Raw genomic sequence first — 102,686 nt, 5'->3', positions numbered from 1 at the left:
AGTGCTGAGATTACAGGCTTGAGCCACGGAGCCTGGCCAAATCTTTCTCTTTACACACACACACACACACACAGACACACACACACCCTACTGGTTCTGTTTCTCTGGGAAAGCCCTGACTGACACAGGGCCTGTACCAGCAGCACTATGGTTTGAATGTATGTGTCCCTCCAAAATTCATGTCGTAACTTAAACCCCAAGGTGATGGTATTAAGAGGTGGGGACTTTGGGGATGTGATTAAGTCAAGACGGTTCCACCACCCCCACGAATGGATTAGTGCTCTTTATTTATTTATTTTTATTTATTTATTTATTTACTGAGATGTAGTTTCTCTCTTGTTGCCCAGGCTGGAGTGCAATGGCGCGATCTGGGTTCACCGCAACCTCCGCTTCCCAAGTTCAAGTTCAAGCGATTCTCCTGCCTCAGCCTCCCAAGTAGCTGGGATTACAGGCATGCGCCACCACCCCAGCTAATTTTGTATTTTTTGTAGAGACAGGGTTTCTCCATGTTGGTCAGGCTGGTCTTGAACTCCCAACCTCAGGTGATCCGCCCGTCTCGGCCTCCCAAAGTACTGGGATTACAGTCATGAGTCACCGTGCCCGGCTATTACTTTATTTATTTATTTTGAGATGGACTCTCACTCTATTGCCCAGACTGGAGTCCAGAGGTGTGATCTCAGCTCACTGCAACCTCTGCCTCCCAGGTTCAAGTGATTCTCCTGCCTCAGCCTCTCAAGTAGCTGAGACTACATGTGCCCACCACCATACCAGGCTAATTTTTATATTTTTAGTAGAGACAGGGTTTCGCCATGTTGGCCAGGCTGGTCTCAAATACCTGACCTCAGGTGATCTGCCCACCTCGGACTCCTAAATTGCTGGGATTATAGACATGAGTCACCACGCCCAGCCAGGATTAGTGCTCTTGTTTTTTTTTTTTTTTTGGAGACAAAGTCTCGCTCTGTTGCCCAGGCTGGAGTGCAGTGGTGTTATCTTGGCTCACTGCAAGCTCCACCTCCCAGGTTCACGCCATTCTCCTGCCTCAGCCTCCCAAGTAGCTGGGACTACAGGCTCCCACCACCAGGCCTGGCTAATTTTTTATATTTTTTTAGTAGACACGGGGTTTCACCATGTTAGCCAGGATGATCTCAATCTCCTGACCTTGTGATCTGCCCACCTCAGCCTCCCAAAGTGCTGGGATTACAGGCGTGAGCCACCACACCCAGTCAATTAGTGCTCTTTTAAAAGAGGCTGAAGGAAGCTCCCTCATACCTCTTCCCTCCCACGTCTTACCCACTGTGAGGACACAACATTCATCCACTCCAAAGGATGCAGCAACCCAAGCCATCTTAGAAGCAGAGACAGCCCTTGCCAGCCACCACATCTGCCAATACCTTGATCTTGGACTTCCCAGCCTCCAGAACTGTGAGAAATCAATTTCTGCTGGGCGCGGTGGCTCACACCAGTAATCCCAGAACTTTGGAAAGTCAAGGCAGACGGATCACAAGGTCAGGAGTTTGAGACCAGCCTACCAACATGGTGAAACCCCGTTGCTACTAAAAATACAAAAATTAGCCCGACTCACCTGTAGTCCCAGCTACTCAGGAGGCGGAGGCAGGGGAATCACTTGAACCCAGGAGGTGGAGGTTGCAATGAGCCGAGATCGTGTCACAGCACTCCAGCCTGTCTCAAAGAGCAAGACTCTGTCTCAAAAAAAAAAAAAAAAGAAAGAAAGAAAAGAAAAAAAAAAAAAGAAAAAAAAGAAAGAAATCTCTGAGGGTTTTTTTTGGTTTTTGGTTTTTTGGTTTTTGGTTTTTTGAGACGGAATCTCATTCTTTCGCGAGGCTGGAGTGCTGTGGCGCGATCTCGGCTCACTGCAACCTCTGCCTCCTGGGTTCAAGAGATTCCCCTGCCTCAGCCCCCCAGGTAGCTGGGTATAGGTGCGCACCACTATGTCTGGCTAGTTTTTTTTTTTTTTTTTTTTTTGTATTTTAGTAAAGACAGGATTTCACCATGTTGGCCAGGATGGTCTCAATCTCCTGACCTCATGAGCTGTCCTCCTCGGCCTCCCCAAAGTGCTGGGATTACAGGCATGAGCCACTGCACTCGGCCTTAAATTTCTGTTTTTTATAAATTACTCATTCTTAGGCATTTTGTTATAACATCTTGAATCGACTGAGACACTATCTGAGGGCTAAGCAAAGAAGGACAGGCCACAGGCAGTGAACCTCCCGTGCCCGAATCACCTGTTTCCAGGAACTGACTTCAGCACTGAGTGCCTATCATCGGGTATTTGTTGGTCTAGACTTGACTGGAGAAGAAAACTGCATTTGGGGCCAGAACTCCCTGGACTGGTAATCCATTCTGCCCACTGACACCCAGTAAGTGTTAACAAGCACAAATGGTGGTAAATCACATGTTGTAATGCTGTCCATTGATGGCAAGATGGTAACCACAGAGTGTGGCCAGCCTGGGTGGGTGGGCACAGATTAATCCAAAGAAGACTTTTGCTGAAAAGTGACACCTTGAGTAAATGGACAGATGTTGATGTTTGAAGTGGGGGCCAGGGGGTCCCTGTAAGATAAATAGAGGCACCCAGCCTCCCACATGTGGGAAGTGACCAGGTCACGTTCTGAAAGGGGTCAGAAGCTGAGGAATGATAGATGGACCAGAGTGATGAGGGATGCTTCCCCTGGAGTCAGGAACATGGAACTGAAAAATGAGGACAGTTGGTATTCAGCATATGTGGACATTACTTTTCTTGCTTTCTGGTTGTGACTGTGTGGAAATCAGTTTAGGAAGCCACTGAGTTGCTTTGACTGATGCACTGATTTCACAGCTGGGGATTTTCTTTGCCTCGTGCTGGGCCCAGGTGAGAGGATATTCGTTAGTGTAGACCAGCACCATGGTGGATGAAGTCCTTGGGAGAATGCCAGGCCAATGCAGACCTGGGCAGGTGGAACTTTTCTTTTTCAGATGGAGTTTTGCTCTTGTTGCCCAGATTGGACTGCAATGGTGCGATCTCGTCTCACCGCAAACTCTGCTTTCCGGGTTCAAGCAATTCTCCTGCCTCAGCCTCCCAAGTAGCTGAGATTACAGGCATGCGCCACCATGCTCGGCTAATTTTGTATTTTTAGTAGAGATGGGGTTTCTCCATGTTGGTCAGGCTGGTCTCAAACTCCCAACCTCAGGTGATCTGCTTGCCTCAGCCTCCCAAAGTGCTGGGATTACAGGCGTGAGCCACCGTGCCCTGCCAAGTGGAACTTTTAAAGAGCAGGAATGTCGGCAGGCCGTGGTGAGCACTGGTGGCTTGGCTTAGCAAATAACGTCCCAGACCATCCTAGACCACAAAATAGTGTTCACCCTGGAAAGCTACAAAATTAGAGCTTCCAACTTCAACTGGTGACAAATTAAGACTCCCTTATTTACCTTCTTCACCCTCAAGAGGCCACATCTTTCTGCCTAGGTGGCTCCTGCGAGGAGAGTGAATAGAATTATGTATTGGGAGATGATGTGACATGTTTGGGTTGGGTCTATTAAGAACCACACCCAGTGTCTTGAGTGAAAGAACAAGGGCCTTTTCAAAGGAATTGGTTTTTTCCACCTTTTTGTGATCCAAGTTTCCAGACCCTAGGGAAGGGTGAAGGGGAGAACTGGGGACTTCAGCTCAGGAGACCATTGCAGAGAGTCTGAAAGCTCCACAAAACTCAGGTATGCACTCTAGTGACAGGAGCTACGCCACCAGTTGAAGCACCGGTGGTGGGATGGCAGGAGAGCAGCAGACAGCAGGGGAGAGCAGCAGACAGCAGGGGAGAGCAGGGGACAGCAGGGGAGCAGGGGAGAGCAGGGGACAGCAGGGGAGCAGGGGAGAGCAGCAGACAGCAGGGGAGCAGGGGAGACCAGGCTTCCTGAAACCCGGGACCTGGCAGAACTGTCTGCAGAGCCTTCTGCCTTCTCCGCATTCCCCCAGACCAGCCCTTTCATCACCAGATGGTCCCTCTGCCTGCCCTAAGCCCATGGCTCCCTGACCTCCCTCTCCATGTGCTCAGCGGGACCTGGGCCTTGGGCGCAGGCTTCTCCTCCCCTGTCCTGGCCTTGCTCCTCACTTCTGTGCTCTAGACTGATGTGTAGGACAATTACCTGGGGAAAATGTTTCCCATTGTTTTCAAAATTAGGCAGCAGGCTTTAGGAAAGAACCCTGAGTCAAAATTTTGTGCTACACATACACTGGAGTCTTCCCCCTCCTCATTTATAGCTGAAGAAACCGACTCCAGGACAGCAATGGCCACCCAAGGCCACACTGAAAATTCTTGATAGAGCCAAGGCGACATATCTAAGCAAGTCAGCCCAGGCCCTCACCAGAGCACCCCTTCCCCGCTTCCTCATTCTTCCTCTTGCACACCGGTATTTCTCTTACTCCACTCTTTCAAAAGAAATTCTTGCTTTGTATTTTTTTGTTGTTGTTTTTTTTTTTGAGATGGAGTCTCGCTGTGTTGCCCAGGCTGGAGTGCAGTGGCGTTATCTCGGCTCACTGCAACCTCCACCTACCGGGTTCAAACGATTCTCCTGCCTCAGCCTCCCGAGTAACTGGGATTACAGGCATGCGCCACCACTCCCAGCTAATTTTGTATTTTTAGTAGAGATGGGGTTTCTCCATGTTGGTCAGGCTAGTCTCGAACTCTCGACCTTAGGTGATCCACCCGTCTCGGCCTCCCAAAGTGCTGGGATTACAGGTGTGAGCCACGGCGCCCAGCCCAGAAATTCTTATTTGTTCACATGTTAAAGGAGAGATGCCATCAATATAGAGACTGATCCAGAAGACAGCAACAGATTCCAAACAAATTTTTTTTCTTTTTTTTTGAGCTGGAACCTTCCTCTGTAGCCCCTGTTGGAGTGCAGTGGCGCAGTCTCAGCTCACTTCAACCTCTGCCTCCTGGGTTCAAGCGATTCTCCTGCCTCAGCCTTCCGAGTAGCTAGGATTACAGGCATGTGCACAGCTAATTTTTTTTTTTTTTTTTTTTTTTTTAGTAGAGATGGGGTTTTGCCATGTTGGCCAGGCTGCTCTCCAACTCCTGACCTCAGGTGATCTGCCCGCCTCGGCCTCCCAAAGTGCTGGGATTACAGGCGTGAGCCACTGCACCCAGCCCCAAATTCATTTTTATGGGATATTTGTTCTTTAATTGCATGTTGAATGTAGCAAGTTTCCATCCTAAGTTGGGTTTGTCTTGTGCTGAGACACTGGCTTCCTCTGAGCACCCCATGCCAGATGGCAGGGACCAGGAAGTCTGGGAAGCAGTTTCTTCACTAGTGGATAGGCCACACACAGATAATCAAGAAGCAAATGTTCAGGCTCATCAGGCTAAATACTTCTGGTGCCTACAAATAGAGTGAGAAATGCAAAGTACCACTCCTCTCCTTGCCCAGATAAATGGAACAACTAGACCAACTAGACCCTGGTTTCCCTCCAGGCTATGCCAAGATTTGAAGGATTCACATCTTCACTGCTGCTGTCTAGCACGGTGTGTCTGCCTGAGAGATTGTCTCTCATTTCCTCCCTCTACTGCCCAGGCGGGTCTGGTCCTGCTGATGGATGCTTCGTCAAGTCTGAACATAATAATGGCCCTTCCTAGGCTGCTGCGTAGGACCCAACTTCCAGCCCACTACCTTCATGCAGCTGGAAAATCAGGTCTTCAGCTTCCCCAGCAAGTCATCTCAAGGTGATAGAAACAGGGGCCATGTATTGGCTGGGCATGGTGGCTTATGCCTGTAATCCCAGCACTTTGGGAGGCTGAGGTGGGTGGATCATCTGAGGTCTGAGGTCAGGAATTTGAGACCAGCCTGGCCAACATGATGAAACCCTGTCTCTACTAAAAATACAAAAATTAGCCAAGCATGGTGACTTGTGCCCATAGTCCCAGCTACTTAGGAGGCTGAGGCAGGAGGATTGCTTGAACCTGGGAGGCGATTGGAGTGAGCCAAGATCATACCACTGCACTCCAGCCTGGGCAACAGAGCAAGACTCCATCTCCAAAAACCAAAAAGGAAACAGGGGGCTGGGCACAGTGGCTCATGCCTGTAATCCCAGCACTTTGGGAGGCTGAGGCGGGCAGATCACCTGAGGTCAGGAGTTCAAAACCAGCCTGGCCAACATGGTGAAACCCCATCTCTAGTAAAAGTACAAAAATTAGCCGGGTGTAGTGGCAGATGCCTGTAATCCCAGCTACTCGGGAGGCTGAGACAGGAGAATTGCCTGAACCCAGGAGGCGGAGGTTGCAGGGAGCCAAGATCACGCACCTGTAATCCCAGCACTTTGGGAGGCCGAGGTGGGCGGATCACGAGGTCAGGAGATCGAGACCATCCTGGCTAACACAGTGAAACCCCATCTCTACTACCGTCTCTACTAAAAACACAAAAAATTAACCAGGCGTGGTGGCTGGCGGGCACCTGTAGTCCCAGCTACTCGGGAAGCTGAGGCAGGCGAATGGCGTGAACCTGGGAGGCAGAGCTTGCAGTGAGCTGAGATCGCACCACTGCACTCCAGCCTGGGCGACAGAGCGAGACTCTGTCAAAAAAAGGAAGGGAGGGAGGGAGGGAGGGAAGGAAGGAAGGAAGGAAGGAAGGAAGGAAGGAAGGAAGGAAGGAAGGCTGGCCGGCCAGCCATGTATGGGGAGAGCACTGCTTAGAAAATGGGGTTCTTGTCCTAACTCAACCTTTATCCCAACCCACCTTTCTAGGCCAACCGTGCAGCATCCCTTCAAAACCCAGCTCACATATCACCTTTCTGTATTCAATTCTTCCCCAGGCAGAGATGACCCCTCCTCTTCTGCCTGTCACTCCTGAACTCTGCACAGAACTGTCGTTAAAGTACTTACTTATCCCATTGTTTATAACTAGTGGCAGACTTGTTTGTCTCCTAGTCCTGTGAGCTCCTCAAGGGAAGAAAATTGTCTTGGTCATCTCATTTTCTAGTTATAGCACATGGCAGGTATTCAATATATAAACAAATAATTATGGAATCTTTCCAAAACAAGAGGGTGGGGTGGAGTGATTCTTTCTTCCTTCCTTCCTTTCTTCCTTCCTTTCTTTCTTTCTTTCTTTTTCTTTTTCTCTTTCTCCCTCCCTCCCTCCCTCTCTCTCTTTCTCTCTCTTTCTTTCTTTCTCTTTTTTTGACAGAGTATCGCTCTGGTTGCCCAGGCTGGACTGCAATGGCACGGTCTCAGCTCACTGCAACCTCCGCCTCCTGGGTTCAAGCGATTCTCTTGCCTCAGCCTCCCAATTAGCTGGGATTACAGGCACCTGTGACCATGGCCAGCTAATCTTTGTATTTTAGTAGAGACAGGGTTCCACCATGTTGGCCAGGCTGGTTGCAAACTCCTGACCTGAGGTAATCCACCTATCTTGGCTTCTCAGAATGCTGGGATTAGAGGCATGAGGCACGTCGCCTGGCCTTTTTTGTTTTTTGAGACAGTTTCTCTCTTGTTGCCCAGGCTGGAGTGCAATGGCACGATCTCTGCTCACCACAACCTCCGCCTCCCGGGTTCAAGCGATTCTCCTGCCTCAGCCTCCCAAGTATTACAGGCATGTGCGACTATGCCCGGCTAATTTTGCGTTTTTAGTAGAGACAGGGTTTCTCCATGTTGCTCGAACTCCTGACCTCAGGCAATCTGCCCACCTAGGCCTCCCAAAGTGCTGCGATTACAGGCGTGAGCCACCGCGTCCGGTGGGGCTGGGTGATCTTAAAGGTCGCCTTCCTTACCTAAGAGTTTGTGATGACCCCAATCTCATTTCCAGTATTGATGACCCAGATCTCAGTTTCAGGCACAGAGAAATGAAAGACCCAAGATTCCCAAACCCTCAAATCAAGCATGTTTGATCCACATGTCCCAACCTAGTTGGGCTGTGGGACATAAAGAAATTATGTCTATACATTTTGGACACGGGTGTGTGAGTGCCCAGTAGAAAGGATGTTGGGGTTAGCGATGCCTCTCTTCCTCCTGTGAGCATGTATCAGTCATCTAAAAGCATTTTGGGGTCTGTCATGACAGTGTCCCTATAAGTTGGTGTTTCTCTGATAGGTGAGATGATGGAGGGATTCTCCAAGGGAATGGGCATGGAGGCAAAGCGTATCTAGAGGGGGTGAGTGATTTGCTAAACCACGCACATGTTGAGGAGTGATGGAGATTCTCAGCTAGTATTCTCAATTCCCCCCCTTAGTCATTCTGACACAAGAAGGTCTTGACTAGGCTAAGGTTTACAATCTGCCACAATGGGGGCAACTGGTCATTTCTTCTCTCTTCTGTTTAAGGGCAGAGCAGGAATCTAGAAAGAGCTAGTTTTGAGAGACTTTCAAGTAAAGGATCCTCCTTGATGTGGTTTGAAACATTGCCGCTGTGTGTTTGGATAATGGCTAAATTAGCCCTCCATAAAGACTGGGAATGAAGAGATGTCTAAATATAACTTGTGGGACACAGACTGAGAAAAGTCTGTGGGTACAGTGGAAGAACCCAGCCCAAGGTATAAGACAGCAGGAAAATCAAATCCAACTCTCTTCGCCACTTTCCAGCTTAGGGTACTTTTTTTTTTTCTTGACACAGTCTTGCTCTGTCACCCAAGCTGGAGTGCAATGTCTCGACCTCAGCTCACTGCAACCTCCACTGCCCAGGTTCAAGCAATTCTCCTGCCTCAGCCTCCCGAGTAGCTGGGATTACAGGCGCCCGCCATCACACCTGGCTGATTTTTGTGTTTTCAGTAGAGACGGGGTTTCACTATGTTGGCCAGGCTTGTCTTGAATTCCTAACCTCAAGTGATCCACCCGCCTTGGCCTCCCAAAGTGCTGGGATTACAGGCGTGAGCCACGGTGCCTGGCCCCAGCTTGGGGTATTTTTTAAAGATAGAGAAAAAACACAGCAGTAGGTTGGGGGTTATTATTCTCATTGGCTGTGGTAGATGAGGTATTTTTAGGCCTCACCCAACTCATCTGTAAAAAATAAGTTAATGTTTTTTGAATGCCTGCTACTGGGACCGAGGGTTAGACATAGCTCATCTCAGTGTCCTCTATCACCCTACAAGGACAGAATACCATTTACACATGGGGGCCCAAAAAGATCACTGTGCTGGCTCAAAGTTACACAGCTGATAAGTGGCAGGGCAGAGGCCTCATTGTGTCTCCCAGTACAAAAATAGCAGTCTCTTCCTGCATTACAGAATTGTGAGAATGAGAAGACAATGAACTGGAAAGCACACCTTAAGACACAAAGTGCTCCACGAATATAAAGAATGATCCCGTCTGTTGTGAGACAGCCCTGGCAGTTATGAAAGCACGTGTGGTTTTGTCAGAGGCATTTGAACCACAGCGACTCCATCTTGAATAGGGGCTGGGTAGAATGAGGCAAGAGCTACTGGGCTGCATTCCCAGATGGCTAAGGCATTCTAAGATTCTAAGTCACAGGATGAGATAGGAGGTTGGCACAAGATATGGGTCATAAAGACCTTGCTGGCTGGGTGCGTCGGCTCATGCCTGTAATCCCAGCACTTTAGGAGGCTAAGGTGGGTGGATCGCCTGAGGTCAGGAGTTTGAAACCAGTCTGGTCAACATGGCGAACCCCATCTCTACTGAAAATACACAAATTAGCCAGGCGTGGTGACAGATGCCTGTAACCCCATGTAACCCCATGTAATGCCTGTAACGCTACTTGGGAGGCTGAGGCAGGAGAATTGCTTGAACCTAGTAGGCAGAGGTTGCAGTGAGCCGAGATGGGGCCACTGCACTCCAGCCTGGGTGACAGAGCGGGACTCCATCTCAGCAGGAAAAAAAAAAAAAAAAAGACCTTGCTGATAAAACAGGTTGCAGTAAAGAAGCCGGCCAAAACCCACCAAAACCAAGACAGCCATGAGAGTGAACTCTGGTTGTCCTCAGTGCTACACTCCCACCGGCGCCATGACAGTTTACAAATACCATGGCAACGTCAGGAAGTTACCCTATATGGTCTAAAAAGGGGAGGCATGAATAATCTACTCCTTGTTTAGCATATCATCAAGAAATAACCATAAAAATGGGCAGCCAGCAGCGCTCGGGGCTGCGCTGTCTGTAGAGTAGCCATTCTTTTATTCCTTTATTTTCCTAATAAACTCGTTTTCACTTTACAGACTCACCCCAATTTCCTTCTTGCAGGAGATCCAAGAATACTCTCTTGAGGTTTGGATCAAGACCCCTTTCCAGTAACAGTCTGACCCAGAAGCATGGAGCCACCTGAAGGACCCTTGGAAATGTAGCCCTGATGGGTGACCCACAGGACTGAGTCTCACTGGAGAAAACAAAACTGTGTAGAGACCAGGAAAGCCACCCAAGCGCCTGCAGTGAAGCAATTTTAGAAACAGACATAGAGAAGGGCCCAAGAGAAGTGGGATCAAACCAGGTCTCTGGGCATTTCTGCCCCTTCCAGATGCCATAGAAGAAAATGCCATTGTGTGTATGTGTGTGGGGAGTGTGGGTGGAGTGAAGTCTGGAGCTGCCAGGCGGCCAGTGTCTGGCAAGGTTGTTCAGGTGATTTGTGGAGCCAATGGGTGGGAGCCCCACACTGTGGGCCCGTAGAGAGCAGCTTTTATTAGAAACCTTCCATTTTTCTGGCATTTCCCTAATGTAGCCAAGCGCGCGCGCGCGCGCGCACACACACACACACACACACACACACTTCTAGATGTTCTTAGCCCCAGAGTGGATTTGATTTGAGGTAGGATAGTGGGGTGTTGGAGAAAGGGCACGGGGCTGGGAGACACAAACCTGGGCTCCAATGAGTCAGCCCCATCTCTGGGCCTCGGTTTCCTCATCAGCAAAGCGCACAGGGTGGACCCATGAGTTCTTAGACCCCGCTGAGCCACAGGATGTCAGATCCTGTGATTCTCCGATTGGCTCTTAAGGAGCAAGGGAACTGTCAGCCTGGACGGAGGCGTCGCTCTCAGACCCCAGCTGAGGCAGCGGAGGGGACGCCCAGCTGAAGTCGTCGGAGCCCCATCCCCCGCTGGGGCCCCCAGGTTGCCGACTCTCAAGTGCCCGCGCTCCAGTGAGCGAGTGTCAGGAGCCTACGCAGAAGGCGCCCTCCTACGGCGAGCAGCGGGCAGGGGCCTGCGGGGCACAGTGCTCGGGGCGCCCGGGGACGGGACGTGGCGCCTGCCGAGGCGTGGCCGGGGTTGGGTGGGGGCTGCCGCCGGGCGCCGGGTCCCCGCCGTGGGGCGACTCGTCCTTCCTGAACGTGCCACGCTCCGCGGTCGCTCGGCCACAAACAAGGAAGCTTGGGGGACGCCCGGCGGGCGCCGAGGCCAGTGCGAGGCCGGGGCTCCGCGGGGAGGGCGGCCGGGGCAGCCTCGTGGGCAGGGACGGGACGCAAGGGCGGCATTGCTCTGCTCACTCAGCGGCCCGGCCCCCACCCCCGACGTCTGAATAGCTGCTGTGTCTCGGCGGATCCGATTGTTTCACTCCGAGACTGGCTGGCTCTGTGGAATTTCCAGACACCCCTGTGGGACAGGTCCCGGGGGCGGGGGAGGAATCTGTTTTCCGGAAAAGCCAGGCACCAATCCCCGTTGCCTCTCCTCGTTTGATCCTCTTAGGCCGTACTGGCCTACGGGTTTGGCCATCTTACAGATAGCGAAACTGAGGGGAGATACGTCCAGCAGAAAGGAGAGGAGAATTCCCACCCGCCCGCAGTCCGGGGGTGGAACGCCCTCGGTTGCTGGGCTCAGAATGTGACAGGCCCGTCGCCCTCTTTCTCTGGCTGCAGCCTCTGCTAAGGGGTTGGCAGGTGTCAAGGATCTCCAGCCCACGGGGGAGGGAGACCCTGGATCCTGTTCTGGGCTCCCCTGGCTTCCTTTTGCGAGGTGACTCCACCCTCCCCTTCCTGCCTTTTTCCCCTACCCCTCAGGGCACAGGCCTGGGTGACAAAAAAAAAAAAAAAAAAAAAAAAAAAAACAACAACGAGGGCTCTAGTCCTGGCAGGGCCACAGCTTCCACTGAGATCTCCATTTCCTCGCTGCACCCCGTCGGTACTGGAGGCTAAGGACCAGCACTCCTGTTTTCTCATTAATAAAGCTAACTAAGGCCCGATGCAGTGGCTCACGCCTGTAATCCCAGCACTTTGGGAAACTGAAGTGGGTGGATCACCTGAAGTCAGGAGTTCAAGAACAGCCTGGCCAACATGGTGAACCCCATCTTTACTGAAAATACAAAAATTAGCTGGATATGGTGATGCACATCTGCAGTTACCACTACTTGGGAAGCTGAGGCAGGAGGATCGCTTGAACCTGGGAGGCAGAGGTTGCAGTGAGCCAGGAAGGCCACTGCACTCCAGACTGGGTGATAGAGCGAGATTCTGTCTCAAAAAAATAAAAAAATAATAAATCTAACTAAAGGCCACTGAGTGTTCCAATTTGTGTACCTTGGGCAAGCCCATTCCCCATCCTGGGCCTCAGTTTCCCCATTTATATCACGAATATTCTGGGATTCTCATTCAAATACATCCTCTGCAGGCAACAGCCTGCCAGAGGGAGTTAACTTTTTTCTTTTGCTGTATTACTCACCTCCCCAGCACCTGTGTACACAGTAGCTACACAGTAAAAGGATAACAAAGTATAATAGGGCCTGGTGCGGTGACTCATATTTGTAATCCCAGCACTTTGGGAGGCTGAGGTGGATGGATCACTTGAGATCAGGAGTTCGAGACCAGCTTGGCCAACATGGTGAAACCCCATCTCTACTAAAAATACAAAAAATAAATTAGCCAGGCACAGTGTCAGGTGCCTCTACAGTTCCAGCTACTCAGGAGGCTGAGGCGGGAGAACTGCTTGAACCCGGAGGGCGGAGGTTGCAGTGAGACGAGATCACACCACTGCACTCCAGCCTGGGCGGCAGAATGAGACTCTGTCTCAAAATAATAATAAGTATAATGGTATCTTTTCTTGTCCCCCTTCTGTCAACAAATTCCTAATGGCGACCAAAAACAAGGAGAGAAAAATAAGGGGTTTATCAGCTGTATTTTCTCTGCATCACCGCAGTGATTGGAGTTGACTCCCACTTCCTGAAGCTGGGGGGAGGGCAGCAGAAATTTTTCCACTCAGAAGCTCGGTTTGGGCCTGGCACAGTGGCTCGTGCCTATAATCCTGGTACTTTGAGAAGCCAAGGCAGGAGCATTGTTTTAACCCAGGAGTTTGAGACCAGCCTGGGCAACATAGTGAGACCTGTCTCTAAGAAATAAAAAAAAAAATTAGCTGGGCGTGGTGGTGCCTGCCTGTGGTACCAGCTACTGGGGAGGCTAAGGTGGGAGAATTGCTTGAGCCTGCTAGATCGAGGCTGCAGTGAGTTGTGATCATGCCATTGCACTCAGCCTGGGTGACAAGAGTGAGACCCCGACTCAAAAAAAGAAAAAAAAAAAAAAAAGGCTGGGCATGGTAGTGGCTCATGCCTCTAATCCCAGCACTTTGGGAGATCGAGGTGGATCACCTGAGGTCAGGAGTTCGAGACCAGCCTGGTCAACATGGTGAAGCCCTGTCTCTACTAAAAGTACAAAAATCAACTGGGTGTGGTGGCACATGCCTGTAATCCCAGCTACTCAAGAGGCTGAGGCAGCAAAAACGCTTGAACTCAGGAAGCAGAGGTTGCAGTGAGCCAAGATCATGCCACGGCACTCGAGCCTGGGCAACAGAGCAAGACTCCATCTCAAAAAAAAAAAAAAAAAAGAAGAAGAAGAAGGAAAGATGCTATGTTTGAATTTGATCTCTGCTCCTTTACAGCTTCTGGCCTCATAGCCACTTTAACCCCTTGATTCTGACATGTCCTTTGGCTCATGGGTATGTCAGAAATAATGGCACCCATTTTACAGGTGCAAAACCAAAGGAATGAAGTGAAGTGGCCAATGGCACACCACAAAATACAAGATGGTAAGATGAAGACATAACACTGCTTTCTTCATTGGTTCAATGAAGATGGTGATAATAGCAATAGAGCCTGTTTTACAGGATTGCAGGAGGCTCGGCTGCAACAGAGGGAACGCTGTTTAGAAGCTGCGAACTGGCCAGGCACCGTGGCTCACACCTGTAATCCCAGCACTTGGGGAGGCCGAGGCGGGCAGATTACGAGGTCAGGAGATGGAGACCATCCTGGCTAACACGGTGAAACCCCATCTCTACTAGAGCTTACGGTGAGCCGAGATCGCACCACTGCACTCCAGCCTGGGGAACAGAGCGGAGACTCTGTCTCAAAAAAAAAAAAAAAAAAGAAAAAAAAAAAGAAGCTGCGAACTGCTCATTGTTGGTGGAGCAGTAGCTGCAGTGACACAGATGCTTGGCGAGGGGCTGGGAGTAGCCTTCCTTCCAAAGGTGTTTGCCTCCAATTCATAAACAGCGCTGGGCTTAGGCACTGGATGCACAAGGATGAACAAGACATGGTCCCTGCCTTGGAGGAATTGACACTGTGGGGGTAGGGCACAGACGAATACACAGGTAGCACAACACATCCAGGCAGTTTTTATAAGGTATACAGCCAGTGTTGTGGGAGCTCAGGAGGCCTCCTGGGTGTATTGGGTTTGTTTATTTGTGCTTTGTTTTAACATCTCTGCCATCTTCGGCAGCCCCCGTAAGAGGAACATGGACAGTTTGGGACCTGCCACCCTTTAGCCAGCTTGGGTGCCACACCTGAGGAAGAGACTGATTGGGTGACACCTCCCCTCTTTCCTTGAGTCTCTGGGTGACCCTGTGCGACTAGGGCTGGGCAGCAGCGCCTGCAATTCCCAAAGGCCTCAGGAACAGGCCTGCGGGCTTTCCTGTGGGGCAATCAGTCCAGGGAGGTCACGGCAGGTGGTCACATATGTGGTGTTTGGTTTTTTGTTGTTGGTGGTTTTTTTGTTTGAGATGGAGTTCCACTCTTGTTGCCTAGGCTGGAGGGCAATGGTGCGATCTCCACTCACTGCAACCTCCACCTCCCAGGTTCAAGTGATTCTCCTGCCTCAGCCTCCTGAGTAGCTGGGATTACAGGCACCCGCCACCATGCCCGGCTAATTTTTTGTATTTGTAGTAGAGACGGGGTTTCACTATGTTGGCCAGGCTGGTCTCAAACTCCAGACCTCAGGTGATCCACCCACCTTGGCCTCCCAAAGTGCTGGGATTACAGGCGTGAGGCGTGCCCTGTGGTGTTTGTTTTTTTCACCTTGGATTCGAATAATGTGCTAAATGTTTTTTATTTATTTTTTTTTTTCAAATAAATGTACTTTTTTTTTTTTTTTTTTTTTTTGAGACAGAGTCTCACTCTGTTGCCCAGGCTGGAGTGCAGTGGCACAATCTCAGCTCACTGCAACCTCTGCCTCCCAGGTTCAAGTGATTCTCCTGCCTCAACCTCCCAGGTAGCTGGGATTACAGGTGCCTGCCACCACATCTGGCTAAGTTTTGTGTTTTAGTAGAGCGAGGTTTCACCATGTTGGCCAGGCTGGTCACTAACTCCTGACCTCAGGTGATCCACACGCCTCGTCCTCCCAAAGTGCTGGGATTACAGGCATGAGCCACCACGCTCAGCCAAATAAATGTGCCTTTATTTATACTTGCAAATGGGTCAAAGATTCAGCATGTGGTACAAAATTCAAAAGGTACAAAAAAGAACACAGTGAAAAGTAAGTCTTCCACCTTCCTCTGCTCTCAGCTTCCCAATTCTCCTCCTCAGAGATAAACACTCTTGTTAGTTTCTTCTCTGTCCTTCCAGAAATCAAATATTCTCTTTTAGGAATTTTTTAAAAAGCATTATTTATCAAGATGTGGTCTACAGACCCCCTGAGTCAGAATCACCCACATCACAAACATTCAAGTTGGAGAACACTGCTTTGAAGAATTTACCAGCTATCATCCTGTGATGGGAAGGATATTTCTAGACGGCCTTATTTCCTCGCATGATCTCGGCTCACTGCAACCTCTGCCTCCCAGGTTCCAGCGATTCTCCTGCCTCACCCTCCAGAGTAGCTGGGATTACAGGCACACACCACCATGCCCAGCTAATTTTTGTATTTTTAGTAGAGATGGGGTTTCACCATGTTGGCCAGGCTGGTCTTCAACTCCTGATCTCGTGATCCGGCCACCTCGGACTCTCAAAGTGCTGGGATTACAGGCTTGAGCCACCGCGGCTGGCCCAGATGACCTTATTTCTAAGAGAGGAGACTAAGACAACCTGGTCGAATTCATGCCAGGTCTAGAACGAGTTTCCAACACTTTCTGCCACGCTAGTGTTTTGCAGACCCTGCGTGTACATGTGCGTGTGTGTGTGTGTGTGTCCTTAGGAGCAAATCCTTTCTCCAAATAAAATAATACCTGGAAACACTCACACACATGCAAAATAAAAGCAGAATTCCTCCTGTTGAAGTGGGGGTGGGGTGAGCAGGGGACCTCACTGAGCCTTCCTTGCCTTATTGTAGGCCCTGTGGCACCTCCTTGGGACCCAAGAGTAGAAAGACCACAGTCTCATCTTAGGTGACATCCTAGAGGTGACAGGAATTTGGTATTCAGATGGTCAAATCCAAGGTGGGAGAAGAGGAATTGGAAGTCCCACCTCAACTTCATTGCTGGGAACCGTGGATGTCCCCATTGTCCCCAGTGCCTGTTCCTCTCAGTCAGCCCCCCTCTGCATTCCTCAAGCTCATCTTAAGCTGATGAATGCAGAAAGCTGTTTGGAGCCCAAGCATCCCCAAGAAAAGAGGTGGCCTCAGCCAGGCGCGGTGGCTCACACCTATAATCCCAGCGCTTTGAGAGGCCGAGGTGGGCAGATCACTTAAGGTCAGGAGTTCAAGACCAGCCCAGCTAACATGGTGAAATCCTGTCTCCACTAAAAACACACACAAAAAAAATTAGCATGGTGGCATAGGCCTGTAATCCCAGCTACTCAGGAGGCTGAGGCAGGAGAATCGCTTGAACCTGGGAGATGGAGGTTGCAGTGAGCCAAGATCACGTCAGTGCATTCTGACCTGGGTGACAGAACAAGACTCTGTCTCAAAACAAAACAAAAAAGGCCGGGCGCGGTGACTCACGCCTGTAATCCCAGCACTTTGGGAGGCTGAGGTGGGTGAATCACAAGGTGAGGAGTTCGAGACCAGCCTGACCAACATGGTGAAACCCCACCTCTACTAAAAATACAAAAAAAATAGCTGGGTGTGGTGGCAGATGCCTGTAATCCCAGTTACTAGGGAGGCTGAGCCAGGAGAATTGCTTGAACCTGGGAGGCAGAGGTTGCAGTGAGCTGAGATTGTGCCAGGGCACTCTAGCCCAGACAACAGTGAGAGACTCCGTCTCAAAAAAAAAAAAAAAAAAGAGGTGGACTCGTTTGAGTATTCACATTCCTGACCACCTGAAGTGTATTTATCAAGACTGCTAATGTGCCCAGCACTATAAACTCCAAGAAATCTAAAACTAGTCCTCACTCGCCAGTTACTCTCAATTTAGCTGGAGAGAGAAGACATAAAAAGAAGTGATAATGACCAGGCACGGTGGCTCACACCTGTAATCCCAGCACTTTGAGAGGCCACGGCAGGAGGATCTCTTGAGCCCGGAAGTTTGAGACCAGTCCTGGCAACCTAGTGAGACCCCATCTCTGAAAAAAGTAAAAGAATTAGCCTGGCATGGTAGTGCATGCCCGTGGTCCCAGCTACTTGGAAGGCTGAGATGGGAAGACTGCAGGAGCCCAGGCGGTCGAGGCTGCAGTGAGCTGAGATGGCGCCATTGCACTCCAGCATGAGCAACAAGAGCAAAACTCCATCTCAAAAATAAGTAAATAAATAAAAAGGAAGTGAAGTGATAGCGACATTAAGCAGGTGTGTGCTGACTGCCAAGTGAGGGGTACAGGCAAGTGGGCAGATGGGCAGGCAGGTGTCTCCAGGGATGTGAGGAAGTGCGAGATCAGTTTAGGGGGAAAGGCCAGAGCTGGGCAGAAAGAAATTGCAGGCAACACTGCCTTCCAGGGGAAGCCTGGCCACTTTGAGATGCGATCAAGCTGAAGAAGCAGTCAATTGGGCCCTAAAGCCCTGAACTCTTTTTTTTTTTTTTTTTAAGACAAGGTCTTACTGTGCTGTGTAGTGACAGGATCACAGCTCACTGCAACCTCAAATGGCTGGACTCAAGTGATCTTTCTACCTTAGCCTCCCGAGTAGCTGGGATTACAGGTGCATGCCACCACGCCTGACTAATTTTTGTATTTTTTTGTAGAGATGGGGTATTGCTGTATTGCCCAGGCTGGTCTTGAACTCTTGGGCTCAAGTAATTCGCCTGCTTTGGCCTCCCAAAGTGCTAGGATTACAGGCATGAGCCACCACGCCCGGATGGGCCCTGAACTCTAATCCTAGCTTAACTGGCTTGAGGGACTTGACTTGGAGTTGAGAAAGGTTTTTCTTCTTCTTTTTTTTTTTTTTTAAATTTGAGACTGTTTCGCTCTCGTTGCCCAGGCTGGAGTGTAATGGCACAATCTCAGCTCACTGCAACCTCTACCTCCTGGGCTCAAGCAATTCTCCTGCCTCAGCCTCCCGAGTAGCTGGCTACTTTTGTTTGGCCACACCTGGCTAATTTTTGTATTTTTAGTACAGATGGGCTTTCACCACGCTGACCAGGCTAGTCACGAACTCCTGACCTCAGGTGATCCACCCACATTGGCCTCCCAAACTGCTGGGATTACAGCCGTGAGCCACCGCACCCGGCCAGAGTTGAGGAAGATTTTTACAGCCGACTTCCATCCTTCAAACTCGCTTCACCATAAATCACAACTCTATCCTTTGAGTGGCTCCACATGGCTCACGCCACTGCAGCTGCACGCTGGCCTCCTAACTGCTGTTTGAATACACCGAGACTACTCCCACCTGAGTACTTGCTGGTCTCTCTGCTGGAAGGCTCTTCCCCAAGGTACCTGCATGGCTGGATCCCTCATTTCTTTCCTTCACTGGGCTCAACACCTGATCAGAGAGGCATCCTCCAACTGCCTTGTATTAAACAGCATCCTTCCCGCTGTCAACATGCCTTCCCTGCTTTATGTTCTTCATAGCATCTATCATCATATGGCATTCTATATATTTACCTGTTGGCTGCCGCTCCCATTAAATGTGAGTTCCATGTGGGCAACACTGTTTGTGCCCCTGGTGCCTAGAACAGCACCAGACACATAGTAGGTATTACAACATAAACATTCATTGAATAAGTCAGTACATGAGTAACTCCCTCTCTCTTCTTTTTTATTTCTCACCCCCGTGATTGCCTGGAGAGAGTGACTCCCTCTCAGTGATTCTCACAGAATCCTCTCCAGGATGGAGGGGGGTACTCACGTTGGCCTGGAGCTTTGATCTCATGGACAGCAGAGGTCCTGGTGCAACTTTACCATGCCACAGCAGATGTAGCAGTGCCATTGTAAATCTCACCAGAAGGTGACAGTTGCCAAGGTGACAGCTTCTCAGGGTACCTGATAAGGAACCGGGTGGAGAGGAGACCTAGGCTTGGAAAGGGAGCACCATAGGAGTTGGTGGGAGCAGGTGAAAGGCTTGGTTTCTTGCTCCCTGCCTGGTGCCTGGTGACTGCAGACACTGAGTCAGGGACCAAGGGGAGGAGGGAGGCAATCATCGTCATGACGGGAACATCAGTGAAACTGCTGGCCTGGTGTCCCCTCCTGGTCCTGGACTCCATGTCCTTTACCTGTCCTTGGCACCCCAGATGAGTCAGCAAGATCCAGCCTCTGAGGTTCATTGCAGCACTTCCCCTGGGGGCAGATTAGAGGATGTTGCATGATATTAAGTAATACATCTGGAGCAGGCGCGGTGGCTCATGCCTATAATCCTAGCACTTTGGGAGGTCGAGGCGGGTGGATCACCTGAGGTCAGGAGTTTGAGACCAGCCTGGCCAACATGTTGAAACTCTGTCTCTACTAAAAATACAAAAATTGACCAGCTTGGCCAGCATGGTGAAACCCTGTCTCTACTAAAAATACAAAAATTAGCCGTGTGTGGTGGCACATGCCTGTAATCCCAGCTACTCGGGAAGCTGATGCAGGAGAATCGCTTGAACCCGGGAGGCAGAGGTTGCGGTGAGCAGAGATCGCGCCATTGCACTCCAGCCTGGGCAACAGACCGAGACTCTGTCTCAAAAAAAAAAAAAAAAAAAAAAGAAAATTAACCAGATGTGGTGGTGCATGCCTGTAATCCCAGCTACTCAGGAGGCTGAGGCAAAAGAATCTCTTGAACCTGGAAGGCGAAGGTTGCAGCGAGCCGAGATTGTGCTGCAACACTCCAGCCTGGGCAACAGGGCCAGGCTCTGTCTCAAAAAAAAAGAAAAAGAAAAAGAAAAAAAAGGGTAATACATCTGGGAGGGAAGGAGGCTGGGAAAGCCAGCAGCAGCCTGGGGACAAGGGTCATCTGGACTGAACCTGTCTCTGTATGCAACCCTACAGTCCAGGAAACAGGTGGGGCTGGGAACTCAGGGAGAGGCGGGGCTTCCCTAGCCTCAGCTGAAAATCAGCATTTTAGCTACAAGCAGGTGAAAAAAGATAGTTTCAAAGCAGCAAATCCTCATAGAAAGTGAATGTAGGCGTGCCTTGCTTTAAGCCACTCCTTATAGAAAAACTGAATCTCTCCCAAGAGTAAACAATAAAGGGGGTAATTCTTCATTTGAAAAAGGGATGCTCCTTGGAGACATAGGTGAGTATCCCTTGTGAACTGGAACTGCCTTTATAAATATTCAGCTTCCTCATAACTTGAAATGTTACACTTTCTGATTTATAAAACTACCTTCAAATACAGGAATACTTTCGCACATATATAATCTCATCAGATTCTCTGTTTTTTTTTTTGTTTTTGTTTTTCTTTTTGTTTTTTTTGAGTCTCTGTCGCCCAGGCTGGAATGCAGTTGCGCAATCTTGGCTCACTGCAACCTCCACCTCCCTGGGTTCAAGCAATTCTCCTGCCTCAGCCTCCCAAGTAACTGGGATTATAGGCGTGCACGCCATCACACCCCGCTAATTTTTGTATTTTTACTAGAGAGGAGATTTTACCATGTTGGCCAGGCTGGTCTGGAACTCCTGACCTCAAGTGATCCACCCGCCTCAGCCTCCCAAAGTGCTGGGATTACAGGTGTGAGTCACCGAACCCAGCTGATAATCTCATCAGATTATCAAAGGAACCTGTGAGGGATCTATCATTATACCCCCTCCCCTGCTTTTTTTTTTTTTTTTTTTTTTTTTTTAATAGAGACAGGGTCTTGCTCTGTTGCCCAGGTTGGAGCTTTTTGTTTATTTTAGAGACAGGGTCTTGCTCTGTTGCCCAGGCTGGAATGCAGTGGTGCAACCTCAGCTTACTGCAGCCTAGACCTCAAGAGATCCTCCTGCCTCAGTCTCCTGGAACTACAGGCGCGCACCACCACACCTGGCTAATTTTTAAAATTTTTGGTAGAGATGGGGTCTCGCCATGTTGCCCAGGCTGGTCTCAAACTCCTAGGCTCAAGCAATCCTCCCGCCTCGGCCTCCCAAAGTGCTGGGATGACAGGCGTGAGCCACCGCACCTGGCCAATTATCTCCATTTTGCAAGCAAGGAAACAGGCTTAGAGTGGATAAGTCACACAGTTCAGGCAGGCCTTCAGGCTTGAAGCACTTCCCAGCACATCACACCTGTCCCCATGTGATTCCAACACAGCTCTTGGCAGGCTGGTACAGAACAACAGACTATGATCCCATGTGAGAGATGAGAAAACTGAGCCCCAGGGAGGAGAAGGGCTCCAAATAGATTCCCTGACTGAGTCTAGGCTCTAGAGTCAGACACACCCAGGTTCAAGTCCTAGGTCTACCACTCACCAATTCTCCTTGGCAGGTACTTGAACTCTTGGTGCCTCGGTTTCTACATCTATAAAATGGGGATGATAATAACTAGGTCATGGGAGCTGGGAGGGTGAACTGAAGTGATGTATGTTATTGTTTAGAGTGCTGCCTGACACACGGCTGCTATTTGTATGCTGTCATTCTTGTTATTTTCAGAGTATTTCACACTTGTATGAAATATCCACAGAGGCGTGTAATGGAGAGTCTCCTCTGGGGGCAGGCAAGATGTCAGCCATCCCTCATCCTAGCCCTTCCCTCCCCTCACCACCCTCAACCCTTCTTGAAGGTCACACTAGGCTGGTTCTGTCCCAGCCCCCAAGAACTTCCCTGCCACTGCCTGACCCCACCTTGAAGCTGCCCAGTGGCCCTGGCAGATGAATGGCATCTCCCGGGGCCGCACCCGGCATGTGGTCATCCTGCCTCTGCCTGCGGCAGGGCCTGGAGCCCGGACGTGCCTGGCAGGCTGCCAGGGCTTCTTTGGTAGGGCGCCCCGCCACTCCCTTTGGGCCCCTCTATTCTGGGAGCTGTAATTTAGACAGCCTTCCCCGCCCCAATTGCTATCTGTGGCAGCAGTCCCTGTTCCCCAGGGCCCTGCCCACCCCTCCGCGGCTGCCTTTTCATAAACAGCTCCCAGGCTGCCCTGTTATCTTGGGCGCTGTGGCTCTGGGGAGGAGGCCCTGCCACCCTGGAGATACAAAGAATCCCTCCATCCCAGGGAGAAGCTCACCCAGTGCGGACAGAGGTGGGATAAGGCCCTCACCCACCAAAGCCCAATATAGCAGCCCTCAGAACCTGACCCTGACGTCTGCTGGATGGGGTGGGGTGCAGAGAAGAGGATAGGCTGTCATTTTTCCCCCAACACCCTGGGGACTGGGTCAGCCAGGGCTGTCTCCTAAAGGCCCTTGCCTCAGCCACGCATGTTCAGCCACAGGCCACAAAATGTATGTGTATGTCTCTGTGTTGAGGGTATCAATAATAGCAACAAAACTGATGTTTCTAAAATGCAAATGTGCCAATGTTTCTAAAATGCAAATGTGCCTGGGGAGGCTGAGGGGAGAGCATCTCTTGAGACCAGGAGCTCAAGACCAGCCTGTGCAACATAGCAAGACTCCATCTCTACAAAAAAAAAATTAAAAATTAGCTGGGTATGGTGACCAATTAGACCTAGCTACTTGGGAGGCTGAGGGGAAAGGACTGCTTGAGCCAGCGAGGTCAAGGCTGCAGTGAGTTGAGATTGTGCCACGGCACTCCAGCTTGGGCAACAGAGCTAGACCGTGTCTCAAAAATAAAATAAAACATAGGCCAGGTGCAGTGGCTCACACCTGTAATCCTAGCACTTTAGGAGGCCGAGGTGGGTGGATCACTTGAGGTCAGGAGTTCAAGAGCAGCCTGGGCAACATGGTGAAACCCCATCTCTACTAAAAATACAGACAAATTAGCCCAGTGTGGTGGTAGGCACCTGTAATCTCAGTTACTTGGGAGGCTGAGGCAGGAGGATCACTTGAACCTAGGAGGCGGAGGCTGCAGTGAGCTGAGATCCTGCTACTACTGCACTCCAGCTTGGGCGACACAGGAAGACTCCGACTCAAAAAAATCAAAATCAAAGTAAAACAAAATGCAAATGAGATTGTGTCACTCTCTGACTCCAGACCTTCAGTGTTTCCCCACAGCCCTTATGGATGAAGCTCAAAAGACCCTCCACGCTCTGCTTTTCTACCACTTCTCTCACCTCAGTGCCTTGGCACCAGCTTCCCTGGCCCCTGCCTGGACTTTGTTCCCCTCTTCACGTAACTCCTGTTCATCCTGCAGGTCTCAGCTTATAAGTCATTGCTCATGGAACCCTCCTATGACATCACAGACACTCCCTCCCTGTTCCTCCCTTTGGACTGGGATGGGTGTCCCTCCTGAGTTCACCAGAAGCACCACGCCCTTGCCTGTGCACTGGTCTACCTGCTGCCAGCTATAAGTGCTCCCAGGGCTGAAACTTCCTCTTACTGTTATTTTTCAGTCCCTAGCCCAGTCCTGGCACACAGTAGGTTTTCCAAATATATTTGTTGGAAGAATGTGCAAATGAATACATGAATGACTCCTCTGGCCCTCCAGGATGTGTGGGTGTCTTGGGAGGTATTTGACTACTTTGTGCCTTCGGTTTTTTTTTCTTTTCTTTTCTTTTTTTTTTTTTTTTTTTTTTTGAGACAGTCTCACTCTGTCGCCCAGGCTGGAGTGCAGTGGCTCGATCTCGGCTAACTGCACGCTCTGCCTTCTGGGTTCATGCCATTCTCCTGCCTCAGCCTCCCGAGTAGGTGGGACTACAGGCTCCCACCACCAGGCCTGGCTAATTTTTTGTATTTTTTAGTAGAGACAGGGTTTCACTGTGTTAGCCAGGAAGGTCTTGATCTCCTGACCTTGTGATCCGCCCGCCTTGGCCTCCCAAAGTGCTGGGATTACAGGCGTGAGCCACCACGCCCAGCCTATTTTCTTTCTTTCTTTTTTTTTTTTTTTTGAGGCAGAGTCTCCCTCTGTCACTCAGGCTGGAGTGCAGTGACACAATCTCGGCTCACTGCAACCTCTGCCTCCTGGGTTCAAGTGATTCTCCTGACTCAGCCTCCCAAGTAGCTGGGACTACAGTCACGTGCCACCACGCCCAGCTAATTTTTGTATTTTTAGTAGAGACAGGGTCTTGCCATTTGGTCAGGCTGGTCTTGAACTCCTGACCTCAAGTGATCCACCCGCCTCAGCCTCCCAAAGTGCTGGGATTACAGGCATAAGCCATAGCACTCGGCCATGCCTTCCATTTTCTAGGAAAGTCCAGATGTTCCTTCGTCCTCTAAGTATAACTTCAGGCTTGCTGCACTGTCTGTCCATCTTAATCTGGTCATTATGGTTGCTATGGCCATGAGTCTGCTGGCGGGGAGCCCTAGCGGGCTCTGAGGATGCGCTCTAGGACAAAGCAGGCATCCTTAGGTTGAGGGGGAGAAGGGCATCAGAGGAGGGCATCCTCAGGCTGTGGGTCACTTACAAGCAACAAGTCTGTTACCAGGAGGGAAGACAAGCCAAATGGACAGGTCGGGTCCTTATTTTGGCATTTTCTGCTGTGCTATGGAGACACGCTTTGTATTTTGTTTGCTCCAAAGAGGGAAAACAGAAATAACAACCTACAACTACAGCCACTCAGCTGGAGTTAAATTGTTTACCAGTTATCCCAATAACTGTTGGAAGACCTCTGAAATGTCAGTATTCCTGCATGCAAACTACAATTTCTGTGGTGCTAGCTACTCAGGAGGGTCTCACTGTGTTGCCCAAGCTGGTCTCGGGCTCCTGCGCTTAAGTGATCCTCTAGCCTCAGTCTCTCAAAGTGCTGGGATTTGGGAACTCACAGGCATGAGCCACCATACCTGGCTAGTTTTCTATTTCTATGTAACAAATTACCCTCAAAACTTAGCAGCCTACAACACCAAGCATTTATTGTCTCCCACAGCTTCTGCAAGCAGGGTCCTCATGAGGTTGCAGTCATCTCAAGGCCTGACCAGGGCTGGAGCGGCTGTGTCCAGGCTCACATGTTGACCTGACCAGGGCTGGAGCCTGACCAGGCTGTGTCCAGGCTCACTCATGTGGTGGTTGGCAGGCCCAAGTTCCTCACTGGCTATTGGCAGGGGCTTTGGCTCCTTCCCTTGTGGGCCTCTCTATAGGGCTGCAAACACCGTGGCAGCTTGTTTCCCCCAAAGCGGGCAACCAAAGAAGAGGGAGGGCAAGAGAGTGAGACAGCATCCAAGACAGAAGCCGCAGTCTCTCATAACCTAACGTTAGAAGTAATGGTCCTTTGCTTCCCGGTCCTGCCGGCAGGGGACTACGCAAGGACGCAGACATCAGGAGGTGGGCAGCATCAGGCCATCTTGGAAGCTGGTCACCACAGTCCCCTACACACACCTGGCACATAGAAGATTCTCAAGAAACATTGCAGGGCGCGGTGATTCACGCCTGTAATCCCAGCACTTTGGGAGGCCGAGGCGGGCGGATCACTTGGGGTCAGAAGTTTTGTTTTGTTTTGTTTTGTTTTTTCTGAGACGGAGTCTCGCTCTGTCACCCAGGCTGGAGTGCAGTGGCCAGATCTCAGCTCACTGCAAGCTCCGCCTCCCGGGTTCATACCATTCTCCTGCCTCAGCCTCCCAAGCAGCTGGGACTACAGGTGCCCGCCACCACGCCCGGCTAATTTTTTTTTTTTTTTTTGTATTTTAGTAGAGACGGGGTTTCACCGTGTTAGCCAGGATGGTCTCGATCTCCTGACCTCATGATCCACCCGTCTCGGCCTCCCAAAGTGCTGGGATTACAGGCTTGAGGGGTCAGAAGTTTAAGACCAGCCTGGCCAACATGGTGAAACCCCATCTCTACTAAAAATACAAAAAATTAGCCAGGCGTGGTGGCATGCACCTGTAATCCCAGCTACTCGGAGGCTGAGGCAGGAGAATCACTTGAACCCAGGAGGTAGAGGCTGCAGTGAGCTGAGATTGCGTCATTACACTCCAGCCTGGGCAACAGAGCAAGACTCTGTCTCAAAAACAAAACAAAAACAAAAACAAGAAATAGCAGTAGAATGAAAGAATAAAGACAGGAATGATTTTGGCATAGTGAATAGTTGGGTCTATCCCTGAAGGATCTTAAACACATTCAGGTTTCTTCACACCCCCACTGAACCCCACAATGCTCTCTTATCATTCACCTCCATCTCTTCCCAGCCATGTGACTGGGGCAAGTGCCAAAACTCACAGGCCTGTTGTGGGGATTAAAAGACATGAAGGGGCTGGGGTGGACAGATCACCTGAGGTCAGGAGTTCAAGACCAGCCTGACCAACATGGTGAAACCCCATCTCCACTAAAAATACAAAAATAGCCAGGCGTGGTGGCACACACCTGTAATTGCTAGCTACTTGGGAGGCTGAGGCGGGAGAATAGCTTGAACCCGGGAAGTGGAGGGTGCAGTGAGCTGAGATTGTGCCATTGCTCTCCAGCCTGGGCAACAAGAGCAAAACTCCGTCTCAAAAAAAAAAAAAAAATTATATATATATGTGTGTGTGTGTGTGTGTGTATATATATATATATATATATATATATATGTATATATATAACACATGAGAGCCTAGCCTTGGTGGTTCATGCGGGGAATCCCAGCACTTTGGGAAGCCAAGACAGGTGAATTACTTGAGGCCAGGAGTTAGAGACCAGCCTGGCTAACATGGGGAAACCCGTCTCTAATAAAAATTCAAAAAAAATCAACTGGGCATGATGGCGCTCACCTGTAGTCCCAGCTACTCAGAGGCTGAAATGGGAGAATTGCTTCAACTCAGGAGGCAGAGGTTGCAGTGAGCCAACATTGCACCACTGCACTCCAACCTGGGCGACAGAGCGAGACTCTGTCTCAAAAGAAAAACAAATTTAAAAAGGATACAAAACATTTAGAAACTTGAGAGCAAGTTAGTACTACTATGAACACTTTTAATTAAAAAAAAATAGAAAAAATAAGACATGAAGGTGTAAGGATCATGGGATCTGACACACACAAGCCTTCAATATGTAGCCATCACGGGCCGGGTGCAGTGGCTCATGTCTGTAATCCCAGCACTTTGGGAGGCCAAGGCAGGCAGATCACTTGAGGTCAGGAGTTCAAAACCAGCCTGTGAAATCTCATCTCTACTAAAAATACAAAAATTAGCCAGGTGTGGTGGGACACACTTGTAGGCCCAGCTACTCAGAAGGCTGAGGCAAGAGAACCCCTTGACCCAGAAGGTGGAGATTGCAGTGAGCCAAGATCATGCTACTGCACTCCAGTCTGGGTAACACAGCAAGACTCTGGCTAAAAAAAAAAAATATATATATATATATATGTGTGTGTGTGTGTGTGTGTGTGTGTGTGTGTCTGTGTGTGTATATATATGTGTGTGTGTGTATATGTATAGCCATCATGGGTAATGCTTTGTGTGTCACTAACACTGCAGAGAAAGAGAAAGATCAAGGGATTGAAAGCGCCTTTGCAAAATTATGACTGAAACAGTAAAAGAGATCTAACGTAATCGACTTAATCGATTCCATCTTGCTTCTTTTTTTTTTTTTTAAGACGGAGTTTTGCTCTTGTTGTCCAGACTGGAGTGCAATGGTGCAATCCTGGCTAATTTTGTATTTTTAGTAGAGACGGGGTTTTTCCATGTTGGTCAGGCTGGTCTCGAACTCCCCACCTGAAGTGATCCACCTGCCTCGGCCTCCGGAAGTGCTGGGATTACAGGCATGAGCCACCGCGACTGGCCAACTCCGTCTTGCTTCTAACCTCCAAGCTGTCCTTGTTCATTCCTGGGCATAGGCTGAATTAACTTTGGGAGAAACTCAGTTTATAGTTTATAATTGAAATCAAAGATGATAACAGCCCTTTCCCAAAGCAGACCTCCTTCTTGCTTGGGGACTAGATTACCTTTGTAGGACTAGCATTAGCCACAAGATTAGAAATTAGGGTTTAGGAGTCATGCAGCTGGAGGTTACAAAGTTCTAACCCTCCCTAAACTGTTCCTAAGATCAGTGCTTGAGATACTTTGCAGACCCTGCACTTGATGGATCAGCTGGCACCACCCAGGTCAATAAACGGGCTCATCTGATCTTGTGGCCCTCATGGGGGAACTAACTAAGAGCGAGAAGACAGCTTCGACTGCCTATGATTCCATCGCTGACCAATCAGCACTCCTGGCTCACTGGCTTCCCCCCTCCCCACCCCCCCCAAAAGTTGTCCTTAAAAACTCTGCTCCCCAAATGCTCAGGGAGACTGATTTGAGTAATAAAGAAACTCCGGCCTCCCGCATAACTGTCTCTGTGTAAATTACTCTTTCTTTATTGCAATTTCCCTGTCTTGAGGAATTGGCTTTGTCTAGGCAACGGGCAAGGTGAACCCATTAGACGGTTACAGGATCTCCCTGGATTCAGGAGCAGTTGTGGATCTGGGGCTGTTGGAGTCAGTGTGTGTGTGTGTGCATTTCTATGTCTTTGATCTTCTGAGAGGAGCTGTCACAGGTCAGCAGTGCCGTGGATGGGTCCTGTGGTGCAGACACCCAGGTTATCTCACTTGGGCCAGAGATGGTCACATGATGGGGCCTCAGTCACCCAAACAGGCAGGAGATACTGAGACTGCCATCTGTACAGGAGATACTGGACTGCCATCTGTTTACACTGCATAGCATGCGTTATACCAGCAGTTCTTAACGTTTTTGCAATGAAGGGAGGTCAGGGGACAGGGTGTCATGGAACCCTCTGAAAGTTTGCAAGTTCAATGTTCTACCAAGCAATTAAAAAGAAAAAAGAAAGTTTGCAAGAAAAATGCGCATATGTACATAAACACTAAAATATATATATAATCAGCTAGGCATGGTGGCTCATGCCTGTAATCCCAGTACTTTGGGAGGCCTAGGCGGGCGGATCAAGAGGTCAGGAGTTCAAGACCAGCCTGGCCAAGATGGTAAAACTCGTCTCTACTGAAAATACAAAAATTAGCTGGGTGCAGTGGCAGGTGCCTGTAATCCCAGCTACTCAGGAGGCTAAGGCAGAAGAATTGCTTGAACCCAGGAGGCAGAGGTTGCAGTGAGCTAAGATTGTGCCACTGCACTCCAGCCGGGGTGATAGAGTGAGACTTCTTATCAAAAAATAATAATAAAAAAACAAACAAATAAATATATATACACATATAAAATCATTTCAGGCCATTACCAGACCTTAGATTCAAAATGCCAGCCTGAGACGGAGACTTTGGCCTCCTTGAAGGCAATGACTGGAGCTTATATCTCCTAAACAAATTAGTGAATGAATGAATGAATGAATGGAAAAAAAGAATCAAACAACTGTCAAAAAGCCCAGAATCTGAGAATCTTTGTTGGTTGGCACATCCCCTTCAGAAAACCACTGGCTTCACAAGACTTCAAGTGTTGCCTTAGCCACCTTCCTAACTGTACAACCTTGGACTTGTCACCTCATCTCCCTCAGTCTCATTTTCCTCATCAGAAAAATAGTGTGAATGGCAAACAGTGTTTTGTGGGCTACACAACCCATTAAAAACATAAAGGTCTCCGCCGGGAGCGGAGTTGAGGTGAGAAGTTCGAGACCAGCCATGGCCAACATAGTGAAACCCTGTCTCTACTAAACATACAAATAATAATAATAATAATAATAATAATAATAATAATAAAATAGCCGGGTGTGGTGTCACATACCTGTAGTCCCAGCTACTCAGGAGGCTGAGGCAGGAGAATAGCTTGAGCCCCGGAGGCAGAGGTTGCAGTGAACAGAGATCATGCCACTGCACTCCAGCCTGGGCGACAGAGCAAGACTCCATCTTAAAAAAAAAAAAAAAAATTCCCTCCCAAAAAAGGTCTCTTATTTTGGAAGAAGCTTCTGAAGTTAGGCAGAAGGAATTGAGTGATCAGATCAACCAGTCATCTGGCCTCTAGCCCCCATCAACACAGACCTGCCTTAGGGGTGGGAGGATTGCTGGTGGAGGAGCTTGCTCTAGGGAAGGAATGGAAATGCTGGACGCTAAGCCCATCATTTGTGAGCATATTCATAGTCAGATGGCCAAATTAGGACACAACCAAGGTTGGGCCAGCTTGCTTTGGTCTCATTCCACGTCTAAGACAACAGCCTATACAAGTTGACTAGATTGAGAATCCTACAGATATTCAAGCAACAAATATTTATCTGTGCAGCGACTATGGGCCAAGGCCTATGCTAGGCACTGGGGATTCTATGGGAACAAAGCTACTGTGATCCCTGTCCTCTCGAAGCTGACAGGAGAAAGACATTAATGAATCACCCAGGAGAAATGCAAGGTGCTGTGGAGCTGTGTAATGTGGGAGCTCCTGATCTTGGGGTTGGGAGGGATGGGGAGAGCAGGACAAGCTTCCTTGTAGCTCAGCCCTGAGCTCAGTGAGGAGCCATGGATGGGCTGGGAAGTACCCTGGGCAGAGGCTATAGCACGTGCAAAGGGCCCGTGGTTTTCTTTTGAAACTAGGAAAGAGGTTGGGCACGGTGGCTCACGTTTGTAATACCAGCAGTTTGGGAGGCCGAGGTGGGTGGATCACTTGAGGTCAGGAGTTTGAGACCTGCCTGGCCAACATGATAAAACCCTGTCTCTACTAAAAATACAGAAATTAGCCAGGCATGGTCATGGGTGCCTGTAATCCCAGCTACTCGAGAGGCTGAGGCAGGAGAATCGCTTGAACCTGGGAGGTGGAGTTTGCAGTGAGCCGAGATCGTACCACTGCACTCCAGCCTGGTCAATAGAGCGACAGTCAGTCTCAAAAAATAAAATAAAATAAAATTGGAAAGAAGGCGTGTGTGGTTAAAGGGCAGAGCGAGGGAGACTGGGACACAGACATGGTTAGAGAATTAACCCGAAGCAGGCAGAGACCAAATTACCTTGTTCTCTTTTTTTTTTTTTTTGAGACGGAGTCTCGCTCTGTCGCCCAGGCTGGAGTGCAGTGGCCGGATCTCAGCTCACTGCAAGCTCTGCCTCCTGGGTTTACGCCATTCTGCCTCAGCCTCCCGACCTTGTTCTCTTTAATGTGACATTTGCAAAGACAGAAGAAACCAGAGAGGCAGATTTCAAGTCTCTGAATAGTTATTACACAGAAGGAGGCTGTCTCAGAAACGAAATGAGGGGAACTCCTCCAGCAAGTGGGACTGGAGTCAGATAGAAAGGACTTTCCAGCAGAGAGGGGTGTCTGTGGGACTGCTTTCTCTCCTTTACCTGTCGTGGGTATCTGCTGGGTGGCAGAAAGTGGGTTCGTTTGTTTATTCACTTCTCTGTCCTGTTCCCCTTGCCATGTTCCCCCCATTATTGCTGCTAAGTGAGGAGGACAGTGGACAGCTCTGTCAGGGTGAGTCTGTTGTAGGGAGAGGGGCCTGGGACTGGGGAAGGCAGGGAAGGAGGGATGTAGATGGGGTATCATCTCTAAGCTGCCAAGGGCAGGTGGAGGGGTGAGAGGAGGGGACCGCCCACAGCAACCAATAACAAGAAGTGGATGGGACAAGCCAGGTGCAGTGGCTCACGCCTATAATCCCAGCACTTTGGGAGGCCAAGGCGGGCGGATCACTTAAGGTCAGGAGTTAGAGACCAGCCTGGCCAACATGGTGAAACCCCATCTCTACTAAAAATACAAAAATTAGCTGGGCATGATGGTGGACGCCTGTAATCCCAGCTACTCGGGAAGGTGAGGCATGAGAATTGCTTGAACCCGGGAGGCGGAGATTGCAGTGAGCCAAGATTGCGCCATTGCACTCCAGCCTGGGAGACAGAGTGAGATTCTGTCTCCAAGAAAAAAAGAAAAGGATGAGACAGGACAGAATTCCCTTGATGGGCACAGCAGATCTGTCAGTTGTTCTTCCCTGACACTTGTTTGGGAAGGGCTGTTTGCTTGCCAGGTCTCTTCTCTAGACTATAAGCTTCTGAGGCCAGGCAAGGTGGCTCACACCTGTAATCTCAGCACTTTGGGAGGCCGAGGTAGGAGGATCACTTGAGCCCGGGAGTTCAAGATCATCCTAGGCAACATGGTGAAACCCCATCTCTACAAAAAATACAAACAAATTTTTGTCAGACATAGTGACGCACACCTGTAGTCCCAGCTACTCGGGAGGCCAAGGTGTGGGAATAGCTTGAGTCTTTCAAGGCTGCAGTGAGCCATGACTGCACGCACCTCTGAACTCCAGCCTGGGCAACAGAGTGAGATCTTGTCCAAAAAAAAAAAAAAAAAAAACAGGCTTCTAGAGGGCAGGATCTATGTCTTGTTCAATATCATTATCTCCCAGGGCCGGATGCAGTTAACTTCATTACATTCATTGAATGAATGAGAGCACAAACAAATGAATGCCATGCTGTAGGGATGCCTGGGAGAGCAGGAGAATATAGACTGTCCACCGCTATCTGCAGGATCTGGCTCCAAAGATCTGAGCCTTGGCTGGGTGCGGTGGCTCACACCTGTAAGCTCAGTACTTTGGGAGGCTGAGGTGGGCGGATCACTTGAGGTCAGGAGTTTGAGACAAGCCTGGCCAACATGGTGAAATCCCGTCTCTACTAAAAATAAAAAAACTAGCTAGGCGTGCTGGCAGGCGCCTGTAATCCTAGCTACTGGGGAGGCTGAGGCAGGAGAATCGCTTGAGTCCAGGAGGCAGAGGTTGCAGTGAGTCAAGATCATGCCACTGCTCTCCAGCCTGGGGGACAAGAGCGAGACTCCATCTCAAAAAAAAAAAAAGAAAAAAAGATCTAAGCCTTGATCTATATCACTGCCAGAATCTTCCCAGGATGGGGTGGGGTGGGGTAGCCCATTTAGAGCAATTAAAAGTCAATTCAAAACTCAGGTTTAGCAGGCTAGCCAGAGCCACAGGATGATATGTGAGCCAGTTACTAGACTTTGGAGGACCGATTCACAGCCCGAGTTTGGAAAATAAAACTAAGCCTTTCTCTAGAGGGAAGCTGGTGGGAGGCAGATGTGGGGAATGCCCGAGTGCCACAGGGAAAGCAGACAGGTTTCTGCGCATTTGAGTGAACTCAAGGACTCAGGCCGGAATATTTCAAAAGTGTTTATTACCGAGCCGTCCTTGGGCTGGGGACCCAGGCGACCAGGCAGGCTGCTGCCTGTGCAGAGAGGGGAGCAGAGATGTTTCTGCCCCCAGCTCCTCCTGTACTGCCTGAGATCCCTCTAGCCCATCCTTGCTCTGGCCCTGCCCTTTGGACCTCTTCCGGGGCTGTGAGGAGAGAGAAGCCTGGGGCTAGCTCTGGTTTGGAAATGAAGGTTCTTGGAGGCAGTTTCACTTCTACTATGCTGTGGAGCAGGGGAAGCCAACCAGGACTCCCTCTCTACTCTCTTTACATCACAGAGGATCCTCAAAACCAGTCAGATCTTGACAAGCTTCTGCCCAAGTAGGAGATGAGGTCCGAAGGGAAGCAACTTGTCTATGGCTGGGCGCGGTGGCTCACGCCTGTAATCCCAGCACTTTGGGAGGCCGAGTCAGGTAGATCACCTGAGTTCAGGGGTTCAAGACCAGCCTGGCCAACATGGTGAAACCTCGTCTCTACAAAAAAATATATATATACAAAAATTAGCTGGGTGTGGTGGTGTACCCCTGTAATCCCAGCTACTCAGGAGGCTGAGACATAAGAATGGCTTGAACCTGGGAGGCAGAGGTTGGAGTGAGCCAGGATCATGCCACTTCACTCCAGCCTGGGTGACAGAATGAGAACTCTGTCTAAATAAATAAATAAATAAATAAATAAATAAATAAATAAATACAAAAGAGAGCTTGTTTCAAGTCACACAAGTTCAAACTCAGTTATCCTGATTGCAAGTCAGACTGTTCTCTAAGCCACAACTCAAGGAATTCTCAACCTTAGTCGGTCAAAAGGTGTGATCCCTAAAGAAAATACTTAATTTAAGAACACAAGCCTTTCTCCTCCTTCCTTTCCCCCAGGGCATCACTTTGCCTCACAGGAGGCAGGAACACTTTTAGGGCAGGTCTTGTGATGTTTTGCTTAAGAATGCAGTTTCTTAGCTGAATGCCTCGGTTCAAATCTGGCTTCAGCCACCTCTTGGCTCTGTGACCTTGGTCAAATTACATACATCCTGTTCCTCCTGTTTCTCATCTGTAAAATGGGAGAATGAGTAGATTACAGGGCTGATGTGAGAATGAAGTAAGTGGAGCCTCTTAGTGCTGAGCATGCAGTACGTACTTTTTGTTGTCTTGGAAAGGAACCGTGAAGCCAGGAAAGGGGTCTAGTCAGCCCTGGTCACTAACCCCCAGCACAAGGCTTTAGTCGCAGAATGCCCTGCAGCACATCTTACAGAATTGCTAGCAGGAGGACACCCTCGGTGGCTTCTTCCTCCTAAGCTCACCCTCATCAGTCCTCAGATCACTGAGGGTCCTGTCCTTTTGCTTTCTGGGGGCAGATAGAACAGTGCAGACCTGCCCAGCCTGACCACCACTTGCTACACGGAGCCCTTGGGCAAGATGCTTTCTTTGTGTTTTGTTTTGTTTTGTTTTTGTCTTTCAGCTTTTATTTTAGATTCCAGGGATACACATGCAGATTATAAAGATATACAGGGAGCCGAGATCACCCCACTGCACTCCAGCCTGGCAACAGAGCGAGACTCCGTCTCAAAAACAACAACAAACACAAAGCTATATTGTGTTATGCTGAGGTTTGGCGTATGACTAAACCTGTCACTCAGGAAGTGAGCACACAGTACCCAATACATGGGTTTTCAACCTTGGCCCCTCCTCCCCGCTCCCCACAAGGCGCTTTCTTAATGCCCCAGAGCTTCTGCTTTTTTCATCTGTGAAGATAGGAATGCTGCGCTGAAACCCCATTTCCAGGGTGGTGGGGGGATCATGTGCCTGGCACCTAGTCGATTCCCAAAACTTGTTCATCCCTTCCAGGTGGAGTGTGCGGGTTGAACTCATGCCCATCTGCCCCTCCCTGTCACCTTTGCATCTCCCACCACCAGGAAGGAGGCCTATTGGAGAGCACGAGGCCACATTCTTGGACTCTTGGCCTCTTTGGCTGTAGCGCTGAAACCTTGGGCAAGTGACACACCCTCTTTGTGAAGACCAGGTGGACTGAGCTGTCCCTGGCAGCCTGAGTCAGGGTTCACCAGGAACTCAAGTGAGCCCTATTGAAACCACCTTTGCAAAAATCGTAACTGAGAAAATGATGATAGTAAAAGATATCAGACCTAATTGACCCCATCTTGTTTCTAACCTCTAAACTGTCCTTCTTCATTCCTAAGCGTAGGCCGAACTAGCTTTGGAAAGAAACTTAGTGTATAGTTTATATAATAGTCCTTCCCAGAAGGCTAAACTGTTCTGGTAAAACTAATGAAAGGCCACCAGTCACCAAGTCAAGATGAAAGGGGCTGGAATTCTAAATATTACCAGCCACAATTCCAAAGGTTATAAGATTTGCAACTTCCCTAAATTACTCTCGAAGGTAACATCACTATTGTGAACCTAAGATCGGCCTTTTGAGATGTCTTTTCAGGTTTTTGCATTTCTAACAACCAGAGGGCCCCATCCGGACCTGCCAACCAGTTCTGTGGCCCCCACCCAGGAACTGACTCAGCAGAAGAGAACAACTTCCACTCTCCATGAGTTCATCCCTGCGCCAACCAATCAGAACTCCCGATTCACTGGTCCCTACCCACCAAATTATCCTGAAAAATTCTGATACTGAAAAATTCTGTTCCTGAAAAATTCTGTTCGGGGAGACGGATTTGAGTAATAATAAAAGAGTTTTGAGGAAGACTGATTTGAGTAATAATAAAACTCCAGTCTCTGGCACAGCTGGCTCTGCATGAATTACTCTTTCTCTATTATAATTACCCTGTCTTGATAAATCGGCTATCCTAGGCAGTGGACACTGTCACCTAAGATGACTCCTGTTCACTAGCTCTGCCAGGTTGGCTGACTTGAGTCCTAAGGTGAAACTCACACGAGGAGAAGAGGATCTGCAGCCCATGTGCTGGGCAGAGGTCTTAACTGAATGGGGGATGGGTTTCCCATTCCCTTTCTATCCCCATGTTTAGGTACATGACTGATCATCCAACTCACTGATACAAGGAAAACGGAAAGTAAAGAGAGCTGAAAAGGGCCTGGCGTGGTGCCTCACGCCTATAATCCCAGCACTTTGGGAGGCCAAAGCGGGTGGATCACGAGGTCAGGAGATCGAGACCATCCTGGCTAACATGGTGAAACCCCGTCTCTACTAAAAAATACAAAAAAATTAGCCGGGTGTGGTGGCGGGCGCCTGTAGTCCCAGCTACTCGGGAGGCTGAGGCAGGAGAATGGCATGAACCCCGGAGGCGGAGCTTGCAGTGAGCCGAGATCGCGCCACTGCACTCCAGCCTGGGCGACAGAGCGAGATTCTGTCTCCAAAAAAAAAAAAGGAGGCTGAAAGAGAGATAGGATGGTGTCCTGATGCTTTTGGCATTTAGGAGGTTTTTTTTTTTTTTCCCCCTCTGAGACAGAGTCTTGCTCTGTTGCCCAGACTGGAGAGCAGTGGCGTGTGTCTCACACATCCATGTGAAGAGACCCCCAAACAGGCTTTGTGTGAGCAACAAGGCTGTTTATTTCACCAGGGTGCAGGCGGGCTGAGTCCGAAAAAGGAGTCAGCAAGGGTGGTGGGATTATCATGAGTTCTTATAGGTTTTGGGATAGGTGGTGGAGTTAAGAGCAATGTTTTGGGGCCAGGGGGTGGATCTCACAAAGTACATTCTCAAGGATGGGGAGAATTACAAAGAAACTTCTTACGGGTGGGGGAGATGATAAAGAACATTGATCAGTTAGGGTGGGGTAGAAACAAATCACAATGGAATGGAATGTCATCAGTTAATCTATTTTCACTTCTGTGGACCTTCAGTTGCTTCAGGCCATCTGGATGTCTTCATGCAGGTCACTGGGATATGATGGCTTAGCTTGGGCTCAGAGGCCTGACATTCCTGTCTTCTTATATTAGTAATAAAAATAAAACAAAATAGTGGTAAAGTGTTGGGGCAGCAAATATGTTTGGGGGTGGTGTGGAGAGATAATGGGCGATGTTTCTCAGGGCTGCTTCGAGCAGGATTAGGGGCGATGTGGGAACCTACAGTGGGAGAGATTCAACTGAAGAAAGATTTTGGGGTAAGGAGTGATATTGTGGGGTTGCTAGAAGGAGCATTTGTTGTATAGAATTCTTGGTTATGGACCAGACGCGGTTTTGTATGAATTGAGAAACTAAATGAAAGACACAAGGTCCGAATAAAAGAAGGAGAAAAACAGGTATTAAAGGACCAAGAACTGGGAGTACCCAGGACCTCCAATTACAGAGTGTTGAAGGGGGTTCAGGGTAATTACTTGCTTGGTTGGCACAAGTTTAGGCTCTATCCTTGAGTTTTATTATGTTGTCATATACCATGCCAGATTAATTTAGGTAAAAACGGCACTCTTCATTTAAAAATATACAGAGTCCTCTTTTTTTAGCAGTGAGTAAGTCGAGGCCTTGGCGGTTTTGGAGGAAAGAGAAATGCAAAGCCAGCAATTGTTTGTTAACGAAGGATTAGAAACGGCTGGGAGAGACTGACTGAGATTGATAGTGTGGTGGAGATAGCTGGTCAGAGGTAGAGGGTGGCATAAGAACAGGAATGAGAATAAGAGTAAGTATAAAAGTAAAGTATAGGACTTCATCAGGGTGAAAGTATTGGAGTGTACTTTGTCACTGAAGATCTTCTATCTACTTCAAGAGAGACTTAAGGGTGGCAGTTTGAGGTAAAACTAGGCGCCACTGAATACCAAGAACTTGAGAAACTGAGGTGGGAAGGCCAACCCGAGGAATTACGTCTGACAGAAGGGAAGAAATGACCACGGTGGCCTTTTCAGACCCTGTGGGAAAGGCCTCTACCCATCCAGTGAAAGTGTCTACCTAGACCAAGAGGTATTTTAGTTTCCTGACTCGAGGCATGTGAGTAAAGTCAATTTGCCAGACCTGGGCAGGGGCAAATCCCTGACCTTGATGTGTAGGGAAGGGAGGGGGCGTGAACAAACCCTGAGGAGTAGTAGAACAGCAGAGGGAACACTGAGAAGTGAGTTCCTTAAGGATAGATTTCCACAATGGAAAGGAAATGAGAGGTTCTAAGAGGTGGGCTAGTGGCTTGTAACCTACATGCAAGAGGTTATGAAATGACAATAGAATAGAATGGGCCTGTGAGGCTGGAAGGAGATATTTTCCTTGGTCTAAGAACCATTCGCCTTGTGTGGGAAGAGATCGATAGGTAGAAGTTTCAGTGGGGAAGTAGGTGGGAGTGACCAGATGAGAAGAAGAAAAACTGCCGTGAGGGACATAAGTTGGAAGGCTAGCTGCTTTTTTAGCTACCTTATCAGCATAAGGGTTGCTCTGAGCGATGGGATCTGATGCCTTTTGATGGCCCTTGCAGTGTATGACTCCAACTTCCTTTGGAAGCAAAGCGGCCTGAGAAGAGTTTTTATTAAAGAGGCATTAATGATGGAGGACCCTTGCGTAGTGAGGAAACATTTCAGCCCATAAAACAGCACAGTGGTGCAGGATATGTGGTCAGTATAAATACTGACACGTAGTCACTCTTTGCAAGAGTGAGGGCCTGAATTAAGGCAATGAGTTTGGCTTGCTGAGAGGTAGTGGAGGGGGGCAGAGCAGTAGCCTCAACAATAGATGTGGAAGATACTATAGCATAGCCTGCCTTTGCTGGTGTGTGGCGATTAGGCCTGGTGGAACTGCCATCAATAAACCAAATGTGATCAGGGTGAGGAACAGGAAAGAAGGAAATATGGGGAAACAGGGTGAATGTCAGGTAGATTGGAGAGATAGAGTCGTGGGGGTCAGGTGTGGTAGCTGGAATAATGTGGGAGGCCGGATTGAAGTCTGGGCCAGGAACAATAGTAATTGTGGGAGACTCAACAAAGAGTGAGTATAGCTGAAGGAGCCGGGGAGCAGAAAGTATATGCGTCAAGTGTGAGGAAGAAAATAGATTTTGGAAGTTATGAGAACTGTAGAGAGTGAGTTGAGCATAGTTTGTGATTTTGAGGGCCTCTGAAAGTATTAGGGCGGCAGCAGCCACTACACACAAACATGAGGGCTAGGCTAAAACAGTAAGGTCAAGTTGTTGGATAGAAAGGCTACAGGGCACGGTACTGGCTTTTGTGTAAGAACTCAAACCGCACAGCCCTGCACTTTGGCTGTGTGCAATGAAAAGGGTTGGGATGAGTTAGGGAGAGCTAGTGTGGGGGCAGCTTCTAGGGCTGTTTTTAATGAACGGAAAGAGGAGTGGCGAAAGGATTTAGGATCTATGGGGTCGACTAGGTTTGGTTTTGTGAGTTTACATAATGGTTTAGTCAGGATGGTAAAACTAGGTATCCAAAGGTGGACGTACCTAACCACGCCTAGGAAGGAAAAGAGTTGTTTTGTAGAATGCGTTGGGGTTTGGGAGATTAGTCAGATATGATCAGCAGGGAAAGCATGTCTGTTTTCATAAAGAATTATGCCGAGATAGGTAATGGATAAGGAAGAAATTTGGGCTTGACTGAAGTAATGGCAGTCAGTAATGGCGGCAGTACAGCCCAGGTAATTTGCTGAGCCTGATGGGTGTCAGGGTTAGTCCAAGCGAAAGCGAAGCGAGGCTGGGATGAAGGGTGCAAGGAACAGTAAAGAAAGCATGTTTGAGATCCAGAACAGAATAATGAGTTACGGAGGGGTTGTGGAGGGAGGTATCGAGGATAGCAGAGTATATGGCTTTGGCACCACGGGGTGGATAGGCAAGACAATTTGGTTGATAAGGCACAGATCCTGAACTAACCTGTAAGGCTTGTCCGGTTTTTGGACGGGTAAAACGGGAGAATTATAAGGAGAGTTTACAGGCTTTAAAAGGCCATGCTTTAAAGGCAAGTGATAACAGGCTTTAATCCTTTTAAAGCATGCTGTGGGGTGGGATATTGGCATTGAGCAGGGTAAGTGTGACTAGGTTTTAAGGGGATGGTAAGGGGTGCATCATTTGTCACCAAGGAGGGACTAGAGATATCCTATACTTGTGGATTAAGGTGGGGACATACAAGGAGAGGATGTGAAGGAGGCTTTGAACTGGGGGAAAAGGTGGCAATGAGGTGTGGCTGTAGCCCAGGAATAGTCAGGGAAGCAGATAATTTAGTTAAAATGTCTTGACCTAATAAGGGAGCTGGGCAGGTGGGGATAACTAAAAAGGAGTGCTTAAAAGAGTATTGTCTAAGTTGGCACCAGAGTCAGGGAGTTTTAAGAGGTTTAGAAGCCTGGTCGTCAATACCCACAACAGTTATGGAGGCAAAGGAAAAAGGACTTTGAAAAGAAGGTAATGGAGTGGGTAGCCTCTGTATTAATTAAGAAGGGGATAGACTTACCCTCTACTATAAGAGCTACCCAAAGCGTCTGTGATGGTCCAAGAGGCTTCCGAGGCGATCGGGCAGTGTCAGTCTTCAGCTGCTAAGCCGAGAAGATCTGGGAAGGAATCAGTCAGAGCCTTGAGCCAGCTGGACAGTCCAATTTCCAGTGAGGTCCCTCACAGATGGGACACGGCTTAGGAGGAATCCCGGGCTGCGGGCATTCCTTGGCCCAGTGGTCAGATTTATGGCACTTGAAGCAAGATCCTGGGGGAGGAGGTCCTGAAGGAACACCTGGCCGCTGTGGTGCAGGCGTTTTGAAGTTCTTGTGTGCTGGAGATGTGGCTGGGGTTTCTCTCACAGTGGAGGCAAGTAATTGCAACTCAGAAATACGTTGCCTCTACTCTATTATTGTACACCTTGAAGGCAAGGTTAATTGAGTTCTGTTGTGGGGGTTTGAGGGCTGGAAATTAATTTTTGGAGTTTTTTCTAATGTCAGGAGTTGACTGGGTGATCAAATGCATATTGAGAATAAGACAGCCTTCTGGCCCCTCTGGGTCTACGACGGTAAAGTGTCTAAGGGTTGTTGCCAAACGGGCCATGAACTGGGCTGGGTTCTTTACCTTGGGTAACTTTGTTTGTCATAATTAACAGCTTTGTAAGATGCCTTTTTAAGCCCTTCAACTAGGTAGGAAACCATGTAATCTCACCTAGGTATACCCGGGGAATCGGCCTGATAGTTCTTTTTCGGGATCAAATGTCTCACACATCCATGTGAAGAGACCCCCAAACAGGCTTTGTGTGATCAACAAGGCTGTTTATTTCACCAGGGTGCAGGCGGGCTGAGTCCGAAAAAGGAGTCAGCAAGGGTGGTGGGATTATCATGAGTTCTTATAGGTTTTGGGATAGGCGGTGGAGTTAAGAGCAATGTTTTGGGGCCAGGGGGTGGATCTCACAAAGTACATTCTCAAGGGTGGGGAGAATTACAAAGAAACTTCTTACGGGTGGGGGAGATTATAAAGAACATTGATCAGTTAGGGTGGGGTAGAAACAAATCACAGTGGTGGAATGTCATCAGTTAAGCTATTTTCACTTCTGCGGATCTTCAGTTGCTTCAGGCCATCTGGATGTCTACATGCAGGTCACTGGGATATGATGGCTTAGCTTGGGCTCAGAGGCCTGACTGCATGATCTCTGCTCACTGCAACCTTTGCCTCCCAGGTTCAAGCAATTCTTCTGCCTCAGCCTCCCAAATAGCTGGGATTATAGGTGCACGCCACCACACCCAGTTAATTTTTGTATTTTTAGTAGAGACAAGGTTTCACCATGTTGGCCAGGCTGGTCTTGAACTCCTGACCTCGAGATCCGCCCACCTTGGCCTCCCAAAGTGCTGGAATTATAGGCATGAGCCACCGCGTCCAGCTGGCTTTTAGGAGTTTCTACAGCTTTTTCACAAAGGTGGTTTGTAGGTAGCACCCATGAGCTTTGGCACTCCCACCACCTGGCTGAAGGCAGAACTCAGCCAGGCAGTAAAAACTTGAAACCACCAGTGGCCACAGGAAGTCATCTGCCTACCCTCCCTAACCCCATCAGTGAATTAGGAAACCAGGTTGAAACTGCTGCTAATTGCCTCAAAAGGTTAGGATTGGAATCAGTTGCCTCCAGGGCACTTGTGTGACCTTGAAAAAATCCTTTTATTTCTGAGTCTCAATTTCTTTATAAAGTGGGGATGGATAGGCTGGGCGTGGTGGCTCATGCCTGTAATCCCAGCACTTTGGGAGGCCGAGGTGGGTGGATCACCTGAGGTTGGGAGTTTGAGACCACCCTGACCAACATGGAGAAACCCTGTCTCTACTAAAAATACGAAATTAACTGGGTATGGTGGCACATGCCTGTAATCCCAGCTACCAGGAGGCTTGAGGCAGGAGAATCATTTGAACCCAGGAGGCGGAGGTCGTGGTGAGCCGGAGATTGCGCCATTGCACTCCAGCCTGGGCAACAAGAGTGAAACTCCGTCTCAAAAAAAAAAAAAAAAAAAAAAAGTGGGGATGGATAGGGCTGGGCATGATGGCTCACACGCGTAATCCCAACATCCCAACACTTTGGGAGGCTGAGGAGAGTTGATCACCTGAGGTCAGGAGTTTGAGACCAGCCTGGCAAACATGGTAAAACCCCATCTCTACTAAAAACACAAAAATTAGCTGGGCATGGGGGCAGGTACCCATAATCCCAGCTGCTTGGAAGGCTGAGGCAGGAGAATCATTTGAACCCAGGAGGCAGAGGTTGCAGTGAGCCGAGATCACACCACTGCACTCCAGCCTGGGTGACACAGCGAGACTGTTTCTCAAAAATAAAATAAAACAAAACAAAATAAAATAAAATAAAATAAAATGGAATAACACTGGAACAATCTGTTATTGTGAAGACAAAGTGAAGGAACACAAATGGAGTACTAACCTGGAGCTAAACACAGCAGGGGACTTGTTTCATTCAACATACTTTTTTTTTTTTTTTTTTGAGATGGAGTGTTGCTCTGTCGTCTAGGCTGGAGTGCAGTGGCATGATTTTGGCTCACTGCAACCTCTGCCTCCTGGGTTCAAGTGATTCTCCTGCTTCAGCCTCCCGAGTACCGAGTAGCTGGGATTATGAGTGCATGCCACCATGCCTGGCCTTTTTTTTTTTTTTTTTTTTTTTTTTTTTGTATTTTTAGTAGCGATGGGGTTTCATCATGTTGGCCAGGCTGGTCCCAAACTCCTAATCTCTAATGATCCACCTGCTTCAGCCTCCCAAAGTGCTGAGATTACAGGCATAAGCCACTGCACCTGGCCTCACTCAACAAACATCCAAGGCCCACTGTGTACCAGCCAGGCTGTCTATGCTAGGGGATGGGGGTATATCAATAAGACAAACATGGTCCTCACGTTGCTTACAGGAGAGGAGGGATGACAGACAATGAGACGGACAGTATGGGGTGATGAATAAGGCAACCAGGTTGATACCCCAGCCCTACCACCTGGGTGACCCCAGACAAGCTCACTTTTGTTGTTGTTGTTGTTTTGTTTTGAGACAGGGTCTCACTCTTTCACCTAGGCTAGAGTGTGGTGGTGTGATCACAGTTTACTGCAGCCTTGACCTCCCAGGCTCAAACAATCCTCCCACCTCAGCCTCCCAAGTAGAGCTGGGACTACAGGTGCATGCCACAATGCCTAGCTAATTTCTTAATTTTTTGTAGAGATGGGGTCTCCCTATTTTGTCCAGGCTGGTCTCGAACTCCGAGGCTCAAGCGACCCTTCCACCTTGGCCTTCCAAAGTGCATTCTCCCCACCTACACACGCCTTTGTGGCCCAGTGGAGTCAGGTGTGTCCGGGTTTGAACGGCTATAGGCAAATAATGTATCGAGTGTTGTGAACATTCAGCCATAAACGCAGCGACCTAACCCGAACGCCCAATTCATCGTACGTTCTCAGTGAATACCAGTTTCACGTCTTTCCTCTCTAAACACAATCTTTTCTCCTTCTCCTCACTAGCAGGCTGGGAGGGCCAAAAGGAGGAGATTAGGGTTGGGGAGAAACTGATTCTTAGGCAGCAGGGGAGAAAGTGTGTTTTTTATTTATAGTGCCATTTGCAAAAGGGGCAAACTGTCTGTCACCACCCCCTTCACCAACTTTACGGGCGGAGGAGGGGGAGTCACTCCTCCCGTTACCCCCCGCAACCCTCAGTAACCTATAACCTGGGGAAAGGGTCCCGAGAGCCGGGCCAGGACGCTGCGCCGCTGGGTTTAGGACCCGAGAGCGGAATGGGCAGGAGGTGGAGGTGCACTTCTGCAAATCTCAGGAACAGGAGCCCTGGAGGCGGCGGATGAGAAAGTCCACAGCCCTGGCAATTTGGGGTGTGTGGGCAGGGATTTAGCGTATGTCCACAGCCGCTCTAGTGAGGGTGCCCCCACCCACGCTCCTCGGAAGGGCAGCGCTCCGTCGCCACCCTGCTACCCTTTCCCCAAGCGCCCAATCCCACCTTGGCTGGCGCTCCGGGAGCCTCCGGGGGAGGAGGGAGGCGTGGCCTCGGGCGGCCCGCCCCTTTGATGTGCGCCGGCGCCTCTGTGATTGGACAGTCGCTTGTGACGTGTGGGGACTGCGGTGGGCTCCGCTGCTGCAGCAGCCGCAGCGCCGGCCGCGGCTCCGACTCCGGCTCCGGCTCCCGGGCATTTAAAGGGGACGCGGCGGCTGCCCGGGGGGATGGGGGGCAAGTGGAGGGGACGGCTCAGACGCACATCGTCCTCAGTCCCTCGGGACTGGAGGGACTCGTGAGCCGGAGCCCAGAAATCCGGGGGTGGATAAGACACCGCGTCCCCTCCAATTCCCGTAAGCACCCCTTGCTCCATCCGGCGCCCCAATACCTCAGCTAGCCCCCTTCCCCACTTCTTACACACCAAACTCGGCCGGGACAGACCTCTGCCGCCGCCGCCCCCACGTGAGTCCTGGGCTCCGGGAGATAGGGGAGGGCTGGGGTCCCGGCGCGGGGTGGGGGCTGTGGAGTTTGAAGGCGCTCCTTCACGCGCGTGGCAGTGGGGGAGTTCTGGAGCTCAGGAGTGAGTGCCCTTCTCTCTCCTACCCAGGAACATAGTGCTGGGGTATCCCTCCGTCCCCGACTCAGGCAAAGCCAAGGAATTGGTGTCCCCTTGCTCCCTGCCACCCACAATACCCCTCCCCAGCCGCGCACCCCCCGCCCGCATTGGAGCCCAGCGCCCGCCAGCTGGGGGTGCGCCAGAGTGCTGGCTTCCTAGTCACCTCTAAAAATATCTCTCCCCCAACCCAACCGGCAGCTGCCACCTCCCTGCCCCTGCCCCTGCCCCTAGGATCCCCTCCCAGATTGTCCTCCCAGCCAGGCAGTGCCCAGAGGTGACTGCTAGACCCAGACGCCTCACTGGCACCAGGGCGCAGGGCCACCACCACCAGCTGGTCAGGACCGCAAGCTGTCAGCCCACGGGAGTCTCCAGGGCCAAGGGGGGAGCTCCAGCTGCAATTTTCCCAAAAGGCGCCAGAGACTCCTGAGTTCTAATCTCGGTTCCGATGCTGTGTGACCCCCAGGATGTTAGCTTGACCTCTCTGGGCCTCTGTTTTTCCTATCTGCTGTTCAGGCGTGGTGAGCAAGGAAGATGGTCATGTTTGGGAACGCTGTCTGGGAGAGGGAGGGAATTCTAGCTTAGTTGTTGGATCTGATTTCTAGGGACTGGTACAAGGAGACTTGTTTTGGGACAGAGAGGGCTTGTTACCGTGCTCTTTCTGGAGTCCTCGCCTCCCCATCCTCATTCTGCACATTTCCTGTGGAAAACTATGCCAAAACTTTTCTAGGAACTCCATCCACCCAATAAGAAGGGAATTTCAAACTTAGGGCCTGTATCAGAGAGGGGCCTGTTTCCCTCCCACCCCCTTCCCACATATTTAATCTAAGAGCATTTGTGTGAAAGGCGGGAGAAGCAGGCAGGAATCTGACTCAGTGCAGAATTAAGGAGGTAGGCACTACTTTTAGGTGGGACTAGAATATGGACTCCCTGCAAGCCCCTAGAAACCGTTCTCCCTTCTCTAGCCTGTTAGAGAAGCTCAGATCCTGCCCCCTACTCTGAGGGACTCTGGTGACCACAAAAGGATTTGATGACTCAGAACAAAGGTGTCAGAGGTGAGAGGCCTTTTGGAACATCACAGGAGCCAAAGTCCAACAGGGGAAGGGGTTCCTCTGACTCCTGTGGGGTGGGGACGAGGTGTCACAGCATGGTCTTCTCAGTTTTCAGGGGAAGAAACCCAAGATGCCTGACTTTCTGCCTTAGAGACTAAAAGAAACAAGGGCAACTCACCAAACAATAAGTGTTTAACTGAATCCCCTAGATACTATTATTAGCAGAAAAATGTAACTGTCTTTTATGATGACATATGAGGAATTGTGTGTGTGTGTGTGTGTGTGTTTTGGGGATGGGGTTACTCCCTCTGTCACCCAGGCTGGAGTGCAGTGGTACCATCACAGCTCACTGCAACCTCTGTCTCCTGGGTTCAAGTGATCCTCGTGCCTCAGCCTCCCAAGTATCTGGGACTATGGGCACAAGTCACCATTCCCAGCTCATTTTTGTTTTTAAAGAGACAGGATTTTGCCATGTCACCCAGTCTGGTCTCAAACTCCTGGACTTAAGTGATCTGCCTGCCTCGGCCTCCCAAAGTGTTGGGATTACAGGCTTAAGCCACCCTGCCTGGTTGAAAAAATGAGAAGTTTTGACCATAATTAATGGTCAATAGAATAGAAAAAAGGAAGGAAGGAAGGAAGAAGGAAGGAAGGAAGGAAAAGAAAGAAAAAGAAGGAAAGAAGGAAGGAAGAAAAAGGAAAGAAAGAGAAAGAAAAGAAAGAAAGGAAGGAAGGAAGAGGGCAAAGTAATGAGACCCTTTTCTATGGGATGAAAGCTGGTCCCTGGGTAGCTGCTGGTGACCCCTTGGAATCTTTGTATCTGCCCCTTGCTTCTCCACGGAAAGCTGGTCCCTGGGTAGCTGCTGGTGACCCCTTGGAATCTTTGTATCTGCCCCTTGCTTCTCCACGTGCTGCATGTGCCTGTCCTGTTTGCTTTTACAAGGGGAGTGGCATCTCTGACCTTTCTCTTACAAATCGCCTGGCTGAGGTTGGACATGTGATATCAGCTGGGAATCTGGAAGGTTGGAAGTCCCTCCAGATAGGGACTGGGGACAGCTCCAACCCATGCCATTTCCTTGTCCCTCATGCAACCCTCCCCTTCTCTCCCACCTCCTCCTTAACCTCTGTTCTCTCCCATCCCTCACCCTCTCTTTGCCCACTGCTTCATTCAGCTTTGACCACCTCTCCCAATTCCTAGATTAGAAGTTCTTGGGAAAAACTGAGAGCCGCATTCCATCCCTGCAGAAGGATTTAACACATGTGTGGTCCAGGTGTTGTGAGGGAGGGGGTGCTACAAGATGGATAGTGCTAGAGCCTGTGCCCTGCTCCTGGGATGTCCCTGTCTCTGTCCTGGGGCAATTGCTTCTCCCTCCTGGATAGTCAGGGGAGGAGTGTCACCTTGACAGAGGGGTTTACAGTCACCATTGTTACCACCAGAGGGCAGCAGCCAGCCAGACCTTTGCTCCTCTCCAGGTCTTGTCTCCTGGCTCTCTGTATCTGTCCAAATCTTGTCCCAGCTGCCTCTGGTCTCACTCAACCCCAGGAGCACAGGTGGGAGAGTAGAGAGGCACTGGAAGTTGTAGGTGGTATCCTTTGCCGCTCTCTTAGTGAAGTCCCCAAGAGGTTAAACCCAGTCCCCAAAGCCACACCAAAGTCTAGCCGAGATTTCAACCTGACTCTCCTGTCTGACTACTGGACCCCTGAGAGCACCAGGGAGGCCATTCCCAGATCACCTGTGAGACCTGACTGGGGGTCCCAGACCCCAGCTATGGTATAGTAAGCTTTGGTCATCTTCCTTTTTGAGGGCACAAAGAAGGCAAAGCTGCGGTCAAGCGTTCACAAAGCAGTCTATGCCCCCTGTAGACAGTGTGGCTGGTTAGTTAACCTCTCTGAGCCCTTCTCATTGGCTGAATTTATGATTAATGAGTAGTGAGAGAATATGAGTAAAGGTAGTTTGTAAACTATGATGTGTCAAACACATTTAAGGGACAATGATGATACTAGAGAAAAAGCACTGGACTCAGGCTCAGATGTGGGTTTGAGATCGGTCTGCCATTTACAATGGGTGACTTTTTGGAAAGTCAGTTAACTTCTCTGGGTCTCTGATACCATCTGAAACCTCTCTAGAGTTGTAGGTGCTGGGCCTATTTGAGGGGTTGTTTTTGCTAAGACCGTGGGAGTGCCTCCTGTGGCTCAGCAGAAGGACCAGGGCCAGATGGGTATTCTTTGTGGAAGCAAAGGCAGCTGACTGGGCACCCTCAAATGAACTTTTGTGGTTGTCAGGAACGTTTGACGACGGCTGGAGGCCAACAGAGTTCCTACAGGTGGTGCCCACGTAATGCACCAACAATGAGTGGCTGTTTTCCAGTTTCTGGCCTCCGCTGCCTATCTAGGGTAAGTGGGTCCCTCTGGGGGTCTCCTAGGATGAGGCCTCAGCCCCCAGTTTTCCATCACCTTTCCATAGGGCCTTGGGAGAGGCCCTATCCAGCCCATTTCAGGTTTACCCTCACCTCTACTGGAGCTTCATGATTTCCTAGAAGCTTCCATCCCAGGTGTGGGGTCCTGATGCTTTATATCTGCAATTTGAAGGATCCTGGGCCACTGAAATGCCCACTGGATGTTGATGAGACCATAGGGTGACTCTAGGGATGAGGTGGAAGGGACAGCTTGGTTAGGACAGCAGATAGCCAATCGAAATCCCAGCTCTGAAATGAGGAGCTTGGGCTTCTGTTTCACAAGGTGTGCCAGGCCATAAGCACCCCAGGAATATGAGAGAGGGGTTTAGGAAGAAACCAGAAAGAGGAACAATCCCATCTCAATTAACTGGGGTGGGAGCTGGGCGGGAGAAAAGCAGTGTGTGGGTATCTGGAAGCTGCATGTCACCTGCTCACTGCCCCTCTGCGCCTCTCACACACTGGCAGGCAAAAGTGATGGAGACTTGCTGCTGAGGGCTCTTGCTGCCTCCATTGCTTGCCTTTCCTTGTGCCCTGACATGTCCCCTGTTGTCCTCTGTCCTCTCCCTTGCTGCCTACTACCCTCCCGTCCAACATGACTCTGGCCCAAGGTCTCCACTTCCTGGAACTCCCCTATCCCTACCCCTACTCTGTCTTCCTGTCCAGCAGTCTGTCTCCAAGATCCCCTAGCATGATTTCCTCTCAGCCCTCTCTTCCACACCCCTTAAGTCCCCACTACCTGGCCCTTCCCACTCCTCTGCCTTTTCAGCCACTGCTGCTCTCTCTCTTCTCCCTTACCTGTCTCCCAGGTATGTCGTGGCCTGGTGCGGGAGGCTCTTACCTCCCCAAGCCCCACTGCTTCTCCTGCTGCCCGCTTGCTTCGGACTCTGGCAGAAACCCCACCCGCTGACACGTTCTTCCTGGGGAATTGGCAAGTGATTAGTGATGAGCTGTCAGCACAGGGCCCTCAAACTCCCTGGAGAAGCTGTGCCCCATCCCTAGACCTCTGTCCAGTGCCATTGGGCTGGAAGCAGCTCCCAGAGAGCCATAGATTCCCCACAGCCCAAAAGTTGAATGGGGAAGCCGGTCCAGTTGGGTGGATGGGTGGTTTCCCTTGACTCTGCCTCAGGGAATGAGGAAGGGGAGAGTTCCCACCACCCTCTCTTGATCCACACGAACAACAGGGGCCACTGGAAGTCTCCAAAACAGTCCAGTCCAGAAACCTCCCCAAAGTGGTGATCCTTGGAAGCTGCTCTTCCCTTCTTTTGACCCTTTTTAAGCCCCATTGGTCCCTGATGAGAGTACCGAAAACAGGTGCCGGGAAGCCCTCTGGGCATAAACCCCGGTGCAGTTAACTAAGAGGTGCCACGGGGGTAGTCAGGGAAGGCTGGGGATAGAGGTGGTGGCATTGGGTACTCCTCCCAGCTTAACCAGACTTGGGTCCTCCTCAGGTCTTGGATGTGCCAGCGCCTCTGGCCGTGGCCCGCTAACCAGCCTCTCCCGGGCGGGCTCCTGCCGCGCCCCCTCTCGCTTGCTCCCTCCTCCTCCTCCTCCTGCTGCTCTCCCCCCTGCTCCCAGGACGGCGGGATGGCTGCGCAGGGCGCGCCGCGCTTCCTCCTGACCTTCGACTTCGACGAGACTATCGTGGACGAAAACAGCGACGATTCCATTGTGCGCGCCGCACCAGGCCAGCGGCTCCCGGAGAGCCTGCGAGCCACCTACCGCGAGGGCTTCTACAACGAGTACATGCAGCGCGTCTTCAAGTACCTGGGAGAGCAGGGTGTGCGACCGCGGGACCTGCGTGCCATCTACGAAGCCATCCCTTTGTCGCCAGGCATGGGCGACCTGCTGCAGTTTGTGGCTAAACAGGGCGCCTGCTTCGAGGTGATTCTCATCTCCGATGCCAACACCTTTGGCGTGGAGAGCGCGCTGCGCGCCGCCGGCCACCACAGCCTGTTCCGCCGTATCCTCAGCAATCCATCCGGGCCGGATGCGCGGGGACTGCTGGCTCTGCGGCCGTTCCACACACACAGCTGCACGCGATGCCCCGCCAACATGTGCAAGCACAAGGTGCTCAGCGACTACCTGCGCGAGCGGGCCCACGATGGCGTGCACTTCGAGCGCCTCTTCTACGTGGGCGACGGCGCCAACGACTTCTGCCCCATGGGGCTGCTGGCGGGCGGTGACGTGGCCTTCCCACGCCGCGGCTACCCCATGCACCGCCTCATTCAGGAGGCCCAGAAGGCCGAGCCCAGCTCGTTCCGTGCCAGCGTGGTGCCCTGGGAAACGGCCGCCGACGTACGCCTCCACCTGCAACAGGTGCTGAAGTTGTGCTGAGTCTGGCCGCCTGCAGGGGGGCACCCCGGCCAACGTTGGAGGGGGCGGGGAAGGGGGATTCGGGAAAGACAAAGTTAGTTTTACTACTCTCTTTTCCCTTTGGCTTTGCTATGTCCCTCTGGGAATTTCTGGAATCTCGTCTTTAGGGGCTTGGGGAAGGGGGCTCAGAGCCGTCCCTATCTATGCAGTTAACCCACCTCGGCTGCCTCCCCCGCTCCACTGCGCACGGTTGAGTTCTGGAGTCTGACCCATCGCGGGGTGGCGCGCAAACCTTGGAAGGCAGCAGTGTTTCCTGGTCCTACCAACTGGGAGGACGGGGCTCCCTGGCAGGTGAGAGAAGGAACATCTCCCGCCGCTGTAACTGTTGCCTCGGGCTGCGTGACCGCCCCCCTTCCAGTCTGCTGTGGAGGGAACCCAGGATCCTGAAATTCTCTTGGCCACAAGGACTCCCCACGGACAGAAGAGGGTCTCCACCTATGGCCCTAGGCCTTTGCGATCTTGCTTCACCCAACGCGACCCCACACTATTTCTGTGCTGTCTACACCCTCTTGCCTCCCGACCCCCGCACTCCCTTCTAGCACCCCCAACGGAAAAGCCAGAGGGAACAATCGCCTCCTGGTGGTGGTACGAGGTAGCGCACCGTCCGGCGCGGGTCCTGCCAGCCAATAACCTCGCAGCGTGTGATGGTGTCTCCTTGCACCCCAGCCTCATCTATGCAGCAAGAGACCAGGGACTTCACCAAAGTCACCCTTGCGGGCTGGGCCCTCCACGCATCCCCCTCCCCACCCCCATGGAACAGAAAGCCATGATGTTTTTAAGCAGAACCAGCGAAACCCAAGCCCCTCCTTCCTCTGGTGTTTTACAACTATAAAGGAGGTGAAGGGGGAAGAAATGACTGAGATCTCTGGCGCGTCAGTCTGAGTTGAGAGTGAGGTGCTCTAGGAGAGTCCCGCTTAAGTCAGGGAGATGGTTCCCACTCTTGGGCAAGTGCCCAGCCACATATGAACACATCACACACACAGCAAGCAACGGGCAAAAGAACAAGTTGCAGTCAATGGCTGCAGAGGGGTGTCTGGGGTCCAATGTGGGCTGCACTTTGTAGGTACTGAGGGAATGGGAAGATGCTGCTTCTGGGGCAGCTGGTGGGTTGGAGGTTGGGGGCTGTAATTAGCAGCAGCCTTAGAACTGGGATGCCTTTCAATCCCTCCTGGCCCCTTATCTCTGTGGGGCAGTCACAGGACGTCATCCATTTTATTCAAAGTTGGGACTTGCAGCAGGAGACCCTGCCCTGCATGGAGTAGGGGTCCTCTGTTGACAAACTTCTTGGTTTCCAGCTCTTCCCCATCTGCAGCAGGCCTCTGGGTAAGTTCTCTCTCCGCAGGACCCCTTCCCTCCACGATGGGAGGAGGGACAGAACACAGCTCACAGCCCAAGAGCTGGGCAGACCCAGTCCAGCCGTGACTGGAGCTGGTTTTGGCCTGCGGCTCATGAAACCCACTCAGTGCAGACATCAGCTGCCCAGAGAGCCCTGGGCTGTCAGCAGCTGGGCTCCACATAGTTTCCGGGGAAGAATCCAGTCCCCTCTGAGCTGATGCCCTCGCACCAGCCATCGGAGTAGCGGCGAGTGACACAGATGACAGTGCCCTCAGAGAAGGAGAGCTCATTGTCCTTCTGGCCGATGTATGGGTACAGTGTCACCACTGCAGGGCAAGAGAAGAGGGTGCTGTGAGATATGCCTCTTGCCCTCCCCCCCACCGCCATGGGGATGCAGGGTCTCAAGTACTAGACTCTAGGGACCATCTTGAGGGGCTTCCAAGCCTTCAGGACCCCTCCCCAGCTTAGTTAATATTTAATACTAAGCCAGCTGCCCTCTTCCCAGTTCTGTTCTGAACTCAGTTCGTCAGAAAAATTGTGTGGGGAGCCCGGGGGATTCACACCTTTGCAGAGGGAGGAGAACGGGGGTCAGGGCAACAGAGGCAGAAGCTGGGAAGTGGGATCCGGTGCCCCTCAGTCCCAGAAGTCAGGTACCTTTCTCCAAGTATGAGGCAGGCACCCAGCTGGGCTCATCAGGCCCAAAGCCTGGTGGGGGTGGAGGCAGCCCCAATTCATCTCCATCCAGGGGTGGAGGAGGAGGCAGGTCCAGTGGCAGGGGCAGCTCTTCGTCTTGGGGGAAAAGCAGAAAGGCTGTAAGTGTGGCACAGGAAGCTCCTTCAGTGTGTCAGGGATCTGCTCGAGAGCTGGGCCCCAGAATCCACCCATCCCAGTCAGGCATGTTGGGAGGCCAAGGTGGGCAGATCACCTGAGGTCAGGAGTTTGAGACCAGCCTGGCCAACATGTGAAACCCCGTCTCTACTAAAAATACAAAAATTAGCTGGACATAGTGGCACACGCCTGTAATTCCAGCTACTCAGGAGACTGAGGCAGGAGGATGGCTTAACCCAGGAGGTGGAGGTTGCAGTGAGCTGAGATCTTGCCAATGCACTCCATCCAACCTGGATGACAGAGTGAGACTCCATCTCAAAAGAAAAAAGAATGCACCCATCTCATGCAATCTTCCTCCAGCCCTCTCCTGTCCTGGTCCTCCCACAGTGTGCTAGCACATAGTAAGTGCTCAGTAAACCCTGAAAGATCCAGCAGTAGAGGACAGTCAGACTCTACCTCTTATTAGCTGGGTGGCTCTTGGGCAAGTCACTGAACCTCAGCTTCAGTGGCTTCATCTATTAAGGAAGAGTGCTAAGGACCCTCCCATGATTAAGTTTATTTTGTTTTGTTTTATTTTATTTTTTTGAGAGGGAATCTCTGTCACCCAGATTGGAGTGCAGTGGGGTGATCTCAGCTCACTGCAGCCTCGAGGCCTCCCGAGTTTAAGTGATCTGCCTCAGCCTCCTGAGTAGCTGGAATTACAGGCATGCGCCAGCAGCCAGGATAATTTTTGTATTTTTAGCCATGTTGGCCAGGTTGGTCTCAAACTCTTGACCTCAAGTGATCTGCCCTCCACAGCCCCCCAAAGTGCTGGGATTACGGCCCTTAGCCACCCCGCCTGGCCTTTAGGATTAAGTTTATTATTATTATTTTTGAGACGGAGTTTCGCTCTTGTTGCCCAGGCTGGAGTCCAATGGCCGGATCTCCACTCACGGCAACCTCTGCCTACCGGGTTCAAGCGATTCTCCTGCCTCTGCCTCCCAAGTAGCTGGGATTACAGGCATGTGCCATCATGCCCGGCTAATTTTGTATTTTTAGTAGAGCCCGGGTTTCTCCATTTTGGTCAGGCTGGTCTCGAACTCCCGACCTCAGATAATCCGCCCGCCTCAGCCTCCCAAAGTGCTGAGTTTACAGGCATGAGCCATCGCGCCCGGCCAGGATTAAGTTTAAATAAGAAAATGGATGAGAAGCTTCGAACACAGGGTCTGGTATACAGCAGGCGCTAAGTTATGTTAGTTCACTTCCTCCGCGTCCTTTCGCTCCCGTGCTGCGCTCCGTGGAGGAGGCATTCACTGAGGATGGCCGGGGCAGATCCAAGAGAGGTGGGCTGGGGAGTGGCAGGAGGCGGAAAAGCGACCCCACGGTTGGGAAGGAGAAGGGGGCGGAGCTCCTTACCCGGTGGGGGTGGGGACAACTCCTCTAGCGGGGGAGGCCGCTGGAACACCTCGACGGCTGCTGGTGGAGGAGGTGGGTCCAAGGAGTTGGGGAGAGGTGGGGCTGGAGGTGCTGCCTGCCCCTTGGGCATGGAGGCCCCACCGACACCTTCGGCGCTGCTGAACACCAGAGAAAGCGGGGCTTGGCCCGGTTGGCGACACGCCTTCCCTAATGCAGCATCCCCAGCTGGCCCCACCCCTCCAATCCTGAACCCAGCCCTGCCCGTGTGACCCAGGACTAACTGGGTCCTTTCAAGCCCAGGAGTCACTATGACCACTGGCAGGAGGCCCCTCTCGAAAGCCACCTCCCCCCCCTCACCCTCCCACGCGGGCTTGTAGGTCTCACCCTGCCGAGGCCAGGGAAGAGGCGGAGGAGGCGGCGGAGAGTCTGCCGTCGGGTACCACCGGGAGGTGCACTGGCTCGGGAATCCGGGGTGGTCTCCTGGCGGGGGTCGGGGAGCGGGTATTAGGAGGAAAGAGGAAGGCTTCTGGCCAGCAGGGGTCGGGTGTGAGCAGGAAAGGCAGGTGGCCAAGGGGGAGGTTTGGCGCCAGGCATCCAGCATGACGGCCTGAGCACCCGCCAGGGGTGGGTGGCGAGGCTGGGGGAGGAGAGTTTCAGGGTCGCGCGGGGTAGGGCTAGGCTAGTTGGCGTCGCGGCGAGGCCTCACCCCAATGTGGCGGAGGCGGGTGTGGCAGGGGCCTTGATGCTCTTTCGAGACAGGGTGCCTGTCCTTGACAGCTGCGTGCTGAGGTCCTGCGAGGGAGCGGGAGGTAGGGCTGACATTTGGGGTGAGAGGCCACTCCCCACCCTCATCCCCAAGAGGAAATGGAGGAGGGGCGGACGAGAACCGGGAGGGAGAGCCCAGCATGGCCAGTTCCCACTTCCACTTCTCAGGCCCCTCTCCTACACTTCCCCCACCCTACCCCCTTGTCATTGCCTGGGTTCTGGGACTCAATTCTACCAAAGCCGACAGCCACTTCCTCTGCACAGCCACAGCGGGTTGAGTGGGCCCAGCACCCCTGTCCCTCCCCCAGACCATCTCAGAGCCCAGGAAGCTGAGGCCCTGGCTTAGTGGTCCCTAACTTTAATTGGGCTGAGGAGGCGGGGGGAAAGGAGAGGACACATCACACTTAGAAGTGTCCCACCTGTCATTTTCGAAGATTTGTGGAATTGGCTATGGGGAGTTAGGGCAGAGAGGAGCAGGACCCAGGCCACTTAGAGGGGATGCGCAAATGACAGGACGCACACCCACATGAAAGAGGGAACTTCTGTTACCAATGGGACTTCCCCAAGGGGTGGGTACAGTGTTACCTCATAGGCTTCACCAGGGGCAAGACGAAAGGGATTTGAGCTGAAGCACAAAGAATATAAGTTGGGCTGGGAGTGGTGGTTCACAGCTGTAATCCCAGCACTTTGGGTGGCTGAGGCAAGAAGATCACCTGAGTTCAGGAGTTCAAAACCAGCCTGGCCAACATGGAGAAACTCCATCTCTACTAAAAATACAAAAAAAAAAAAAAATTAGCCAGGCATGGTGGCGGGCACCTGTAATCCCAGCTACTCGGGAGGCTGAGAAAGAAGAATCACTTGAACCCAGGAGGTGGAGGTTGCAGTGAGCCAAGATCACACCATTGCAATCCAACCTGGACAACAAGAGTGAAACTCCATCTCAAAAAAAAAAAAAAAGAATATAAGTTGGACAACAGAGACCTTACTGGTGGGGAGGAGGCCTGGTGGTTGAAGGGGAGAGTGTAGTTTCCCCTTTAAGGGGGACTGATAAGTTCAGGATATCAAGGGGTTCATTTCAATACAGAAATGTCAAGGTGTGGAGACAGGAATTGAAGACGGGACGCGTGTGAGTGCGTGCCCTCTCCGACCTCGCACAAGGACATGGGCTGAGAAGACGCCAGCGCCATGCTCCCCTCTCTTCACCAAGTCCCCTTTGTGTGGCTGCATTCCTACTTCTTCTCACCAAAGCAGCTGTGGGGTGACTGCTCAGTGCAGTGACCTCAAACCCCCAGACAGAGGAAGTTGCTGTTCTCATGTGGCTGGGAGCCATTCTCATGCACACCCTGACATCCTCCCTTCCCCCTCTTCCCCTTCCCACATGCCCGGTGCCCACAGGGGCGGGGCGGGGGGGCGAGGGGTGCTCAGGATCTCACACTCAGCAGATCCTCTGAGGACGGTACAGACCAGTTTTGGAGGGAGGCATTACAAAATCTAGGGAGAAGGAGAAGAGCTCAGAGTGGTGGCTTCAGGGAGCGGGGAAAGAAAGGAGTGGCAAGTTGGGACAAAATGTGCAGGAGACCTGGGGGTCTGGAGGGAAAGGGGCCACAAGGCACGAGAGGGTGGGTTGGAGGGAAAGAAGAGGGTCCCTCTCTCTACCTTGATCCCATGGCCAATGTCGTCCAGGCAGCCAAAGTTGAGGGGTCTCCTGCAGTAGGGCGTGAGAGGGGGTAGGCTCTCTGGGGCAATGACCTTCTGGCCCGGGGGCAGCCGCTGGACAGTGGCTAAGGTGCCGATCTCCCTTCGGGCCACCTTCTCCATGTGCATGTTCACCATCTGCATGACAGGGTTCAAGGTGACAGAGAGGGGTGGTCAGTGTCCAGTCCCTTCCCCCTAAGGAGGAAGAAGATGGAGACTTTGGGCTGGGGGTAGGGACCATGGGAGGCAACGAGGTCTAGAAAAAGAGGGCCCTTCCCCTCCCCCCGCTCCCCCACCAGGCTACACAGTAATTGGGAAAAGTGGCAGGAAAGGATGAAGCCACTTTGGAGCAACTTCCTGGTGGAAAGAGAGTAAGGGTTATTATTAGCTGAGCAGGAACAGGAGGAAAAGAGAAAACACAACATCCCTGGGGATGCCGGGAAGAGACAAGCACTGGGCTGGCTTGGGAGCAGAGGGGGAGAATATGGAGGTGGCAGAGAATGGTGGCTTGATCAGCTTTGGGGGACAAATAAGTGAACTGACTTCCTCTCAGAATGTTCCGTGGAGAAAGCCTACAGTTCGAAAGGGTGGGAACTCTGGTCTGCAGGGGGAGAGGAAAAGACACACCCCACCCACTGAACATGTGGGTGATGCTGAATGTGTGGCTGGGTCTGTGCATGTGCTTTATGGGGCAATTCCTCCGTCAAGGATCCAGGAAGGAAGGAGGGTGTGTGCGCTAGAACACTGTGGCGGGATGGAGGGTGTATACTGTATGGTGTTGGCAGTGCTTCCAGGGCTGAAGATGACCTTGTCAAGCTAGCACCCTGGACCTAGGATATTTATTGAGGCACTGCTTGTATTTAGATGCAAACAGGGTTCATTTGCTTCTTTCCTGTATATGCCACTGCTCTGATTGGTAGATATTACTTTCTAATGTCCAGGATAGAATTCCAAGAAAGAAAAAGCTCTGCCTTCGGGGAATTTGTAGCATAGCCATAGAGATAAGGAGGTCCAAAAAGCTTGGAAAGTGCCAACCTTCTGCTGTAGAGTTGGGCATTTGGACATGGGGGAAAGCAGGAAGGAAAATGTCTGAGTTGGGCTGAAGAGTTGAGGCCTGACGCAAGACGCCTTCCCATGCCCCACGCCCCTTACCTGGCCCAGCGTGCTTACACGGGCTTCCACCTGCCGCAGGGTGGCCCCCTGCAGGTCCAACATGCGCAGTGTGTGCCCGGCCAGGTTGCCCACCTGGTAGGCCACACTGGCCAGTGCCTGGGTAGTGAAGGCCATGGTCTCCTCCAGCGCCTTCCGCTTGTCTGTGGCCTGAAATACACACAGCCCTGGCCTAAGGGCCAGCATCTTCCACTGGGTCCTTGGCTGGCTGAGGTGGGATGGGAGAGGATTTAGGGAAAATAGGCGCTGGATTGGGACAGAGCCGCAACCCTTAGATGTTTGAGTTGACTCTCAGCAGAATTATGTTGTAGCAAGAGGGACTAGCTACAACATCACTTTAAATTCACTTTAAAAAAGTGAATCTGCAGCCTTGGGGAACAGATGCAAAGGGAGGGAAAGATACCCACTCTCAAACAGTCAAGCTGAGGACTGAGTACAGATGATGGTACCACCCTCCTGAAGACTTCAGTAACAGGCTGTCCTTTTAGGGGTTGGAGTGGGGGTGAATAGTAGAAAGGAAAGAGGAAGGCAACACTGGCTAGAGCAGACATTCTATTTTTTTTTTTTTTTTTTTTTTTTCTGAGATGGAGTTTCGCTCCTGTTGCCCAGGCTGGAGTGCAGTGGTGCGATCTCGGCTCACCGCAACCTCCGCCTTCTGGGTTCAAACGATTCTCCTGCCTCAGCCACCCAAGTAATTGGGATTGTAGGCAAGTATCACCATGCTCGGCTTATTTTGTATTTTTTTTTTTTTAGTAGAGACAGGGCTTCTCCACGTTGATCAGGCTGGTGGTCTCAAATTCTCGACCTCAGGTGATTTGCCCGCCTCGGCCTCCCAAAGTGCTGGGATTACAGGCGTGAGCCACCCCACCCAGCCGACATTCTTAAACACAACAAACCATGTCAGGCGCAGTGGCTCACGCCTATAATCCCACTACTTTGGGAGGCCCAGGCAGGCAAATCACTTGAGGTTGGGAGTTCGAGACCAGGCTGGCTACAATGGCAAAACCTCGTCTCTACTAAAAATACAAAAATTAGCCAGGCATGGTGGTGCGTGCCTGTAATCCCAGTTACTCAGGAGGCTGAGGCATAAGAATCACTTGAACCCAGGAGTCGGAGGTTGCAGTGAGCCAAAATCACATCACTTCTCTCCAGCCTGGATGACAGAGTGAGACCCTGTCTCAAAAACAAATCAAAAAAAACCTTTCCATGTGACTCTTTGTTTAGCTCCAGTCTGCAGATTGGTGTTTGGGAACTCAAATAAGGAAACTGAGGCCCAGAACAGAGGGACTTTATTCATTCATTCCCTCTAATAGCTTTCTAATACCCTGAGGATAAAATTCAAGCTTCCAACCGTGGCCTACATATAGCCCCTCCAGGTCTGGCTCCTGCCTTTCTCTTCATCACTCCCCCTCTCTCACTCTCCCCTCCAGCCACATTGGCCATTGGGTTTCTGTTCCTGAACAAGCTGAACTGTTTCTGCCTCGGGGCCTTGGCACATGTTGTACTTATTTTCAGAATCCGTATTAGCAGGCCTCAGTTTCCCAGAGACACCTTCCTTCACCACACTAAGATTTCCCCCAGCCCATGCCTTCACTGTCTCTTTATCATATTTACCTTGTTCTCTTTTCTTCATGGCATTTAGCACTATCAAACATTATCTATGATTTTTTTTTTTATTATCTACCCACCCTCCCTTAAATGGAAGTGTCATGAGAGCAGGGGGCTTGTCTGTTTCATCCTGTATCCTGTCAGGGAATCACACCCAACACGCAGAAGATTCTTCATAAATATGCACTTGTGAGTTAATTAGCAGGTCGAATGGGATCCCAAACATTCTCTGGGCACATTGTCACTGTATTCTAGGCACTGTGCCAGGCACTGGCCAGGGTCACACTGCCAGTCAGTGCAGGAGGGGTAAGCAGGCAGTGGCTGAAGGCAAGAAGTTTTTTTGTTTGTTCGTTTGTTTTTTGAGATGGAGTTTCGCTCTTGTTGCCCAGGCTGGAGTGCAATGGCACGATCTCAGCTCACTGCAACCTCCACCTCCCAGGTTCAAGCGATTCTCCTGCCTCAGCCTCGCGAGTAGCTGGGATTACAGGCATGCACCACCACACCCAGCTAATTTTTTGTATTTTTAGTAGAGATGGGGTTTCTCCATGTTGGTCAGGCTGATCTCAAACTCCCGACCTCAGGTGATCTGCCCACCTTGGCCTCCCAAAGTGCTGGGATTATAGGCGTGAGCCACCGTGCCTGGCCAAGAAATTTTTTTTGGTCCCAGATCAGGCAGTGGGGGCTAGGGCAAAACTTCTCTGGTCGTTTGGTTCCCCAGGCAGCTTCCTCATCTCTTGTTGGGTCATGGAGTTGCCATACTCTAGCCTGTACCTTTCTAACGCAGGTAGGGGGCAAGTCTAGAGTGAATCTAGGGTAGGGCCAGTTGAGCCCTCAGGTGCCCCTCAGGGCCTGTCAATGGCGAGCAGACCTACAAACTCTCAGAGCAAGGTTTGAGAGACACCTGGGAGCCTCTAATGGAGCCTGAGCCAGAACCTCCCCGGAAGCCCATGCGGTGGCTCTCTCCTCCCTGTCTGTCTTTTCCAACAGCAGAAAAGAGATGCTCATTTGCATGTTTATTTACATCTCATCAGCGTATGCAACAAAACTTGCATCTCCTCAGCATATGTCACCAAGAATCTTGAAAAGGCAAAGAAATCAACCCAGGATATTAAAACCAGACAGGATAGCAGGTCTTGATTTAGTTCAGGACCTTCCTTTACCAAATGAGGAAACAGGCCCAGAACTGAGCAGTGACTACTCCTCCATCTCCACCCAGGTTTCTTAGCTTGCCTGCCTTCTCCTGTACAGTTTCCTCCCCAAACTGACATGTGGAATTGTTGGCCCAAACAGGAAAAGTGTCTGCTTGGGCCCAGCTCTGGGCACCTGGAGCCTGAACACCTACTGACCCCTGGCTTTGCTCCTGGCCCAAAGTTAGGTCTGCGGGGACAAGCATCTGAGATCCATCTCTGCGGCTGAGTGCTTGTTCGTCATGCAAATTACCCTGTCTGTAAAGTCAGTCAACCCTGGCGGAGAACTCTGCAGGTGACCCTGGTCTGCCTTCCCTAATTCCCCATGGGTTTCCTGGCATCTGGGTGGTGTGGGGAGAGAGGGGCTGCAGATGGGGATGGAGGGTAGGGGAATCAGGCCTTAGGTAACAGCAGTTCGGGCATTTGCCTAGACAAAGATCCTCAGAAAGGCCAGGAAAGGTAACAGGTTGTGTGTTCTAGTAGTTATTGTTCTGCATGAAAGAAGCAGGAATCCAAGGATTCCAAGTTGGGTCAAGGCTTCTCACGCCCCATGTATTTTTGCAAGGACAGCTTCTCCTCCCTAGAACTGATTCTTATTATCCATCCTTCCAATGAATGATAGCGATGATGATAGTCATGGTAAGAGCTGCCATTTATCCTGCTCTTCTGAAGGGGTTGGCACTAGGCTAAATGCTTTGATACATTTTTATATTGAACCCATGGAGCCCCCCCTGAAGGCAGGCACGAGAATCAGAGGAGGAACTTGCCACAGTTCCTGTAGTTGGTAGGTGGCAGAGCTGGGAACTGGACTTAGGCCTTTGTGACCCCAAATTGTGTGTGAACACTGTGTGTGCAAATGAGAGCCCTGCGGAAGCTCTTTGAGGTGTGCAGAAGTTATGGAAGGAATGGAAAGGACTGCTTGGATCCTTGTCCATAGAGGGAACATGCCTTTCTGTGATAGGAGGATGCACTGGTTTGCAAGCCTCATTCTGTCTCATCTGCAGGTGGTCATTCAACAACTACACAGACCGAAATGATACCCAGAGTAGCATTTTCAGTTAGTGGCATAGGGAGTGGGCTCTGGAATCAGATTTCTGGGTTTGAATTCGGGCTCTGACGCTAGCTAGGAGACCTCTGGGAAAGTGACTTAACCTTTCCAAACCTCAGCTTCCTCATTGTGAAGTGAGAATGGGACTCGCCTCACTGGACTTCAGATGAGGATGAAGGGAGGCCATGCTGGTAACATGCCTGGCCCAAAGGAAGGATTCAGAGCATTTTAACTGCTGTCATCACTGACTCTCTTTAATCTGCCATTTCCCATGAGCACTTGTTCTTCATCTATTTCTTTTTTCAACATTCTTACTATGCTACGAGGTCTCTATGCCTGTTCTCATAGTTCGGTTAGTACAGGTTAGAAAAATAAAGTTTTGCCCAAGGGGTAACAAGGTTAGCCTGCAGCTCTTCAGGGAGCAGAGGAAACCAGGTACAGAGAGTGCAAATAAACTGTCGTAAAGTCACATAGTGTGTAGGGAGGCAGAAAGATGGAGAGGAAAGGGCTTGGCGTCAAGAGTCAGGTAAGCCCAAATGTGGTGGCTTACGCCTGTAATCCCAGAACTTTGGGAGGCCAAGGTGGGCAGATCACTTGAGGCCAGGAGTTCAAGACCAGCTTGGGCTACATATCGAGACCCTGTCTTTACAAAAAAAAATAAAAAAATTAGCCAGGCATGGTGGCATGCGCCTGTAGTCTCAGCTACTCAGAAGGCTGAGGTGGGAGGATTGCTTGAGCCTAGGAGTTCAAGGCTGCAGTGAAGCTATGTGAGCTACGATCATGCCACAGCACTCCAGCCTGAGCGACAGAGGAGACCCTGTCTCAAAAAAAAAAAAAAAAAAAAAGACTGGCCGGGCATGGTGGCTCACTCCTGTAATCCCAGAACTTTGGGAGGCCGAGGCAGGTGGATCACCTGAGGTGTCAGGAGTTCGAGACCAGCCTGACCAACATGGCAAAACCCTGTCTCTACTAAAAATATAAAATTAGCCAGGCATGGTGGTACATGCCTGTAATTCCAGCTACTCAGGAGGCTGAGGCAGGAGAATCTCTTGAACCCGGAAGGCGGAGGTTATAGTGAGTCGAGATCGAGCCATTGCACTCCAGCCTGGGCAACAAGAGCAAAAATACGGGAATGCCTGGCTCTGCTGTTTGGAGCTGTGCGGCCTTGGACAAGTCACCTCACCTCCCTGAGCTACTGTTTCCACATGTGTAAAATAGGAATTATAATACGTGTCTCACAAGGTAGTTGTACAGATTAATGAAATAACAGAAGTGATTTCCATCATGGCTAAGTTGCCTTGCCTCTCCTCCCTGAATCCAGGAATCTATGCTCTCAGCCCCAGGACAACCACACAATTTAAAAACTGTTCTACAATGCCACCTCCCTATCTTTTGCTAGCAGCCTGCTCCCAGCAGTCATGTGGGCCATCCCCCTCCCTCTGCATGAGATCCCCTCTCTTTAGCCCAGCCTACTCTGCCTTATCCCCACTCTCCCAAACCCAGGGTCCATCTCAGGTTCACTGTGCTGTTTGGGAAGTTCTTCTGAAGCCTCATCCAGAGCTGGCCTGGAAATAGAATGATCGCCAGCATCTGTGTGAGGACGGAGGCTTTGGGTCTCTGGATCGACCTGGGGGACTCAGAAGGATGAACCTGCAGTGACACCTGAGAACAGGATGGAATCGCACTGTCTGTCCCAGACATCTCTGAGGCGAGACAGAAAGGGCACAGTGGGGGCTTGGGTAGTATGGGGTCAGAGTTAAGTATTGGGGTCTGGGATGAAGCTGAAGTCTGCAGTGGGAGGATTTCTCAGCCAAGGCCCAAGACAAGCACTGTCAGGATGGCTCCCAGGGCCCCACTTGGGGCTGGGCTCAGGGTCCGCCCTCCAGGGGCTGGGGTGTCAGTCCTCCGCCCGCTCTACCTACCTGCACATAGTTGTCCTCGCAGTAGTCAGCAACCCGCAGCAGGGCACTGTGGTTGCCCCTCAGAGCCTCCCGGCCCGTGGGGATCTCAAACTCCTGCAGCTGCTGTAGCTCCGCCATCACCCCCAGCCTCTGTCTGGCTCCCCAGGGAGCCCGCTCGTTTTGAGTCTCACCCTGCCCTTGATTGGTTGCTCTGCCTTCCCTCCCTCTTACTGCTTTTGGTTTCCTCTGCGTGAGACCCAAACCTGCTTGCAAAGGGCAGGCATGCTCATTCCGGGACAAGAGGAAGTCAGTCCTGCTCCCCGAGCCTGTGCCTCTCTGTCCCCTGCCCAGAGGAAGGGGGAAGCCAGGGGCCCATTTGGGGGCCCAGCCCCCAATCCCACCCAGCAGAGGAAGCCAAGGTCGGGGCAGCTGTGATTGCTCCCTGGTCCTGGAGAGGAAACTGGTCGGTGGGGGGATGGGGTGGGAGACTGGGGAGGAAGGGGGCTGGCCTGCTATAGGGGTGGAGGTGGATTTTCCACTCATGGAAGGCGGGAGGAAAGGGCAGAGGGTGGGGGCTTCCTTGGGAAGCTCGGGGATGAGTCACCAAGGGACAGGGGAGTGGAGGGTGGATAGGATATGGAGACTGGTCATACCAGAGAGGACTGTGGGACGGCAGCACAGCAAAAATAGAAAACAGCCGATGTGGCAGCAAGAGGGGTCAGGGTTGGACACCAGGAAGACATGACCAGAGAGGTCCCAGAGGGGTGTTAGTAAGCCTGCGAAGGGTTGTGTGTGATGAAGATCTGCCCTACATGCTCTGTGCTGATAAAGGCAGGACAAGATGAAATTGACCAAGTGTAATGTGAGGAACTCAGATTAGACAACAGGAAGGACTTGGATTTGAGAAGCACCAGGTTCAAATTCCAGATCAACTTGTTGGTTTTAGGAAGCAGCGGTGGACAGAGCACTGAGCCGGCCTAGGAGGTATGGGCTGTAGTTCATGTATTAACAGGACAGTTGGACCAGACGACCTCCAGGATCCTGTCCTGATTTCAAACTCTTAGAGCTCCCAGCTGAGAGTTGGACTGGGTCCTGGAGCAGGGAAGTTAGGATGGACCGCGGGCCTCCTCTCCGCCCCCCCTACCACCAAGCCTGTGATCCTAGAGACAGGAGAATAAGAGGACCTCCCACCGACCATATTGGTCCCTTAACTCCTTCAGCGGGTCCCTTGTCATTGGATGGGTGTCAGCCAGAGCAGGAGCTCAATGTCTGTTAAATGGCATAGCCCTTGGGTGGTCCTTGGGGGAGAGCAAGAAAAAAAACAGAATGTGGGTCCTGTGCTCAGGAACCCACATTCAGGACTCAGAGGGAGGTGTGGCAGCAAAGAAGCTTGAACAGAGGCATTAGAGGTGGCCATGCCCCAAGTACTAAGTGGCACAGCATGGTGAGCAAGTACATATTTATTGAATGAGTGGATGAAGAGTGAGCTAGCAGAACTTCGTAAGGTGAAACAGTGGGGATCCAATGGGCGCACAAGGCACCTTGGTTAGGGAGGTTAGGGGCCGGTCTAGGACTTGCCGCAGGAGGAAGGACAGCCTCAGAGCATGCTCAGAGGTGGGAAGGGAAGGAGGAGAAAGCAAGCAAAGGGGGGCAGGCGGGGCTGTGAGGTGGAGGTGGGGAAATGGAAGCGCTGCAGGCTCTAAGCTAGTGAGGTCACCGAAAGAGTGAGGCTAACACAGGGCAAGGTGGTGAAAAGGTGGCTTCTGTTTTCGAGTTTGTTTTTGTGGGGAGAATGTCTGTCTCTCTGCGGCAGTGAGGGCTTGAAGGCTCAGGCGGGTGATGGGCTTAGAACTTTGAGCCTATGATCAGCTTAGGCATCAGAGATTTTGGTTTCCAGGCCATCTGCTTTATCTGAAGATTTTCAGCTGATGAAGAACTAGGAGGCTCAAACACTATCTTACCTGAGTCCAGGACAAGTGACTTGGAAAGTGTGCTCTTCTGTGGCAGGTGAGAGGTGCTGAGGTTGCACCGGGCTGGGATCTACTCTTAGTATCACTGGGGCTAGGCACCAGGCAGGCCTTCCTGATAACCCTGCAGTGATAATAATAACAATCGCATTATTAGTGATAATAAGTGTATTAAGTGTTCATTATGTGCCAGGTAGTATATTATAATATTTTATAGACATTATTTTCTTAGTACCCACAATAATTGCATGTGGTAGGTTTTTTTAATACCCATCTGCAGCTGGGGAAACTAATACTCAAAGAGGTTGAGTGACTTCCCTAAGGCCACACTAAGGAAGCAGTAAGGAAGCAGCAGAGCTGGGATCAGAGTTGGAGTCTGGCAAGCTCCAGACCCCCTTGTCTCTCTCTTTTTTTTTTTTTTTTTTTTTTTTTTTTTGAGACGGAGTCTCACTCTTGTTGCCTAAGCTGGAGAGCAGTGGTGTGATCTTGGCTCACTGCAACCTCCGTCTTCTGGGTTCAAGCAATTCTCCTGCCTCAACCTCCTGAGTAGCTGGGATTACAGGTGCCCGCCACCACGCTTGCCTATTTGTTGTGTTTTTAGTAGAGATGGGGTTTCACCATGTTGGCGAGGCTGGTCTCAAACCTTCGACCTCAGGTGATCTGCCTGTCTTGGCCTCCCAAAGTGCTGGGATTACAGGCACGAGACACTGCACCCGGGATCTTTTTTTATTTTTTGAGACAGTTGCACTCTGTCACCCAGGCTGGAGTGCAGTGGCATGATCTCAGCTCACTGCAACCTTCGCCTCCTGGGTTCAAGCGATTCTCGTACCTCAGACTTCTGAGTAGCTAGGATTACAGGCACTCACCACCAACCCTGGCTAATTTTTCTATCTTTTGTAGAGATGAGGTTTTGCCATGTTGGCCAGGCTGATCTTGAACTCCTGGGCTCAAGCGATCCTCCCACCTCGGCCTCCCAAAGTGCTGGGATTATAGGGGTGAGCCACCATGCCTGGCCAAGACCCCCTTCTCTTGAACATTATTGTATACTCTCCCGTGCTGGACTTGTAGAGAAAGAGGAAAACTCTGAGTCACTATATGAAACAATAATATTGCTTCCCAGATCTTCCTCTCCGAAAGAAACTCCTTCTTCTTTCTTCTCTGTTTCCTCTGTAGACAGACAGACAGATGGCTCTGTAGACAGATAATCCAGATTTCCTCCATAGAGAGTCAATCCAAAGGCAAAAATTGTCCCTTTCCCATCAGACTGGGAGCTTCCTCCCCTCTGGAGCCCAGGCTCTCGAAGAGGCAGAGCATGCAAGGATGGAGTGAATATCTGTTGAATGATGAGGGGCCTGAACTGAGGGATATGGCAGGGGAGATGCTAGAAGTTGAGGTGTGGAGGGAGCTGAAAGAGCTGATGAGATTTATAATCTTGGCTGCTGAATCCTTTCCAGGATCAGGTCTGTCTAGGGCAGGATGGCCCAGGATCTCAGCGAGAAGGATCTGTTGAAGATGGAGGTGGAGCAACTAAAGAAGGAAGTGAAAAACACAAGAATTCCGGTGAGCCTCCTCACCCCATCCCTGCTCTTCCCTTCCTGTTCCTGATGAGCCCCAGGAAGGAGGAAGTGACCAGAAAGGGTGGTGGGACTGTTCCAGGGCTGCAGAAGCAGCAGGAGGTACCTCTGGGATGGGGTAGGATGCAGAAAAATGCTGGGGTTGACTCTGTGAAGGTGCCAGTCTCCCTCAGCACAAGAGAGAGCCTCAGGGCCTTGGAGAGCTCAGTGTGTCCAACCCTGCATCTGGGCTGGCTCTGGCCAAGCAGCCCATGAAGGTCAGGGTCAGTGTTGTGGGTCAGATCGAGGAACTCACACCCCCGAACACCTGTCTGTCCCCTGTGTCTTTCTCCTCTTTGGCCTCTGTCTCTGCCCTGCCCAGAAGCCTGTTTTTCCAGCACTGACCAAATCATGGATCCAGAGAAAGTAGCAAGGACCTAAAACATTTTTTTGTGTTCTCACAGATTTCCAAAGCGGGAAAGGAAATCAAGGAGTATGTGGAGGCCCAAGCAGGAAACGACCCTTTTCTCAAAGGGATCCCTGAGGACAAGAATCCCTTCAAAGAGAAAGGCGGCTGTCTGATAAGCTGATGGCACGGAGCCCCGCCCTGAGTGTCTGTCCCTCTTCAGCCAAGCCCAAGTCTCCTAGACCCCCAGTGAGCCAATGAAGTGTCACCTTCTCTTCATCACAGAATGAGTAAAGATCCCTGAACAAATGCATTGTGAACCCATTCCCCACTCCCACTTTCCACTCTTTTCTCCCATTATTTCCTCCATGTGCTGGGTCTCTGCTGACTTTGCTGGAACACTCTGAGGACAGTGTGGCTGGCCAAGCGGTTGGCCCCAGGGGTGGTGGGGTGTGAGGAGCCTGCGATACCACGAGACCCCAGAGGGCAGTCCTTAGGAAGCATTTACACCACCTTAGAACCCCTCCGTCTTTTCCCTCCACTCTCTTCCTAGGAAAAAAGCATTTCCACGCCAGATTAGTTTGGGCTGGGGGCCAGGGTTGGAGCGGTCCTGTCCCCCCATATCATGTCCTACCCTGTGATCCTGTTCCTAGTCATTTAGATCACCCCAGATGGCCTGATGACAGCAGGAGTTTGTGAAGTTATGATTTCATGATTTATTTAATATTGTCGAGTAGTCTATTAGTGCTGGGCACTATGGATGGAAGAGTGAGCAAGACGAACATGGCTCCTATTTTCATGGAATTTGGTGGAGAAGACATGAAACAATTTACAATTAAGTCCATAAATGCTACAATAGGGAGAGTCAAGGGCCGTATAGGAACACACAGCAGAAAGACATTCAGGGCAATGAGCAATGTCAATGTAAATGCCATCGAGGGGCGCAGAATGGGGGCTGGAAAAGCATGAGGCTAGAGAAGGAGATTGGGGTCAAGTCTTGAAGGACCTTTCAGTGAACTCAGTTAGGAACTTTGTTCTTCATCCTAAGGGCAATAGGAAGCCTAGGAAGGTATTTAAGCAGGTTCTGGTTAGCAGAAGGGAGGCTGAATCCTGCTAAGGACTGGGAATGTAGTGATGGATGAGACCAATTCCTGGGCCTTTCCGGCATGGAAAGGACTGAAGGAGCTGCAGACAAACCAGCACTCATGATACAATGAGCTCAGTGCAACATCAGAGAGGTCTGCGAGGGATATGATGGAATCCCATAGGAGGGCTACCTAATCTTGCTGAAGAGGTGCGTTGAGTCCTTGGAAGAAAGACAGGAAAGGCCTTTAGAAGGAGGTGATATCTCGAGCTGAGTTCTAAAGGGTTAAGTTGTCAATGGGTGGATGGATGGCACTTCTGGTGGGCCAGTATAAACAGAGGCATGATATGAGAAAGGACCATGGTTTGAATGGGAGCACCAATCAGGTTGGAGTGGGGATGTCAAGAGGTCTAGATCCTTAGGATCTGTGCTAGAGAGGGCTTGGAGGTGACTAGTGGGGTCTGGCTTGCTGAACTAAACAAACTTATTTGCTGGGAGTGACTTGGTAATGTTAGAAGGAAATTTGCTTTTCTGGTGGGGAGGGTGACAAAGTCTTGCTTTGTCGCCCAGGTTGGAGTGCAGGGGCACAATCATGGCTCACTGCAGCCTCTGCCTCCTGGGCTCAAGCAATCCTCCCACCCCAGCCTCCCAAGTAGCTGGGACTACAGGTGTGTGCCACCACGCTTGGCTAATTTTTAAATTTTTTTGTAGCGACAGGGTCTCACTATATTGCACAGGCTGATCTTGAACTCCTGGCCTCAAGCAATCCTCCTGCCTCGGTCTCCCAAAGTGCTGAGATTATAGGCGTGAGCTACCAAGCCTGGCTGGAAATTTGCTCTTGACAAGATTGAACAGGGAAAGAGTGAAGGCAGAGAGGCAATTAAGGAGGTGATTGTTCCATCAGGGGTAAGGTGAGGAAGACCTGAATTAGGGCAGTGGCTGTAAGTCTTGGGGGCAGTAGGTAAGTTGATGAGTTCTTTAGGAAATAAAGTTTTCAGATCTTGACATTTCTTTGAGTTATGAGTGAAGAAGAATGAGTTGTCAAGGATAGCATCCAAGTTTCTGGCTTGTAGGGTTTACTAGATAGAAATGAAAGCAAGTCTCTGAAAGTAAACCTAATCTAATAGTCATCCTACATACTACAGCCACAGCCTCCCTTCCCCAGCTGGTCAGAGCCTCAAGGGTGAGGTCACAGGGCCTCTGTGGTCAAAATCCAGGATCTCCAATTCCCAATTCCATCCTGACTCCATCTCACCATTCTGCAAGCTGGTGTCAATTCAACCACTCTCCATATAGTCTGCTCAAGAGAAGGAAAAGATGAGGAATGAGAAAGAGAAAACATTAAAGACAGTAATTCTTCCTTCAAAAAACAGGGAAAGGTAAATATTCCACAGGACTCCAACAGTAAGGAAGGAAAAAAAGATGGGAGCGCCAGTCATGCGGCCATTGGCCATGTGGCTACAGCTTCCTTCTTCCACCTGCCCAGTCCTTATTCTCCTGTCTTCAGGCAGGCTCTCACTGGTTGGGGTTCTGGATCCAGAGCAGCAACTCTAATCTCTGTTCCTGAGGCTCTTGAACCCTTGGTGGGACTCTGATTAGAGTAGCAGTTTCTTCAGCCCACCGTTCCACAGGGTAAAATGTGCCCCAGGTGTTCTCTGGTTCCTTCTGCACCTTTCCTGGCCACCACAGGGTGTGGTAACAATCACAGGACTCCCTGAGTCTCAGGGTCAGTCATCAGCCTGACACTCTGACCCCCTCTTCTGTCTCTTCCTAATGCCATAGGGAGCCTCAAATGAAAGGGTAGAAATCTCAGCTTATGAAGGGATTATGACATTGTGCCCTGTGGCTTTCTTCCTTCCCTCCCTCCCTCCTTCTCTCTCTCTCTTTCTTTCTTTCATTCTCTTTCATTCTCTTTCTTTCTTTCTTTCTTTCTTTCTCTTTCTTTCTTTCTTTCCTTTCTTTCTTTTTCTTTCTTTCTTTCTTTCTTTCTTTCTTTCTTTCTTTCTTTCTTTCTTTCTTTCTTTCCTTCTTTCCTTTTTCTCTTTCTTTCCTTCTTTCTTTCTCTCTTTCTTTTTCTTTCCTTCCTTCCTTGCTTCCTTCCCTCCTTCCTAGCCTCCTTCCTTCCTTCCTAGCTTCCTTCCTTCCTTCTTTCCTTCTTTCTTTCTTTTTCTTTTTTTCTGAGACAGAATTTTGCTCATTGCCCAGGCTGGTGTACAATGGCCTGATCTTGGCTCACTGCAACCTCCACCTCCCGGGCTCAAGTGATTCTCCTGCCTCAGTCTTCCCAAGTAGTTGGGATAACAGGCATGCACTACCATGCCCGGCTAATTTTATATTTTTAGTAGAGATGGGGCTTCTCCATGTTGGTCAGGCTGGTCTCGAACTCCCGATTTCAGGTGATCTGACTGCCTTGGCCTCCCAAAGTGCTGGGATTACAGGTGTGTGCCACTGCGCCCAGCGGGTAGCATTCCTTTCTTGCATGCCCAGACCTTCACACTATTGATTAGGAGGACAAGAATGATCATTCTGAGATAGGGTCATTGATGCCATCTGAGCCATCCTTTCCCTCCTCTAGCCTAGAGATCCTTGAGTTTTTTAGCCATGAAGGGAAAACACTGTAAGTTGTTTCTGGTTTCATTCACGGCACAGCCGTGAATGAAACTTTTCTGACATCACTTAGTCTTTGCAAAGTGGTGTCCACCTACCTGGCACCACCCTGGGTCTTTACTAGAACAGCCTATCACTCTGTAAAGCCACTTGCTTCTAGATAACAGACACATGGTGAGATCAGCAAATCCTGTTGACGTTAGCCCCAACCTTATTTCTTTTTGTTTCTTTGGTAGTTTTATTTTGAAGAATTTTAGATTTACAGAGGAGTTGCAAAGTTTGTACTGAGAGTTCCCTTAACCCAGGTTCCCCTAATGTTAACATCTTCATAACTATGGTACTTTTAAAATTAAAAATTAGCATTTGTGTAACACTGTTAACTGAACTCCAGACTTTATTTGGATTTTCCTAGCTTTTTCACTAACGCCATTTTTCTGTTACAGGACCCACACTGCATTTAATGCCGTACTTCTTTTGCTGGGAAGAGCTTCTTGGTTGGAGCTAGCCTGGTCTAGGACACCATAGTTGCCTAGAAGACATCCCACGAGTCCATAGATGGTGGTGTTGGCAGGGAATGCAAACTCAATTCCTGAATAAGTGCCTATTCCAGTGAGGACAATTCTGTGTCCCTTCCATTGACCTGCCACCAGAGAACTGGATGGTTGCCTTGAGGTCTGGTACTGTATGAGGGGCTCAGGGTTTCACCGTTGCCAGCTCATTGGGCAGTAGCGGAGCTACATTGGCCTTGATGAAGAGAAGTCCATGCTGTTCCACCCAGGCATAGCCTCTATTCCTGCTTCTCTGTCTGCTTTGTTTCATGAGCTCTAGACAGCCCCTTGGTCCCTGTCTATGGCTTGTGAAAAGTCTCTTTTGCAGGGAGCCTTCTGGTAAACCTGTTTGTGATGTGGATTTTCAGTTTCCAGGTTCACCCAAAGAGGTCCAGCCACAAAGCTCTCCCCAGATCTCCTTGTCTTCAATTCACTTATACTCCAAGATCTTGATCATCTGAATCAAACCTTAATTGCTTCCCAAGAATCAGAGAGGAAGAAATTCCATTCTCTGCTGACTTTCAGGGCCACCCTCAGAACGTCAGTTTCCAGAGAAAGGAGAATCACTATGATCCAGCCACCTGAAGTGATTAGGAACTGAATTGGGGAGGAAGGGTAAGAATGGAGAGGAGATGAACTGGAGAGGTAGTGAAGAATTAGAATTTTCAGGACCTAGAGATTGATTGAATGTTGGAAGGATGGAGAAGAAATTATCAAGGATGACTTCTGGTTTCCTCTGTGGATGACTAGGTGACTGGTAGTGTCACCAGTTGGAAAGCCCTCCCCACCAGGTGATCCCACGTGACTCCATAGGCTTCTCCTCCTCCCTTTGCACACCTGTTGAGGATCACTGAGAGGTAGTAGCTGATACAACAAAAGTGGGCGAGATTGACCAAGAGGACTGTGTGGATTGAGAGAAGGAGGGTCAAGAATAGAGTTTGGAGGAACTCCAGAAACTCAGGCTGGGGTGGGTAAAGAGGAGTGTGAAGAAGACCAAGCCTAGAGGGTCAGACGTGTGAGGCTGTTGGCAGAAACCACATAATTGAGATTCCAATGGTCCTGAGCAGTAAAAGGATGCCAAGCCAGGAAAAGGGAGTAAGCGAAAGGGAATGCTCTTGAACGCCTTGATTTCCATGTCAAGTAACATGGAACGGAATCATTCTCGAGTTTTCAATTCTGTATCACCCTCCTTCCACACTGCACCAGAGACTCCCAGGATGGGATTCCTCGGCCTTACAAGGCGGGGAGGGGGAACAGCGGACTGGCTAATGTGGTCTCAGCTCCTGGAGCTGGCAGCAGCTAGAAATCCTTCCTAGTAGGTTAGACAGCCCGCCCCACCCACCCTTGGGCCTTCCGGATCTTACCCATGAAGCCAGCAAGGAGTGAGGTGGGGACAGGGATTACCCCACCATGACCTTAGTACCTCTGGAAAAGTAAGTCACAGCCTCTTGCCTCCCAACACCACCACCCCCACCCCCCACCCACACACAATTCCCTACTTGACCTTGAGGCCTGGGGACAGAACCAGCTTTATAGGCATTCGACCTCTACTGTCACACAGGGTCTCCTGCTCAGAAGGGCGCATGCTAGATTTAACACTCTGCTGTCCTCATCTAGAAATTCTTAATAATTTTTTAACAAGACCTACACATTTTCATTTTACACTGGGCTCCACACATTCTATGGCTGGTCGTGTGTAGGGAAACAGAGGCCCTGGTCTGATGGAAGAGGTAGGATATTCATGCAGGGGCAGAGTTGCAGGCAGGGTTTGAATTAAGCACCAAAAATATCTTGCTCCCTGCCCTCCTCTCCCTCCTCCTTCATTTCTGACAGAAGCTGGGGTAGGAGAGGGGCAGGGAGGTGACTTTGGAGTAGTTAACTCATCGTCCCCTTGGCCCCTCTGATTTTCTTATTCTCTACCAGACCACGGAAATGGGAGAGGTGGGGGACTCATCGCCTGCAGCATCAGAACTGAGGAAGCAGGGACCAGGGAAGCTGGGAGAGGACAGAGAAGGAAGAAGAACCATGTACGCATGGCCTTGCCGCTCCCCTGCTCCCCCCCACTGGCAGCCCATCTAATCACACTAATTCCTAAGCATGCTAATTCCTGATGGAGCCACCCTCTAAAGCTCTCACATGTTCATCTGTTTATCGCTTTACTGCCTCTGCCTGGTCCTCAGTTAAAGCTTGGTCACCTTTTACCCTGATGATTCCACAGTCTCCTGCGAAACTCCCCACCTTCCTAGCCCGGCTGCAGCCCACTCTGCCCTCGGCTGCTGGTAGGTTCTCTGCAGCTCCCTTGCTTAAGGCCCTTCTTCACTCTCCACCTCCTGTGAGACCAAATCTAGACTCCTGGGCACCAAAGCCACCAAGGCCCTTCCACATGAGGGGCCCTTATACCTCTGGGGCCTCAGCTCTGCCTCCTACTCACCCCCAACCGCTACCCTGGCCCCCTAGGCTCCACGCATTCAATATGGAGCTGCTTTTATTCCTTGACCAGTTTATGCAGGGCTTGAAACACCCCCCCAGCCTGCTGCCACTTCTTCATCTAGCTAATCCGGATAGTAAGTCACAACTAGGTTTAAACATCACTTTAAGCTTTCTCTGGCTTCTTGAGTCCCTAGAGACTTTGTGACTGAATAAAGAAGTAATGAAAAATTAGGGAGTTCAAAATTCAAGAGGTGTAAAAGGGTACAGTGAACAGTCTCTCCCTCCTTTTCTCTCTCTGGTTTCATTCCTGGAGAAATCAATGTTCCAGTTTCTCATGCAGCCTTGCAGAGATATTTTATGCACACACAAGCCATATAAATGTTCTCCCCTTTTTACAGAAATGGTAGCACTCCCATGCTATTCCGAGCTTTCGTCTGGATTTCTTTTTATACCTTACCTACACCTGTATTTCACTTACATTTCATCCACATATACTCCTGAGCCTTGCTTTTCATTTTACACTGTACTTTAGTCTTTGATTTATTGGTCAAGATTTCAAACTCCTTGAGGGCATGGAGCAAGTCTTGTTTGTTTGTTTGTTTGTTTTTGAGATAGTCTCACTCTGTGGCCTAGGCTGGAGTGCCGTGGCACGATCTCAGCTCACTGCAACCTCCACCTCCCAGGTTCAAGCAGTTCTCCTGCCTCAGCCTCCTGAGTAGCTGGGAGTATAGGCATGCACCACCACACCCAGCTAATTTTTGTATTTTTAATAGTGATGGGGTTTCACCATGTTGGCCAGGCTGTTCTCAAACTCCTGACCTCAAGTGATCCATTGACCTTGGTCTCCCAAAGAGCTGGGATAACAGGCATGAGCCACTGCACCCAGCTAAGTCTTTTTTAAATTTTGTATTTCTAGCACCAAGAGCATGGTAGGTGTTAAAAGACTACGTGTGGGCCAGGCGCAGTGGCGCATGCCTGTAATCCCAGCACTTTCAGAGGCCAGGGCTGGCAGATCGCTTAAGCCCAGGAGCTCAAGACCAGCCTGGGCAACATGGCAAAATCCCATCTCTACAAAAAATACAAAAATTAGCCGGATGTGGTGGCACATGCCTGTGGTCCCAGCTACTTGGGAGGCTGAGGTGGGAGGGTCGCTTGAACCCAGGTGGTCAAGGCTGCAGTGAGCCGTGATCACATCACTACACTCCAGCCTGGGCATTGGAGTGAGATCTTGTCTCAAAAAAAGAAAAAAAAAAAAAAAAGACTGTATATATTTTATAACTTATAGGCTTACACAGGACACAGTGGTCTGCACCTGTAGTCCTAACTGCTCAGGAGGCTGAGGCAGGAGGATCACCTGAACCCAGAAATTTGGGGCTATAGTGTGCTATGCCCTGGGCCCCTTCACCAGAATAAAACCATTGGAAGAGGCTTTCAGACTGCTGTGAGGAGAAAGAGAGGTTCTTCCTACGCTGCTAGGCATACAAAGAGATGGAAATGTAAAGAAGGTCTCAGAGAAGCTGGAGCTGGGAGAAGAAGGCCAGCTGGGATGGTAGTGAGTGTCTAAGTGTTTTGCCAACTATGGGTTCTAGAATCAAGTTAGTAGATTGTGACCAGTTTAAAAAATATAAACTACATAGAAAATATCAGAGGCTGGGTGTGGTGGCTCATACCTGTAATCCCAGCACTTTGGGAGACCGAGACAGACGGATCACCTGAAGTCAGGAGTTCGAGACCAGCCTGGCCAACACGGTGAAACCCTGTCTCTACTAAAAATACAAAAATTAGCCAGGTGTGGTGACTCACACCTGTAGCCCCAGCTCCTGGAGAGGCTGAGGTGGGAGGATCATTTGATCGTGACACTGAACTCCAGCCTGGGCAACAGAGTGAGACCTTGTCTCAAAAAAAAAAAAAAAAAAAGGAAAGAAAAGAAAAAATAGAGGGTACTTTTACATGTGTAAGGGTAAATATTATTTCTTTTCATTTGTTTGAGACAGGGTCTTGCTGTGTCACCCGGGTTGGAGTGCAGTGGCCTGATCACAGCTAACTGCAGCTTCAACCTATGGGGCTCAAGTGATCCTCTTCCTTCAGCCTCCTCAGTCACCGTGACTAGAGGAGCACATGCCACCAAACTTGGCTAATTTTTAATTTTTTTCTAAAGATGAGGTCTCACTACATTGCCCAGGCTGGTCTCAAATTCCTGGGCTCAAGTGATCCTCCTACCTCAGCTCCCACAAAGTGGTGTGAGCCATCATGCCAGGTCAAATATTATTTTTGTTTAATTTACTATTTTTTGTTTGTTTGTTTTTACAAGGTTAGTCAAGTGAAGCAGTGGGAGTGGAGTACATATTGTTTCTTAAACCTTTATTTCAGTTTTGTGCATGTGTGTATGTGTATACTGGTTTCTGATGAACAACAGATATCTTACTGAGAGTCTTAGTACAAACGAACAAAAAATGGTGAAACTCATGGAGAAATAATGAAAAAGCTCATGGTGAGTAAAGTCCTACACTGGGAATGAGGATTCACAGACGAACCAAGCCTCAGAGAGGAAGGCAGGGTACCTTTTGTGGAGCTCAATCTCCATCTGAGTGCAGAAATCTTCCTACACTCACAACTGACAAACAGCTTTGAGCCTCTCTGGAAGACTTCAGGGACCAGCAGCTCAGTATTTCTCAAGCCTGTTGAAACCACCTTTGCAAAGATTCTGACAGTAAAAGAAATCTGACATGGCCAACTCCATCTTGCTTCTAGCCTCACAGATGGGCTGTCTTCGGCTCATTCCTGCACAAAGGCCAAACTAAACATGGGAGGAATTTGGTTTATAGTTTAACTTGAAAGCAAGGATGATAATGGTCCCTCCCTAAAACTAACCTCCTCCTTGCTCAGGGACCAAAAATGTAGGCGTAGTTTCTATAATCCTTTACTGCTCAGAGGTCATGTGGCCAGAGGTCACAAGATTTGTGATTTGCCCGCCCTGTAGGTAACATCACTACTGTAAAACCTAGGCTTGGTCTTTTGAGATGCATTCTGGCAACTGACAGACCCCACCTAGATCAGTGATTCATGACTCAACTGGGCCTGTGGCCCCACCAAGAGGCAGATGCAGCACAGAAGGACCATTTTCCACACCCCTGTGATTTAATCCCTAACCAGTCAGCAGTGCCCATTCCTAGCCCCCTGCTCATCAAATTGTTCGTAAAAACCCCAATTTATGAGCCTTCAGGGAGATTGATTTGAGTAATAACTCCATCTCCGGGCTGGGCACAGTGGCTCACGCCTGTAATCCCAGCACTTTGGGAGGTCAAGGCGGATGGATCACCTGAGGTCAGGAGTTCAAGACCAGCCTAGCCAACATGGCAAAACCCCATCTCTACTAAAAATACAAAAATTAGCCGGGTGTGGTGGTGCATGCCTGTAGTCCCAGCTACTTGGGAGGCTGAGGCAGGAGAATCGCTTGAACCCAGGAGGCAGAGATTGCAGTGTGCCAAGATCACACCACTGCACTCCAGCCTGGATGACAGAATGAGACTCTGTCTAAAAAAGTAAAATAAAATAACTCCATCTCCCATGTGGCAGACCTCGTGTCAATTCAACTCTTTCTTTAATGCAATGCTAAGGTCTTGGAGAATTGATTTGGTCTGTGCAGTGGGCAGGAAGAACCCCCTGGGTAATTACAGTGTTCTGCCAATGGACAGCTCAAGTTGTTAGAACGTTCATCCTCTTTGCCCCTCTGACTTCCACCTCTGTTGTAATCCAGTCTAGGAACAAATAGGCAAATAAACTAAGAAAGCTATCTTGTGACCTCTAAGTTTCGTTTTCCTCCTGGTATAAGTATTTGTGTTTCTCAAGTATCTGAGCTTCCATAGACTTCACTATTCTAGTTGTTTCTCTAGCAGTTACCATTCTTTATATTATGGATGAGATATAGATATAAGCACTTTTCATTTCTATTTTACTAATTCTCACAACACTGCTATGCAAAAGGTACTGTTATTATCCTTTTGCATATGAGGCTCAGAACACTTAAATTGCTTACCCAAATTACACAGCCAGTTAGTGGCAGGATGAAATTTACCAATGTCTTTGTGTGATACCTAGAATTGATCTCAATCCTCCAGATGTGGTTTGACTGGCCCAAAGCAGAGAATCTTTATCCTGACTTCCCCTTGGTGGGCAAACTTTTATTTAAAATAGAGATGGGGTCTCACTATGTTGCCCAAGCTGATCTCAAACTCCTGGTCTCAAGTGATCCTCCTGCCTCAGCCTCCCAAAGTGCTAGAATTGCAGGCATGTGCCACCTTGCCCAGCCTAACATTCTTATGTCTCTAGGTGCACATATGCACACATTTCTGTGAATATATGGGCAAGAGTGAAATTGCTAAATCACAGGGTCTAGCATTTCCAAGTTTAGTAACATCAAACTGTCTTCCACCAATTTACACTCCTACGAAGGTTCATATTATTCCATATTCTTAACATCAGCATTGGCATTCTGGTGAGCGTGTAGTGGTATCTGATTGAGTTTTTAATTTGCATTTGCATGATGACTAATGATCTCTTGCATCTTTTCATATGTATATCAGTTATTTTCAGTTTCCCTTCTCAATGAAGTGCCTGTTCAAGCCTTTTGTTATTTTTCTATTAGATTGTCTTTTCTTATTGATTTTTAGGATTTTTCCTTCTTTTTTTTTTTTTTAAACCCAAACTGACCATGTATTTTCCCTACTTTATTTTATTTTTGACACAGGATCTCTTGCTCTGTCACCAAGGTTGGAGTGCAGTGGCGCAATCAGGGCTCACTGAAGCTTTGACCCCAAGGGCTCAAGTCATCCTCCTGCCTCAGCCTCCTGAGTAGCTGGGACCACAGGTGTGCACCACCACACTCAGCCAATTTGTGTATTTTTAGTAGAGATGGGGTTTTGCCATATTGCTCAGGCTGGTCTCCAACTCCTGGGCTCAAGTAATGCCTGCCTCAGCCTCACAAAGTGTTGGGATTACAGGTGTGAGCCACCACTCCTGGCTGGATTTTTCTATTGTAATCTATATTTATTTGTCAGTTATGCATTAAAAATGTCTTTTCCTGGCTGGGCGAGGTGGCTCACGCCTGTAATCCCAGCACTTTGGGAGGCCGAGGTGGGCAGATTGCTTGAGCTCAGGAGTTCGAGACCAGTCTGGGCAACATGGTGTAACCCTGTCTCTACTAAAGATACAAAAATTAGGCCGGGTGCAGTGGCTCACACCTGTAATCCCAACACTTTGGGAGGCCGAGGCGGGTGGATCACCTGAGGTCAGGAGTTCGAGACCAGACTGGCACCAGTACCGAACTACTGCAATTTCTATAGCTTGCAGTTGATAATAAGCTTTACGGTCTGGTGGAGCAAATCCTCCCATCTCTCATGGCTAGGCATTTTTGAGGCTGGGATTGCTCATACACACAGATCCATTCCACCGTTTAGGGAGTGTGTGGGGTGGGGTGGGGTGGGGAGGACGGGTGCTCAGGGGAGAGGTGGGAGAGCAGCGCAAGGATCCTCTCTGTTTCTGTGGCATCCTCCCAAGGGGCGGGAACGTATAACCAGTGCCAATCACCATGTAGGGAGATCATATATGCGTCAGCAGGCTCCCTTGTCACTTATCCTAGAGGGACAGGCACCTCACAAAACCCAGATGCTGATCCAAAGAAGCTGCTTCACACACGTCTCTCTCATACAATCCTAAAGGTATGCCCTTCCTCGCAAAGCACGTGTGCCTGCTCAGCACCCTAAACACGGATCCTGGACCAGAGGGGCTGAGGACTCCCTTAAGACGCCCTGGTGAGCTGAAGAACCGGTCCCTTAGTCAAGGAACTGTTTTTCTTTTCTTTTCTTTTTTCTTTTCTTTCTCTCTCTCTCTTTCTTTCTCCTGTTCCCCCCTCCCGCCCCGCACCTTCTCTCTCTCTCTCTCTCCTCTTTCACCAGCTGCAGCATCTAAGGGACTGGCCTCCCCCTCCCTCTCCCCTCCCCCTCCCCCTCCCCTCCCCCTCCCCCCCTCCCCTTCCCCTCCCCCTCCCCCCTGCCCTCCCCTCCCCTCCCCCGCCCTCCCCTCCCCTCCCCTCCCCTCCCCTCTTTTCTTTTCTTTTCTTTCCTTTTTCTTTTGAAGTCTCGCTCTGTCTCCCAGGCTGGAATTCACTGGCGCGATCTCGGCTCACTGCAACCTCCACTTCCCGGGTTCAAGCCATTCTCCTGCCTCAACCTCCCCAGTAGCTGAGATTACAGGCGCGCGTCACCACGCCCGGCTAATTTTTGTATTTTTAGTTGAGACGAGAGTTCACCATCGTGGCCAGGCTGGTCTCGAACTCCGGCCTCCCAAAGTGCTGGGATTATAGGTGTGAGGCACCGCATACAGCCTAAGGGACTGTTTTCTGACTGACAGACACAGACGACTTCACTCAGCACCCGACAACCAACACAAACACACTAGGGTGCGTGCCGGACCTCAAGAAAATACCCCTCTGGGGACTGCAGCCTCGTTATTGTTCGTGACCAATTGGAGTCCCGCAGGCGCCATTTCCCCGCCGCTTGGTTCGGTCGAGCCACTTCGTTGGTGGCTCAGGCAGCAGTAACGTATCGCGCTTGCTCAGTAGCCAATAAGAAACATGCCGGCCCCCTCCGCCCCCTGGGACCTCCTAGACCGGCCGACCTATCTATGCCCAGCCCGAAGCAGCATCCTCCGGATCCTTCGGGTTCTTTCGGAAGTTTCCCTCCAGGGTAAAGTCGCGTTCGCTCTCCCAGCAACACATTTTTTCTGCCCGACTCGCGCGTGCGCACTGACAGGCTTAGGACGGCCCTGAAATGAAAACATCTTGAGAGAGGAGGAGGGACCCTAAGCCGCTGCCTGACCGGTCACTGGGGATACCCACACAACCCAAGGTGGCCGCTGCCGGAAGCGGTCCCCAAAACAGGAATTGTAGGACCAAAAGGTATGGTGAGGTCCCACCGAGATTTGAACTCGGATCGCTGGATTCAAAGTCCAGAGTGCTAACCATTACACCATGGGACCTGCTGGCTGCTTTAGGTGGCCGCAAGTCTCCTCAAGCCAGGAGAGCTCTGGGCGGTCTTTCCAGAGAGGCGGCCGTGTCCACGTTTGCCAGACTGGGCCCTGGGCCGGGGACCCACCGGCTGCGCGGCGAGGGCTTCTGCGTCCTTCGCTTTCCAGGCGTTTCTGGTCCCGGGGTTATCCTGTCTTCCTGCGCTCCTCCAGGGACTGGGAGGTCGGAAAGGCAGCAGGCTGGCAGGGTTGGCTATGTGGGGCCGGAATGGGTCCGGGGAAAGCCTGCTCCAACCCCAGTTCCAGAGCAGGAGGCGCGGCGCACGGAGCCTGGGTTGTTTGTTTATTTACGTTAGGGGGTGCCTCAGAAGCGGTGTTTTGGCCAAGCGGGAAGGGAAGCGGACTGGCAAGTGGGGGACAACGGTTCAAACCCCAGGCGCCCCAGGGACGCGGGAACGGAGACTTTGAAATTGCGCCGGCAGCCTGACCCCGTCGGTGCGAGTCCTACTGTTTCAGGTGGCTAGAGCTCTCAAGGAAAACCGTCCCAAAGTTTCGCCTCCACTTGCTTGTGTGCCTAATTAAAAACCACCAGGTGGGACTGCTGAGATAACACCCAGATACCCTTCCTTGCTGGGCGATTATCCTTAACTTTAGGATTAAATAAGATCGGTGAAAAAGACACTCCCCTCTGGGCTCTCTCCCACATTTTAGTGAATGTCTACGTAAACGGATGTTTCTGCAGGTCAATCTGGCTACATCTAATTTTTACACGCCGTTTGACTCAGCAGTTTCACCTTTGAGACTAACCTACTCAAACACCAAGGCAAGTGCCAAGACATATGTTCCAGGATGTTCTCAGCTGTGTTGTTTATAATAGTAAAAAACAAAATAAATGTCCAAGTGAAAATTGGTTAATATCTACACAATATTGTGCAAGAATTTAGGGAATAACTTATTGTAATGATATAAAAAGATATACAGGCCCAAACAAAACTACTTGCCAATTATGCATAATAATAATAAAATCGACTTACCAATTAGTATGTATACATACCAATTTGTGTAACAATATAATAATAGGTAAAATCTACTTACCAATTTGTATGTATAATAGTGTTGTACCAATTAGTGTGTATAATAATATAGTATATATTATTAATTATATATAACAATTATATAAAAATAAAATACATCATTAATAATATATACTAATATCTAATTCATATATAATATATACTAACAAAATATAGTAATATGTATAATATCCCATGACTTATAAACAAACAGAAAAGTTATACATGTGTGTAATGAACATTTACCATTTATTTGACTTGTGACATCTGACTTCCTTTCTTGAGGGCACCAACACTGTGTAGATCTGGGTGACAGCCACTGTGCCCCGAGGTAGATTAACTCACTCTCCAGCAGTCAGAATGAGACGTAGCTTGGCCAATTAGACTTAAAATCCAGAGACTGATGCCCACAAGCAAGGGCATTTTAGAACTCGTTCTGCTGCTAGTGGTGGCTGTGACACCCAGTGTCCCAGGGGCAGTGGGGGCAGCCAGGCCATGCCCATTGGCAGCAGAACTGGCATCCTAACCACACGGCCCAGGATCCTTACCTTGCCTGAGATCCTGGCTGCCCAGTTCCCCTTGGGCTTTGCCCATCTTCCTGAGTTTGCTTTTCTAGCCTCTCTCTGGTGCTCTGAACTATCTCACATACCTCCAATAAATCTCTTTTCTTGCTTAATGTACCCAGTCATTTTCTGTTGCATGCAGTCAAGACCATGGTAGCCTAAATCTGAAATGCTCTGTTGATGATTTATCTCTGGGGAGTAAATTTATAAGGACTTTTCTGTTTTTCCATATTGCTTGAAGAAAAATAACTCTTGTATATGGCCAGAAGAAACAGTAAAGATTTTCCATTTTGAGAAACAAACCAATCTCCCCTTAAGCTCCTATGGCTTAAGGGTGAGTTATTAAGGCTGAAGTTGAATGACTTCAGTCAGCATCTTTGGACTCAGCTTTCCTGTTTATTTCTTCCTTACGAGGGTTCTGTGAGCACCAGTGAGAGTGCATTGAAATTAAAATCTCAAAAGCTACCGTAGAAACCCTAAAGGGTCATGATGATATTCTTTGACAATGCATAGGAGATAATTCCTTCTGTCCAATGTGAGGGTAAAGGTGACTCCACCCTCCTACTTCCACTTCTCCCTACTCCCATTCCCTAGCTCTGTCTCTTTTCTATTTTCTTTTCTTCCCCTTCCCCTTCCCTTTCCCCTTCCCTTCCTTTCTTATTTTTTTTTTTGAGACGGAGTCTGGCTCTGTTGCCCAGGCTGGAGTGTAGTGGCATGATCTCGGCTCACTACAACCTCTGCCTCCTAGATTCAAGCGATTCTCCTGCCTCAGCCTCCCGAGTAGCTGGAACTACAGATGTGCATCACCACCTTGCCCAGCTAATTTTTGTGTTTTTAGTAGAGATGGAGTTTCGCCATGTTGGCCAGGTTGGTCTCCTCAAACTCCTGGCCTCAAGTAATCCACCCGCCTCTGCCTCCCAAAGTGCTGAGATTACAGGCCTAAGCCACTGCGCCCGGCCACATTTACTAATTTTTTAATGATAAGAGAGAAAAGGGAGACAGGATGTAATCTTCCTTCCCCAGAATAACTAGTTTCTATTAACATAAAGCCACAGTTCATGACATTGTAAAGATGGCAACCCATGGCATCTTTGAGAACAGACCCAGCCTCCCCAAGTGACTCCTGAAGCATGGAAGAGTCCTAGGTTCTGCTAGAGGTGGAGTTAGTGTGGCTTCAGCCCTGGCACTGAGACTGAGGGCTGAATCAGGCAGAGGGGGAGAACAGTGAGGCCACAGGTTAGGAAGGACCTGAAGAAAGGCTGGGCGCGGTGGCTCACGCCTGTAATCCCAGCACTTTGGGAGGCCAAGGTGGGTGGATCACCTGAGGTCTAGAGTTCCAGACCAGCCTGACCAACATGGAGAAACCCCGTCCCTAGTAAAAATACAAAATTAACCAGGTGTATTGGCGCGTGCCTGTAATACCAGCTACTCAGGAGGCTGAGGCAGGAGAATCGCTTGAACCTGGGAGGCGGAGGTTGCCGTGAGCCAAGATTGTGCCATTGCACTCCAGCCTGAGCAAAAAGAGCAGAACTCTGTCTAAAAAAAAAGAAAAGAAAAGAAAAAACCAACAAATATACATGTATATGAATATGAATATTCCTTTTCTTTTTTCTTGTGTAGAGACAGAGTCTTGCTATGTTGCCCAGGCTAGTCTCCAACTCCTGGGCTCAAGTGATCCTCCTGCCTTGGCCTTCCAAAGTGACAAGATTACAGATTTGAGCAACTGAGCCCAGCACATATTCTTTTTCTTAAAAAAGAAAAAAATCAAAACACTGTTCTGTACCTTGTTTTATTAGCACCATATGTTGCATATGTTGAAGATTGTTCAATAACAGAATATATAAAATCTATCTCATTTTTTAAAATAGAGTCAGGAATCTTGCTATGTTGCCCAAGCTGGTCTTGCACCCCTGGCCTTAAGTGATCCTCCTGCCTTGGCTTCCCAGAGTGCTGGATTACAGGAATGAGCCACTGCCCCCAGCTTTATCCCTTTAAATGATATGTAAATGAATTATTAATTATATAATGGAAAATGCACAAATTTTAACTGGAGAAACCAATACTTTTTTTTTTTTTTAACAAATGTATACACCTGTTTGATGATCACCTAGAGCAAGATATAAAGCATTTCCATCACCCCAGAAAGTTCTCTGGTACTCTTTTCAAGCCATTACCACCTACCTCCCTGGAATCACTATACTGGTTTCTATCACCATAAATTACTTTTGCCTGCTCTTAAATTTTACATATATGAAATTCACTTATCTGTAGTGTATTTTGTGTCTGGTTTATTTTGCCAGACACAAAATCAATCAACAAAATTAAATCAATACTTTTGAAGGCTGGGTGCGGTGGCTCCCACATGTAATCCCAGCACTTTGGGAGGCTGAGGCGGGTGGATCACAAGGTCAGGAGTTTGAGACCAGCCTGGCCAATATGGTGAAACCCAGTCTCTACTAAAAATACAAAAAAATTAGCTAGGCGTGGTGGGGCATGCCTGTAATCCCAGCTACTTGGGAGGCTGAGGCAGGAGAATTGCTTGAACCCGGGAGGCAGAGGTTGCAGAGACCATGCCACTGCACTCCAGCCTGGGAGACAGAGTGAGACTCTGTCTCAAACAAATAAATAAATAAATAAATAAATAAATAAAGAACAATTTTGAGACTCATGCCTGTCATTTTATGTATCGGTAGTACATTCTTTCATTGCTGAGTAGTATTGCATTGTATGACTATACCGCAATTCGTTGGTCCATTCTCCAGTTGATGGACATTTGGGTTGTTTACAGTTTGGGGCTAGTATAAATAAATCTGCTATGATCACTCTTGTACAACCCTTTTTTAGTCTTGGGTATAAACCTAAGAATAGAATTGCTGGGCTATAGGCTATGTGTGTACTTAAGTTTATTAGGAACTACCAAACAGTTTTCCAAGATGCTTTGTACTATTTTATACTCCCACCAGCAGTGTATGGGAGAGTTCCAGTTCTACATCTTTGTTGGTAGGTGGTATTGTTAGTCTCTTAAATTTCAGCCATTCTGGTGGTTATATAGTGATCTCTTTTTATGGTTTTAATTTGTATTTCCCTGATGGTTATGATGTTGAACATCTGTTTTACATGCTTACTAACTGTATAGATATGTTCTTTTCTAAGTGCTGTTTAAAGTATTGTTCATTGCCAGGCGCAGTGGCTCACGCCTGTAATCCCAGCACTTTGGGAGGCCGAGGCAGGCGGATCACAAGGTCAGGAGATCGAGACCATGGTGAAACCCCGTCTCTACTAAAAAATAGAAAAAAATTAGCCAGGCGCAGTGGCGGGCACCTGTAGTCCCAGCTACTCGGGAGGCTGAGGCAGGAGAATGGCGTGAACCCGGGAGGCAGAGCTTGCAGTGAGCCGAGATTGCGCCACTGCACTCCAGCCTGGACGACAGAGCGAGACTCCGTCTCAAAAAAAAATAAAAATAAAAAATAAAGTATTGTTCATTAAGAAACTGTTTTTCCCAGTCTGGGCGACTTGGCAAGACCCTGTCTCACAAAAAAAGTTTTTCTTATTAATTTACAGGAATTCCTTATGTATCCTGATATTAATCCTTTATCAAATATATGTATGTTGAACATTTTCTCCCAGTCTGTGGCTTGCCTTTTCACTTTCTTTTCTTTTTTTTTTTAAAGACAGAGTCTCACTCTGTCACCCAGACTGGAGTGCAGTGGCATGGTCTCTGCAACCTCTGCCTCCTGGGTTCAAGTAAGTCTCATGCCTCAGCCTCCTGAGTAGGTGGGATTACAGGTGCTTACCAGCATGCCTGGCCAATGTTTGTATTTTTAGGAGAGACGGGGTTTCACCATGTTGGCCAGGCTGGTCTCGAACTCCTAACCTCAAGTGATCTGCCCACTTCAGCCTCCCAAAGTGCTGGGATTACAGGCATGAACCACTGCGGCCAGCTGCCTTTTCACTTTCTTAATAGTGTCTGTATTAGTCTGTTTGCACACTGCTGATAAAGACATACCTGAGACTGGGAAGAAAAAGAGGTTTAATGGACTCATAGTTCATGTGGCTGTGGAGGTCTCACAATCATGTAGGAAGGTGAAAGGCATGTATTCTCATGGTGGCAGACAAGAGAAGAGTGCTTGTGCAGGAAACTCCCCTTTTTAAAAACCATCAGATCTCATGAGACTTATTTACTATCATGAGAACAGCACGGGAAAGACCTGCCTCCATGATTCAGTTACCTCCCATTGGGTCCGTCCCACAACACATGGAAATTCAAGATGAAATTTGGGTGGGGACACAGCCAAACCATATCATTCTGCCCCAGTACCTCCCAAATCTCATGTCCTCACATTTCAAAACCATTCATGCCTTCCCAACAGTCCCCCAAAGTCTTAACCCATTTCAGCATTAACTCAAAAGTTGACAGTCCAATGTCTCATCCAAGACAAGGCAAGTCCCTTCTGCCTATGAGCCTATAAAATCAAAAGCAGATACAATGGGGGTACAGGGTAAATACAGCTGTTTCAAATGGGAAAAAATGGTCAAAACAGAGGGGCTACAGGCCTCATGCAAGTCCGAAATTCAGTGAGGCAGTCAAATCTTAAAGCTCCAAAATGATCTCCTTTGACTCCGTGTCTCACATCCAGGTCACACTGATGTAAAAGGTGGGTTCCTATCGTCTTGGGCAGCACCCCCCTGTGGCTTTGCAGGGTACAGCCTCCCTCCTGGCTGCTTTCACAGGCTGGTGTTATCTACAGCTTTTCCAGGTGCGCAGTGCAAGGTGTTGGTGGATCTACCTTTCTGGGCTCTGGAGAATGGGGGCCCTCTTCTCACAGCTCCACTAGGTGGTACCCCAGTAGTGACTCTGTGTGGGGGATCTGACCCCACATTTCCCTTCCTCACTGCCCTAGCAGAGGTTCTCTTTGAGGGCCCCACCCCTGGAGCAAACTTCTGCCCGGGCATCCAGACATTTCCATACATTCTCTGAAATCTAGGTGGAGGTTTCCACATCTCAATTCTTGACTTTGGTGCACCCATAGGCTTAACACCATGTGGAAGCTGCCAAGGCTTGGGGCTTGCACCCTCTGAAGCTACAGCCCAAGCTCTTTGTTGGCTCCTTTCAGCCACAGCTGGAGCAGCTGGGATGCAGGGCACCAAATCCCTAGGGTGCACTCAGCACAAGGACCCTGGGCTAGGCCAACTAAACCATATTTTCTTCCTAGGCCTCCAGGCCTGTGATGGGAGAGGCTGCTGTGAAGACCTCTAACATGCCCTGGAGACATTTTCCCCTTTGTCATGGCGATTAATATTTGGCTCCTCATTACTTATGCAAATTTCTGCAGCTGGCTTGAATTTCTCCTCAGAAAATGGGATTTTTTTTTTTCTTTTTTTTTTTTTCTTTTTTTTTTTTTTGAGATGGTGTTTTGCTCAGTCACCCAGGCTGGAGTGCAGTGGCACAATCTTAGCTCACTGCAACCTCTGCCTTCTGGGTTCATGTGATTCTCCTGCCTCAGCCTCCCGAGTAGCTGGGATTACAGGCACGCAACACTATGCCTGGCTAATTTTGTATTTTTAGTAGAGACAAGGTTTCATCATGTTGGCCAGGCTGGTCTCAAACTCCTAACCTCAAGTGATCTGCCTGCCTCAGCCTCCCAAAGTGTTGGGATTACAGGTGTGAGACCAGACAGATTTGACAAAGTTTTGAAGACTGAAAGCCACCATGCCCAGCTGGGATTTTCTTTTCTATTGTGTTGTCAGGCTGCGAATTTTCCAAAGTTTTGTGCTGTTTCCCTTTTAAAACTGAATGCCTTTAACAGCACCCAAGTCACCTCTTGAATGCTTTTAGGCTTAGAAATTTCTTTCACCAGATACCCTAAATCGTCTCTCTCAAGTTCAAAGTTCCAGAAATCTCTAGGGCAGGAGCAAAATGCTGCCAGTCTCTTTACTAAAACATAACAAGAGTCACCCTTGCTCCAGTTCACAACAAGTTCTTCATCTCCATCTGAGACCACCTCAGCCTGGATTTCATGGTCCATATTATTACCAGCATTTTGGTCAAATCCATTCAACAAGTCTCTAGGGAGTTCCAAACTACCATATTTTCTTTTTTTTTTCTTTTTCTTTTTTTTTTTTTTTTGAGATGGAGTCTCGCTCTGTCGCCCAGGCTGGAGTGCAGTGGCCGGATCTCAGCTCGCTGCAAGCTCCACCTCCCAGGTTTACGCCATTCTCCTGCCTCAGCCTCCCAAGTAGCTGGGACTATAGGCGCCTGCCACCTCGCCCAGCTAGTTTTTTGTATTTTTTAGTAGAGACGGGGTTTCATCGTGTTAGCCAGGATGGTCTTGATCTCCTGACCTTGTGATCCGCCTGTCTCGGCCTCCCAAAGTGCTGGGATTACATGCTTGAGCCACCGTGCCCGGCCTCTACTTTACCATATTTTCTTGTCTTCTTCTGAGCCCTCCAAACTGTTCCACCCTCTGTCTGTTACCCAGTTCCAAAGTCACTTCCACATTTTTAAGTATCTTTTCAGCAGCACCTCACTCTCAGTACCAATGGTGGCAGTGGCTGCTGCCATCCTGCCAGCTGCATCAGGGAGGCATGGCTGGGGCTGCACACTCCATGGAGCCAGTGGGAGCCCTGCCCCTTCTGAGTTGGAAGCGAGGTGCCCCATGCCACTGTAGCTGCCCAAACTGTAACTGCAGACCCAGCCCTCCTGCTCTACAGAGCAGGCAGAAGCCTCACCCTCCTGGGGCTATGCAAACTGCAGCTATGGATCTGAACCTCCCTGTGCTCTTGGGGGAGCTGGGTGCAGGCAGGATTGCCCTCCTGGGTGTGGCAGCAGCCACCAGACCCGCAACTGCAGACCTGGGCCTCCTACTCCATGAAGCAGGCAGGAGCCAGGGACAAGCGGGAGGCCTGTCTCTTCTGAGTTAGCAGGGTAGGAGCTCCCAGGTGCAGCTGCGACTGTCCTCCCAGGTACAGGACCCAGGCATCTCTGCACCCTGCACCCTCGGGTGCCCTAGAAAGGACAGCCCCTGCAATTCCTGCAGGCTCAGAGGTGTCTGCTCCCACTGCCTGGCCTCTCTCCACTCCTGGCACCTGCTCCCATCTCAGAGCAAGGTTAAGGCCAAGTCCCAGACCATGAATGGTAGCAGGAGGCAGAAAGTCCTAGGCAGAAGTGGGTGAGGTCCCTAGTAAGGCCGCACCCTCAGGCCAGGGAGGGCCTGAAGGCTGGGGGCTGGGCTGCCAGTCCCACAGACTGGAGTGGGGACTTGTGGTGCCTCTTCCAGCCTGCCCACAGTTGCCCATGGACCAGTTGGCATGCACTTCCTCCTCTGTGAGGTCCATAAAAGCCCTAGGCTCAGCCAGAGCAGGCAGAGGATGGCCAGAGGACAAAGAGGGCAGGGAGACATGACTGGCCAGGATGAGCAGCTGCAGAGAGGAGGAGTGCCATCTATTTCAGCTCCAGAGAGGAGTATCATCTATGAGACAGGACGACCAGCTGCAGAGAGGAATACCCTCTCTGCTGAGAGCTGCAGAGATGACGGACCAGCAGAGAGGAGTACCCTCTCTGCTGAGAGCTTGAGACCTGAGACATCTGAATGACTGGGCTGAGGAGAGAAACCACCCTCTCCAGGGCCTCCTCTCTGCTAAGAGCTAAACACTCAACCGGACAACCTGCCTACAGAGAGGAGGTACCCACTCCTCTGAGCTGTTCTAACACTAAATAAAACTCTTCGTCACCCTTTACTTGTCTGCATACCTCATTCTTCCGGAGGCAGGACAAGAATTCAGGCAAAGGCACTATGATACAGAGATTTCCAGCCAGAAAAATTGACCCCCAGTAACACCAACTTTCTGTATTAGTCTGTTTTCATGCTGCTGATAAAGATGTACTTGAGACTAGGAAGAAAAAGATGTTTAATGGACTTACAGTTCCATGTGACTGGAGAGGCCTCACAATCGTGGCAGAAGGCAAAAGGCATGTCTCACATGGTGGCAGACAAGAAGAGCTTGTGCAGGGAAACTCCCCCTTTTATTAATTAATTTACTTATTTATTTATTTGAGACAGAGTCTCGCTTTGTCACATAGGCTAGAGTGAAATGGTATGATCTCAGCTCACTGCAGCCTCCACCTCCTGGGTTCAAGTGATTCTCCTGCCTCAGCCTCCCAAGTAGCTGGGATTACAGGCATGCACCACCACACCTGGCTAATTTTTGTATTTTTAGTAGAGACAGGGTTTCACTATGTTGGCCAGGCTGATCTTGAACTCCTGACCTCAGGTTATCAGCCTGCCTCGGCCTTCAAATTGCTGGGATTACAGGCGTGAGCCACCGCACTCAGCCAAAACTCAGCTTTTTAAAACCATCAGATCTTGTGAGACTTATTCACTGTCACAGAACAGCATGGGGAAGACCTGCCTCTATGATTCGATTACCTCCCACCAGGTCCCTCCCACAACATGTAGAAATCAAGATGAGATTTGGGTGGGGACACAGCCAAACCATATCAATGTCTTTTGATAAGCAGAAGGTTTTAATTTTGATAGATAAAGTCAAATGTATCTCTTTTTTTCTTTTGTGATTAATGCCTTTTGTGTTCTTTGCATGTGGAGAGCTGGGATCTTTACAAGCACAATGGGACAGAAGAGAGGCATATGCAGTTATATAGATTACTCAGTTACATGGGGAGCATCTTGATAATCCCTTGGTAAAATTTAAAGATGAGGGAATTAGAATTTATATGGGAGACTTGTTTGAAACTGAAGGGCATAAAGGAAGCAGGAGCATCCAAACAAAGGAATAAGAAAAAGAAGAGCTGTATGTTAACTTGAATCCTGTGTCAAGACAGATGCAGGGTTGAGTGGAAGAGGTAGAGGGGAGAGCAGGCACCTCTTCAAAATTTAATGATCCTGAAATTGATGCTGGTATCTGAAACACAGACTATGTGCCTATCAGGACCGTAGACTTATGGGAAATGGTAGGAGGAAATTGGAAGGCTGGCAGGAGTTAGTGACTTCATGCAGTCTTCAGGTCCTGTAAGAGACATCTTTTAGACTGAAGGTGCCCTGTTTTCAATTTTTAAGTTTTCAATTTTGCTTAGAGTGGCTTGCAATCCAAGTTTACTGGAAATCCTACAACTTGGAGTGTTACAGGGCTGGAAAAGCTGAATTCTGTATCCCAAGTGAAAGTTAGCATCCACAGAGACAGGGGACTTAGCAGGATACTGGTTTGGGCAGGAGACCAGCTTGCTGCATCACGTGCTTTAAACATTTTCTGCCCACAAAGAGGAAAAACTGGGACAAAGAGCAGATTATAGATGGTCCCTCTGTACTAGAGACGACTATTGTGAATAGCCTCAAGGCAGAAGCCATTTAACTGAGTGCCAGAGGCCTGGGTGGCGGCCTGTGGTTACAAGAATAGATTCCCCAGTCTCAAAGATATGTCTAGACAAGATGTCTGGAAGTGACTGGAAGTGACAGGAAACCTGTACGTTTTAAGGAACTGCCAATCAGATTTCATTGGCAGTTCGGTTTCCTTTAAACCCTGACTTTTTGTTAACAGCTAACGAGTTTCTGCTCCTACAGCCATGCCCACGCCTGTGAACACCACTAACAGGAAGTGGGCAGTTAAAGCTGTGTGTAGGTTTCAGAAAGGTCAGCCTGCCCACTGCCCACCAGATGTGGATCTGGAAGGTAAAGGACGGGGGTGCTTCTCCTAGAGCAGGCTGGTCCAATCTGTGGCCCAGGACGGCTTTGAATGCGGGCCAACACAAATTTGTAAACCTTCTTAAAACATTATGAGATTTTTGGCCAGGCGTGGTGGTGCACGCCTGTAATCCCAGCACTTTGGGAGACCAAGGCGGGTGGATCACAAGGTCAAGAGATCAAGACCATCTGGCCAACATGGTGAAACCCCATCTCTACTAAAAATACAAAATAAAAAATAAAAAAATTAGCCGGGCATGGTGGCACGCACCTGTAGTCCCAGCTACTCGGGAGGCTGAGGCAGGAGAATTGCTGGAACCCAGGAGGCAGAGGTTGCAGTGAGCCAAGATCGCACCACCGCACTCCAGGCTGAGCAACAGAGCAAGACTCCATCTCAAAAAAAAAAAAAATCAAAAACCTTCCTAAGACTGTAGAAGAAACCAGCTGACCTCAGACCCAATTTCTACTTCAGTCACAGGAAATGGACACACCTATGCAGGCAAGAAAAAGACCTGTAGCCCAGTAGCCAATAAGATCCGTCCCCTCCAAAAGCACAGCAGCCGTTTTCCTTTCCTGGGTTAAGCGGGTGGGGAAGAAATAAAAGAAACAGAGAGGGTAGGCTTGAGCGCCCCCTGGAGGCCCATACAATTATTTGACTATTTGTACCCAGCTTTCCTGAAATTTGGAGTTTAGCAGAAAGTATCAGGGGGATACTCTGTCCTGGAAGGATAGCTTTGTCATTGGTTTGGTCCAGGCTCTTTGGTTGTGTCTGAAACTCAAGGCTGGAGGAAAGCCTATATGTCCGGTATTGTCTGTGACCTGATTTTTGCTTCCAAACTGCCCAAAGGAGAAAACCTTTTATTTATGTATGCCTTTTTGTTTTGGAAACAGGCAGTTGTACAGCATGGTTGTATTATTTAGGACACTTTGTTTATAAGTAACAGGAACCAACTCAAATTAGGTTAATCAAGCCAGGCATGGTGGCTCAAGCCTGTAATCCCAGGATTTTGGGAGGCTGAGGTGGGAGGATCGCTTGAGCCCAGGTATTTGAGACCAGCCTGCCAACATGGTGAAACCCCATCTCTACAAAAAATACAAAAATTAGCTGGGTGTGGTGATGCATGCCTGTAGTCCCAGCTACTCAGGTGGCTGAAGCATAAGAATTGCTTGAATCCAAGATGGCGCCATTGCACTCCAGCCTGGGCAACAGAGTGAGACTCTGTCTCTAAAAATTAAAAAAAGAGTACACATGAAAACCAACATCCTTATGTCTAAATATTTAAAGCTATAAAAAATGAAGCTAGCAAACTGTTTAATGTTCTATCCTCTTACCTTGACAAAGATGTCATTATAGTAGCAAAATTTAAAAGAATTGAAAAGCGGTGGTGGTTTTTGTTTTGTTTTGTTGTTGTTGTTGTTGTTGTTGTTGTTGTTGGACAATGTTTTGCTCTGTCGTCCAGGCTGGAGTGCAGTGGCATGATCTCACCTCACTGCAACCTCTGCCTCCCATGTTCAAGCGATTCTTGTGCCTCAGCCTCCTGAGTAGCTGGGATTACAGGCTTGCACCACATGCTCAGCTAATTTTTTGTATTTTTAGTAGAGATAGAGTTTCACCATGTTGGCCAGGCTGGTCTCCAACTCCTGACCTCAGGTGATCTGCCTGCCTCAGCCTCCCAAACTGCTGGGATTACAGGCGTGAGCCACTGCACTGGGCCATTTGTTTTTACTCATCCAAACATCAACAATCCATCAAGCCAACACCAAGGTATGTATAATAATAATAATTAAATTGGCTGGGCGCAGTGGCTCATTCCTTTAATCCCAGCACTTTGGGAGGCCGAGGTGGGAGGATCACCTGAGGTCGGGAGTTCAAGACCAGCTTGACCAACATGGAGAAACCCCGTCTCCACTAAAAATACAAAATTAGCCAGGCGTGGTGGCACATGCCTGTAATCACAGCTACTCAGGAGGCTGAGGCAGGAGAATCACTTGAATGTGGGAGGCAGAGGTTGCAGTGAGCTGAGATCATAGCAATGTACTCCAGCCTGGGCGACAGGAGCAAAACTCTGTCTCAAAATAATAATAATAATAATAATAATAATAATAATAATAATAATAAACAAATAAATAAATTCCATTGCTTTGATATGTTGACTACTTTTCGTTGTTCAAAAAAACCACCACTTGACTGGGCGCAGTGGCTCATGGCTGTAATTCCAGCACTTTGGGAGGCCAAGGTGGACAGATCGCTTGAGATCAGGAGTTCAAGATGAGCCTGGCCAGCATGGTGAAACTCCGTTTCTACAAAAAATACAAAAATTAGCTGGGCATGGTAGTGGGTACCTATAATACCAGCTACTAGAGAGACTGAGGCATGAGAATTGCTTGAACTTGGGAGGCGGATGTTGCAGTGAGCCAAGATCACAACACTGCACTCCAGCCTGGGCAAAAGAGTGAGACTCTGTCTCACAAAAACAAAACAAAACAAAAAACACAAAGACACATCACATACACACATATATATATAATTTGTAAATTACCGTATATTTATCCCATATCATTTAATTTTCTTGCTTTTATTTCAACAAAAATTACTAATTATGCTTTTATAATCAAGATTGTTCACATAATTTGTACTCTATTTAAGTTTTAAGTAAAGTAGCAAACTACAGCCAAGGGCCAAATGCAGCCTATGGCTTGTTTTTGAATGGCCCCATAAGCTCTCAGTAGGGCTTTTACAGTTTTAAAGAGTTATCTTTTTAAAAGCATACATAACAGAGACCTTATGTGGATTACAAAACCTAAAATATTTACTATCTAGTCCTTTACAAAAATGTTTGCTGATCCCTAATCTAAAGCAATGCTACTCAAAGTGTGCTCTGACGCCTGGTCTGAGACCTCTTTGTTATCAGCCTGCAATGAGATAAGGGGCTTGTGCCAGAATCCCTAAGCACACGGTTTTAGTTGAGTTGACATTGTTTTCATGGCAAGACTTTACTTTTTTTTTTTTTTAACTTAAAAAATTTTAAATATAGAGACAGGGTGTCACTATGTTGCACATGCTGGTCTTGAACTCCTGGGCTTAAGTAATCCTCCCGCCTCTGCCTCCCAAAGTGCTGGGATTACAGGCATGACCCATTGTGCCTGACCAACACTTTCTTTTCTTTCTTTTTTTCTGAGACAGGGTCTCACTCTGTTGTCCAGGCTGCTGGAGAGCCATAGCATGATTACAGCTCACTGCAACCTCTGCCTCCTGGGTTCAAGCACTTCTGTCTCAGCCTCCCAAATAGCTGGGGATTACAAGCGTGTGCTACCACACCCGACTAATTTTTGTATTTTTAGTAGAGACAGGGTTTTAACCATGTTGGCCAGGCTGGTCTTGAACTCCTGACTTCAAATGATCCACCTGCCTCGGCCTCCCAAAGTGCTGGGATTACAGGTGTGAGCCACTGCGCCCACCAGAATCTAGCAAATTTTAAAATTTGTCATTTCCTTTTACCTACGCATATTGCAGCCAAAATCCTACCAGTACTCCAAAGCACCATCCACAAACTTTCATTGCATTTGGATGCAATTGTCTTTTGAAGACACAAGGCAAGAGATGTGGAGAAGCATTTCCCTGAGGCCTGAATAGCATTAGTCCCAAGAGTGGATGTTTAGGGTTACCAGTCATGCTGTATTGGTGCCAAGCACTGGATCCTAAGTGACAGAGATGCTCTGGGCTTCATCAGTAAATGCACATGTCTGTGACATGCAAGGTACTCTAGAGCACAAGGTCAAGGTAGGGGCTCTTCTTGCTTGGATCTAAGAGGATTCATATGGGACTGTGTTGGGATGGGACAGTACAATGTTGTTTTCCTATATAACTATGCTTGTTTATCTTATTTTTTCCTTCCAATCAAAGGCTGCCTATATTTATCCTTTATTTTTTTACTAGAGATGGGGTCTTGCTATGTTGCTCAGGCTGGCCTCAAACTCCTGAGGCTCAAGCAATTTTCCTGCCATGGCTTCCCAAAGTGCTGGGATTACAGGTGTGAACCACCATGCCTGGCCTATAGCTATGTTAGTATACAAAAAACTATAGCAATATAATCTTTATGACATACCATGAATGAGGTATGTGCTCAGTTCTGTTTTGAGAGAATAAAAAATGACTGCTAGTCTCTATCCATACTTCAGAAATGCCAAATTAAACAAAGTTAAAGAGATTTCCTTACCTCAGGTCTTCTCAGAGCCTTTACTACACTAATGTGAACTGCAACCTGCTAAGAAGGAGACATAGCGGTATTTTTCAAAATTATTTGAGCACCAAAATCAATTTTGCTGTAAGTCCATTTTTCAGGAATTTTTAATAATATCTCACAGAACACATTTTTAATGATCCTGAACTACCCTAGGCCACATTCAGGAAGAAAAAGTCTACAGGTAAACAGAAACTGTGAAGGCAGGGCTGGAGGGGTCATAGAATCTGCTGTTGGCAACAGGCCCCCAAAATTGGCCATAAACTGGCCCAAAAACTGGCCATAAACAAAATCTCTGCAGCACTGTGTGACATGTTTGTGATGGTCATGATGCCCACGCTGAAGGTTGTGGGTTTACTGGAATGAGGGCAAGTAACACCTGGCCCACCCAGGGTGGAAAACCTATTAAGGCGTTCCTAAGCCACAAACAATAGCATGAGTGATCTGTGCCTTAAGGACATGTTCCTGCTGCAGATAACTAGCCAGAGACCATCCCTTTGTTTCAGCCCGTCCCTTTGTTTCCCATAAGGAATACTTTTAGTTAATCTATAGAAACAATGCTTATCACTGACTTGCTGTCAATAAATATGTGGGTCAAACTCTGTTTGGGGCTGTCAGCTCTGAAGGCTGAGTCCCCTGATTTCCCACCCCACACTCTATATTTCTGTGTGTGTCTTTAATTCCTCTAGCACCGCTGGGTTGGGGTCTCCACGACCGAGCTGGTATCAGCAAGTGGCGCCCAACGTGGGGCTTGAACCCTGGTTGAAGGGTCTCTGGAGTGACGGTTGGAGAACATGGAACTAAGCTGGAGGACACCCAAGTACTCTTAAGCAATCCCCGTAGTGAGTAAGAAGGGGAACTCAGAAGCATCAGGGTAACAATGGGACAAGTGTGGGCTCTGGTTTGTTCCACTCTGGAACCTTTTCACACTAATGATGAGAAGGAAGGAAAGTATAACAAAGTAACAGAAGAGATGACAGAGCAGGTTTGTTTGCCAGCTAAAGCTAAAGCAGCAAAAGAGGAAGAGGGTTGTCCCTACCCTTCTGCACCCCCTCATTATTTTGAAGAACTAGTGACCTGACACTCCAGATCTTTCTTTTCCAGAGGACACTGGGCAAAAAGTAGTTGCCCCAGTGACTGTTCTAGCAGCGCCTTGAGCAACCACTCTCAATTCTATTCAGGCAGGAATTCAGCAAGCTAGATGAGAGGGTGATATAGAAGCATGGCAGTTCCCTGTTAGGGTACACCCCCAAGATCAACAGGGAAATATTATAGCTCACTCCCTCACCCCTGTACAATGTCTGTCCCCCACCACAGCCAGTAGTGCTGCAGTAGATTTATGCTGCACAAAAGCTGTGAGCCTTATGCCTGGGGAACCCCCACAAAAAGTTACAACAGGGGTCTGTGGATGCTTGCCAGCAGGGATGATAGGATTACTTCTAGGTAGATCTAGTTTAAATTTAAAAGGAGTGCAAGTACTTACAGGAGTTATTGATTCAGATTACAATGTGGAAATTCAAATTGTTATATTTACTTCTCTTCCCTGGAAAGCAGAGCCAGGAAAGCGTACAGCACAACTCCTGATTGTGCTGTATGTGGAAATGGGGAAAAGTGAAATTAAACGAACAGGAGGATTTGGAAGCACAAATAAACAAGGCAAAGCAGCTTATTGGGTGAATCAAATTATTGATAAACGTCCTACCTGTGAAATAACTATTCAGGGAAAGAAATTTAAAGGTTTGGTAGATACAGGAGCAAACATTTCAATCATTTCTCTACAACACTGGCCATCCATGTGGCCAATTCAACCTGCTCAATTTAACATAGTTGGAGTTGGTAAAGCCCCTGAAGTATATCAAAGTAGTTGTATTTTGCATTGTGAAGGCCCGATGGACAACCTGGGACTATTCAACCAATTATAACTCCTGTACCTATACATTTATGGGAAAGAGACTTGTTAAAACAATGGGGAGCACAAGTTCTAATTCCAGAGCAATTGTATAGCCCTCAAAGTCAACATATGATGCATGAAATGGGGTATGTCCCTGGTATGGGATTAGGAAAAATTGGCAAGGTTTGAAAGAACTGCTTCAAGCGGAAAGACAAAGTTTCTGCCAAAGATTAGGATATCATTTTTGATGGCAGCCATTTTTAAGCCTCCAGAACCTATACCTTTAAAATGGTTAACAGATAAGCCAATTTGGACAGAACAATAGCTGCTAAGTAAAGAGAAACTGGAGGCTTTAGAGGACTTAGTTACTGAACAATTAGAAAAAGGACACATAGCTCCAATATTTTCCCCTTGGAACTCTCCAGTTTTTATAATTAAGAAAAAATCAGGTAAATGGAGACTAACTTAAGAGCCATTAATTCAATTATACAATCTATGAGGACATTGCAGCCAGGACTGCCTTCTCCTGCTATGATTCCAAAAAATTGGCCTTTAAGTCATAGATTTAAAATACTGTTTCTTTACTATCCCCTTAGCTGAGCAGGACTGTGAACGGTTTGCATTTATAATTCCTGCAGTAAACAACCTGCAGCCTGCTAAGCATTTTCATTGGAAAGTGTTGCCACAGGGCATGTTAAACAGTCCAACAATTTGCCAGACTTATGTAGGGCAAGCAATTGAACCTACTCGTAAAAAAATTTTCACAGTGTTACATTATTCATTATATAGATGATATACTTTGTGCTGCCCCCACTCGAGAAATATTATTCCAATGTTATGCTCACTTGCAAAATTTGATTTCTCATACTGGTTTAATTATAGCTCCTGACAAAATTCAGACTGCTACTCCTTACTCCTACTTGGGGACCTTAGTAAATGACACTACCATTGTGCCACAGAAAGTAGCCATACACAGGGATCAACTGAAAACATTAAATTACTTTCGAAAATTACTAGGGGACATTAAGTGGATACAACGCTCTAGGCATTCCTACCTATGCCATGAGTAATCTATTTTCTAATCTTAGAGGAGATGCTAGTCTCACTAGCCCTTGGCTATTAACAAAAGAAGCTGAAGCAGAGCTGCAGCTAATCAAAAAGCAAGTCCATAAAGCTTAAAGAAATAGAATAGATCCAGAAAAGACTCTAGATTTTCTAATTTTTTCAAGTCAGCATTCACCTACTGGTGTTATTGTTCAAGAGCAAGATCTTGTAGAGTGGCCTTTTCTTCCACATCCTAATTCACGGACTCTAACTCCTTATTTGGATCAAATCGCTGCTATGATAGGAAATGGGAGAACTCGGATTGTTAAATCACATGGATATGATCCTGGAAAAATTATTGTCCCTCTCATGAAGGCACAAATACAGCAAGCTTTTATAAATAGTCTTACTTGGCAAACCCATTTAGCTGACTTTGTGAGTATTCTTGATAATCATTTTCCCAAAACAAAATAGTTTCAATTTTTGAAATTAACTAATTGGATTCTCCCTAAAATAACTAAATTCAAACCACTTGAAGGTGCTGAAAATGTCTTCACAGATGGGTCTAGTAATGGTAAAGCTTCTTATTCTGGCTTGAAAAGTAAGGGCTTCAGATTCCCTATACTTCAGCTCAAAAAGTGGAGCTGGTAGCTGTAACTGAGGTATTGACTGCTTTTAATATGCCTATTAATGTGATTTCTGATTCCTCATACATGGTTCATTCCACACAACTGAAAATGCTCAACTATGATTCCACACAGATGAGCAACTGATGACTTTATTTACCCAATTGCAAACAGCAGTCAGGAGTAGAACGTATCCTTTTTATATCACTCACATAAGGGCTCATGCATCTCTTCCAGGACCTTTAACTGAAGGGAATCAAATGGCTGATTGCCTAGTTGCTAATGCAATATCTAATGCTAGACACTTTCACAATTTAACCCATATTAATGCCTCTAGTCTCAAACGCAGATACAGCACTACCTGGAAAGAAGCTAAAGCTATTATCCAGTGATGCCCAACTTGCCAAATAGTGGCTTCCTCATCTTTTACAGGAGGAGTTAATCCTTGAGGATTGGAACCTAATTATCTTTGGCAAATGGATGTCACACATGTTCCCTCGTTTGGGAGACTAGCTTATGTACATGTATGTGTGGACACCTTTTCTCACATTGTGTGGGCTACATGCCAATCAGGAGAGTCTTCTGCCTGTGTTAAACGTCACCTTTTGCAGTGTTTTGCAGTGATGGGCATTCCAGCTTCTATTAAAACAGAAAATGTCCCAGGCTATACTAGCCAAGCTCTAGCTACATTTTTCTCTATATGGAATATTAAACACATTACTGGCATCCCATATAATTCTCAAGGACAAGCTATAGTAGAAAGAATGAATCTCTCCCTGAAACAGCAGTTGCAAAAGCAAAAGGGGAGAAAGAGGGACTATGGGACACCCCATATGCAACTGATTCTAGCATTATTGACTTTAAATTTTTTGAGCCTGCCTAAAGGCCAGCAGCTGAACAGCATATACAGAAACCAGCTGCAAAGACAGAAGCAGAACAACTGGTCTGGTGGAGAGATCCAATAACAAAAATTTGGGAAATACGTAAAATAATAACTTGAGGTAGAGGTTGTGCTTGTGTTTCTTCAGGACTGAATCAACAGCCAATTTGGGTGCCGTCAAGACACCTGAAACCTTATCATGAGCCAGATGCTGAGGAAGAGATTCCAGGAGGATCCTGAGGAGACCCTGGTTGTAGCCATGTCAAGACTGACGCTGAGGAGGACCCCAACTATCACAAGCAACAGCTGTCGAACACAGCCACCTACCTGGGGACAGATCAAGAAGCTGTCACAGATGGCGGAAGAAAACCTGAGGAAAGTGGGACAACCAGTCACAATGAGTAATTTAATGATAGCTATGATAGCGGTGATCACCATTGCTATGAGGACTCCTGCAACAAGGAACAACACAGAGAACAATTATACTTATTAGGCATATTTATCAATCTTGGCTGGCAATAATGCCTGGATGTAATCACTGTATGACACAGTTACACATGCTTTCTGATCTCAGTATTTACCATAATAAATCTGCTTCTATAATTGAAGCATACCACCCTCAAAAATCTATTTGTAAACAGAATTGGACCTGGCCAGAAATAATGAACTAACTTGTTTGGGAACATTGCATAGCAGAACAGGCAGAAGTGCTGCACAACAATTCCTGTGGAATCATTATTGATTAGTCTTCTAAGGGGATGTTTAGCTGAATTGCCCCTCTCAGTCTGCGTGCCACGGCCACACTACATTCAGCTGGTCTAAACAAAACATCAGATGCTAG

The 102,686-nt window shown here is 49.2% G+C and overlaps 3 protein-coding genes and 1 non-coding gene across 15 annotated transcripts; 2 read left to right on the top strand and 2 right to left on the bottom strand.

Moving 5' to 3' along the window:
* The first annotated feature begins 44,933 nt into the window (after nucleotides 1–44,933).
* On the top strand, nucleotides 44,934–52,138 carry PHOSPHO1 (phosphoethanolamine/phosphocholine phosphatase 1). Of its 8 annotated transcripts, XM_037993691.2 has the most exons (4): nucleotides 44,973–45,253; nucleotides 46,370–46,459; nucleotides 48,737–48,847; nucleotides 50,485–52,138. In XM_037993691.2, the coding sequence occupies exons 3-4, from the start codon at nucleotides 48,803–48,805 to the stop codon at nucleotides 51,241–51,243; spliced, it is 804 nt and encodes a 267-aa protein (XP_037849619.1). In that variant the 5' UTR covers nucleotides 44,973–45,253; nucleotides 46,370–46,459; nucleotides 48,737–48,802; the 3' UTR covers nucleotides 51,244–52,138. The 8 variants fall into 8 exon arrangements, with proteins under 8 accessions (XP_008011243.1, XP_008011240.1, XP_037849619.1 ...); XM_008013052.3 differs by lacking the exon at nucleotides 46,370–46,459 and having other exon boundaries at nucleotides 44,934–45,253; XM_008013049.3 differs by lacking the exon at nucleotides 46,370–46,459 and having other exon boundaries at nucleotides 44,934–45,253; nucleotides 50,358–52,138.
* Nucleotides 52,139–52,269: 131 nt separating this feature from the next.
* On the bottom strand, nucleotides 52,270–64,649 carry ABI3 (ABI family member 3). Of its 2 annotated transcripts, none has more exons than XM_037993690.2 (8): nucleotides 64,236–64,649; nucleotides 58,453–58,620; nucleotides 57,262–57,438; nucleotides 55,547–55,632; nucleotides 55,225–55,320; nucleotides 54,841–54,995; nucleotides 53,272–53,406; nucleotides 52,270–52,943 (listed from the first exon to the last, which is right to left on the bottom strand). In XM_037993690.2, the coding sequence occupies exons 1-8, from the start codon at nucleotides 64,350–64,352 to the stop codon at nucleotides 52,780–52,782; spliced, it is 1,098 nt and encodes a 365-aa protein (XP_037849618.2). In that variant the 5' UTR covers nucleotides 64,353–64,649; the 3' UTR covers nucleotides 52,270–52,779. The 2 variants fall into 2 exon arrangements, with proteins under 2 accessions (XP_037849618.2, XP_008011236.2); XM_008013045.3 differs by having other exon boundaries at nucleotides 54,841–54,998; nucleotides 64,236–64,646.
* GNGT2 (G protein subunit gamma transducin 2) lies at nucleotides 64,556–68,847 on the top strand. Of its 4 annotated transcripts, none has more exons than XM_073005421.1 (4): nucleotides 64,556–64,633; nucleotides 66,112–66,221; nucleotides 67,636–67,741; nucleotides 68,199–68,847. In XM_073005421.1, the coding sequence occupies exons 3-4, from the start codon at nucleotides 67,658–67,660 to the stop codon at nucleotides 68,322–68,324; spliced, it is 210 nt and encodes a 69-aa protein (XP_072861522.1). In that variant the 5' UTR covers nucleotides 64,556–64,633; nucleotides 66,112–66,221; nucleotides 67,636–67,657; the 3' UTR covers nucleotides 68,325–68,847. The 4 variants fall into 4 exon arrangements, with proteins under 4 accessions (XP_072861522.1, XP_072861519.1, XP_037849621.1 ...); XM_073005418.1 differs by having other exon boundaries at nucleotides 64,572–64,677; XM_037993693.2 differs by lacking the exon at nucleotides 64,556–64,633 and adding an exon at nucleotides 64,918–65,198.
* Nucleotides 68,848–81,772: 12,925 nt separating this feature from the next.
* TRNAQ-UUG (transfer RNA glutamine (anticodon UUG)) lies at nucleotides 81,773–81,844 on the bottom strand. Its single transcript has one exon. It is a non-coding gene; the product is annotated as a tRNA-Gln (tRNA).
* Between the last annotated feature and the right edge of the window lie 20,842 nt (nucleotides 81,845–102,686).

Source organism: Chlorocebus sabaeus, chromosome 16, assembly GCF_047675955.1.
Source record: "Chlorocebus sabaeus isolate Y175 chromosome 16, mChlSab1.0.hap1, whole genome shotgun sequence".
Taxonomy (NCBI): domain Eukaryota; kingdom Metazoa; phylum Chordata; class Mammalia; order Primates; family Cercopithecidae; genus Chlorocebus; species Chlorocebus sabaeus.
Note: the sequence above shows the minus strand (reverse complement) of the source record. Positions and strands in the feature narration are given on the sequence as shown.

Excerpts from the sequence above, each read along its gene's own strand:
- GNGT2 (XM_073005421.1), top strand. The coding sequence starts at position 67,658 with ATGGCCCAGGATCTCAGCGAGAAGGATCTGTTGAAGATGGAGGTGGAG. Across the intron at positions 67,742-68,198 it reads TGAAAAACACAAGAATTCCG|ATTTCCAAAGCGGGAAAGGA; the intron begins GTGAGCCTCCTC and ends GTGTTCTCACAG.
- ABI3 (XM_008013045.3), bottom strand. The coding sequence starts at position 64,352 with ATGGCGGAGCTACAGCAGCTGCAGGAGTTTGAGATCCCCACGGGCCGG. Across the intron at positions 58,621-64,235 it reads GCGAGGACAACTATGTGCAG|GCCACAGACAAGCGGAAGGC; the intron begins GTAGGTAGAGCG and ends TGTGTATTTCAG. Across the intron at positions 55,321-55,546 it reads CCCGCCTCCGCCACATTGGG|GAGACCACCCCGGATTCCCG; the intron begins GTGAGGCCTCGC and ends GACCCCCGCCAG.
- PHOSPHO1 (XM_008013049.3), top strand. The coding sequence starts at position 50,365 with ATGTGCCAGCGCCTCTGGCCGTGGCCCGCTAACCAGCCTCTCCCGGGC.